The sequence below is a fragment of the Mustela putorius genome, unplaced genomic scaffold (genome assembly GCF_011764305.1).
Source record: "Mustela putorius furo isolate JIRA1106 unplaced genomic scaffold, ASM1176430v1.1 tig00003923_pilon_pilon_pilon, whole genome shotgun sequence".
Lineage (NCBI taxonomy): Eukaryota > Metazoa > Chordata > Mammalia > Carnivora > Mustelidae > Mustela > Mustela putorius.
The window spans coordinates 11,305,474-11,449,652 of record NW_025422068.1 but is presented as its reverse complement, the minus strand read 5'-3'; the positions used below and the strand labels follow the sequence as shown (position 1 = coordinate 11,449,652).

General features: G+C 42.9%; 2 protein-coding genes, 1 long non-coding RNA gene and 1 pseudogene across 3 annotated transcripts; 2 read left to right on the top strand and 2 right to left on the bottom strand.

The window, feature by feature from the left end:
* Window positions 1-24,962: 24,962 nt before the first annotated feature.
* LOC101689923 (immunity-related GTPase family M protein 1) lies at window positions 24,963-36,331 on the bottom strand. Its single transcript, XM_013049805.2, is given in 3 exon segments — window positions 24,963-26,611; window positions 26,614-27,388; window positions 36,013-36,331. Coding segments are annotated over 2 exon segments (1,197 nt in total). The 5' UTR covers window positions 27,377-27,388; window positions 36,013-36,331; the 3' UTR covers window positions 24,963-26,177.
* A 66-nt stretch (window positions 36,332-36,397) lies between these two features.
* Window positions 36,398-56,350, top strand: LOC101690186. Its single transcript, XR_201348.3, has 2 exons — window positions 36,398-37,308; window positions 55,733-56,350. It is a non-coding gene; the product is annotated as an uncharacterized LOC101690186 (long non-coding RNA).
* A 14,790-nt stretch (window positions 56,351-71,140) lies between these two features.
* On the bottom strand, window positions 71,141-72,468 carry LOC101674150 (T-cell-specific guanine nucleotide triphosphate-binding protein 2-like). Its single transcript, XM_013049804.2, has one exon. The coding sequence runs from the start codon at window positions 72,464-72,466 to the stop codon at window positions 71,141-71,143; it is 1,326 nt and encodes a 441-aa protein (XP_012905258.1). The 5' UTR covers window positions 72,467-72,468.
* A 30,937-nt stretch (window positions 72,469-103,405) lies between these two features.
* Window positions 103,406-104,997, top strand: LOC123388891 (annotated as a pseudogene).
* Window positions 104,998-144,179: the final 39,182 nt, after the last annotated feature.

Below are 144,179 nucleotides of genomic sequence, written 5' to 3'. Positions count from 1 at the left end.
AGATCATTTGGTATTTATTTATTATTATAAAATTGAGGTGAAAGTCACATAGCACAAAATTTACCTTTTTAAAATGACCAGTTTGGTGGCATTTAGTACATTCGCAACCTCTATCAGTTCCAAACATTTTCACTGAAAGCCGACGTTTAGAAAATGTTCTAAAATTATTTCAATCTCCTGAAAAGGAAGCCCTGCAGCCATTAAGCAGTTGTTCCTTGGATTGCGAAAGCCTCACCCTGCCTCACCCTGCCTTCATGTGGCTGCCTTCCTCTGTGTCTCTTCTCTTTTTATAAGGACATCAGTTACGGAATTAAGGCCCAACAGAATTCAGTGCATCAGCAAAGACCCAATCTCCAAATAAGGTTATATTCATGGACACTGGGGGTTAATTAAGACTTCAGCATGTCTTTTTGGGGACACTGTTAACCCTTTCTGCCACCAATATGCATTTTGTTTCTGGATTTCCCTATTCTGGGTATGAGATTTTGCATCATAAATACTAATTATAAAGTTACCACTCATTCTAGAATGAAAAGCTACTGTACTTTGAACTCCTAGTTTGCTCCAATGGACTTTTCTTTTATAACAGGTACTCCCGACTTCCCCCTTTTCTCTATAAAACAGCATTCTTCTCCTTTGCTCTCCAGACTTGCCTACAGTTTTGCCATAGCTTGCTTGTCCTGGATTGTAATTCCTTGCTATTCCCCAAAATAGCAAAACCCCATTTTTGCTGATAAAATAACTGACAGTTTTATTTTTAACATTAACAGTTCTTTAGTAAGTCAAGTCTTAATTCTCTTCCATCCTTTCATTCTACTCCTCTCTCGCCTAATGACATTTGTCCTGCTTTGACATGTATCATTAAATTCATTTGCATCTTTGAGAAGTCTGTGTTGTAGTTTGTGTTTTTATCTTTAATTTACGACTAGTACAATTCTCTGGAACAGGTTCTTTTTTATTTTTTCTCACAGAATTGTGATCTATGTCCATTTTGCCGTGGGGACAGTGGAAACAGAGTTAGAAAATAGAGTTATAATTGCTAGGTGTTCCCAAAATGGAGCCAGGAGGCCATTAGGAAAACAGTTTATGCACTTCCACACCCAGATGGAAACAACTCTCACACCTGAGCCTTAACCACATAACCACATCCTGCAACATTTCATGTATTAGATAGTCAAACTTAAACTTTCTCAGCATCAGTCACAACTTTTTCAACAGCAGTTATATAACCTTGCAGTTTTGGTCTTTATAACCCCTAATTTCTCCCCCAAATTGGGACACTCATTCAATTCCTCTTGAGTCTTTTGTCTCCTGAATTGCAACTCCTAAGACCCCAAATAAATGCGTTGTTGGTTTATACAGCCTCAGTCTGAAATTTGTTAACTATATTTCCATGGTGTATGTGTGGTATACATGATGTATGTGTGGTATACATGGCATATACATGGCATATACATGTATACATGGTATACTGTGGCTCTTTTTGCAACATCTCCCCCACCCGTGGCCTCACCTTCCTCGTCTTTGATACTCACAGAGGAGTGCCCCATGTTTGTTTTAATTTCCATTTTTCCTTAGGACATTTGACCTTGAACAATCTTTCTTGTATGTATTGGTCTTTAAGGTTTCTCCTTGTGTGGATTGTCTTTTCATAATATTTTTTTTCCATAATGCTGCCTGTTCATTTCTTCTCAAGCTGTAGAATATATTCTGGCCATTGACAGATGTTTTAAATATCTTTTTCTGGGAAGTGATAAAAGAAGGAGATTTGGAACACAAAGAAGGAAGAAAGAACAGCAGAAAAAGTGAACTATGGGGAGATATAAAAACTATCTTCCTCTTGAGCTTTCTAAAATGTGTTAGATGCTTGAAGCAAAATTATTGTCTAATGTGGTTCTCAGTGCTTGTAGAGAAAATATTTAAGACCATTATAGTCTAAAGTGGGGAAGGATAAAAGGGCCTAAATGGAAATAAAGCCTCTACACTTAAACATTTTTTAATATCTTTTTCTTATCTGGCTTCTACTGTTGTGTGTATGGTGACTGTCATTGAAGAGAAACCTTCAGTTTTGATGTCATCAAAGCCAACAATTTTCTTTTTTAGGTTTTTGCTTTAGGGATTAAAAAATATCATCTACATTATTTTTTTAAATGAAAGTTTGAGATAACTGTAGGTTCACATATAGTTTTTTTTTTAAAAGATTTTATTTATTTATTTGACAGACAGAGATTACAAGTAGGCAGAGAGGCAGACAGAAAGAGAGAGGGGGGAAGCAGGCTCACCACTGAGCAGAGAGCCCGATGCAGGGCTCGATTCCAGAACCCTGGGATCATGACCTGAGCCAAAGGCAGAGGCTTTAACCCACTGAGCCACCCAGGTGCCCCTCACATATAGTTTTTAAAAATGTTTAATTCAAGTATAATTAGCAATACTGTGTTATATTAGTTTCAGGTGTAAGATCTAATGACTCAGCTATTCTATACACTTCTCAGTGCTCATTAAAGTAAGTGTACTCTTAATCCCCTTCATCTATTTCATCCCTCCCCCCCATTCAGCTCCTCTCTCGCAATCACCACTGTGTTCTCTATATTTAAGAGTCTGTTTTCGCCCGGCGCGGTGGCGCGCGCCTGTAGTCCCAGCTACTCGGGAGGCTGAGGCAGGAGGATCGCTTGAGCCCAGGAGTTCTGGGCTGTAGTGCGCTAAGCCGATCGGGTGTCCGCACTAAGTTCGGCATCAATATGGTGACCTCCCGGGAGCGGGGGACCACCAGGTTGCCTAAGGAGGGGTGAACCGGCCCAGGTCGGAAACGGAGCAGGTCAAAACTCCCGTGCTGATCAGTAGTGGGATCGCGCCTGTGAATAGCCACTGCACTCCAGCCTGGGCAACATAGCGAGACCCCGTCTCTTATATAAAAAAAAAAAAAAAAAAAAAAAGTCTGTTTTCTTGTTTGTCTCTTTTATTCTATGTTCTTTTGTTTCTTAAGTTCCACGTGTGAGTGAAATCATATGAAAACAGATGAATATATGGGTAGATGTGTATATGTATGTACATATTGGGTATATGTATATATGTATATACACATAATGACATATTAGTCATCAAAAAGAATAAAATCTTGCCATTTGCAATAATACAGAGGGAGCTAGAGTGTATTATGTGAAGCAAAATAAGCCACAGAAATATAAATACCATATGATTTCACTCATATGTGGAATTTAAGAAAGAAAACAGATGAATATTCGGGAGGGGGGGAATGGAGGGGCAGAGGAGGGAAGCAAACCATAAAAGAATCAGTGATAGAGAAAAAACTGAGGTTGATGGAGGGAGGTGAGTGGGGGTTGTGCTAGTGGGCGTTACGTATAAGTAACGAATCACAAAAATTCTACTCCTGGAACCAGTATTACACTATGTGTTAACTAACTAGAATTTAAATAAAGATTTGAAAAGAAAAAAAAAATAAAGCTAAGTGTATTAGACATCAGAATGTTATTCTTCCTTTCTTTCTCACTTTTGGCTGAGGCTTGGCAACAATTACTGCTCCATTTCAAGGGAAACTGCCACACAGAGATTTCAGATGTGGTCAGGAACTGATTAGATACTGTCACAGCTCTCGCGTGTATAGAAGGTACAAGGTGGTAGGTGTGAAGGAATTCCTAGAAGGAACTCAAAACCCTTGGAATTTCCTGAGCAATAGGAATGTCTTTTGTATGCCAATGAGATGACTGGGGTAGAGAGCCTTCAGGAGGGGGGTGCTAATGGCCAAAAAGACCAAGCCAAGGTTAGAGGGTTAGAACTTTCAGCCTCCTTCTTTCCTTCCTTCCCCCAACCTCCAGGGAGGTGAGGGGAACTAGAGACTGAGTTCAACCACTAATGGCCAGTGATTGCATCAATTGTGTCTATGTAATAAAACTTCTATGAAAACCCCTAACGGGGTCAGTTCCTCACTTGCTCAGTATTGTTTGGGGCATCTCTCTACGTTGATGTGCCTAGGTCTACTTCATTCCTTCTGACAGAGTGGTCAGTCAAACATATATTCTACTATTTATTAACTATAAAATTATAATTTTATTAAGTAAAGTTATAATACAAATATATTAATTATAAAAGATGTGGCATTACCCAGTGTATAGGCAAAACTACTGTCAAAGAAGGACCAGGATAACTTCTCTTTCCCTCTTAGGACAGTGCAGAGGCTGTGTGCTGAGCCTCCAGCCAGGCAGAATTCAGGCCCTGCCTATATTCACACTCCAACATCTCCATGCACTTGTCCCCATCTGAATATTTGTCTCAGTGGAGCAAATACTAGTGGCCAGTACTACTACTAGTGGGCAGTAGAGGATGGCCCTGCTCTGCTTATCACATTGTTTGTCTAACGTTTCACTTAGTTATCTCACATCTCCTCTATATCTCGTAGGGTTGGAAAGCCAACCCTACGAAATCAGGATTTCCATTCCTAGAGCTCCAGTGTTACTACAGTATTTAGCACACAGTAGAAACCCAATAAGAATTTGCTTAGAAGTATAAAGAAAGAACTTGCTTCTAGAATAAAGGAACGAAAGAAGGAATTGTCAACCTGAAAATAAAGAACCACAATGAGATAAAAATGAGCATGTATTTGGTATTAAGGAATCGCAATTGTCGGGGCACAGATTCAGGTAAATACCCAAGCAGTGTTCCCACTCAGAGAGTGAAAGCAAAAGTTTTTATTTTTTATTTAAATTCAATTTAGTTAACATATACTGTATTCTTAGTCTCAGGAGTAGAATTTAGTGATTGGTCACTTGCATATAACATCCAGGGTTTATTACATCAAGTGCTCTCCTTAATGCCCATCACCCAACCCTTTAACCACCTTCCAACAACCCTCAGTTTATTTCCTAGAGTTAAGAGTCTTATGATTTCCTCCTTCTCTGTGTTCATCTTATTTTATTTGTCCTCCCCTGCTTTCATCTGTTCCATTTCTTAAATTCCTCATATGAGTGAAATCATATGGTATTTATCTTTCTCTGACTGACTTATTTTGCTTTGCATAATACATTCTAGCTCCCTCCATGTTGTTGCAAATGGCAAAATTTCGTTCTTTTTGATGACTGAGGATTATGTCATTGTGTGTATATACCTGTATATACATAACTATACACATATACACACTTTCTTTTTCATTCATCAGCCCATGGGTATTTAGGCTCTTTCCATATTTTGGCAATTGTTAATAATGCTGCTATAAACATTGGGGTGCATATACACTTTCAAATCTGTATTTTTTTTAAGATTTTATTTATTTATTTGACAGATAGAGATCACAAGTAGGCAGAGAGGCAGGCAGAGAGAGAGAGAGAGGAGGAAGCAGGCTCCCTGCTGAGCAGAGAGCCCGATGCAGGGTTCGATGCAGGGCTCGATCCCAGGACCCTAGGATCATGACCTGAGCTGAAAGCAGAGGCTTTAACACACTGAGCCACCCAGGCGCCCCTCAAATCTGTATTTTTGTATCCTTTGGGTAAATACCTAGTAGTGCAATTGCTGAGATGTTATTCAATTCATGAATCATTTAGGGTAGTTCTATTTTTAACTTTTTGAGGAACCTTCAAACTATTTTTAACTTTTTGAGGAACCTTCAAACTATTTTGCATTCCCACCCATAGTATTGCATGTAGCTTTAAACCATAAAAGGAAAGATACTTGAACAAGGAGAAGCCATTTCATTTCAAAGGTGGAAGAAAAATCAAATAAATAACCACTTTATTTAATTAAAGCAGGAAGTAGGTAAGACAGAACAAGCCTTGCTTTGTGTATACTCTCTCCCCACAGTGAGTTCCCAAATTTGAGGTGTTCATAGGCTCAGTCCTGCTTCACATATATTTATTAAAAAGAAAAACCACAGGCCCATAATGGAGTCCCCTAAGTTAAGCTCCCATGTCAGTGAACTAAGATTTAATACCTAACCTAACTGCAGTTTCAAACCCCTAACTGGAATTGCCTGGCCAGCAGTCCTCTGAGAGAACTTTCTCCCTTACGAGGGCAATCTTAACTAAGCAATATATTCCTTGCCAATAGATTCCTTTCTTTTTTAAGCCCTCTCTCTGCCTTTAAAAATATTTTCTTTTCTGCAACTCAGCAGAGCTCCTTTGTATGTACTAGATGAGATGTTACTCAATTCATGAATCATTTAATAAAGCAAATTAGATCTTCAAATTTACTTGACTGAATTATTTTTTTTAAAGATTTTATTTATTTATTTGACAGAGAGGAGGAATATAAGCAGGGGGAGTGGGAGAGGGAGAAGCAGTAGGCTTGCCGCTGAGCAGGGAGCCCAATGTGGGGCTGAAACCCAGGACACTGGGATCATGATCTGAGACAAAAGCAGATGCTTAATGACTGAGCTTAATGACCCAGGAGCCCTTTGCTGAATTGTTTTAAAAACATATCCACTTCCTTGGTTATCTTATCTTGTTTTGTGTTGTCCAGTATTGATTATAAATTGCCAACTCTCAAATTTGTCTCCCAGGTCTCTCCCCAGAATCCAGACCCAAATACCCTAATGTTTATGCCACATCCTACCCTTTATGTCTAGGATGATCTGGAGTAACTGAACATGCCCAGACTTAAATGGAACCCCTACCCCTTTCTCCTTTCCAGTTAATTGCAGTGTCACCGCCCCCCCACCCCCGCCCCATTTGCTCTTGAGCCCATCCACACAATCTTTGTTCTTTCATGTTCCTGCAGTACTGCAGCTTGACCTTCCAGGTCTCCTGAGAATGGACTGACTTCTTTTATCCTCACAACTATCACCCTGGTCCAAATACCATGATCTCTACCTGGGATAATTGTAATTGGCCTCCCAGGGGTGGCCCACAAAAGGATCAGGACACACTGCCCCTAAAAAGACTGCTTTGGTATATTGATTATTTTGAATTGAAGGCACTCGACAAAACAGCAAATTCAGGAAGACGCTTTCTCTGAACTCCATTTATTTTTGTAAAGACAGATCTTTCAAAAGGAACTCAACTGCCATAAATACCTTGCCTGGTATTTCATCAGCCATGGAAGAATGACTCATTACAGGAGAGCAGAGTGGAAGTCCATACCCCATGCAGACAAACTTTGTCATAAACTATCAAACCTCCCATGTATTCTCCAAAGGGCCCATTCATCTTTCCTAAAAACCATTTTTTCTCTACTAAGAGGACTACATTTCCCTTACCTTACCATATTAAGATGGTAGATAAGCTCTCAAATCTCTCAGCCATGATATTCAATCTTTTTTTGTGTGTAATGTTCCGATGGTATAATATAATAAAAAATTAATAGATTTGTATACTTTTTGTCCTGTTATTCTTCCAGTTGTGGGCATACTTCATTGACCCAGCTATAGAACCTTGGAGAGCAGATGGAAACATTTCCTCGCCTACCCTACCTCTGTCCTGGCCTTTCCTTGGGCAGTCTTACCAGAAAGAGCAACCTGTGACTTTTTTTTTTTCTTTTTGTATAGGACTCCTTTCTCCACACAACCTGCCACTAGCTTTGGCCTCGCTGGGGGAAAAACATATTCCTTGAAGGTCCTCCCTGTGTCCTGTCTGCACTCCCTCTACACCCTGCCTCCTCCTCTCATCTTGTTTTGTCTCCATCACCTCCTTATTGTTCCTCTAATGGGCCAGACCTGTTCCCACCTCTGTTTCCTTGCATTTATGGATCCAGAGAGCCCCAAGCCTCACTGTCTGTTCCCTTTCAGGTTTTACCTTTTCAGGGGTGCTTTCTTGACCACTCTAATTAACCTGCAACCTGCTTCTACTGGTCCTCCATACCACCAGCACTTGATAGCACCTGAAAGATTGTATATTTTCTATCTTTTTAAAAACATTTTATTTGACAGATAGAGATCACAAGTAGGCAGAAAGGCAGGCAGAGAGAGAGAGGTGGGTGGTGGGGGAAGCAGGCTCCCTGCTGAGCAGAGAGCCTGATGCGGGGCTTGATCCCAGGACCCCGAGATCATGACCTGTGCCGAAGGCAGAGGCTTAACCCTCTGAGCCACCAAGGTGCCCTGTATATTTTCTTTTCTTCCTTTTTTTTTTTTTTTTTTAGATTTTGTTTATTTATTTGACAGACAGAGATCACAAGTAGGCAGAGAGGCAGGCAGAGAGAGAAAGAGGAAGGGAAGCAGGCTCCATGCTGATCAGAGAGCCTGATGCTGGGCTTGATCCCAGGATTCTGGGATCATGACCTGAGCTGAAGGCAGAGGTTTTAACCCACTGAGCCACCCAGGCACCCCTGCCCCGTATATTTTCTACCTTAATCTACTATTTGTCTGTATCTTTTCTGGTCCCATGTACCACCCCCCGCCCCGCCACCCACCCATAAGGGAAGACATTTTTGTTTTGTTTCCTACTTTTTCTCTTGTAACTAGAAAAATATATAATGATATGATCCATAAACACTAGTGAAATGGATACATGAAGAGGAGGTATTTGAATGGAAGTGAACAGGGAATGCATTCAAATTTCCACCTTTAAGACTCTCCATGTATGGAAAGGATGAACCAATGATGAGCCTTAGATGAGCCTTCTGATGAGCCTTAGATGAGCCTTCTCCTTCATGTGTGTGTGTGGGGGGGTGGCTTTTTTATAGTTATCACAGCAGAGAAATTCACTTACTTCTACTTACATACTTACTCTTCAGAGACTGACTCATTGCAGACATGTTTGATGTTCTCTCTGCACATCCCCTGGAATCCCTTTAGTCATGTTTCTGAAGGGTGTGCCCACCCAAGCTGTTCAGGTGCTTCAGTGGACTTCTCTCTCTGTAATTCCCTGGAGGATGAGCAATTCCATGTTGAGCTAGTGAGTCACTCACCAGGAGGAGGGGGGCATCACGGAAGTCCAAGAAACGAGGGAGCAAAGGAAAAACCTCAGGACAGAGCCTGGATGAGTGATGTGTTCATCTAAACTCCATGCCTGAATGAATTCCTACCACATGAATTCCCACCCTACTACCCAGACCTATACTAAACTTGAGTTGTGTGTGTGGTTCTGTTAAACATCATTCTCTTCAGTAAGAATCAGGATAGGGTAACAAGGGCAGGGGTCTTGGTAGGATCCTCAGGACTTGTCATCCAGCCTGGGGAAGTGTGTTCACTGATGGAAACAGAGGAAGAAGTAGGAGGGAATGTGAGAAATTTATATTAATAAAACTTCATATGTGTGTGTAGACATACATTTCTCATTTCATCTTCTTAATAGCTCTCCAAAGGCATTATACAACCCTTTCTGTCTTCAGATAAAGGATCTGAGTCTGGGACCTGAGAGATGTGTACCTGGAAGTCTTTCTAGGGGACCTCCCAGGCATCACTAGGGGCCTGTTCCCTAGAGCTTGAGCAGGTTCTCTGCCCTCTCACACTCTGTGAGCCACCCAGGAGGAGATATAGTTCACTGCACAAACCACAGCTTTTCCACAGCCAGCAATGCCTCTCAGCCCTCCATGCACAAGCCAGAATCCCATCACTGCAGGTGCAGTTTGCTCACCCACTAAATCCAGAGAGAAAAGAGGTTTCTGATGTCAGCGATCACAGATATTTCCACTAAAACAACAGAAAATGTTGAGTCTGATGAAGTGTCCCCTGGAGCCCCTGACCTGGGAATACTCCACGGAACTATTCTCCCTGGGAAATGCAGGCACTGTGTGCTCCTGAGGTCACTGCACTGAGCAAGGGGCTGGAGAGCCACTGTCCTGCCTGGGTAAAGTGTGAAAGACAGTAGGAAGGATGACAGCCTCTGACTTGAGCCCCTCCCTCAGGAAGACTTGGGTGATAGTTGCAAACCCAGACTGACAGGATGTGAAAGTGAAACCATCATTTCTTCAAAGAACAAAGAGTTCCAGGAAAAGAAACAAAAAAGTGTTTTGACTTCAGGAGGCTCAGGGACAGAGGGGAGGGCAAAGAGACACTAGGGCCATGCAAGACACGTCTCTGATAATGCCTGTGAGGGCATCTAGCCAAGACTCCCATGGGAGCCCTACAAATAGGGAGGAAGGCTGTGAGCAAGTTTCCAAGGCTTCCAGTGAATGAGAGAAGCATTTTCCATCAGAAACCCTAACTTTTTGTGTCTTTCTGTTTCTTTCACTTTTAAGAGTCCTGTTGCTGGCTGCCATGTTGTCACACTTGGCCATGATTGACCCTGGCAGATCATGGGGTCACATCCCATGAACAACTTAAACAACTAGGAGGGGTTTTGGGGAAATTTGACAAAACAGTAGGGTAGGATTCTAAAATCATATGGATTCTAAAATTTATACAGACCATTATAAGGTAAGTAGAAAGAGGCTGGATTCTAAAATTTATATTGACCATCAAGAGGAAAACACCAGAATTTCTTTAGAAGAAGAAAATAAGAGGGTCTGCTGTATCAGATAACATTTATTTTAATGGGATAGTATCTAAAACAGTTGATTTGGGCATAAGGATTGACCAACTGACTCACAGAAAGAGGACACAAGGCCCTGTGTAGGATTCAGGCATGTGTGGAGTTCTATGTCATGGGAGAAGTGTATTGGATGTCAGTGGGTATAGAAGGCAGCATCTAGTAAACAGAGCGGACAAACTGGTTCTCCACATGGACAGAGGTTACTGAATCTACTTATATCACTTATGATAATCAACTCCAGATGGATTTAAGACCTAAATTTCAAGTGGAAACTGTAGAAAGAAATATAGCTATGCTTAGAGAAAGTTTCCTTATATGAGATGGTACATGTATAAAGATACCAAGATGATAGCTGTATAGAAGAGACTGGCCAATATGATACTTTTGACTTTTTAAGATTTACTTGTTTATTTGACAGACAGGGAAGAAGGGGCAAAGGGAGAGGGAGAGAGAGTGTCAAACAGATTCTGTACTGAGCATGGAACCTGTCAGAGGGCTCCATCTCATTACCTCAAGATCATGACCCAAGCTGAAACCATGTCTGTCGCTTAATAGACAGCATCACCCAGGTGCTCTGAGAAATTAATCTTTTTACATAGTGTTGAGATTAAATATTAAGAACCAGTAGAATGCTTTTGTCTTTACTGAAGATGGTCTGTAAGATGGTGGTTTGGGTCACTTTCTGGGAGTTGTCTCAGTTTTCCTGCGTGTCTCGTGTGTATATGGGAGGTGTTCCTGGATTTCAGGCCTTCTGACTTTGACATTTACACCACTGGCCTTCCAGTTCTCAGCCTCCAGACTCGAACTAGTAAACTGCTGGCTTTCCTGGTTCTCCAGTGCACAGACTTCTCAGCCTCCATCATCACTGGCGGTGGTGGTGGTGGAGGGAGTTAATACGATGCACGTGTCTGCATACATGATCAGACTCTAACAAGCCTAGAGCCAGCTGTGTCTTTGTAAGTCAACAAAAAGAATATATTTCCTCAGCATAAACTGTTCTACTCACCATAGCAGTGAAACTTGTCTTAATCTCTGGCTCTGGAGTTAGGCTTACAACACATGATAGTGGTAAAGGCTAAATGCACAATGTGTGAACATCCCTAGCCTTGTGCCAGGAATGCACTAGGTGTTCAATAAACAATGGTGTCGGGGGAGGAGTCAAGATGGCGGAGAAGTAGCAGGCTGAGACTACTTCAGCTAGCCGGAGATCAGCTAGATAGCTTATCTAAAGATTGCAAACACCTGAAAATCCATCGGCAGATCGAAGAGAAGAAGAACAGCAATTCTGGAAACAGAAAAACAACCACTTTCTGAAAGGTAGGACCGGCGGAGAAGTGAATCCAAAGTGACGGGAAGATAGACCCCAGGGGGAGGGGTCGGCTCCCGGCAAGTGGCAGAGCAACAGAGCACAAAATCAGGACTTTTAAAATCTGTTCCGCTGAGGGACATCGCTCCAGAGGCTAAACCGGGGCGAAGCCCATGCGGGGTCAGCGTGGCCTCAGGTCCCGCAGGGTCACAGAAGGATCGGGGTGTCTGAGTGTCGCAGAGCTTGCGGGTATTGGAACGGGAAAGCCAGCTACAGAGACAGAGCCGACAGTAAGCTTGCAGCTCGGTGTTACCTTGAACCAGTTGCAGGCTCAGTGAGCTCAGAGCGCGGGCGGAGGTCAGGCAGAGGGGAGTAACTGGGCACTGTTCTCTGAGGGCACACTGAGGAGTGGGGCCCTGGGCTCTGGCTCCTCCGGGCTGGAGACCAGGAGGCCGCCATTTGTATTCCCGTCCTCCGGAACTCTATGGAAAGCGCTCAGGGAACAAAAGCTCCTGAAAGCAAACCCGAGCCGATTACTCACCCCAGCCCCTGGTAAGGGGGGTGCAATTCCACCTGGGGCAAAGACACTTGAGAATCACTACAACAGGCCCCTCCCCCAGAAGATCAACAAGAAATCCAGCCGAGACCAAGTTCACCTACCAAGGAGTGCGGTTTCAATACCAAGGAGAGCAGCAGAATTCCAGAGGATGAGAAAGCAAAGCACGGAACTCATGGCTTTTTCCCTGTGATTTTTTTTTTAGTCTTGAAGTTAATTTAATTTTTTTCTTTTTCATTTTGTGTTTTTTTTCTCGCCTTCTGGTAATTTTTTTTAAACTTTTACCTTTTTCTTTTTTAACGTTTTTTAACTAGTTTATCTAATATATATATTTTTTCTTTTTTATATTTTTCTTATTTGTTTTCTTTTTTTAAATTCTTTTCCTTTTTTTTTTCTTTTCTTTCTTCCTTTTTGAACCTCTTTCTATCCCCTTTCTCTCCCCTCACAATTTCGATCTCTTCTAATTTGGTTAAAGCATATTTTCCTGGGGTTGTTGCCACCCTTTTAGTATTTTCCTTTCTCCTTCATATACTCTTATCTGGACAAAATGACAAGACAGAAAAATTCAACACACACAAAAAAAGAACAAGAGGCAGTACCGAAGGCTAGGGACCTAATCAATACAAACATTGGTAATATGTCAGATCTAGAGTTCAGAATGACAATTCTCAAGGTTCTAGCTGGGCTCGAAAAAGGCATGGAAGATATTAGAGAAACCCTCTCGAGAGATATAAAAGCCCTTTCTGGAGAAATAAAAGACTAAAATCTAACCAAGTTGAAATCAAAAAAGCTATTAATGAGGTGCAATCAAAATGGAGGCTCTCACTGCTAGGATAAATGAGGCAGAAGAAAGAATTAGTGATATAGAACCAAATGACAGAGAATAAAGAAGCTGAGCAAAAGAGGAACAAACAGCTACTGGACCACGAGGGGAGAATTCGAGAGATAAGTGACACCATAAGATGAAACAACATTAGAATAATTGGGATTCCAGAAGAAGAAAGAGAGAGGGGAGCAGAAAGTATACTGGAGAGAAATATTGGGGAGAATTTCCCCAATATGGCAAAGGGAACGAGCATCAAAATTCAGGAGGTTCAGAGAATGCCCCTCAAAATCAATAAGAATAGGCCCACACCCCGTCACCTAATAGTAAAATTTACAAGTCTCAGTGACAAAGAGAAAATCCTGAAAGCAGCCCGGGAAAAGAAGTCTGTAACATACAATGGTAAAAATATTAGATTGGCAGCTGACTTATCCACAGAGACCTGGCAGGCCAGAAAGAGCTGGCATGATATTTTCAGAGCACTAAACAAGAAAAACATGCAGCCAAGAATACTATATCCAGCTAGGCTATCATTGAAAATAGAAGGAGAGATTAAAAGCTTCCAGGACAAACAAAAACTGAAAGAATTTGCAAACACCAAACCAGCTCTACAGGAAATCTTGAAAGGGGTCCTCTAAGCAAAGAGAGAGCCTACAAGTGGTAGATCATAAAGGAACAGAGACCATATACAGTAACAGTCACCTTACAGGCAATACAATGCACTAAATTCATATCTCTCAATAGTTACCCTGAATGTGAATGGGCTAAATGCCCCTGTCAAAAGACACAGGGTATCAGAATGGATAAAAAAACAAAGCCCATCTATATGTTGCCTCCAAGAAACTCATTTTAAGCCCGAAGACACCTCCAGATTTAAAGTGAGGGGGTGGAAAAGAATTTACCATGCTAATGGACATCAGAAGAAAGCAGGAGTGGCAATCCTTATATCAGATCAATTAGATTTTAAGCCAAAGACTATAATAAGAGATGAGGAAGGACACTATATCATACTCAAAGGGTCTGTCCAACAAGATGATTTAACAATTTTAAATATCTATGCCCCCAACGTGGGAGCAGCCAGCCAACCATATAAACCAATTAATAGCAAAATCAAAGAAACACATCAACAATAATACAATAATAGTAGGGGACTTTAACACTCCCCTCACTGAAATGGACAGATCATCCAAGCAAAAGATCAACAAGGAAATAAAGGCCTTAAACGACACACTGGACCAGATGGACATCACAGATATATTCAAACATTTCATCCCAAAGCAACAAAATACACATTCTTCTCTAGTGCACATGGAACATTCTCCAGAATAGATCATATCCTCGGTCCTAAATCAGGACTCAACCGGTATCAAAAGATTGGGATCATTCCCAGCATATTTCAGACCACAATGCTCTAAAGCTAGAACTCAACCACAAAAGGAAGTTTGGAAAGAACCCAAATACATGGAGACTAAACAGCATCCTTCTAAAGAATGAATGGGTCAACCAGGAAATTAAAGAAGAATTGAAAAAAATCATGGAAACAAGTGATAATGAAAATACAATGGTTCAAAATCTGTGGGACACACCAAAGGCAGTCCTGAGAGGAAAATATAGAGTGGTACAAGCCTTTCCCAAGAAACAAGAAAGGTCTCAGGTACACAACTTAACCCTACACCTAACGGAGCTGGAGAAAGAACAAGAAAGAAACCCTAAGCCCAGCAGGAGAAGAGAAATTATAAAGATCAGAGCAGAAATCAATGAAATAGAGACCAAAAAAACAATAGAACAAATCAACGAAAGTAGGAGCTGGTTCTTTGAAAGAATTAATAAAATTGATAAACCCCTGGCCCGACTTATCAAAAAGAAAAGAGAAAGGACCCAAATAAATAAAATCATGAATGAAAGAGGAGAGATCACAACTAACACCAAAGAAATACAAACTATTATAAGAACATACTATGAGCAACTCTACGCCAATAAATTTGACAATCTGGATGAAATGGATGCATTCCTAGAAACATATAAACTGCCACAACTGAACCAGGAAGAAATAGAAAGCCTAAACAGACCCATAACCAGTAAGGAGATTGAAACAGTCATTAAAAATCTCCAAACAAACAAATCCCAGGGCCAGACGGCTTCCCGGGGGAATTCTACCAAACATTTAAAGAAGAACTAATTCCTATTCTCCTGAAACTGTTCCAAAAAATAGAAATGGAAGGAAAACTTCCAAACTCATTTTATGAGGCCAGCATCACCTTGATCCCAAAACCAGACAAGGATCCCATCAAAAAAGAGAGCCTTAGACCAATATCCTTGATGAACACAGATGCGAAAATACTCAACAAAATATTAGCCAATAGGATTCAACAGTACATTAAAAGGATTATTCACCACGACCAAGTGGGACGTATTCCAGGGCTGCAAGTTTGGTTCACCATCCGCAAATCAGTCAATGTGATACAACACATCAATAAAAGAAAGAACAAGAACCATAGGATACTCTCAATAGATGCTGAAAAAGCATTTGACAAAGTACAGCAACCCTTCCTGATCAAAACTCTTCAAAGTGTAGGGATAGAGGGCACATACCTCAATATCATCAAAGCCATCTATGAAAAACCCACCGCAAATATCATTCTCAATGGAGAAAAACCGAAAGCTTTTCCGCTAAGGTCAGGAACACGGCAGGGATGTCCATTATCACCACTGCTATTCAACATAGTACTAGAGGTCCTAGCCTCAGCAATCAGACAACAAAAGGAAATTAAAGGCATCCAAATCGGCAAAGAAGAAGTCAAATTATCACTCTTCACAGATGATATGATACTATATGTGGAAAACCCAAAAGACTCCACTCCAAAACTGCTAGAACTTGTACAGGAATTCAGTAACGTGTCAGGATATAAAATCAATGTACAGAAATCAGTTGCATTTCTCTACACCAACAGTAAGACAGAAGAAAGATAAATTAAGGAGTCAATCCCATTTACAATTGCACCCAAAACCATAAGATACCTAGGAATAAACCTAATCAAAGAGGCACAGAATCTATACTCAGAAAACTATAAAATACTCATGAAATAAATTGAGGAAGACACAAAGAAATGGAAAAATGTTCCATGCTCCTGGATTGGAAGAATAAATATTGTGAAAATGTCTATGCCACCTAAAGCAATCTACACATTTAATGCAATTCCTATCAAAGAACCATCCATCTTTTTCAAAGAAATGGAACAAATAATTCTAAAATTTATATGGAACCAGAAAAGACCTCGAATAGCCAAAGGGATATTGAAAAAGAAAGCCAAAGTTGGTGGCATCACAATTCCGGACTTTAAGCTCTATTACAAAGCTGTCATCATCAAGACAGCATGGTACTGGCACAAAAACAGACACATAGGTCAATGGAACAGAATAGAGAGCCCAGAAACAGACCCTCAACTCTACAGTCGATTAATCTTCGACAAAGCAGGAAAGAATGTCCAATGGAAAAAAGACAGCCTCTTCAATAAATGGTGCTGGGAAAATTGGACAGCCACATGCAGAAAAATGAAATTGGACCATTTCCTTACACCACACACAAAAATAGACTCAACATGGATGAAGGACCTCAATGTGCGAAAGGAATCCATCAAAATCCTTGAGGAGAACACAGGCAGCAACCTCTTCGACCTCAGCTGCCGCAACATCTTCCTAGGAACAACGCAGAAGGCAAGGGAAGCAAGGGCAAAAATGAACTATTGGGATTTCATCAAGATCAAAAGCTTTTGCACAGCAAAGGAAACAGTTAACAAAATCAAAAGACAACTGACAGAATGGGAGAAGATATTTGCAAACGACATATCAGATAAAGGACTAGTGTCCAGAATCTATAAAGAACTTAGCAAACTCAACACCCAAAGAACAAATAATCTAATCAAGAAATGGGCAGAGGACATGAACAGACATTTCTGCAAAGAAGACATCCAGATGGCCAACAGACACATGAAAAAGTGCTCCATATCACTCGGCATCAGGGAAATACAAATCAAAACCACAATGCGATATCACCTCACACCAGTCAGAATGGCTAAAATCAACAAGTCAGGAAATGAGAGATGCTGGCGAGGATGCGGAGAAAGGGGAACCCTCCTCCACTGTTGGTGGGAATTCAAGCTGGTGCAGCCACTCTGGAAAACAGCATGGAGGTTCCTCAAAATGTTGAAAATAGAACTGCCCTATGACCCAGCAATTGCACTACTGGGTATTTACCCTAAGAAACAAACGTAGTGATCCAAAGGGGCACGTGCACCCGAATGTTTATAGCAGCAATGTCCACAATAGCCATACTATGGAAAGAACCTAGATGCCTATCAACAGATGAATGGATCACGAAGATGTCGTATATATACACAATGGAATACTATGCAGCCATCAAAAGAAATGAAATCTTGCCATTTGCGACAACATGGATGGAACTAGAGCGTATCATGCTTAGCGAAACAAGTCAAGCAGAGAAAGACAATTATCATATGATCTCCCTGATATGAGGAAGTGGTGATGCAACATGGGGGCTTAAGTGGGTAGGAGAAGAATAAATGAAACAAGATGGGATTGGGAGGGAGCCAAACCATAAGTGACTCTTAATCTCACAAAACAAACTGAGGGTTGCTGGGGGGAGGGGTTTTGGGAGAAGGGGGTGGGATTATGGACATTGGTGAGGGTATGTGCTTTGGTGAGTGCTGTGAAGTGTGTAAACCTGGTGATTCACAGACCTGTACCCCTGGGGATAAAAATATATGTTTATTAAAAAAAAAAGAACCAGTAGAATACCTATTAAATAAAGCTTCAAGAAAACTAAAAAAAATATTGTATAGACATGTATAAGTAAGTGATAAGGCCACAAAAAGGAGAAAAGAATCATAAGCATATACTTCATGAAGTTGTTACCCAGGCCATTGTTAGAGATGTTCTATTTCTTGGGATGATTGTTCAGTATGTAGATGACCACTGTATTACCTGAGTAAGTAAAAGATACAAAATAGAGAAATATCTTAGTTCATTTCATATTGTTGCTGTATCTATTCTTCTGTGTGTATTCGGTCCTGAATCTCTCCCTCCTGCTGTATTTTGGGGACATCAGAGAAATGTCCTCCATCTGACATATAGAGACAATCACTGCAATGATGGGACAAAGACTGAGAAATCATTCAAGGAGGAAGCATTGGGCAAGAGAGTCTGAAATTCCAGGTAGAAGCAATGGCAAGGCAAAGATGCAGGCTCACACATGAACTTGACATCTGGCTGTGGATGCAGAGGAGCACACACAGCCAGCCAATTATAGCTGCTGTTAGTAAGGTAGGAAAATCCTCTGAGGCCCTGGTACCCTGGCAGTGATGGGGCTCTTTGTAGAGGGTGAGAGAAAGCTCACATCATGGACTCCCCAGGGTTCATCTGCTCCCCAGCAGTGTGTGAGAATCTCTCTGGACATGGTGCTCTCTGTTGGGTTGGCTGAGGTCCGCAGTGTCCTTTGCACCCAAGGGGCTGGGGGCTGATGCCCCAGAATGCACAGCACAAGGTCCAGACTCAAACTCGCTGCTCCTAAGTCAATTCAGAAATCAGGATACGTCCTAATTTATGAGGATATTGTAACATTCTCTCTGCTCAGAGGAAAGGAAATCAATTACTTTTTATGTCCAGAGCAGAGCTCCTGCCTATGGAGACAAAAGAATGTCTGGATCCTGAGATTAACCTGTATTTGGGTACACATGTATACACACTAAAACTGGCACATATTAAACAGTGCCTCATGCCTGAATCCTTTGTTTGTCCATGAGCACAAATATTGTACAACTACTGTAAAGGACCAAGGACGTGGACAGCACATATGTGCTTGGCAGATTGCTCTGCTGGCCATTTGCAGAGGGCTTTGTAGCTGAGACCAAGTGCACAGCTCCTTCTCCTCTGGTCAGTAGTGGCTACAGTGCTCAGTGGGCTGAGGCCTGATATCCAGAATGCACAATTCACAAGTCATAGTCCGACCCTCTGGTCTGAGCCCTCTGTGATCACATGACTCTTCCTCAAGACAAGTGGATGAGAACAGGTGTGGGATGGTCACTCTAGTGCCCATAACAAGTGGAATTGTCCTCTGGACACCAGCACAGCTGGTGCCTCTGAGGGTGAAATCCCTACTGGGCCACATCGGAGGTCTGCAGGCCTCTGCTGACTCCTCCCCCATGGAGCAGGAATCCATGGAAGAACGTGGAGCCCAGGAGAGACATACAAAATAGCAGACAGTACTTGAGGCCAAAATGAGCAGTACTAGGATTTGGGCCCTCATTTGGTGGGGGACAGGTGCATGGACACCAGGTGAGATCACAGCTGAGGTGAGGAAGAGAATTCCGTGGTGGCTGGAGCATCCTTACTGTGGTCTCTGTTGGTGGAAGTGAGTGATTCCCCTGAGCTGTGCAGGTTGGGTAATGTCAGGGAAGAGTTTTATTATTTATTTATTTATTTATTTATTTATTTAAAAGAGTGTGCAAAGTCTAAGACCAAGTCTAAGATCAGGATACCAGTAGGTTTTGCTTCTCCTGAAGCCCCTCTCATTGGCTTGTAGATGGTCATCTTCCTGCTGTGTCCTCACATGGCCTTTCTGTGTGTGTGTGTATCCCTGGTGCTCTTCTAAGGACACAAGTCCTACTGGATAGGCTCCCACCCATCTGAGGGAGTTAATCTTCACTATCTCCTTATACAACCTCCTACAAATACAGGTACAATGGGGTCTAGAGCTTCAACATAGGACTTTGGGAGGGATATACTTCTGTCAGAACAAATCGTAGTCGAAAATAGTTTATAGTAGCAGTACTCCATGTGTAATGTAAGAGATGGACTAGAAAATGGTGTGGGTATGTCTGAGAACCCAGCACCCCTGGGGAAATTCATTCAGAGGAAGACCCAGGAGGATGACCCAGCAGCTCCTGCAGAACTTAAAGGACATGATTCAGGAAGCTGTTTCAGAGGTGGATGTGTCCATCACCATGTAACCTCCTCAAGACAGAAATCGGTGGTCACAGGCATCAAGTTATAAGTGTACTCTGTATTTGAGATATAAGGGTAGGAAATCCTTCTCAACTGTCTTATAGTAATAGAAATATAGAAAATATCTGAGTGATGGGAGATTTGAGGCTCTTCGATTAAGTAATGCATTCTCTTTCTTTGGTGCAATGTGTTAAGAATCCATATGTTGGGGGACCTGGGTGGCTCAATTGTTAAGTGTCTGCCTTTGGGTCAGGTCATGTTCCCAGGGTCCTGAGATAGAGCCCCACATTAGGCTCTCTGCTCAGCGGGAAGCCTGCTTCTCTTTTTCCCACTCCTACTCACCCTGCTTGTGTTGCATCTCTCGCTGACTCTCTCTCTCTGTGTCAAATAAATTTTTAAAAAGTCTTAAAAAATTAAAAAAAGAGGAGTGCCTGGGTGGCTCAGTGGGTTAAGCCTCTGCCTTTGGCTCAGGTCATGATCTCAGGGTCCTGGAATCGAGCCCCGTGTCCGGCTTTCTGCTCAGCGGGGAGCCTGCTTCCCCCCCCACTCTGTCTGCTTCTCTGCCTATTTGTGATCTCTCTCTCTGTCAAATAAATAAATAAAATCTTAAAAAATAAAAAAAAACAACAAAAAAAGAATTCATATGTTATGAATTACACTCCTATTTCTGGAGACGTTTCTACACAGGTGTACCGGAAACATGTATAAGATGTTTACAGGAGAAGTCTTTGAAGAGAAAGAAACAACTGTAAAGAACCCCTATCCAAAATGTCCACTGACAGGAAATAGATAATATGTTCTACCTTTGCAAAATGGAAAACACATGCGATAGAAACAATTGTAAATGAAAAGCAGCTTACAGAAGATTCTATTTTTCTAAATAGGAAACACACAAAATTATACAATGTATTGTCTGAAGAAACACACATAAATGGTAAAAACCAATGAAAGCAAAAAAAAAAGTTAAAATTTGAAGGATTTGTACTTCTGAGATGAGATGTGGAGAGAATATGGGGTAAAGCTTGTGGAAATATTCAGTGATATAAGAAACACCTAGTTCCTCATTCGGGAGTTGAGTACACAAGTATTTATATTTATATCTTGCTTTATTCTGCGTGTATGTATGCATGAAATATCATATATCCTATTGTAGTTAGCTGCTGAACACATATTACTCTTAGGAAATGTAACAAAGGACAATACCAAAGCTGAAGAACATTGTAAGCAGACATTATCTTTTTCAATAGACTACTTTAGAGCAGTTTTGGGTAAATAGCAATATTGAGCAGAAGGTACAGAGGGTTCCCATGTACCCCATGCCCTTATACAAGTACAGCCTCCCCACTGTCAACAACTCACACCATCCTACAGTTCATGAGCTCAAACTGACCCATCTTTCTCCGTCCATGTCCATAGTTTACATTGGCTTCCCTCTTGGGGTTGTGTATTTTATGGGATTTGACAAAAGTATAATTTGTCTGCCATTAGCCCATCATTACCACATCACACAGAGTGGTTTCACTGCTCTAAATGGCCTCTGTGCTCCATCGGCTTGTCTCTCCCTCCCCTGAATCCTTGGAAACCACTAATCTTTTTATTGAATTTTAGTTTTGCCTTTTTCGGAATGTTACACAGTTGGAATCGTGCAGTATATAGCCTTTCCAGATTGGTTTCTCCCACTTGGTAATATGCATCTCCATGCCTTTTCACATCAGCTGTCATTTAAGGATGCTTCTGAATGGAGTGTTGATGGAAGTGCTCTAGGTCATCAGTCCCTGGTGATATTTCTGACATAGTCCCTAGGGATGAAGAGTTCCTACAATTTTCCATGGAGATAACCAGGCGACCATCCAAGGAATGCGAATGGAATTGATATTGGGCTTTTTACTGGCAAAATGGCATGCTGGAAGGAGATAGATCTTCAGAATTCTAAGATGAAATGATGTTGTATCCAGAATCCCACACTCAGGCTATGTATTGAAAGTGAGCACTAAATAAAAGTATTAATTGGAAATGCAAAGACTAGAAACTTTACCTCCCAGGGAACTTTCCCCCTTCTCACTTTATTTGAGAATGGATGCAATGTAAATGAACAGGGAACAGGAAATCCAAGACCAGCACAATGTAATGGACAGAAGTGAGCAAGGCCTGTGCTCCAGGCTGGGAGAGCAAGTAGTCCAAGTGAGAGCAGGAATTAGAGGTGTTGTACAGAACTTCTTCAGGGAGAACCCTAGCCTGCTGTTCCTCAGGGGAGTGCTCACATTCTACTGTCATTTACTCTCCTTCCAACTACTGAGCATCACTCTTTTTTACCCCCTCCTTTTCTTAAATATAGAGCCTCAAACTGGATAACTCCGTATGGCCTGAGGCTGAGTGAAAAGAACTGTGAATGTTGGCATGGGTTGGTCCTTCAACAGAAAGCAGGGAAGGACATGTCCAGGGGGGCAAAGAGGGAAGGGCTGTGATTGAAGAAGGTGCAGCTTCTTCATGCGAGGTCCATGCAGGAGTGACCGTCACAGACAGAGGTCATTCACAGCTACCTTTCTGTCAGGAGCTTCTTGATGTTATGATCTGTTACCTGTTGTTGTGGAACAAATACCCTGAAACATAGTAGCTTAAAAAACAAGTGTTTATTTGCTTATAGACACTCTCTAATATAGAGTATCTTATAAAGCCAGAAGCTGCAGAATTTCCATAACAAAATTTTTGTATTCTTGGTCATTCCATTCTTGCTGGCACATTCCATTAGTCATTCCAGGGAAGGATTAAACAAAGCCACAAAAATCGGAGACAATGTTGGAGGCCATCTTAAAGGTGCCCACCACTGACCTAGGGGCAGGTCAAGATTGTGATTTCCCTTCGTATTGGACCTCACCCCTGCTGGGACTCCCTGTTGTACTGAAGAAGAAACTCTCATCAGAGCTTTTGATCACTAGCCTTCTTGAGGATCTCTCCTCTTTTGTCTTTGATTGGTTTTCTATGTTAGCTTCCTATGTGGTACAATACATGATCTCAAACTCCCCAGTAGAACTCGGGCTTCCTGGTGTGACCTGGTTTTCTTTGTGGCTGTGCTATGGGAGGCTCCAGTGGGTAGGAGCTCTTCTTTACCCTCCCTCATCATGATCACCCAGAAGAGGCAGGTTAGGGTTGGGTTTACACTAAGAAGTCTGAACCTACAGTCATTCTGACCTCTGAAACCCTTTGACTACTCATCTCAATTGTCTCATCCCTCATTCTCGGGAGATCTCAGGATGCAGGATAGTGATCTGTATGGGACTGTCTTCTGCTTCATGAACTTTCCAAAAGGGAAACTTAAGCTGAGTTGGAGAAAGAATGAGAAGTAACTGTGGCTTCAAGGCTTCCATGTGAATGCAGGTCTCTTCCAGCAAACTTTTCTCTTTCCATTGGACGGACAATCTGAGGATGCTCATCTTTTGGTGGAACTGTCTTTCAGTGTTATCTCTTCTTAGCCACGAAGAGAAGGAATATAATACCAAACATTTATAGAATTACATGCCTGACACTATTCTTTGTGCTTTATTTGCCTTAATTCATTAAATCCTCACATTACCTAGATGTGGATGGGTATCTTAGGATGTAATATTTTGAGAAATTAAGAGAGAGGAATGTCAGTTGATTTGCCCAAGATCACATGGCAAGGGCAGGCTGGAACCAGGATTTAACCTTGGGATTCCTAACCACTCCACTATGCCTCTTTTGGTTCACTTCCATTCAATATTAATTTCACTCTATATCCCAATGAATAGTCATGATAACCTCTGATAAACCCTCCTTTTTGAGCAGAAGCCTAAAAATGGGCAAAAATTTTATATATTAAGCCAGTTCAGACATCTACCAAATTCAGATTGGACTCCACACTAGGTGAAATCTTCCCAGGTAAATAGAGTAAGCTGATGGTGGTGACAGAAATGATGCAGGGATGGAGAGTTGCTCTTGTGAGGACTGAATGATTCCCACAGTGGTGATAACCAGGTCGTGACACTTCTAGTGGTGGACAGTGAGGTTTCAAATTTTATTTGAAAAAAAAATTTTTTTTAATTTCTTTTCAGCGTAACAGTATTCATTGTTTTTGTACCACATCCAGTGCTCCATGCGATATGTGCCCTCCCCAATAGCCACTACCTGGTTCCCCCAACCTCCCACCCCCCGCCCCTTCAAAATCCTCAGATTGTTTTTCAGTGTTCATAATCTCTTATGGTTCACCTCCCCTTCCAATTTCCCTCAACTCCCTTCTCCTCTCCATATCCCCATGTCCTCTGTGTTATTCCTTATGCTTCACAAATAAGTGAAACCATATAATTGACTCTCTCTGCTTGACTTATTTCACTCAGCATAATCTCTTCCAGTCCCATCCATGTTGCTACAAAAGTTGGGTATTCATCCTTTCTGATGGAGCCATAATACTCCATAGTGTATATGGACCACATCTTCCTTATCCATTTGTCTGTTGAAGGGCACCTTGGTTCTTTCCACAGTTTGGCGACCGTGGCCATTGCTGCTATAAACATTGGGGTAGAGATGGCCTTTCTTTTCACTACATCTGTTATCTTTGGGGTAAATACTCAGTAATGCAATTGCAGGGTCATAGGGAAGTTCTATTTTTAATTTCTTGAGGAATCTCCACACTGTTCTACAAAGAAGCTGCACCAATTTGCATTCCCACCAACAGTGTAAGAGGGTTCCCCTTTCTCCACATCCTCTCCAATACACGTTGTTTCCTATCTTGCTAATTTTGGCCATTCTAACTGGTGTAAGGTGGTATCTCAATGTGGTTTTAATTTCAATTTCCCTAATGGCTAGTGATGATGAACATTTTGAAAAAAATTTTTTGATAAAAAACTATTTTTATTACATACATGCCCAGCAAGGAGAAAAATCTAGGGCTAGGGTCTGGAGTGGTTTCCAATTAGGAGAACTTCCATACAGTCTATATAGTTTGGGTTAACTGTATAAACAGTGATATCATAGACAGAGGGTTGATTTCCTTAATGCTGATGCTCAAATTTAGTTGCCTTTGACCAACATGGGAAATAACTTTGGAGAAGAACAGAACATAGCAGGTACTTTATTTTTATTTTTAATTATTTTTTAAAAGATTTTATTTATTTATTTGACAGAGATCATGATTAGGGAGAGAGGCATGCAGAGGGAGGGGAAGAAGAAGGCCCTCCGCTGAGCAGAGAGCCCGATGTGGGGCTCAATCCCAGGACCCTGAGATCATGACTTGAGCCAAAGACAGAGGCCCAACCCACTGAGCCATCCAGGCGCCTCAGCAGGTACTTTATGTGAGCAAAAAATTCTGCATAGCAAACATAATCTAACAGGCACTACTTCCCATGACAGGCCCACCATAAGCGTGTGCATATGAAGAGCATGGAACCTCTTGGTGTTTGGTACTTAAAATAGTCAGGTTTGCCTTTTCCATTCAACAATTTCTCAATCCCAGTAAAATGGCCTTTGAGTCCACCCCATGTATCCTTTTTTGGATATAAATGATTTGGGCATTTGCTGAGGATAGATATAAGGACAGAGCTTTACAGGACACAAGACTGGCCTTGGATCCTGGTACCACTACACGATACTTTTCGGAGAACAACTAAACACACATTCTCCAATTATACTTCTCCAAAGGGAACATCCCAAAGGATGTTCTATTCTCTGACTCCAGATGTGTCTCTTTGAGTCCATGTACTGAGAAGTGAGAACTGAAGGAACAGAAGAAAATCAAGAGGCCTTGGAAAAATGATGCCAATGTTAAGTGATAAAGGGATGTCAGAATGAGACTGTATGTCACACTGTGCAATCTTTTCTTCCATCTTTGGATCCCAGCTCATTTAATAAATGAGAAGTAGGACATATTTGGAGATTTGCTGAGATGTGGGTTCAAAATGTTCTAGTCAGCTCATCTACCTCAAGGAACTTAGAACTAACAAAAGTGGAAATACTGAACTGATTGAGAATTCTAAAGGATACAGTGTGAGGAGAGGACCGCAGATATCCTGACTTTCCCCAAGAAGGAGCCTGCTGAGACCTTACCCTTCAGATGGCAGTATCTCTCAAAACTTTCTTCAGGATGGTGTTGGTGTCCTTGGCGACGTTGTCAAGGAGGCGCCACTGATGCCACGCTCTAAGGCAGTAGAAACTGGTGTTACCTACAAATGGGATTCTGTTCAGAACCGAATATAAGCAAGTGTCTGTATTACAATTTGTCCATGAAAATATCCAGTCCCTGCTGAGGACAGTGTGTAGATCCTGAGACTTCATAATGGCCTTATACTCCTCCATAGGTTTTCCCATACTCTGGGCCACCTCCTGGAGAGACTCATCATCCAAACCAAAGAATGAGTGGCAGACATTCAAAAACTTCTCAAGGTAATCTGCATTCTGGATGCCGAAGCTGTCCTGGAAAGACTCTGAGCGTGTTTGCCTCCAAAAAGTGATTGCTTTGTCATTAATGATCTTCCCATAGGTGTCAGGTTCTGTTGGGGCTCATGATACCTGATGTCAGACACTTCTTTGCACAACCTCTTCCTAAGCTCTGGGAAGCCATACAAGGAGGGGTCAAAGTTGGAGACCAGAAATATGATGGGTTCATACATTCCCTCATTCTGGAGAGCTATCCGGATATTCTCCTGGATATCCTGCAGGAGTTGTTCCTTTGAGACTACTTGTGTATTGAGGTCTCTGTCCAGCTTGGTCCAGACAACGTAGAACCTCTTTCCCTGTCCCTGGATGATTTTGGCAAGCTTCACGAGATTCATGCTGAACTGTTCAGATGCAATGATGATGAAGAGGTCATACTTGCTAAACTGGATTTCCTCCAGATAGGTCTCCAGGCTTTGGGTGGCAGCTCCTGTGCCAGGTAGGTCCCATAGCTCCACACTGGGCATGTCAGAGAAACGGTAGAGAGTGGGTTTCTGGGTGGTTCTCACCACACCTGTGGGAGCTGAGTCCTCCTCCTCCTGCCCAATTCCCCGCAGTGCATTGATGAAGGAGGACATGCCATTTCCAGAGTCCCCAGTCACTGCAATTCTCACTGAGGCACTGGATGCTGTCTTCATGGTCTCCTTGACCGCAGAGACTATTTCTGGCAACTTCCATTCTTCGGAAGCTTTTTCTGTGTTCCTGACATCCGACATAGATAAGATGATCCAATCTTCATGGTGTGGCCCAGCAGAGGTAAAGGATGTAGGTGATGGGGTGTGAAGGGACGGGGAGGGCTGCATGATGTTGCTCATCAGTGGAGTAACCTGCAGAAATAGGAAAAGCAGGGGGGTTGGGAAGACCAGGCACACAGGGTGGCAGAGGAATCATCACATTTGATATTCCAGACTGAGGGTGTCAGATCCACATCTAACTCACTGTAGGCCTTTTGGATGAGAAACAACAAGCCCCTGCAAAAATGTTTGATAGTGTCTCAAAAATCTAAACATATTATTCAGTTACAGAAAACAAGGAAATCCTCCCATTTGTGGCCATATGGATGGACTTTGAAAGCTTCATGCTAAATAAAATAAATCAGACAAATACTACATGATCTAACTAACGTGTGGAATCTAAAAATAAAAGAAAGTAAATTCATAGAAAAAGGGAGACGAATAGGGGAGAGGTGGAGGAAGTGGGTGAAAGGTGGGGGAGAGTGGAGGAAGTGTCCAAAAGGTACAAGATTTCAGTTGTAAGATAAGTAAGTACTAGGGATGTAATGTACAACACGGTGACTATACATATCACCATGATACGATTTATAGAAAAGTTAAGGGAATACATCTGAATGCAGAATGTTTTCTCTTTCTTTCCTTTTTATTGTATTTTTATGAGATGATGGATGTTAGCTGAACCTACTGTGGTAATCATTTCACAATATATGTAAATCAGATCATCATGATATATGCCTGAAACTTATATAGTGGTGTTTGTCGGTAACATTTCCATAAAACTGATAAAATAATTTAAAAAGAGTCACCAAATGGCCCAGCAATTCCATTGCCAGGTATATACCCATGGGTGGTGATGACATACATCTATGTAAAACCTGTGTGCAAATGTTCATAGCAGTATTATCTGTAATAGCCCTCAGGTAGAATTAACACAGTTGTCCACGCACCGTTCAACAGATAAACAAAAGTCGTCTATCCACATCAGAGATCAGGACTGAGCATGAAAAATAAATGAAGTACTGATACCACCCACAACATAGATGAACCTCAAAACATTACTCTCAGTGAAAGCAGACAGCCCCTCGGACCATGTATTCTATGATTCTATTCACATGAAATGTCCAGAAAAGGCAAATCCTTAGGCATAGAAAATACATGGGGGTATTTCCTTCTTCTGAAGGGCAAATGGTAGGAGGGAAAAGAGGGGTGGTAGTCAAGAGGTATGGGATATCTTTTGGATAATGAAAATGTTCTAGGGACGCCTGGGTGGCTCAGTTGGTTAAGTAGCTGCCTTCAGCTCAGGTCATGATCCCAGCGTCCTGGGATCGAGTCCCACATCGGGCTCCTTGCTCCGCAGGGAGCCTGTTTCTCCCTCTGACTCTGCCTGCCATTCTGTCTGCCTGTGCTCGCTCTCGCTTGCTCTCTGACAAATAAATAAATAAAATCCTTAAAAAAAATGTTCTAAATTTGATTATGATGGCATTACAACTTTGTGAATATATTAAAAGCTAATGAAAACTTTAAAGGGCCGCGAATTGCAGAATGTATCAATTATATCCCTGAATCAGGAGATGTGCACATGTTAGGGACTCAGAGGAGACTGCTGAGGAATGCTCTGCAGCTCTGGTGCCAGTGGACAGCTCCTAAGCAGGTCACAGATATGAATGGACTTGAGCAGAAGAGTGTCATAAGGGTCTCTGTGTAAGGTGCACTTAAGTTCTCCTCCACCCCAACTGGGTGAGCAGGATGTCCCCCTGGGGAGGTCTGCAGGGCACAAGTAAGCTTATGACAATACCGAATATCCTTCAATCCTGAGGACCCACACATCTTCACTGCATATGTCTTCAGAATCCAGAATAATTTAAATTTTTTTGATAACAGTGAAAAGTACATCTTCTTCTTTCCTCTTAAGACATTTTCCATGTTGTTTACTGCTAATTGCATACCTGGGGAATCTCTGTCCCTCATCCACTTCAACATCTAAGTTATACAGACTTTCCAAATAATAACCTACTGATTTTTAAGTCAATACTTAGGTTTGTACATGACTGTTTATCTTGTCACTGTTGTGATTAGTATTTTAGGTATTTAAGTTCTCTTGTGAACATTCTCTTGTAAATTGTGCCCTGAGGTAAAATCTGCAAGCATTTTATAAGGCAGGATTGGGAAAGAGAATTGGTTGGGATTACCTAGGGGATTCTCCTCCTGGGGGCTACACACAAAGTGCTTTCATAGTCTCACAGGTTATGAGTCTTTGCTGTGGTAATTTCCCCTAAAAAACCTACTAACAGTTTCATACTAACAGCATTTTTCATATAGCTAGAACAAACAATCCTAAAATTTGTATGAAGCCACAAAAGACCGCAAATAGTGAAAGAAAACTTGAGAAAAAGAAAACAAAGCTGGGGGTATTATGATTCCAGACTTCAAGTTAGATTACAAAGCTGTAGTGATCAAAACAGAATGGCACTTATCTCATATATTTATGTGGTTTTATGAGTATGTGTATAAAACCATTTTTTAAAAAGATTTTATTCATTTACTTGACAGGCAGAGATCACAAATAAGCAGAGAGGCAGTCAGAGAGAGAGAGTGGGAGAAGCAGGCTCCCTGCTGAGCAGAGAGCCTGATGAGGGGCTCAATCCCAAAACCCTGAGATCATGACCTGAGCCGAAGGCAGGGGCTTTAACCCACTGAGCCACCCAGGTGCCCTAAAACCACTTTTTAAATAAACATCTTTCATTAAAATGTAAGTGTAATAAAAACAAAGCAAAACAAAACAAAAAACACCTGTATGGTACTGGTGCAAAAATGGACACATAGATCAATGGAACTGAAGAAAGCATCCAGAACTAAACTCAGAATTATATGGTCAATGAAACTTCAAGAAACAGGAAAGAATATCCAATGGAAAAAAGACAGTCTCCAACAAATGGTGTTGGGAAAACCGGACAGCAACATGCAGAAAAAAATTTCTTACAGCATATACAGAAATAAATTCAATTATCCTTAATTATCCAAATGTGAGACCTAAAACCATAAACATCCAAGAAGAAAGCATAGGCAGTAACTTCTTTGACATCACAACTTCTTTCTCGATATTAATCCAGAAAGGAAGGGAAACGAAAGCAAAAATAAACTATGGGGACAACATGAAAATAATACATTTTTGCAGAATGAAGGAAACAACAAAACTAAAGGTAACACACAGAATGGGAGAAAATATTTGTAAAGACATATTGATAAAGGGCTAGTATACAAAATATATAAAAAAACTTATACAACTCAACACTCAAACACCAGATAATCCAATTGAAAAATGGTCAGAAGACACAGATAGGCCTTTTTCCAAAGAAGACATCCAAATGGCCAAGAGACATATGAAATGATGCTCATCATCACTTATCATTAGGGAATTGCAAATTGAAACTATAATGAGATATTACCTTACACCTGTCAGAATGGCTGAAATCAACAACACAAGAAACAACAGACATTGGTGAGCATGTGGAGAAAGCAGAAACCTCTTGCATTGTTGGTGGGAATGCAAACAGGTACAGACACTCTGGAAAACAGTATGGAGATTCCTCAAAAGTTAAAAATACAGCTAATCTATGACCCAGCAACTGTACTATTAGGTATCTACTTAGAATACAAAAAAACTAATTCAAAGGGGTACATGCACCCTGAAGTATATAGCAGCATGATCAATCATAGCCAAACTATAGAAAGAGTCCACGTGTCCATGGACTGATGAATGGATAAAGAAGATGTGGTGTATGAATACAAAAGAATATTACTCAGCCACAAAAATGAAGTATTTTCATTTGCATTGACATGGTTTGAGCTAGAGAGTATTATGCTAAGCAAAATAAGTCAGAGAAAGACAAATACCATATGATTTCACACGTGTGGAATTTAAGAAACAAAACAAGCAAAGTGAAGCAAAAAGAGAGAGGCAAAAGAAGACACAGACTCTTAAGTATGAAGAACAAACTGATGGTTAGCAGTGGGGAGGTAGGTAGGAGGATGGGGAAAACAGAGGATAGGTATTGGGAAGTGCACTTGTGATGAATACTGACTGATACATGGAAGTACTGAATCATTACAATGTACACCTGAAACTAATATTACACTGTATGCCAACTAACTTGAATTAAAAAAACTACTGTTTTTATCTGCACAAATGCAATTTTTAAAACATATTATAATTCAACGCTGCCTCTTTGCTGAAGAGTTTCCCTATGAGCCCCATGAGGCCTTCTATTCCATGAGGGCTTCCCTTCCAGACCCATCTATGGGGTCTCCTGATGCTGCTGGAAGGCTAGTCCTCACACTGAATCAGAAGGCCCAAAGCCCATCTGTAGGAGAAATTTCTCATTGGCCTACAGGTCCTGTGGTGTAGTTTCTTGCTCTTCTCCTCCACCAAAACTACCCCACTTGCATCTTCACTGATGGTTCTGAAGAAAACTTTCCTGTGATTCTTCTTACTCCCTCCAACTCTTACCACAGTGTAGGAATGTCCTGTTTCTGTGAGTCTGTCTGAGCTGGGTCTTTTGCATGGCATTTCTTGATTAATCTTCTCCAAGCTCTATTAGGTAAGTGATATTATCCCTAGCTACAGATGAAGGTATTTCCCAAATGTGATCTGTGAGCATCTCACAGATAAGAAATAAGCTTGACAGTCTGGAAAACAGTATGGAGCTTCCTCAAAAAGTTAAAAATAGAACTACCCTATGACCCAGCAATTGCACTACTAGGTATTTACCCAAAGGATACAAACAGTGATTTGAAGGGACATATGTACCCCAATGTTTATAGCAGCAATGTCTACAATAGTCAAACTGTGGAAATAATCCAGATGTCCATTGGCAGATGAATGGATAAAGAAGATGTGGTGTGTCTATATATACAATGGGGTATTACTCAGCCATCAAAAATTAAATCTTTCTATTTGCCATGATGTGGATGGAATTAGAGGGTATTATGCTAAGCAAAGTAAGTTAATCAGAGGAAGACAATTATAATTTCACTCATATGTGTAATTTAAGAAATAAAACAGAAGAACATAATGGGAGAGAAGGAAAAATAAAACAAGATGAAAACAGAAATGGAGACAAATCATGAGACTCTTAACCCCAGGAAACAAACTGAGGGTTGCTCAAGGGGAGGGGGAGGGATGGGGTAACTGGGTGAAAGACATTAAGTAGGACACCTGATAAAATGAGCACTGGGTGTTATGTAAGACTGATGAATCACTGAACTCTACCTCTGAAACTAATAATACACTAGATGTTAATTAATTGACTTTAAATAAAATAAAATAAAAAAAGAGAGGGAGGCAAATCATAAAAGACTCTTAACTATAGGGAACAAACTGAGGGTTGCTGGAGGGTGGTGAGTGGGGGCATGGGCTAAATGTGTGATGGGCATTAAGGAAGGCACCTGTTTGGATGAGCGCTGGATTTTATATGCAACTGATGAATCACTAATTTCTACCCCTGTAACTAATTATATGTTATATATTAACTAAATTGAATTTAAATAAATAAAAAGAAGAAACAAGCTTGAAGATAACAAAGCAATGATGGAGGATCCCAGATTTACTCCAATAATGTCATTTTATGTTTCTATCTGGATAGGAGGGAAGGGTGATTCTAGTTAGTGTTGAATATCCAGGCCCAGGGGCTGAGGGATGGCTGGATGATGAGATGCTCCTCCTGGGGATGTGGGTCCACTTATTGCTATCAACTGCCACTTACCTCTCCCTAGATGCACCCTTCTTAATTTGGGGAGAGAATGAAAATCACAGTCCTCTCTCAGCTCCCATCCTCCCAACACATTAAGGAAAACTCATTGCTTTGCAAGTATGAGGAAAAAATCCTACAATGTGTCATCAGATCTTAGAAACTGTTACAGGGAAATTGACTGTCCCCCCACCCTTGGGAGATGGATGCATAATGATATGATCAGGAGATGCTGGGAGTTCAGAGGGAGGGAATCTCATGAAATATGATGTAATTACCATCTCATCTGCCTTGTGCCCCCAAATCTTCAGGGTCCTCCACCAGGAGCCCCTGTGACAAATTTGAGGTGCAACAGGTCAGCAAGGATGGTGCCTCCTCCCACAGGAGTGCAGGTGCCCTGAGCTCGGTGAGGGAGTGAGTGACATGGTGGGAGAATGTGCATGGACAAAGCTGGCTAAAAGCCAGAAAGATGGAGCTCTGGTCTGGGTCAGGCTCGAGGAACACTCTGGAGTGAGAATCCCTAAGAGTAGCCTTCCCTTACCCTTAAACTCAAAGCCCTCTTTAAGACCTCTCTTGACCTTTCCTAACAATAGCCCAAGTTCTTGTTTATGGGGGAACACAGAGGTTTCCGAAGGTCTTACCAGCCATCCTGGCTCCAGGGAGATGATATCCTGGGTGAGTTCCAGGCTCACTGACTGAAGGGGTTTCTTCTGCTCCTGAGTATGCTATGTATTCTGGTTGCCTATAAGTTTGCCTCTAGTATGGGATGGGGAAGGCTGGATGGGTCTCATGGGAACCAGGCTAGCTAGGACATAGGAACTGAACTAAAACAAAGGATTCAAGACCTCTTGAATCCTTTTCTTGGTTTGTCTAAATTCCATCGCAACCTTCACATGTTCCCATCTCACCTTAACTTCCTGTGTGTTAGATCAATTGAAAAACAAAAACAAAAACAAAAAAACCTCTGTCTCTTCAAGAGATGAAAGTCCCAGAAAATATTGTGTCATCCCATGTTAGATGCCTGGTATCATAAAAATACACATATACAGGTCTTGGCACTTATAGTAAATAATTCCTTAGACTCTCTGGTGCCCTTAGTGCCTGGCAGGTATGGGACATATTTCTGTTAGATGAATGAAGCACAATGCATCATTGCATATCCTTCACTCCTTAGTTGACAGATAAATTAACTTTTCTTCCTAAATCTGTCATCTGAAATGTTGAAGCCAGCTCTGCCCCAGCCCTTTGGAAAGCAAGTAGGGGCTGGTGAAGAGTATGAGCTCCCCACCCCAGGGTGGCTAAGGGAGGTAAGCACAAACTTGAAATCTTCTGGATCATTTCTGTGACTATGTCTGACTCAACCATGTACTTTGCAAAGGTCTCTTCACCTGAGTACCTGTGCTGGGCCCTACTGGAGGGGGTGACTGAAGCCCTACAGCACAAGCCACAGCTCCCTGTTTCCCATTACCTGCTTATCTAGTCCCTGCCTTACTTGTGGTGCTAGACAACCCTGCATGTGGAACCCTCTCAGGGTCCTTTAAGACAGCAGTATGCCCATGTGACACTGCTAGGCCAGGCTGGAACAAGGGTAAACCCACGAGAGGTACGGTTTTCCAGGAACGGTCAGTGTGCAAGTGCTGGCGTGTGTGTGTGTGTGTGTGTGTGTGTGTGTGTGTGTGTGTGTATGAGCCTCCAGGACACCAAGGCTCAGAGCACTAACCCAGAAGTTGAGGAGATGCCAGCAGAAATAAGCCTGGAAAGCAATTGGCCCCCAGGCTCAATTTTTTGTAGGTCATACCATGTTATACCTCTGATCTTCCCTATCTGGAGAGGGTTTCTTTAGTCCTTGACTAAAGAAACATATACTTTTATGGAGGGAACCCAGGGAGCAGATTTCAACTGGAGAGGGCAATTGTGCTTGCAAGGAGAACCAGACCCTGCGAGCAGACCTTTCAAAGTCTCCTGAAGGATACCATCAGTAAAAGATGCATTTCACAAAGGAACTAAATACCCACGCAGCACACATGCACTCACACACATGAATACACCTGACGAAAGACTTTACCAACAATTCCCTACATTCCATTTTGACCTATTGCATCTGTTCCAATGGGTAACTTTTTTGAACTCTTGTTATACTGCACCAAACAGATTTCATGATCTAAGAAGCAGAATGAAGAACACTCATTAGTGCATTTCCCATGCAGGATCCTATAGAGTTCATGTCATGCCCAATGATCTGGAGCTATGAAGCCGGGATCAGCCTTGGCCCAGACAAAAAATCCGAGGCATCAAGGACTTTTGTGACTTTGAACTCACGGTGGATCAAGCCCCACATTTCCCCCCATTTTATCATCATAGGGAAAGGGTGAGGGGGAAAAATATACATACTGCTTTATTCTAGGAAAGTGTAATAAACATCTGCATCATCAGTGGGCATGAAACACAAAAGGACCTGGTCTGGGAAAAAGTATTTCAAGAGTCCACCTCATTGAGGTAAAGGATGGAGGTGGTGTCCAGCAATAGGGACAGTTTCTCCTATGCAGATACACATGTCCACTGTTACACATTGTCTAAGGTCTGCTAGACCCCTTGTCCCTGAAACCCCACCCCCACTCCCTAATCCACTGGAGGTTCAGCTGGACTTTCCAATTCCAGGTTACCCCAGAAATTTCCACTGTCCCATCAGAAGACCACATCCTCCCGTCCCCCCCAACTGCCATGAATATGGAGATGAAAGGCCCATTGTCTCCACACTAGAAGGTAGAATTGGTTTGGTGCAAAGTACAGGGTTCTGAGTTTTGCCTCTGAAGAATGTCAGAGGGGGGCCCTGTTGTCAATACTCACTGAAAGGGATAAGCCAGTCCCCAAGCTCCCCTGCCCTGGTGTCAGGCTCTGCCTTTCATGTCTTCCCTCCTGCAGGGTCATCAGCCACATTGGGTTTTACCCCCTGTCACCCCTCTCACTCACCTGCTCCAGGAAGCAGAGGGTGACTATGATCAGGCAGATGGTCCTGCTGGCAAGTTAGCCCTCCCAGGGAATGGGTCAAGCTCTCAGGGAGAGATGCCTACCTCTGAGATTCCCCCACAACAGGTTCCAGGCTCAGATTGCTCCCGAAGGAACGAAGGGAGTTGTGCTGGGTTGAGGTTGTCTTAGAAAGAGTCCAGACAGAAGGGGAAGTGGGGAGAGGACCCAGGAAAGAGAAGGCAATCTCACAGTTTTCTGCCCAGTCCTTTCAGCTCAGAGCTGAGCGATTTCTGAGTAAAGCTGGGAGCACGGCTCTGGGGGGAGGGAAATCAGAGTGGCTGCTTTCAGTTTCTATTCCTGGAAAACACTCCAGTTCTCAAAACAGGCCTGAACCGGTTCCATCTTCAGCTTTCTGGAGGGTGGGGGCTTTTTGGCGTTTGCCCTGGTTTGTGCAGGGTAATTTGAACACTTTCAGCCCAGAGGCTGAGAGCAGCTGCCTTATACCTAAGAGTCTTACTCTGATGCCAGTGTCCAGACGGGTGAGAAGTCCATATTCAACCCCCTTGAGGCTGGCGGCTCAGATGGGTGCAAACACTGCCTGCCAAGTTACTCCTTAGGGCTGCCCAACATGCTCAGCTCAGCGGCTAACTCCCTTCTGCCTGCAGAGATCAGACTGCAGAAGTGACATCCATGGTGGATTTCTCTTCCTGCCCCCCTGGTGTCAATATACCTGCCCCAGCCAAGTGAGGGTCTGAGCTCAACACAGCTCATGAATGACTTGATGAGTGTAAAAGCTGTGTGAACTCTCAGGGATTGTTCTATCCTCATCCTCCTGTGGGAGCAGCAGTGAAAGACCCCCAGGGTGTTTGTGTTCAGAAGGGAGGCCCCAGGAAGGGGGCTGTGTGACTTTGACGGGGTGAAAAAGGAGGTCTGTTGTACAAAGTTTCTGCTGAGATTGCAAATGTCCATAACAAGTTATGAAATCCTTCTGTGGCTAAGATCCTGTGACTTCGTCATTGTCATCCTTGATTCCTCCCCTGGGTCATGAAAGAGCAGCTGACAGGTTGTGCAGAGGAAAGGCAAGGATCATTTTAGTGAGCCCGTTACAAGGGACATGGCCAACAGAAGGAGCTGCCTTTGAACTTTGACACCACAGAGGAGGCAGAAGGCTGGAAGGTTTGGACTATACTTGTTCCAAGATCCCAATGGGGCCCTGAGCATGGGCCTTCATAGGACCCTTCTTCCTGAGGGACATTCACCACACTAGGCCATCAGCTGCACTGCAAATGTCCTACCTGGGTGAGTCTTTTCCTATAATTGTAGTTCCCCTACGCCATGCTCCTCCATGTAATGAGGGCATTGGGAGGAAGAATGAAGAGAGAAGCCTACTCTTTTCCTGTCCCTGTTGCAGATGTCTCACCCAGTTAGAGGAAGGGCTGAACCAGGACAGGGGACATTTCTGTTCTACAAAAGTCTGGGGATTGTGTATTACACTGACTGGACATCTACTCATCTGAGTGGAACCAGGAGAGGAGGGATTTCTAAGCCATTCGTTCCTAAGAAGAATTTATTTCCCTTTTCTCTGAACAGAGAGAACATAACAACATCTTTATAAATCATATTTCCTCATTTCCTAATGGTGATTTAGGAGCAGGAAGTCTGAGCTGGACCTTGAGCTGTGTATTCTGGGACATCAGCTCCCAGCCCCTTGGGTGCAGAGGACACTGTGGACCTCAGCCAACCCAACAGAGAGCACCATGTCCAGAGTGATTCTCACATACTGCTGGGGAGCAGATGAGCCCTGGGGAGCCCCTGATGGGAGTTTTTTCTCACCCTCAACAAAGAGCCCCATCACTGCCAGGGTACCTGGGCCTCAGAGGATTTTCCTGCCTTCCTACTGAGAACTGTAATTGGCTGTCTGTGTGTGCTTCTTTGCATCCATGGCCAGTTGTCAAGGTCATGTATGAGCCTGCATCTTTTCCTTGCCATTGCTTTTACCTGGAATTTCCATCTCTCTTGCCCAGTGCTTCCTCCCTGAATGATTTCTCAGTCTTTGTCCCATCATTGCAGTGATTGTACGTCAGATGGAGAACATTTCTCTGATGTCCCCAAAATACTGCAGGAGGGAGAGATTCACGACTGAGTACACACAGAATAGACAGAGCAACAATCTGAAAAGAACTAAGATATTTGTCTATTTTATATCTTTTACTTACTCATGTAATATAATGATCACTTAACACTGAACAATCATCCCAAGAAACAGAACATCTCTAACCACTTATATCTCCTCGTGTGTTCCTATTTACTCTAGCTCTGTCCCCAGCCCCTGGGTGACAATGTCATGCAATGTGTTTATGATTCTTTTATTTGTGGTGTTATCACTTATATACGCATGCCTAAACAATATATTGCTTAGTTTTCTTGAAGCTTTATTTAAGGGGTGTTCTATGGGTCCTTAATATTTAATCTTTTTTTGAAGATTTTATTTATTTATTTGACAGACAGAGATCACAAGTAGGCAGAGAGCAGGCAAAGAGAGAGGGGGAAGCAGGCTCCCTGCTGAGCAGAGAGCCGACGCGGGGCTCAATCCCAGGACCTTGAGATTATGACCTGAGCCAAAGGTTGAGGCTTAACCCACTGAGCCACCCAGGCACCCCAATATTTAGTCTTAACACTACACTAAAAGATTTATTCCTCTCTATATAACTATGGTTCATGCTTTTCGATGCTGTGTAAGTCAACTTATTTATCAGTTTTCTGTCAACGCCTATCCTCTCTGTTTTGCAGTTATGAAGACCTCTGCTGGGAGCATATGTCCACATGTCTTCTGCACATTTTTGCAGAATGACTCTTTGGTATAGTGTTAGGAGTGGAAATGCTGAGTCCTAAGGCACATGGATGTGCCATTTTATGATTTGGCTGTATTGTTTCTTCAAAGTGATTGTATTGATATACATTCCCAGCAGCCACGTTTCAGAGATTCTATCAATCAACATTCTCACCAGTACCCAATTTTTCCTGACTTTTGAAAATTTGCAGTCAAACTAATTAACACTGTCATCTTGTAGTGCACAGAGGTGCATTTGTCTCATTAGTAGTTAATGTGCAGTATTTTCTCTATTTTTTGCCCAAATATATTTCTTTTTTTTTTTGAGAAAGTTCTATTCATGTCATGCTGAATTTTTTTCTCTTTTTCCTAGTGATTTCTGGAATCTTTAAAATCTTTCCTTCCATTGATCTTTTTTTGGTTACATTTTGTGCAAATTATCTTCTTCAGATTTGTGGATATTTTTAGACTTTTTTTTGTATTTGATTTCATAAAAAAAACTTTACACTTTTCTAGAGGCAAAGGTATCACACTGGTCCATCTGTTTTATACAGCTGTCATCTTGGTATCTTATTTTTTTTAATATAAGCTTTTAAAAATTTATTTATTTTCAGCATAACAGTATCATTATTTTTTCACCACACCCAAGTGCCCCATGCAATCCGTGCCCTCTATAATACCCACCACCTGGTACCCCGACCTCCCACCCTCCCACCACTTCAAACCCCTCAGATTGTTTTTCAGAGTCCATAGTCTCTCATGATTCACCTCCCCTTCCAATTTACCCCAACCCCCTTCTCTCTAACTCCCCATGTCCTCCATGCTTTTTGTTATGCTCCACAAATAAGTGCAATTATATAATTGACTCTCTCTGCTTGACTGATTTCACTCAGCATCATCTCTTCCAGTCCCATCCATGTTGCTACAAAAGTTGGGTATTCGTCCTTTCTGATGGAGGCATAATACTCCATAGTGTATACGGACCACATCTTCCTTATCCATTCATCCGTTGAAGGGTATCTTGGTTCTTTCCACAGTTTGGTGACCGTGGCCATTGCTGCTATAAACATTGGGGTACAGATGGCCCTTCTTTTCACTACATCTGTATCTTTGGGGTAAATACCCAGGAGTGCAATGGCAGGGTCATAGGGAAGTTCTATTTTTAATTTCTTGAGGAATCTCCACACTGTTCTCCAAAGAGGCTGCACTAACTTGCATTCCCACCAACAGGGTAAAGAGAGTTCCCCTTTCTCCACATCCTCTCCAACACATGTTGTTTCCTGTCTTGCTAATTTTGGCCATTCTAACTGGTGTAAGGTGATATCTCAATGTAGTTTTAATTTGAATCTCCCTGATGGCTAGTGATGATGAACATTTTTTCATGTATCTGATAGCCATTTGTATGTCTTTATTGGAGAAGTGTCTGTCCATATCTTGGTATTTTTATACAGGTTTCATCTCCTTTAAGAAATCTTTCCCTAAGAACAGCTATGTTCTCTTCTTCAGTTCCCATTGAAATTTAGGTCCTAAGTCCATCAGGAGTTGATTATCATAGGTGAAGTAAGTAGAGATTCAGTATCCTCTATCCATATGGAGAACCGGTTTGTCAGCTCTGTTTACTAGATGGTGCCTTCTATACCCACTGACATCCCATGTATGTCTCCCAAGCAACAGAATTCCACACATGCCTGAGTCCCATCCAAGACTGTTCCTTTCTGTGGGCCAGTTTAGTCTACCCCTGTGCCAGCATCCAATTGTCTTAGATACTATAGCATGGAAATAAATCTTACAGCTCCTCTTGTAGATCCTTATAGATATAGAACCTCCTATGTTCTTCTTCTTATAGAGATATTTTGTTATTTTTCCTCCTGACCCGCCATATAAATCTTAGAATCTAGGTACCTTGTTCCCTTTTTTGTGTCCATTTCCCTGGTATCTTACCAAATTTCCCCAGAGCACCTCCTGGTAGTGGAAGTTGTTTATGAGTAATTCCCATAACCTGCCAGGGAAATCTATGCCCAAGTGGGATGATGGGGCAGCCAGCAATAGGGGCCCTAAAAATGAAAGAAATGGAAAGACAGAGAGAAGTTATAGTCTTTTTTCTTTCTGATGGGAAATACTTCTCAGTCACTGAAAGCTTTGGAAGCTTGTTCACAACCTTCTTCCCTGTCCCCAGGGCTTGCCTGGGAGTCTTGGCTAGATGACCTCACAGGAGTTATCTGAGACCTGTCTTTCATGGTCCCTGGTGTTTCTCTGCCTCCCCCTGCTCCCTGAGCCACTGAATGCATAAGATCATCATGTTTCTTTTCCCGGAACTGCTTGTTCTGCAGAGAAACAGTAGTTTCACTTTCGTGTCCTGTAAATATGGGCCTGCAACTCTCAGCCAAGCTTTCCTGAGGGGGGCCTCAAGTCAGAGGCTGTCATCCTTTCTGTTGTTTTCACACTTTCCCCGGGCAGGACAGAGCCTCATGGCAGTGACTTCAGGAGCACTCAGTGCCTGCATTTCTCAAGGAGGACAGGTCTGTGGAGTGTTCCTATATCAGGGGCTCCTGGTATACTCCACTAGACTCTGAATTTTCTGTTGTGTTAGTGGAAATATTTGTGATACCCGACATCAGAAGCCCCTTTTTTTCTTGGAGCTGATGAGTGAACAAATTATGTATGTGAAATGATGGGAAGAACTTGGAGAACTGAGCTTTGAACTTGCAGAACTGAGCAGTTAAGTTTGGCAAGTAGAGAGCAAAGATTCCATTGAGTTCCTTGTGCCATTCTCTTTGCAGAGGAGAGAACTATTGTCTGAAGAGATCTCTTCTCCTTCCTTTTTAAAAAGCTGAGGGACACCTGGGTGGCTTTGTTGTTAAGCATCTGCTCAGGTCATGATCCCAGGGTCCTGGGACTGAGCCCTGCATTGGGCTCCCTGCTCAGCAGGAAGGCTGCTTTTTCCACTCCCACTCCCCCTGCTTGTGCCGCCTCTTTCACTGTGTTTCTGTCAGATAAATAAATAAAATCTTAAAAAAATAAAAAATAAAAATGTGAACATTGTATGAAAATTTAAAATAAGCAGAATTTTTACTAGGTGACTATGATTGGAAACTAAATTATGTTGTAATGTGAATCAGTCCTTCACTACCATAGTGCTGTTTAAAACTCTGAGTTTTTGTAGCCATAGCAATATAAAATAATCCTTAGTTGGGCATTATTTTTGTCCATTCAGGCCCTAACAAATTCGACAGACTGCATGGCTTATGAACAGAAATTTACTTCTCATACTTCTGGAGGTTAGAAAAACCCAGTTAAAAGTACCTGTAGATTATATAGTTAGAGCTCATTTCCAAGGTGGGCATTTCTTCCTGTCACCTCACATATTAGAAGGGGCAAACTAGCTCTGTAGGGATCTTCTGGTGATGACCAGTTTGGAAAAGGACAACAGCATTTGCCATTCTTAGTCTCTTAGAGTCTAAGTAGGATGTAGGACATTGGCAGTTTCTGGGGTAACTTGGAATTGGGAAAGTATGTCTGGAACACCAGCTGGACCTCTGGTAGATTAGGGACTAGGGGTGGGTTTTCAGGGACAAGAGGTCTAACAGACCTCAGACAATGTATAACAATGCTCATGTCTATCTGCATAGGAGAAACAGTCCCTATTGCTGGACACCAACTCCATCCTTTACAGATGATGTCAGTGAGGTGGACTCTTGTGTTGTGCTTTATGTCCATTGATGATGCAGATGTTTATTACACCTTCCTAGAATAAAGCAGCATATATATATTTTTCCCATCACCCTTTCCCTATGATGATAAGATGGGGGGAAATATGGGGCTCGGTCTGCATTGGGTTCATTCACAAATATTCTTTTTCTTTTTTTTTTGTAAATATATATATACATATACACACACATACATACATATATACAGATGTATATATGTATACACACACACACACACACACTCACACACACTCTATCTTTATCCATTCATCTGTCAATGGACATCTAGTCTCTTTTCATAGTTTGACTATTGTGGACACTGCTGCTATAAACGTTGGAGTGTAAGCGCCCCTTGGGATCACTACATTTGTATCTTCAGGGTAAATACCCAGGAGTGCAAAAGCTGGGTCTATTTTTAATTTTTTGAGGAACCTCCATATTGTTTTCCAGTGTGGCTACACCAGCTTATATTCCCACCAATAGTGGAAGAGGGTTCTTTTCTTGTGTCTGTTGGTCCTTCTGGATGTATTCTTTGGAGAAATGTCTGTTTGTGTCTTCTGCCCATTTCTTGACTGGATTATTTTGGTTTTTTTGGGTGTTGAGTTTGGTAAGTTCTTTATGAATCTTGGATTCTAGCCCTTTTTCTGATAAGACATTTGCAAATACCTTCCCCCATTATTTTGGTTGTCTTTTTGTCTTGTTAACTGTTTACCTTGCTGTGCATAAGCTTTTTATCTTTATGAAGTCCCAATAGTTCATCTTTGCCTTTCTTTCCCTTGCCTTTGGAGATATGTCTAGGAAGAAGTTGCTGCAGTTGAGGTCAAAGAGGTTGCTGTCTGTGTTTTCTAAGATTTTGAAGGATTGCTGTCTCACAGTTTGGTATTTCATCCATTATGAGTTTCTTTTTATGCATGGTGTAGAAAATGGTCCAGTTTGATTTTTCTGCATGTGGCTGTTCAATTTTCCCAACACCATTTTTTGAAAAGACTTGCTTCTTTGGATATTCTTTCCTCCATTGTCAAAGCTTAGTTGACCATAGAGCTGAGAGTCCCTTAATGGGTTCTCTATTCTGTTCCATTGATCTATGTGTCATCTGTTTTTGTACCAGCACCATACTGTCTTGATGATTACAGCCTTGTAATATGGCTTATAGGCTGGAATTTTGATGTCTCCAGCTTTGGTTTTCTTCCTTAACATTCCTCTGGCTATTTGGGATCTTTTCTGTTTCATACAAATTTTAGAATTATTTGTTCCAGCTCTGTGAAAATGTTGATGGTGTTTTGATAGGTGCCGCTTCCTGACGGTGCATGGGAGAAGAATGAGGCACAAACAACTCAGATGCAAGAGAAAGGGAGCAGGGGACAACAGTAGAAAAGACTGTTGTCCCAAACAACTCCTCAGTCCTGCTTTTATTGGATAGAAACGGTAATCAACAGAAGAGCCGAAGAAGGCCAAACATTAGTCATATGCCTTGTAGATAAACAAGAAGGAAGGCAAAATATGTCTGGACAAACAGTATAAAGTTTATAGTTGAGCAAGCACATTCAAAGGACTTATTCAACTAGCCACAGGCACTCTTGGGGAGGGGTGGGGGTGGGAGGGAAGGGGAAATAACGGAAAAATGAAGCAGGCCGCTTTCCTCCTTGAGCGGGCGCAGCGTTCTCAGCTGCTTGGGATCCTTGAGGCAGGTGGTGTTCCTCCCTGAACAGGCTGGGCATCCCCCGCTGCTCAGCTTCAAGGCTGTATATCCGTCCTCTCCCCCAGAGGCCTGTTGCCAGTATGTGTTTTTCTTAAGACTATATCTAAACATGCTTGATAACTAGTAAAATTTCTCATGGGTTATATTTTAAGTAATACATTGTTATGAGGGACAGTTGCAGATAGGGATTGCCCTGAGTGTGTAGATTGCTCTGGGTAGCATAGATATTTTAATATCTGTTCTTCCAATCCATGAGGATGCAACATTCTTCCATTTCATTTTTAAAAATTTGTTATGTTATGTTAGTCACCACATAGTACTTCATTAGTTTTTGATGTAGTGTTCCATGATTCATTATTTGCATACAACACCCAGTGCTCATTGCAACACATGCCCTCCTTAATACCAATCATTGGGCTAACCCATCTCCCTGCCCCAAAACCCTCAGTTTGTTTCCCAGAGTACATAGTCTTCATGGTTCATCTCCCCCTCTGATTCCCAACCCTTCAGTTTTCCCTTCCTTCTCCTGATGTCCCCTATTCCATTCCTTATTTTCTGCATGAGGAACCATATGATAAATGCCGTTCTCTGCTTGACTTATTTCACTTAGCATAATCCATGTCAATGCAAATGGTGGATATTCATCCCTTCTGATGGCTGAGTAATATTTCATTGGGTATATGAACAACATCTTCTTTATTCATTCATTTGTTGAAGGGCATCTTGGCTCCTTCCACAGTTTTTTATTTCTTTGTGTCTTTCTCAATTTCTTTCATGAGTGTTCTATAGTTTTCTGAGTACAGATCCTTTGCCTCTTTGGTTAGGTTTATTTCTGGGTATCTTATGGTTTTTGGTATAATGTAAATGGGATCGACTCCTTATTTTTTACACATTGTTAGTGTATAGAAATGCAACCAATTTCTGTGCATTGATTTAGTATCCTGACATGTTGTTCAATTGCTGTATGAGTTCTAGTAATTTGGGGGCAGAGTCTTTTGGGTTTTCCACATAGAGTATAATGTCATCTGCAAAGAATGAGAGTGTGACTTCTCCTTGTCAACTTGAATGTCTTTCATTTCTTTTTGTTGTCCAATTGGTGCGGCTAGGACTCCTAATACTAAGCTGAAAGATAGTGGTGATAGTGGATATCTCTGGCACGTTCATGACCTTAGGGGAATAGTATTTGCTGTTGGCTTTTCGTATATGGCTTTTATGATATTAAGGTATGTTCCCTCTCTCCCTACACTGTGAAGAGTTTAATCGAGAAAGGATGCTGTGCTTTGTCAAATGGTTTTTTGGCATCAAATGAGAGGATCATATGTTTCTTGTCTTTTCCTTTATTAATATGGTGTGTCATGTTAATTGATTTTCAAATGTTGAACCACCCCTGCATCCCAAGAATAAACCCCACCTGGTTGTGGTGAATAATCCTTTTAATGTACTGTTGGATCCTATTGGCTAGGATACTCTCACTGAATATGTAGGCATCCATGTTTATTAGGGATATTGGTCTGTAATTCTCCTTTTTGGTGGGGTCTTTGGTTTTGGGATCAAGGTAATGCTGAACACATAGAAAGAGTCTGAAAGTTTTCCTTTTTTTTTTCTTTCAAAGAAAATTTCTATTTTTGGAACAGTTTCAGGAGAATAGGTATTACTTCTCCCTTAAATGTTTGGTAGAAATACCCTGGGAAGACATCTGGCCCTGAGCTCTTGGTTTTTTTGGGGAGATTTTTGATTATTGCTTCAATTTCGTTGCTTGTTATGGGTCTGTTCAGGTTTTTTATTTCTCCCTGGTTCACTTTTGGTAGTTTATACTTCTCTAAGAATGTATCCATTTCTTCCAGGTTGCCTAATTTGTTGGCATATATTTGCTCATAATATGTTCCTATAATTGTTTGTATTTCTTTGGTGTTGGTTGTGATCTCTCCTCCTTCATTCATATTTTTATTAATTTGGGTCCTTTCTCTTTTCTTTTGGATAAGTCTGGTCAGGAGTTTATCAAGCTTATTAATTCTCTCAAAGAATCAGCTCCTAGTTTCATTGACCTGTCTTACTGTTCTTCTGGTTTCTATTTCATTGATTTCTGTTCTAATCTTTATGGTTTCTCTTCTTCTGTTGAGTTTAGGTTTTATTTGCTGTTCTTTCTCCAGCTCTTTTAAGTGTAAGATTAAGTTGCATATTTAGGACTTTTCTTATTTCTTGAAAAAGGCTTGTATTGTTATGTATTTCCCTCTTAGGACCATCTTTGCTGTATCCCAAAGATTTTGAACAGTTCTGTTTTCATTTTTATTTGTTTCCATGAATTTTTAAAAATTCTTCAGTTTCCTGTTTGACCCATTCATTCTTTTTTTATTTTTAAGGTTTTATTTACTTATTTGACAGAGATCACAAGTAGGCAGAGAGGCAGGCACAGGGGTGTGGGGGTGGAGCAGGCTCCCTGCTGAGCAGAGACCCTGATGTGGGGCTCAATCTCAGGACCCTGAGATCATGATCTGAGCCAAATGCAGAGGCTTTAACCCACTGAGCCACCCGGGTGCCCCAATCCATTCATTCTTTAGTAGGATGTTCTTTTACCTCCATGTATTTGTGTTCTTTCCAAATTTCCTCTTGTGATTGAGTTCCAGTTTCAAAGTACTGTGGTTTAAAAATATTCAGGGAATGATCCCAACCTTTTGTTACTGGTTGACCTGATTTGTCACCCAAGATGTGATCTATTCTGGAGAATGTTCCATGTGTACTCAAGAAGAATGTGTATTCCGTTGCTTTGGGATGGAATGTTCTTAATATATCTGTGAAGTCCACCTGGCCTAATGTGTCATTCAACACCCTTGTTTCCTTGTTGATCTTTTGCTGAAATGATCTGTCCATTGCAGCAAATGAGGTGTTAATGCCCCCTACTATTGGGGCACCTGGCTTAAAGGTGCCCCAATAGTAGGGGACTGCTGCTCTGCTTTTGGCTTAGGTCATGATCCCAGGGTCCTAGCATTGAGCCCCACATTGGGCTCTTTGCTCAGTGGGAAGCCTGCTTCCTCCTCTCTCTCTGCCTACTTGTGATCTCTGTCTTTCAAATAAATAAGTAAAATCTTTAAAAAGTTCCCTACTATTATTTTCTTATTATTCATGTGTTTCTTTAATTTTATTAATTTGCTTATATAATTGACTGATCCCAAGTTAGGGACAAAAATATTTACAATTGTTAGGTCTTCTTGTTGGATAGACCCTTTAAGTATGATACAGAGCTCTTCCTCATCTTTTATTACAGTCTTTGGTTTAAAATCTAATTTGATATAAGGATTGCCAGCCCAGCTTTCTTCTGATGTTCATTAGTATGATAAATGGTTTTTTACACCTCACGTTCTTTTTTTTTAAACTATTTTAAAATTTATTTTCAGTGTAACAGAATTCATTGTTTTTGCACCACACCCAGTGCTCCATGCAATGCGTGCTCTCCATAATACCCACAACCTGGCTCCCCTAACCTCCCACCCCCTGCCCCTTCAAAACCCTCATGTTGTTTTTCAGAGTCCATAGTCTCTCATAGTTCATGTCTCCCTCCAATTTTCCTCAACTCCCTTCTCCTCTCCATCTCCCCATGTCCTCTGTGTTATTCCTTATGCTCCACAAATAAGTGAAACCATATGATAATTGACTCTCTCTGCTTGACTTATTTCACTCAGCATAATCTCTTCCAGTCCCATCCATGTTGCTACAAAAGTTGGGTATTCGTCCTTTCTGATGGAGGCATAATACTCCATAGTGTATATGGACCACATCTTCCTTATCCATTCATCTGTTGAAGGGCATCTTGGTTCTTTCCACAGTTTGACAATTGTGGCCCTTGCTGCTATAAACATTGGGGTACAGATGGCCCTTCTTTTCACTACATCTGTATCTTTGGGGTAAATACCCAGTAGTGCAATTGCAGGGTCATAGGGAAGCTCTATTTTTAATTTCTTGAGGAATCTCCACACTGTTTTCCAAAGTGGCTGCACCAATTTGCATTCCTACCAACAGTGTAAGAGGGTTTCCCTTTCTTCACATCCTCCCCAACACGTATTGTTTACTGTCTTGTTAATTGTGGTCATTCTAACTGGTGTAAGGTGGTATCTCAATGTGGTTTTAATTTGAATCTCCCTGATTACACCTCACTTTCAATCTGGAGGTGTCTTTGGGTCTAAAATGAATCTCTTGTGGACAGCATTTGATAGGTTTTACTTAAATTTTTTTAAAAAATTTTTATTAACATATAACGTATTATTAGCCCCAGGGATACAGGTCCATGGATCGCCAGGTTTACACACTTCACAGTGGTAACCATAGCACATGCCCTCCCCAATATCCATAACCCAACCACCCTCTCCCTCCCCTTATCCCAGTAACCCTCAGTTTGTTTTTTAAGATTAAGAGTCTCTTATGGTTTAAGAGTCTCCTGTTCCTATCTTGTTTCATTTTTTCCTTCCTTACTCCCCAACCCCCCACATTGCCTCTGAAATTCTTCATATTAGGGAGATCATATGATAATTGCTTTTCTTTGATTGATTTATTTCACTCAGCATAACACCCTCTAGTTCCATACACATCGTTGCAAAAGGCAAGATTTCATTTCTTTTGACAGCTGCATAGTATTTCATTGTATATATAAACCACCTCTACTTTATCCAGTCATCTGTTGATGGACATCTAGGTTCATTCCATAGTTTGATTACTGTGGACATTGCTGCTATAAACATTCAGGTGTATGTGCCCCTTCGGATCACTACATTTCTATGTGTAGGGTAAATACCCAGTAGTGCGAATGCTGGGTCATAGGGTAGCTCTATTTTCAACTTTTTGAGGAAACTCCATGCTGTTTTCCAGAGTGGTTGCACCAGCTTGCATTCCCACCAACAGTGTAGGAGGTTTCCCTTTTCTCCAAATCCTCGCCAGCATCTGTTGTTTCCTGACTTGTTAATTTTAACTATTCTGACGTGTGAGGTGGTAACTTACTGTGGTTTTGATTTGTATTTCCCTGATGCCAAGTGATATGGAGCACTTTTTCATGTGTCTGTTGGCCATCTGGATGTCTTCTTTGCAGAAATGTCTGTTTATTCTTCTGCCCATTTCTTGAGTGGATTATTTGTTCTTTGGGTGTTGAGTTTGATAAGTTCTTTATAGATTTTGGATACTAGCCCTTTATCTGATATGTTGTTTTCAAATATCTTCTCCCATTCTGTCAGTTCTCTTTTGGTTTTGTTGACTATTTCCTTTGCTGTGCAAAAGCTTTTGATCTTGATGAAATCCCAATAGCTCATTTTTGCTCTTGCTTCCCTTGCCTTTGGCGATGTTCCTAGGAGGACGTTGCTGCGGCTGAGGTTGAAGAGGTTGCTGCTTGTGTTCTCCTCCAGGATTTTGATGGATTCCTTTTGCACATTGAGGTCCTTCATCCATTTTGAGTCTATTTTCATGTGTGGTATAAGGAAATGGTCCAATTTCATTTTTCTGCATGTGGCTGTCCAATTTTCCCAACACCATTTATTGAAGAGGCTATCTTTTTTCCATTGGACATTCTTTCCTGCTTTGTCGAAGATTAGTTGACCATAGAGTTGAGGGTCTATTTCTGGGCTCTCTATTATGTTCCATCGATCTATGTGTCTGTTTTTGTGCCAGTACCATACTGTCTTGATGATGACAGCTTTGTAATAGAGCTTGAAGTCCGGAATTGTGATGCCACCAACTTTGGCTTTCTTTTTCAATATTCCTCTGGCTATTCGAGGTCTTTTCTGGTTCCATATAAATTTTAGGATTATTTGTTCCATTTCTTTGAAAAAAAAATAGGATGGTATTTTGATAGGAATTGCATTAAATGTGTATATTACTTTAGGTAGCATAGACATTTTCACAATATTTGTTCTTCCAATCTAGGAGCATGGAACATTTTTCCATTTCTTTGTGTCTTCCTCAATTTCTTTCATGAGTACTTTATAGTTTTCTGAGTATAGGTTCTTAGCTTCCTTGGTTAGGTTTACTCCTAGGTATCTTCTAGTTTTGGGTGCAATTGTAAATGGGATTGACTCCTTAATTTCTTTCTTCTGTCTTGTTGTTGGTGTAGAGAAGTGCGACTGATTTCTGTGCACTGATTTTATCTCCTGATACTTTACTGAATTCCTGTACAAGTTCTAGCAGTTTTGGAGTGGAGTCTTTTGGGTTTTCCACATATAGTATCATATCATCTGTGAAGAGTGATAGTTTGACTTCTTCTTTACCCATTTGGATGCCTTTAATTTTTTTTTTTTGTTTGTTTTGTTTTCTGAGGCTAGGTCTTCTAGTACTATGTTGAATAGCAGTGGTAATAATGGACATCCCTGCCGTGTTCCTGACCTTAGTGGAAAGCTTTCAGTTTTTCTCCATTGAGAATGATATTTGTGGTGGGTTTTTCATAGGTGGCTTTGATAGTATTGAGGTATGTTCCCCCTATCCCTGCACTTTGAAGAGTTTTGATCAGGAAGGGATGCTGTACTTTGTCAAATGCTTTTTCAGCATCTATTGAGAGTATCATATGGTTCTTGTTTTTTATTAATGTGTTGTATCACATTGATTGATTTGCAGATGTTGAACCAACCTTGCAGCCCTGGAATAAATCCCACTTAGTCATAGTGAATAATCCTTTTAATGTACTGTTGAATCCTATTGGCTAATATTTTGGTGAGAATTTTTGCATCTGTGTTCATCAAGGATATTGGTTTGTAGTTCTCTTTTTTGATGGGATCCTTGTCTGGTTTTGGCCTCATAAAATGAGTTTGGAAGTTTTCCTTCCATTTCTATTTTTTGGAACAGTTTCAGGAGAATAGGACTTAGTTCTTCTTTAAATGTTTGGTAGAATTCCCCTGGGAAGCCGTCTGGCCCTGGGCTTTTGTTTGTTTGGAGATTTTTTTAAAAAAGATTTTATTTATTTGACAGGCAGAGATTACAAGTAGGCTGAGAGGCAGGAATAGAGACAGGAGGAAGCAGGCTCCCCACTGAGCAGAGAGCCTGATGTGGGGCTGTATCCCAGGACCTGGGGATCATGATCTGAGCCGAAGGCATAGGTTTTAACCCACTGAGCCACCCAGGCGCCCCTTGTTTGGAGATTTTTGATGACTGTTTCAATCTCCTTACTGGTTATGGGTCTGTTCAGGCTTTCTATTTCTTCCTGGTTCAGTTGTGGTAGTTTATATGTCACTAGGAATGCATCCATTTCTTCCAGATTGTCAAATTTGTTGGCGTAGAGCTGCTCATAGTATGTTCTTATAATTGTCTGTATTTCTTTGGTGTTGGTTGTGATCTCTCCTCTTTCATTCATGATTTTATTTATTTGGGTCCTTTCTCTTTTCTTTTGGATAAGTCTGGTCAATCTTATTAATTCTTTCAAAGAACCAGCTCCTAGTTTCATTGATTTGTTCTATTGTTTATTGGGTTTCTATTTCATTGATTTCTGCTCTGATCTTTATGATTTCTCTTCTTCTGCCTCGTTTAGGGCTTCTTTCTTGTTCTTTCTCCAGCTCCTTTAGGTGTAGGGTTAGGTTGTGTACTTGAGACCTTTCTTGTTTCTTGAGAAAGGCTTATACTGCTATATATTTTCCTCTCAGGACTGCCTTTGCTGTGTCCCACAGATTTTGAACCATTGTGTTTTCATTATCATTTGTTTCCATGAATTTTTTCAATTCTTCTTTAATTTCCTGGTTGACCCATTCATTCTTTAGAAGGATGTTGTTTAGTCTCCATGTATTTGGGTTCTTTCCAAATTTCCTCTTGTGATTGAGTTCTAGCTTCAGAGCATTGTGGTCTGAAAATATGCAGGGAATTATCCCAGTCTTTTGTTACTGATTGAGACCTGATATAGGACCGAGGATGTAAACTATTCTGGAGAATGTTCCATGTGCATTAGAGACGAATGTGTATGCTGTTGCTTTGGGATGAAATGTTCTGAATATATCTGTGCTGTCCATTTGGTCCAGTGTGTCCTTTATGGCCTTTATTTCCTTGTTGATCTTTTGCTTGGATGATCGGTCCATTTCAGTGAGGGGAGTGTTAAAGTCTCCTACTATTATTGTATTATTGTTGATGTGTTTCTTAGATTTTGTTATTAATTGCTTTATATAGTTGGCTGCTCCCACATTAGGGGCATAGATATTTAAAATTGTTAGATCTTCTTGTTGGACAGATCCTTTGAGTATGATATATGTCCTTCCTCATCTCTTATTAGAGTCTTTGGCTTAAAATCTAATTGATCTGATATAAGGATTGCCACCCCTGCTTTCTTCTGATGTCCATTATCATGGTAAATTCTTTTCCACCCCCTCACTTTAAATCTGGAGGTGTCATCAGGTCTAAAATGAGTTTCTTGTAGGCAACATATAGATGGGTTTTGTTTTTTTTTTTTTTTAAAGATTTTATTTATTTATTTGACAGAGAGAAATCACAAGTAGTTGGAGAGGCAGGCAGAGAGAGAGAGGGAAGCAGGCTCCCTGCTGAGCAGAGAGCCCCATGCGGGACTCGATCCCAGGACCCTGAGATCATGACCTGAGCCAAAGGCAGCGGCTTAACCCACTGAGCCACCTAGACACCCAGATGGGTTTTGTTTTTTTTATCCATTCTGTTACCCTGTGTCTTTTGATTGGGGCATTTAGTCCATTAACATTCAAGGTAACTATTGAGAGATATGAATTTTGTGCCATTGTATTGCCTGTAAGGTGACTGTTCCTGTATATTGTCTCTGTTCCTTTCTGATCTACTACTTTTAGGCTTTCTCTTTGCTTAGAGGACCCCTTTCAATATTTCCTGTAGAGCTGGTTTGGTGTTTGCAAATTCTTTCAGTTTTTGTTTGTCCTGGAAGCTTTTTTTTTTTTAATGTATTTATTTGACAGAGAGAAATCACAAGTAGATGGAGAGGCAGGCAGAGAGAGAGAGGGAAGCAGGCTCCCTGCTGAGCAGAGAGCGTGATGCGGGACTCGATCCCAGGACCCCGAGATCATGACCTGAGCTGAAGGCAGCGGCTTAACCTACTGAGCCACCCAGGCACCCCGTCCTGGAAGCTTTTTATCTCTCTTTCTATTTTCAAAATGATAGCCTAGCTGGATATAGTATTCTTGGCTGCATGTTTTTCTCGTTTAGTGCTCTGAGTACATCATACCAGCTCTTTCTAGCCTGCTAGGTCTCTGTGGATAAGTCTTCTGCCAATCTAATATTTTTACCATTGTATGTTACAGACTTCTTGTCCCGGGCTGCTTTCAGGATTTTCTCTTTGTCACTAAGATTTGTAAATTTTACTATTAGGTGATGGGGTGTGGACCTATTCTTGTTGATTTTGAGGGGGGTTCTCTGTACCTCCTGGATTTTGATGCTTGTTCCCTTTGCCATGTTGGAGAAATTCTCTCCAATAATTCTCTCCAATATACCTTGTGCTCCCCTCTGTCTTTCTTCTTCTTGTCTTATCCCAATTATTCTAATGTTTCATCTCTGGTGTCACTTATCTCTTGAATTCTCCCCTGTGGTCCAGTATCTGTTTGTCCCTCTTTTGTTCAGCTTTGTTATTCTCTATCATTTGATCTTTAATATCACTAATTCTTTCTTCTGCCTCATTTATCCTAGCAGTGAGAGCCTCCATTTTTGATTGCACCTCATTAATAGCTTTTTTGATTTCAACTTGGTTAGATTTTAGTTCTTTTATTTCTCCAGAAAGGTCTTTTATGTCTCCCAAGAGGGTTTCTCTAATATCTTCCATGCCTTTTTCGAGCCTGGCTAGAACCTTGAGAATCGTCATTCTGAACTCTAGATCTGACATATTAGCAATGTCTGTATTTATCAAGTCCCTAGCTTTTGGTACTGCCTCTTGTTCTTTTTTTTTTTTTTTTTTTCTGGTGAATTTTCCCCCCTTGTCATTTTGTCCAGATAAGAGTATATGAAGGAACAAGTTAAATACTAAAAGGGTGGCAAAGACCCCAGGAAAATATGCTTTAACCAAATCAGAAGAGACCCCGAATCGTGTGGGGGAGAAAGGGTATAAAAAGAGGTTCAGAGAAAAAAAAAAAGAAACAATTAAAAAAAGAAAACAAATAAAGAAAAAATATAAAAAAGAAATATATATATTAAATAAACTAGTTAAAAACCTTAAAAAAAGTGTATAAGTTAAGAAAAATTTAGCAGCAGAAGAAACAAAATTGAAAAAAAAAACCCACTCCATATTAAATTAACAGCAAGACTAATTAATCATGGGGGGAAAGCCATGAGCTCAGTGCTTTGCTTTCTCCTTCTCTGGAATTCCGCTGCTCTCCTTGGTATTGAACCTGCACTCCTTGGTAGATGAACTTGGTCCTGGCTGGATTTCTCGATCTTCTGGGGGAGGGGCCTGTTGTAGTGATTCTCAAGTGTCTTTGCCCCAGGCAGAATTGCACTGCTCTTACCAGGGGCCAGGTTGAGTAATCCGCTCGGGTTTGCTTTTGGGAGCTTTTGTTCCCAGAGGACGGGAATGAAAATGGCAGCCTCCCAGTCTCTGACCCAGAGGATCCGAGAGCTTGGGTCCCCACTCCTCAGTATCCTCAGAGAATAGTGCCCAATAATACCCGTCTCCCTGGCCTCCAGCCGGGCATCGAGCTCACCCAGACTGCGACCAGTTTAAGGTAACCCCAAGCTGAGAGCTCACTCCTCGGCTCTGTCTCTGTAGCCGGCTTCCCCGTTCTAATACCTGTAAGCTCTGTGACAGTCAGACATCCCCGATCCTTCTGTAACCCTGTGGGACCTGGGGCCACACTGACCCCACGTGGGCTGCACCCCGGTTTAGCCTCTGGAGCAATGTCCCTCAGTGGAACAGACTTTTAAAAGTCCTGATTTAGTGCTCCGTTGCTCTACCGCTTGCTTTGGATTCACTTCTCTGCCAGTCCTACCTTTCAGAAAGTGGTTGATTTTCTGTTTCTAGAATTGCTGTTCTTCTACTCTTCGATCTCCCATTGGATTTGTAGGTGTTTTCAATGTTTAGATAAGCTATCTAGCTGATCTCCTGCTACCTGATGTAGTCTCAGCCTGCTACTTCTCTGCCATCTTGACTTCTCTCCCCTCTTATGTTTTAATTTTAATGATGACTTGCTGGCCCCCAAGATTAAGGAGGTAGGTGAGAAATTCCACTTTGTTAGGATCAAGGTGGACAATGATTTATACAATGAAGGGAAAAACAACCATGTCCTTCAAAAAGGACAGAGTTTTTCAGTAGATATGAGACAATTGCCTAGCTACCCTCAGCAATATCAGAGTGCCTGAGCTATGCTTTTCCTTGGCTTCAAACTTTGACATAAATGGCTGATTTCCTAAACCTGGTGAAGACTCTGCTGAAGGAAACCCTGTTCATAAACACTATACCTTGTGTTGATTTTGCCTAATTTGTCTGATGCTTTCATTGAAATGAAGAAAGCTTTACTCAATTGAGAAGCTCTGGCTGGATGCTCTGACATCACTGACTTTCATTTTCTTCCACATCAGGGCCTGCTTCCATGACTCTGATTTGCCCCAGCAGAAGAAGTGCTTGAATCTTTATTTTAGCTTGGATGTGAAGTCAGTCAAAGGGATTTCCAGGAAGTGGACATATCTGTGAAGAATATCAAGAGTTTCACCAGTCCTTGAGTCTCTGGTTATTCCTGGAGAATAACTACATAACAGCCAAGGCCATGAAGTGTGCTGAAGGTCATTGCTTGGTGAACGAAGGCCTCCAAACCATTCTCTTTCAGTTTTTGAAAATATACTTTCTACATCTGCAATTCATTTGAAATCATGTATACAGTGGCCAGTGATGCTATAAAACTCTCACATGAGACTTTAGAGAGTCAATGGTGTGGTAATCTGAGAAAAGCTAAGAAGTGTTCCTTCTCTACACACTGAAGCTTACCAATTGGCAGTTTGGTGAGCTTGTTATGGTTAAGAGCTTTGGCTCACAATCCAGTTGTCTTCATTTATTCACTTTCTTACCTGTTTATTCAGCATTAATTGAATAGTCACAATTACGTGAAGATCTAGGGCTCCTTCAGCAGACCTCAGCCATTGCCTGAGTACTTTCCAAATGTGTAGTATAGATACTGCAGCAAATAAAACAAACCAAGTCCATGCTCACATGAACCTTCCTATTAGGGGGGAAATACAAGAAATAGTGGAGAAATGAAAAGGTGACATGGAGTCCAGGAGTGGTGGTGCTATGAAGAAGAATAAAGAAGTATAAGCAGAGAGGGAGGCCTCTCTGAGGACTTGACCATTGAGAAGAGACACAAAATATGCATATGTAGGATTAGTGTCCCTGGTGGAGGGAACAGCAAATTCTAAGGTCATTAAAAAGGCAAGGAGCTTGCCACGTCCATGATTACCTGGGGGGCCCCTGGGTTGCAGTATACAGTAGTGTGCACAATGGGAGAGTGTTAGGAAAGGAAGGCTTACAAATAATCATGGACCAGTGATGTAGAATACTGGAGGGCTTGGTAATTTCTTGAGAAGTTATTCTAATTATGATGAAACCACTGAAGGGAGGCTTTGGAAGGAGTTTGGCAGATAGATGATCAAGGAGTCTGACTAGATAAGCCTAAAGAACCTAACGTGCCTATTTAGTTGTTCAGTGAGAGAAGGCACAGGATTGGTTGAGTGAGAGACAGAGGGTGTGAAAAGAGCCTGGACTCCAGATGTATTTTGAATATAGTCCTGCCAAGGTTTGTTGACCTGCTGGGGGAAGATAAGGGAGGGGAATCATATGCTGGATTTGTCCTGAGCATCTGAATGAAGAGAAGTGCCTATCAAGGAGTTAGGGAAGGCTCTAGGAGAGTAGCTCTGATGCTAAGGGTGAAGCAGGGGAGTCAAGAATCAGGAGCTCAGAAATGGAACTATGAGACTTGAGGTGTCTGTTTGAATTTGGAAAGGAGATGCTGTGTGTGATGAGGGAGCAGGAGGCTGGCTGAGGACAAAGCAAAAACTGGCACCTTGCACCCCCTCTCTACCTGCTCCCCTCAGTAATGTGTGTGACACTCCTCAGGCACCCCTGACTGCCATAAGCAAGAAACAAATAGTTAACTTGCAGAAATCACAATCCTGCAGGACAGGAGTTTCCCTTGGTTTACCAATGTCCTGGAGATTTACAACAAAGAAGCTATCTTAACAATAGCACAATTTCCAGAGGCAAATAACTCAGTTCCTCAAGCCCTAAATAAAGTTAAATTTCTTCTAAACCCAAATCTCATTAACAAAGATGCTTGATAGCAGAAATGTGAATGGCTTGCCAAAAGACAACATTGATCAAGCAGCAAGATCTCCAGTATCCCTGCACCTTGTAGGCCCTCTTTAGCATATGAAAGCTTGGTTGAAACCTCCCTTTTCCCTCACCTTCCCCCAGCCGCAGGGTACATAACCTGCAATCCCTCACAACCCCGGGCAGCAGCTCTTTCTGCCCACGGGTCCTGTCCCCGTGCTTTAATAAACCACCATTTTGCACCAAAGATGTCTCAAGAATTCTTTCTTGGTCATTGGCTCCAGACCTCAGCCCATCAAACCTTACCTAGGTTCTAGAAATTCATCATGTGCACAGGTGGATATTTGTCTGAGGGTGAGCAGAGAGCATGGCTGTGCACCTTTCAAGATGTCTAACTTAAGGCATATCACTCAAAAGCATTTCCTTTTACCCTCAAAATAGGGATTGAATCACTCATTAAGGGACCTTGTGGGGATACAAAGTCCTAAGGCAATTTAACATTTACTAAAAGAAGTATGGGACAGTGAAAGTGCTCCATGGAGACACTGGAACTATTAGGAGGCACAACATAGGTAAATTAACTTAGGACAAAGAAATTTGTCATCACAAACCTTCTCTCCAGGGAACATCTGGGTCGATTTGTTAACTGCCCCACCACCCCAAATTGGTATCCACTTTACGAGCAACATTCTGGACAAGACATTTCTTTCTCAATTGAATTGCCTTAGGAGTTGTCAAAAATTGTTTAATTGTATGTAGGTCAATTTCTGTCAACTCTATTCTGTTCCATTGTTGTGTATATCTATCCTTTCTTCCATACCACAATGTCCCAATTATGCTGATTTTCTAGGAAGTCTTAGAATCCTAAAAAAGGATTTTAGGAAGTAGTGAAACAATTTTGTGTGATACTAGATTTCCTTTTGTTCGAACCCATAGAATGGACACCAAGAGTGAACCCTAATGTAAACTACTGGCTTTGAGTGATAATGGTGTGTCAGTGTAGGTTCATGGATTTTAACAAAGGACCCACTCTCTGGGGAATGTTCATAGTGGAGGAGGCTGGGCCTGTCTGTGTGGATGAGGGGATCTATGGGAAGCCTCAGTTCTTTGCACTCAAGTTTGCTTTGGTCCAAAAACTGCTCTAAAAATAAAGTCTTTAAAAAATGCAAAAACAACAATAAAAAAGAATGGGGTAAGAATAAGGTGTGTGGCTTCAAACTTTATTCCTATAAATTTCATAATTGCTTTTTTCTTATGTTTCCCTTGTTTTTCCTATGTATTTTTGGAATTAGCTTGTCTATATCTCTGAATGAAGCTTTTGGGATTTTGGTTGGGATTCTTTTCAATCTATAGATCTAATTGGGGAAAACTGCCCTCATCATTAGTGATGCTTTCAATCTATGAACACACTTTGTATTTTCTTGTATTTGAAACTTCTTATTTTCCTACATCACATTTTGTAGTTTTCAGTGTATAGCTCCCGCTTATATTTTGTTGTTTTTACCTAAGTATTTCATTTATTTGTTTTGATGTAATTTTACTGAAAAAAAAATTTAATTTTAATTTTTCATTACCAGAACACAGGGTTACTTTTGTAAAGTGGACTTCCTTTTTGTGACATTTCACTGATTATTAGTTGAGGAGGGTTTTTTTTGTTTTTTTTTTGTTTGTTTGTTTGTTTTTTTACGTGGTTTGTTTTTTTTTTTTAAGATTTTATTTATTCTTCAGAGAGAGAGGGAGAGAGAGCAAGCACAGGCAGACAGAATGGCAGGCAGAGGCTGAGGGAGAAGCAGGCTCCCTGCTGAGCAAGGAGCCCGATGTGGGACTCGATCCCAGGACGCTGGGATCATGACCTGAGCCTAAGGCAGCTGCTCAACCAACTGAGCCACCCAGGCGTCCCTAGTTGAGGAGTTTTTTATGGATGTGTTAAGATATTGTATTTTAAGATTTTATTTATTTATTTGACAGAGAGAGAGAGACATCAAAAGTAGGCAGAGAGGCAGGCAGAGAGAGAGGGGGAAGCAGAATTCTTGCTGAGCACAGAGCTGGATGTGGGAGAGGGAGAGGCTCCATCCCAGGATCCTGAGATCATGACCTGAGCCAAAGGCAGAGGCTTAACACACTAAGCCACCCAGGCGCCCCGTGTTGAGATTTTTTGGTGAAAAACTTATGTCTCCTTTGGACAGGGGGAGTTTTGTTTTTTTTCTTTCCAGTAAGTATACCTTTCTTTTAGTCTTATTGCACAAAGTGAGATCTCAAGTAGCATGTAGTATAGATTGCTGAGAGAGGATATCCTTGTCTTGTTCTTGCTATTAGGAGAAAGCAATTAGTCTTTTAATAACATGATTAAGAATGATATTAGCTGTAGGGTTTTTGTTAGTTTATTTGTTAAAAAGAATCATTTTCATTAGCTTAAGGAAGTTCTATTATTAGCTTATGAAAGTTTTTTTTTTAAGATTTATTTACTTTTTAAGATTTTATTTATTTATTTGACAGAGAGAGAGATCACAAGTAGGCAGAGAGGCAGGCAGAAAGAGAGGCGGAAGCAGGCTCCCTGTTGAGCTGAATGCTCTATGCGGGGCTCAATCCCAGGACCCTGAGATCATGACCTGGGCCGAAGGCAGAGGCTCAACCCACTGAGACACCCAGGCACCCAAGACTTATTTATTTTTAGAGAGATAGAGTTTGTGAAGCAGACTCCCTGTTGAGAGGGGAGCCTGATGAGGGCTTAATCCCAGGACACTGAGATCATGACCTCGACCAAAATCAAGAGCCAGATGCTCAACCAATTAGCCACCTGCACCATCTCTGAAAGTTTTTTTTTTTTTTTAATAGTAAATGAATGGTAAGTATTACTGAAATGTTTTCCTGCATCTATTGAGATTGTTACTGGTTATTTCTCATTGCATCTTATTGCAATCCTATGTGTTAGAGTGATTAAATTTTTTTTCCCCTACTGTTCACAGAGGAAACTCTCTCAGAGTTTTGATTCCTGGAGAGAATCTCACTTGGTTGTGATGTATCAGCCTTGTCACATATTGCTGTGACTGTTGCCAACATTTATGAATACTGCCATGCTTATATCCACGAAGGTTGCTTCCTTAGTCTTCTAATTGCTTGTAATTGTGTTTTATTTTCTTGGTTTGGTACTGAGGTGTACTGGCTTCATGAAATGAGTCAGAAGGTGTGCCTTCCTCTTCTGGAAGACCTTTATAGAATTAGTACTATTTCTTTTTTAAATGTTTGGTGGAATTTACTAGTAAAAATATAGACCTGGAATTTTTCCTTCCTTCTGCCTTCCCTCCTTCTTTCATTCCTTCCTTCTTTTTATCCTTCCTTCCTTCTCTCTTCTTTTTGGGAAACATTTTAGTTAATAGTAAGGATTGGTTGGACTGTCTCCTTTGGTAGTTTGTGTCTCTCAAAGAATTAGTATATTTTGTGAAAGTTGTTAAATTTGTGAACATAGAGCTCTTAGTATTCCTTATTATCCTTTTAATGTCCATGGGAACAGGATTGATGTCCCACATTTCATTTATTCTGTTGATAATTTAGTCTTGTCTCTTTGTTTTGCTCAGTCTGACTAGCAGCTTATCAGATTTATTGATCACTTGAAACAGCTGACTTCCTCATGTTGATTTGTAAATTTGTAAACCGTAATATTAGCTATTGTGTTATTTTACTTTCCAGTATACAATATAATGATTCAAATATTCCACAGGCTATCGAGGGCTCCTTGTGATAAGTGCACTCCTTAATCCCCATCACATACTTAACCTGTCTCCTGAGTACAGCAGGAAACTAGGGGCTTGGCATTCATTAGCTGCAGTGGCGGGGCCCTGGTGGGGTCCAGTGGTGGCAATGAGCAGGGCAGCCATGGCTGAGCATGCAGAGGCTGGGGTGGAGTGAGGTAGCCTCTTGGGGTGTATAGCAGCTAGACAGGACACATGTGGCATATCTATATTTGCACGGAGCTGTCAATCCTAGGCCAGTTACCCAATGGTTGGTGGGAGCACAGTTGCTTTAGAGGCACTGGCCAGGGGCTCGGTGTTTGGCAGCAGCAGTGGCCAGGGGCACACTACATGTGTGTAGTGTCTAGGTGGGGTGCACGTGGCACTAGCAGTACTTGCACTAGCCCTGGTGGTGCACACTGGCAGCAGGTGAGGGAGCAAGTGTCTGTGCAGGGCCTCCTGTAATACAGGTGGCTCCGCGCCTATGCTGAGGGGCAGGGGAAAAAATGGCACTTGTCAGCTCCTTTGTTCTTGGAGGAGTCTACCCACAGTCTCTCAAATCCTGACAAAGACATCTCCCTCCTGTTTACCCCAGGCATTGTACAAACTATGCATTCTGTGTTCCCTCTCTGCTGGCTGTTGTCTCTTTAAAGGTGGGGACCCATCTTTCACTGTCCCTCCAGGCTTACCCAGTGATGAGCCAGCTGAGTTTTAAAGCTGCAGGCTCCAAGTCCTGCTGGTTGTACAAACTTTTGGAATTCAGTCCATCTGGTTTTTGCGGCCCTGTGTTATGGAGACTTGTTTTCCCTTGTGTGGGCTCCCTGGAGTTTCCCCTCCCCACATGGCTACAACAGACTCTCCATAGTTAATCCTAGAGAGGAGGCCATATGCAAAATAGAAGGAAGGGCAGAGATGCAGTCAAGAACAAAACTCCCAGTGTCCTTAACCACAAAGTGGAAGGACACCACAAACACAGAGAAGGAAGAGGAACAGAGCCCACATCAGGCACACCAGACATGGGGTCCTGGCATGAGGAAGATGAGTACCCATAACATTTGCTTTGAAGCCAAAGGAGCTTAAGTGTAGGAGTTTTTATAATCAGTGGTGCTTAACAACAGGTACTTGAAAAGTCATCAGACTCAGCTCTGGGTGAGCCAAAGGTCATAGGAAACTGGCCCCAGATCTTCAAGAAACAGCATAAACAAACGACACTGTTGAGATACAGTTAGATGCAGAGGTCTCAAAAGTCTCCTGGGGTGCACAGGAAGGAGATTTAGTTACTAATCTCAGAATGTGCACTGGAGGGCCAAGCATCTTTAGGAGACTTCTCCAAGAACAAAGGAGCTGCTGAGTGCCACTTCTCTCTCCACTGCCACCTAGTTACCAGAACACCTGCAGTACCAGCATGAGCCCTTTCTACAGAGCTTGCTAGCATTACATGAACCACCTCCACATTCTGGAGTGTACCTCCCGTATCCAACATGTCTCATTTGTGCAGGAGTCCCTCCAAAGTATCTCCAGAGGGATCTAATCCTTCATGTAACCCTGGTAGGGGTCAGGGACCAAAACCTACCTTAGCACTGCGAACCCCACCTCCATGTATTCCAGTGGACTTGTTTCCGTCAATCCGCCCCACCTAGCAGAAGTCCCTCGAAAGCAGTTCCTGATTTCCCTCATTCTGCAAGCAGCTCCAGCTGTGTCCTGCTCCACTCCAGAGTGACTTTTAGTCCATAGATAAGGGGAGATAAACACACATATGAGTTTAATTACAGTCATAGCAGTGGGCGAGGGACAGATGTCTGTTCTGCCTTCCAGTCCAGCCCACTAAGAAAAACCTCACTGGAGGCTGCACAAGGGGAAGCCTTGTATTGAGGGGTCACTACAACCCTAAGACAAACTGTGGGCAGACATCTGGCCTGACTGCAGACTACCCACAACTAAAGCCTCAGGGACAACTTAAGGAGAGTATTCTGCTGTTTGGTGTGACAATAGTCCTGCCAAGTGGACTGTGAGCAGGCATCTGCTCTGACTCAAATACAAACCCAGAGAGCCTCCAAAAGCCCCCTTAAGAGAACAGGTACTATAGAGAAAGCAAATGGGGCCAGAGCAGTCAGCTGGAATGAAAGCAAATCCATTTTAATCATATTAAGTAGGACACACAGAACACACATGACACACTAGAGATGCACCTGTTTCTGGTGAGCAGGAGACATCGGACTATGGTGCATTACAGGACCTCTTCTTCTTAAAGACACTGCTTATAAGGTCAGGAGACCTAGCTGACTTTTCTACTGCATAGAATCATACACAGAGGGTTAGACAAAATAAGGAGAAGGAGAATATATACCAAATGAAAGCCAGGACAAAATAACAGTAAAGGAGCTAACTGAAATGGAGTTAAGAAATACACTTGATAGATAATTCAAGGTAATGATCATAAATATAATGCTGACATTGAGAAGAGTAGAAGATCTCATACAGTGACAAGATAGAAAGGAAGAGTAGAGGTACTCATGGGTTGCTCAGTCAGTTAAGAGTCTGACTTTGGCTTAGGTCATGATCTCAAGGTCTTAGCCCTGCATCAGGTTCTCCACTTGGAGGAGAGTTTCTTCTCTCTCTCCCTTTGCCTCTCCCCCTCCTGTGCTTCCTCTCTCTCAGTCAAAGAAATAAATAATTAAAAAAAATAAAGAGTAGAAGATCTCACTCAGTGACCAGACAAAAAGAGAAAATATGAAATAAAAACCAGTAAGACATGAAGAACTCAATAACTTTTATTAAAAATTTACTAGAGTGAAGAAAAAATAGAGTAGAAATAATAGAAGAATAGACCAATGGCCCAGAAGACAGAGTAATAAAAAGGAACCAGGAAGAAGAGAAAAAAGAAAAGAGAGTGGCAAAAAATGGGAATTAATTGATTAAGGAAACTTGGTGACATAATAAATGTAATAAGATTCCCATTGAGGGATCCCAGAGGGAGAAGAGAGATTTAAAAAATTATTTTAAATCAACTTTTGGGATTTCATCAAGATCAAAAGATTCTGCACAGCAAAGGAAACAGGCAACAATATCATCCCACAGAATGGGAGAAGATATTTGCAAATGACACAGTAGACAAAGGGCTGATATCCAACATGTATAAAGAACTTCTTAAGCTCCACACCCAAAAACCAGATAATCAAGTCAAAAAATGTCCAGAAGACATGAACAGACACTTCTCCAATGAAGACATACAAATGTCTAGGAGACACATGAAAAAAATGTTCATCCTCATTAGCCATCAGTGAAATTTAAATCAAAACCACACTGAGATACCATCTTACATTAGTTAGAACAGCCAAAATTCACAAGGCAAGAAACAGCAAATGTTGGATAAGATGTGGAGAAAGGGGAACTCTCTTACACTGTAGGTGGGGATGCAAGTTGGTGCAGCCACTTTGGAATACAGTGTGAAGGTTCCTCAAAAAATTCAAAATAGAGCTATCTTATGACCAGGCAATTGCACTGCTGGGTATTTACCCCAAAGATACAGCTATAGTGAAAATAAGGGGTATGTGCACCCCAGTGTTCATAGCAGCAGGTGCCACAATTGCCAAACTGTGGAAAGAGCCAAGATGCCCTTCAACAGACAAATGGATAAAGAAGACGTGGTCCATATATTCTATAGAATATTACTCAGCCATCAGAAAGGATGAATACCCAACTTTTGTATCAACATGGATGGGACTGGAGGAGATTATGCTGAGTGAAATAAGTCAAGCAGAGAGAGTCAGTTATCATATAGTTTCACTTACTTGTGGAGCATAAGGAATAACACAAAGAACATTAGGAGACAGGAGGGAAAAGAAAGGGGGGAAATTAGAGGGCATGATGAACAAAGAGAGACTGTGTACTCTGAGAAACAAACTGAGGGTTTTAGAGGGGAGGTGGGTGGGGGGATGGTTGAGCCTGGTGGAGGGTATTAAGGAGGGCATGTATTGGGTGCCTGGGTGGCTCAGTGAGCTAAACCCTCTGCCTTCAGATCAGGTCATGATCCCAGGGTCCTGAGATTAAGTCCCACATTGGGCTCTCTGCTCAGCAGGGAGCCTGCTTCCCCCTTTCTCTGCCTGCCTCTCTGCCTATTGTGATCTCTCTGTGTCATATAAATAAATAAAAAATCTTTAAAAAAAGGGGGAGGCACGTATTGCATGGAGCACTGGGTGTTATACATAAACAATGAATCTTGGAACAGTGCATCAAAAACTAATGACATACTGTATGGTGACTAACAGAACATAATAAAAATAATGATACAAAATAGAACAGAAGGAGAGATAAGGGTTTCCCAGAGAAAATAAACTTGGAGGAATTCATCACCACAAAATCAGTATTATAAGAAATGTTAAAGGGAAATCTGAGTGGAAAGAAAAGGCCATAATCAGGACTAAGAAAAATAAGGAAGGAAGAAATTTCACAGGCAAATACAAACATAACAAATGTATTAGGCTAATCGCTTACAAGACCAATCTCGAGGTTAAAGCAGAAAGGCAGTAAAATCAATTATATCTATAAAAATCAGTCAAGGGATTCATAGCTAAAAGGGTGTAAAGGCTGACTCCATATATATAAAGCATTGGGGTACAAGGCATAATGAATGGGTTCAAACTTAAGTGACCATCAACTTAATAAAGGCTGCTATGTGCACAACATTTACATGCAAACCTAATGCTAACCACAAATCTAAACCCTGTAATCAATATACAAAAAATAAAGAGAAAGGAATCTAAGTATATCACTAAAAAATGCCATCAAACTATAAGAGAGCGAAAGAAAAAGGAAGAGAGAAGAACTAAAAATACAAGCATACTTATAAAAAATGACAGTAAAAAAGACAAGCATATTTATCAATCAACAATTTGGTTGTAAAACAACCACATGTTCCAAACAAAAGACATATATGAGTGAGAGCATAAAAAAGCAAGACCCATGTATAATCTGTCTACAAGAGACTCAGTTCAGATGAAAATATTCATGCAGATTGAAAGCAAACTTATGCAGAAACATTTTTCATGCAAATGGAAGTAAGAATACCAGAGCAGCAATACTTATATCAGGCAAAATAGTCTTTAAAACGAATATTGTTGGAAAAGACAAAGAAGGATATACATTATCATAAAAAAAAGAGTTCAAGAAGACGATTTGTATACACCCAACATGGGAGCACCCAGATATGTAACCCAAGTATCAACACACATACAGGGAATAATCATAAGGAATACGATACTAGGGGACTTGAACATTCCACTGACATCAATGGCTAGATCATCCAAACAAAAAAAATCAAGAAGAAAACAGTGGCTTTGAATGACACGCTGGACTAGATGGATGTAACAGATACATCAGAAGATGGCATTCTAACCAGCAGAATGCAGATTGTTTTCAAGTTTAAATTAAAAAAAATACATGAAGAGGAATGAAAATGAAAACACAGTGGTCCAAAATCTTAGGGATGAAGAGAAACTATTCTAAGATGGAAAACTGTGGCAATACAGGCCTATGTCAAGAACAACAACAACAGCAAATCTCACGAAAGCAAGCTAATCCTACATCTAAAGGAGCTAGAAACACAAGAAACAAAACACAGCACTAGACAGGGAAGGGCGTAATGAAGATTATGAATGTAATAAACACAACTGAAATCAATCAGTCAATCAATCAATCAATCCCCCAACAATTGAAAAGATCAATGAAAGAAGGAGCTAGTTCTCTGAAAAGATCAACAAGAATGATAAATGTTTAGCCAGACTCATGAGAGAAAGAGGGAGGGAGAGAGAGAGAGACATAGAGACAAGAGGATTTAAATAATCAAAATCAGAAGATAAGGAAAAGTAACTACTGACACCTCAGAAAGTTAAAGGACTGTAAGAGAACACATTGGACAGCCTAGGAAAAAAAAGGCTAAATTGTTAGAAACATACACCCTTCCAAACCTCATGCAAGAAAGAATAGAAAATGTGAAAAGATTGATACCTAGCAATGAAATGGGATTATAATTCAAAACACTCCCAGCAAAGTCCAGGACCACATACCTTCAAAGATGAATTCTATTAAACAGTTAAGAAGAGTTAATAACCTATTCCTCTGAAACAATTTCAAAAAACAGAAGAGGAAGGAAAACTTCCAAATTCATTCTGAGAGGCCAGCATTACCCTCAGACCAAAAGTAGATAAAGACATTATAAAAAAAAGGAAACAACTGGACACTAGCTCTGATGAATACAGATGCAAAATGCTCAAAAAGATTAAATAAACTTAACCAAGGAGGCAAAAGACCTGTACTTGGAAAACTATAACACACTGATGAAGGACATCGGAGATGACACAGACACATGGAAATATATACCACACTCATGGACTGGAAAACTCAATAAATGTTAAACATCTAAAATATGTAACACAATGTGCAGATTCAATGCAAGCCCTATCAAAATACAAATAAACAGACCTAAAAAAAAGAACCCTTAGAAGAGTCCTCAAATTTTAAAATTGGAATCACAAAATACTTTGAATATTCAAAGCAAACTTGAAAAAAAAAAAAGAGAACAAATCTGGAGATACCATAATTCCAGATTTCAAGATATACTAGAAAGTGTCATAATCAAAACAACATGGTATGGGTACAAAAATAGACACAATATCACTGGAACAGAATAGAGGCCCCAGAAGTAAACTCACAATTATATGCTCTATGAATCTATGCAATGGGAAAAAGACATTCTCTTCAACAAATGGAGTCGGGAAAACTGGAAAACTACATGCAAAACCATGAAACCGGACCAGTTTCTGACATCATATGTAAAAGTAAACTCAAATGCATTAAAGACCTAAATGTGAGATCTGACACCATAAAAATCTTTAGGAGAGAACGCAAGAAGTGTCCAACTTTAGTTATAGCAACATTTTTTGAGGCCAGGGAAATAAAATAAAAAATAAACTATTGGGACCACATTAAAAAAAAAAAAAGAAGGTTTGTACAGTGAAGGAAACCATGAACTAATCAAAAAGACAATCTACTGAATAGACAATATTTGGTAATGATCTATCCAATGAGGGGTTAATATCCTAACTGATGAAACTCAACACCAAAACCTCCCAAATAATCCAATTTCAAAAATAAGCAGAAGACATGAACAGCCATTTCTCCAAAGAAGATGTACAGATGGCCAACAGACACATGAAAAGATGCTCAACACCACTGACCATCAGGAAATGCAAACTAAAGCCCAATGAGTTATCACCTCACACTTTTCAGAGGGACTGAAATAAACACACACACACACACACACACACACACACACACACACGAAACAGGTGTTGCGAGGATGTGGAGGAAAGGAACCTCCCACGTTGTTGATGAGAATGCAAACTGGTGCAGCAAATCTGGAAAACAGTATGGAGGTTCCTCAAAACCTTAAACATAGAGCTGTCCTGGGATCCAGCAATTGCACTACTAGGTAATTACAGAAAGGATACAAATAAACAGTTTTGAAGGGATTACCTGCACCCTGATGTTTACAGGAGCACTATCTACAATAGCCAAGTTATGGAAAGAGCCCAAGTGTCCATCCACGGATGAATGGATAAGGAAGTATGTGATCTATACCAGAATATTACTCAGCCAGGAAAAAGAATGAAAGCTTGCCATTTGCCATGGAGCTAGAGAGCGTTGTGCTAAGCAAAATAGGCGAGTCAGAGAAAGAAAAACTCCATAGAATCTCACTCATATGTGGAACTTAAGAAACCAAACAAATGATCCTAGGGGGATTAAAAAAGGGAGACAAGCCAAGACATAGACTGTTAACTACAGAGAAGAAAAGTGATGGTTCCCAGAGGGGAGGTAGGTGGGAGGATATGTGAAATAGATGTTGAGGAATGAGTGCACTCATCATGATGAGCACTGAGTCATGGTTAGATGTGTTGAATCACACTGTTTGTACCCCTGAAACTAATATAACACTGTATGTTAACTATACTGCAATTTTAAAAATTAAAAATAAATAAATAAGTGCAAATGAATAAATAAATAGAATCTTGAAATAATTTTTATTTTGTTAAGCCAATAATTACCTTAATTTGTTTTATGCTCTCTATTTCTATAAATGTTGGGTCTTTTTGTTTAATTACACAGTTATCTAGCTTTGTAACACTGTGGTGTGTTCCAATGTAAAACAAGTTTTACTGAGTAAAATCTAGCCCTTACACTGTCTCTGCACACAGTACCACTAATTCCCCTATAGATAATGGAATTTTATTACTGAAATTGTCTTCTGTTAAATTGAAGAACATAGCAAATATTTATTCATATTTTGCACTGTCTTAGATCATCACTAACATGATATATGGACTTACTTCTTGCACTGAACAGTATATCCTGGAGATGAGAACATAGCATTGTACAGGGTGTTACTTCTTTGTACACTTGTCCTGTCATCTATTTTGCGGCTGTAACATTTCCTGCTGAAGAACATTGGATTTTTGTGTTTTACCATTTCAGTCAGTGCTGTGATTAATAGTTTTAAGCAGACATATTTTGTATTTTTTTCCAGCTGTTTTGTCCCCCCCACCCCAGGTTTATTTAGGTAAAAATGACAAAGTCATATTTATTTTAAATGTACAAGGTGATGATTTGATATATGATTACTGCAATGAAATTAATTAACACATCCATCAACTCACATATGTGCCAAATTAATTAGTACATCCATCACCTCACATATTTATCCTTTGTGTATGTGTGGTGAGCAGGTGGAGGAACCACTCTCTAACAAATTTCAAGTATTGTGTTGTATTATTGCACAGTGTTACTAAGTATAGTCACCATGCCACACATTCACCTTATAACTGAAAGAGGTGCTCTTTCAGCAGCATTACATATTTCCCCCACTTTGCAACCCCCTGCCAGCCATTAATCTACCCTCAATTTCTATGGCCCAGGTTCTTCAATGTGAGATCACTGGGGCAAAGTGTAAATGAGTGTGTAACTTTTATGGAGATGGCCTAATTCACCACATTATAGGCAGATCATTTTGTGCAAACACCAATATTGCATGACAATAATTATTTCTCAACCGTTTCGCCCATGGAATATGACACGGAATGTCAAACTATGCAATCTCCTCCAATGTAATGACATGATAAACGATATGTTAGTGATATGACATTTCTAATTTGCATTCCTCTTATTAGATGAGGGATCAGATATGATTAAGAAAAACTTTTGTAATTTTTAAAAATTTCCACTTAGATTTGCCACAATCCTCTTGTCTCTTATTCCTTAACCTCTCAAGTTCAGACACAAAATACGCTGAGAGCAACCAAGGGGTGTTGGTTGCAATACGCAATCTTTGGACTATGTCCCCGTCTTATGCACTTGTCCCTCTCACAAGTTACCCCAGATAACGGTTTTCGTTAGTTGATGTTTCTCTTTCATTTCCGGTGACACATGTTCAGCTTACCATCTGTTATGTTCTTAAATAAAATGATTAAGTCTAGAGAGGTCAAGGAGGATATCAGTCACCTTAATTGAGAATCTATTAATGATCAGAATGTATGCATTCCCAACAAAATGTCAGGAACACCAAAATTGCACTATGTATGCATTCATTTAAAAAATCGTTTTTGAGGACCTACTGTGTGCACAGCCATTTTTTTACTAGATGTCCATAGAGAAACCAGTGATGGCTATGAAGTAACCATCACACAAGGACTAAGATCTTCTGAAGGAAGGATTCTTTAGAGCTGATTGCTCTTATTATCAAATAATAGTCCCTAAGGGGGTAGTTTGTTCAAGAGTGTATTATGGAAATGTCCATGATACACCTTGAGGGCAGTGGGACAGAACTGCATCAAGGGAGCCCGAAGTCAACGTTCCAGGCACCAGGCACCATGACAACACTGAGAAGAATCAGGAGCTGGGTGTCTCACTTTTCCCATTATCATTCCTGACATGCTGAAGTAGGGAATTTGGTCCAGAGCCCACAACATCCTTAAAATTGTCTTCTCTAAGAAGAACTTTAGCATCCATTGCCACACACTCAAGGAAATAATTTTGTAAACAGAAAATCATCTCAACGTAAAAAGGAGAGGCACTAACAGGGCAGAATTTTTCCACATATCTCAACAGTTTTTCATCTAATGACTCATCATCCTTCTCAACTGATAGCAAATGGGGAGATATGAGGTTTGCCTTGAGTTTCTGTACAGACACGTTAAAGTCCTTGGCTGTGGTTTCCAGGGATGCATCATCCAGACTAAAATGAGACCTGTAGAAGGATAAACTCTCCTCCAGTTTCTCCATATCATTATCACTGAATGAACCCATGAAAAGGCTGGAGGCCGAAGTTCCAGCCTTCAGGGCCTCCAACCAGACCTTCTTTCTCAGGGAATCCCTCATCTCATCAATGGCAACCTCAGCAACAGTTGACAGGTATTGCATGAAGATGTGGTGCTTTTGGTTCTTGTGGATTGGGAGCTCCCTCAGAAGCGTGGTCTTTAGGCATTGGAAATCAAAGTCAGACAATTCAAGGCTGGAGACTAGGAAGATGTTAGTGTCACCCATATTGGCTTTCTCCAACTGAGTCACATAGTAATTGCGGATCCTTTGCAGGACTTCATCCTTATTGAATGTGCTGGGTTTCAACTTTCTTAGATTCTTTAAATCAACGTCCACTTTAGTTCGGACAAAATAGAAATGCTTCTTCATTTTCCTAATTGCCATAGTCAGATGCAAATCATTCTCTTTGAAGCATGTAGCAGAGATGACAATAAAGAAATCATATTCCCCAAATTTCATTTTCTGCAGATACTCATGTAGTGGAAGTTGAGTGGTTCCCAGGCTAGGCAGGTCCCATAACATCACATTGGGAAATTTTTTGTATTCGTATTTGGTTCTCTCCAAGTTTATCTCCAATGACCCAGTGTGGGCAGCGTTTTCATCATCTTGCCCAACTCCCAGCAGGGCACTGATGAAGCTGGACGTCCCTGCTCCAGACTCCCCAATCACAGCAATGTTCAGAGGGGCATTGTCAATGTCTCTCAGTGCATCACTAATTGCAGAAACTGCTCTCTGAAGGTCCCCCTTCTCCAGGTCTGACTGAATCAATGTGATGGCTTCCTGAGAGACCATTTTACTTTCCAGTTTGAAGTCCTTAAAAAGCTTGTCAAGGCTGGAGACCAAATCACCACCCTCTGCAGGAGAGGGTGTGGAAGAGGAAGAGGAGGACTGACTCATGGCTGGAGCAGTAGAAGGCACTATGGGGAGGAGACAAGAGGGAAGGGAAAAAGAGTTAGTGCAGCAAGGGATGGCTTGGGTTATGCTCTTAGGGACAGGTAAAACATCAGTTCTGGACACAACATTGTATCCAGAAGCCCTTTTCTTCTGTCTAGGCATTGTGTGGACTTCTGACCTAGATGTAAAGTTTGCCCTTGCTCAGGCTCTTCCCTTATCTTGGAAAGCTCTTTTTCCTTAAGGTATTGTTCAGTCTTGCTGACTAATTTTTCTATCCAAACTTTCTTGCCTACATTATCTTTTATTTATCTTGCTTCACTTGTCTGTAATGTAATGTTATGAATTTAGTATTTCTTCATGTGACAAGTCTAAGAAGACAGCACCAGCTCTTACTCTCATACCCCTTCTCACCTGTGGTGTGAGTCCCTCCAGAAAGTCCACTTCTGATCACCTCCCACCTCATGTCATAGACTTTGGTTCTCATATGGGCAGTTAAATAAGGATGAGTGGCTCCTTTCTTTCTCAGAAAAGATACTGTATATCTTCCTTAGGAGATAGAAACTTTTAATGGTTGCAAATGTGGTTTCTTTTTATCTAGAAAGTATGTTGGCTCATGGAACTAGGTGTGGAAAGGACTCTCTATTTTTTCTGGAGCAGAAACAGCAGGTGGTATGGATTCTAATGTTCTAAAAAGTCATTCTGGACTCTCCACGTGGGACTTGTTATGGACCATCCCAACTGTCCCTAGATCCCACCCATCCCTTGCTTCCTGCTGTGTATTAAAGGGGACAGAACAGAAGTCAGGGAGATAATTCACCTAGTGGACTGGATAAATATAGAAAGTGGCCTGAATAAAGAGCTGTATAACGTGTCACTGATGTAACAAATGATGTTAACAAAGACTGAAATTGATTGGAATGTAAGGCAGCCATGATAAGGAGCTCCCTCTGTCACCTTCTCTGAGGTCAATGAAACTTAGCTTGTTCTGGAATCTTGGACCTATCTGATCACTGGAGGCGGGACCAGAAAAAAATCATATACCCAGCACTAAAAGTAATGTGAAGGATTTGTATACTGTTCCCTATAGCGATTGAGAATAGAGTATTAATTTATTTTAAATTCTTAAATTTTTTAAAAACTTTATTTTTTCAGTGTTCCAAGAGAGAACGGAGTTTTTAGACTAGGAAGCAAGTCACTTCAAGTCACCACTGATGTCTGGGCAGGATACAGGTTGGAGAGGTGTCTTTGTCCAAAAGTGAGTTATCAGACACATCTTCCAGGGGCTTCCTGGCAGCCAGAACTGCAGCCCAGAAGAGAGGATGGTGAAGCCAAATTGGAGAAGAAGTTTTTCAGACCAAGTGTACATTGTTTGGAGTCTCACACATACGAATGGGGTATGTGAACATTCTCCTTAGAAGAGTAAAGCATGGATATTTAGCTCATTATGGGTGAAAGGGGCACTAAAAATTATACTGATGTATCCTATTCTCTCCCCTTAGGAGGACAACCTTGCCTACAACAATGGATCCTTTGCCAATCATTGTTTTTCTGCTTTCTCTCTTCACTTAAAAAACTTTCTACTTCTACAGCTCACTGGAGCTCCTTTCTATTCCCAAGATGGGACACTACCCAAATCAAAAATTATTTAAGAAAGTCAATTAGGTCTTTAGAATTTACTTGGTTGAATTTATTTACCAGACTTATTGGCAGGGTCTAGATCCAAAGCAAACTTCTGACAGTATCTGGGGACAACAAAAAAACAGGTGTGGTTTCCCACAAATCCTTTTGATTTCATGTTTCTCTCAGCATTTCCATGGGCCATTGAAAGGCCATCTTGTTTTGAGCTCTGCTCTGTTTTGCCTGAGAGATTCTCATTGAATTGCCAGTCCAGGGTTAATGAATCACTCTGTCACAGACACAGCCGGCAGTGACAGAGCACAAGGCCTTAGCCCATGGTTGAGTCCAGAAGTCCACTTTGGAATCCCTTCCCCAGTTCCAGTACACAGTCTGTATTTATTGCTTTTTGCTGGCTTAGGCTGTTCCCTGTTTCTTGTCTGCAGGCTTTATTAATGGAACCTGCTGGTTTAGCTCATAACAGACATTGGTGGTGATGTGTAGGAGGTGCTCTACGGAACAGTCCAGAGTAACTTCTAAACCTAGCTCCTGGCTGTGAACTCAGATTTCAAGTTGGCAACTGTTGGTGGCAGCTACAGTTCTGTGTGTGTGTGTGTGTGTGTGTGTGTGTGTGTAATCAGGCGGTGGTCCCTATTCTCCCTATTCTTGAATGTGTGCTGGTTCAATCCTTGCCCTGGCCCCTAGTTCTTTGGTTACTGCTGTGTCCATAGTTCCACTACCTAAGTACTTTGGTTTCTCTTAATAGTCCACGAGATAAAGGCTTAGCTTAAAGATAAACAATAGATAAACTAGTGAATAAATAACCAAGTGAAACATAAATGGGATACTTAAAAATCCAAAGAGGTAAGTGCTCTATGTGGGCATACTGTTTATTTTACACCTAAGAATGATGGTTCTGACTCTTACCATGTTGGTGGGAGTGCCAACTGGGGAAGCCACTCTGGGAAACAGTGTGGAGTTTCCTCAGAAAGTTAAAAATAGGGCTGCCCTATGACCCAGTACTTGTACTAGCAGGTATTCACTAAATATTACAAAATTGCTGATTGAAAGGTTATATACACCATGAAGATTATAGCAGTCTTATCTACAATAGCCAAATTACAGAAAGAGCTCAAATGTACAATAACTGATGAATGGATAAAGAAGATGGGTACACATATATACTGCATACACATACACTACGCAATATTATTCAGCCATAAGAAATATTGAAATCTTGCCTTTTGCAATGCCATGTACAGAAGTAGAGTGTATTTTACTAAGTAAAAAATTCAGTAATGGAAAAAAAAATCACATTATTTTACTCATATGTGGAATTTAAGAAAAAAAGTGATCATAGTGGGCAAGAAAGGGAGGTGAACCAAGAAACCAAGAAAGAGACTATTAACTATAGAGAAGAAAGTGATGGTTACCAGAGTTAGGGGTTGGGTGAGGTATGTGATAGATATAAAGAGGGCATGTATTGTGATGAGCACCAGATGTTGCAAGTACGTGTGGAATCACTGAAACTGATATTATACTTTATGTTAATTATCCTGAATTTAAGCCAAAACTTAAAAAGCAACAACAAAAAAAAGAACTATGGTACTGGAAGTCATATGGAAGCCTTTATGGAAGCCATAAAGGTCTACAAGCCTGTTTTGTGTCCCAAATAACTTGCCTTGGTACCCTTCAGGTTGGGAGCCATAAAATAAGGCCAGACAAACATGTATCAGTTGCCCCCTATTTGCTATTGGATATAGGTAGACAGAAATGTGTGTTAACCTCCATTTAAGGCTAGCTTCCTAACAATCTGTTGTCAGCACTCAGAGGCAGTACAATGGTCATTATTAGGACTGTAAAGTACAGAGGAAGGAAAATCAAAACAACACAAAGAAATGGAAAGACTTTTCATGTTCATGCGTTGGAAGAACAGATGTTAAAATGTCTCTACAACCCACAACGACTACAGATTCCATGTAAGGTCTACAAATATACCAAGAACATTTTTCACAGAGATGGGATGAATACTCCTAAAATTGGTAAAGAACCACAAAAGACCCCACAAAGCCAAACCACCTTGAGAAGTAACACAAAACTGGAGGGATCACAACTCCAGACTTCAGGTTATATTACAACCCCACAGCAATCAACATAGTATGGTACTGGCCTAAAAATAGACACAGAGCCCAATGGAACAGAGTAAGACACCCAGGATTAATCCCCCAATTACTTATGCAATAAATCTTTGACAACACAGGAAATAATATACAATGGGCAACAGACAGATGGTATTGGGAAATCTGGACAACTAGCTACATGCCAAAGAATGAATCTGAACTCCTGCCTTATCTTACCTACAAACACAAACTCAAAATGGATTAAAGATGTAAAGTGAGACCTGAAACCACAGAAGAGTGAACATGCAGTGTTTTCTCAGACAGAAGCCACTGTAACAGTTTATAGGTAGGTCTTCTGAGGAGAGGGAAACTAAAGCAGAAATAAATGATGAGGACCACATCAAAATAAAAAGCTTGTGCACGGTGAAGTAAATTCTAAGCACAACTAAAAGACAACCTATTGAATGGGAACAGATATTTGTAAATGACATAGGCTATGATGAGTTAGTATCAAAAATATATAAGGAACTAATGTAAGCAAAAAATCATAAAAAAATCCAATTACTAAAATGGGCAGAAGACCTAAATAGCAATTTCTCCAGAGCAGATATCCAGATGGCCGACAGACACAAAAAAGATGCTCAGCAACACTTATCCTGAGGGAAATGCAGATCAAAACCACAGTAAAACATCACCTCATGCCTGTGAAAGGCTAACATTAAAAACACAAGGAACAAAAGTGTTAGCGAGGATATGGAGGAAAATGAATCCTCTTGCACTGTTGGTAGGAAAGTACACTAGTACAGTCAGTGTGGAAAATAGCTTTGAAGTTCCTCAATAACTCAAAAATAGAACTACCATAGAGTCCAGTAATCGTGCTAGGTATTTACCCAACAAACACAAAAACACCAGTGCAAGGGATGCATTATCTCTATGTCTATTGCAGCATTACATCCAAAAGCCAAATTAGAGAAGCTGCCCAAGTGTGTATCGATAGACAAAGAAGATGTAGTATGTATACTCAATGGAATATTACACAGCCATTAAAAAGAATGAAAGCTCGCCTTCTGCAAAGACATGAAAGGGATTACAGCCACTTGTGCCAGTCAGAGAAAGACAAATACAATAGGATTTAACTCATTTGTGGAATTCCAGAAAGAGAACAAATGAGCAATGGGGGGGAAAAAAAGAAGAGGAAGACACAAAGTCAAAGACAGACTCTCCACTAAAGAGAACAAACTGATTGTTACCAGAGGATGGTAGTAGGGGATGGGTGAAACAGATGATGGGGTTTGAGAGTACATTTATCTTGAAGAGTACTGAGCACTGTATAGAACTGTTGTATCACTATATTGTATGCTTCTAACTAATATAACAGTATCTGTTGACTATACTGGAATTAAAATTAAAAAGTTTAAAAATAATAAAAATTAAAACACTGTATTGTGACTAACATAACATAGTAAAAAATTAAAATAAAATAAATAAAAATACCTTGGGAGAATAACTGACTAATTTTTCATGATGTCTGATTACTCATTTTAGTGGTAATCTAAGGGTAATTATTAATAACAAGTATAGTGAGTAAATGTTTAAGTAAAATTTTTAAAAGTTGTAGGTAAACTTTAAAGTAGTTTTCAAAATCTTTTTGATAACCTAATATCTCAAAGTTTTGTTCAAAGTAATGATGTAACTTAAGATCATTGAATACCTAGATCATTTCCAAGTAAGATAAAACATGAAACATTAATTACTACATACTGGTTTCTTTAATTTTGTTTTTGTTTTCTTTACATGGAAACTAAAGATAAATATAGGTCTATTGGTAAATGTTTTGGTCATGATTATTTGAAAGATTGTACTACAAAAGAGCATATGCTCCTAGAAATTATTAAATGCATTTATAAGTTTGCAATCTAATGAATTCTGAAGTAACATACAGTTAATCAGGGCTTACCCTTTATTTCCTAGAAATTGAAGTTTCTAACGGTGAAGAACTCTAATTAATGTGAGTTGCTAAGATACAAAAATAAAAAAGGAAGCATCTCTGAATGAAACAGAAGTAGGACATGTGCTTTTGGTAAAAAAATAAAATAAAATAAATAAAGGGTATGAGGGCTGGAGATGCGCTTTCTTTCTTTCTTCTTTTTTTTTTTAAGGCAAAAAAAGTTGTAGAAAGATTTAAAAATGATACTCTATAATGGGATTTTGTGCACTGTCAGGACTAACATTGGAATCAATCCATTCTAGTACAAAAGTTAGCTGATGCAAAATTAGAATTTGATTTCCTATCTGTTAAAAAGACAAAGTTCTGTGGCTTTTAACATGTGATACACTTTTGGGCATAGCTTCTGAAAGCTTCTTTATCATTTAAGGGATCTTTCTAGCATCAAAGAGCCTATATTTTACATTGTTGTTGTATAGGTATATAAGTATTATAGAAATGACGTGAAATTCCTGGAAATATGCTCTGTCCTAGTATAATTTTATCACTTGTAATTACTGTCTTACCTTCTGAAATTGCTGTCGTTAAACAGGCTCACTCTAAAAGGACTTGAACCAGAGTGCCAGGAAAATGCCCCAGCTGTCTCTCACAAAGGCAGCCGGCCAAAGAATCTATAAAGAATGTGGCACATGTGGGTAGCATCCATTCTGCCTCTGCAAAAATGTCGCCTCATTGTGAAGTTTCTGCTATGCTGATGTCAGGGTATAAAGGCAACCCTCTGCTTCTGAGTCAGACAAAAGGATAAACCATGGCCATAAGTTGAACCGTCAGGGCTTTGAGAAACCCAAGAAATCTGTCTGCTTAATACTTCCTGGATTACTGGTAAAACACCCTGCCCTTTTTTTCATTTTGTTTTGTTTTCATTCCTTCATCCATTATGGTGCATTTAAGATGACTCAAGCTATGACTAGCTATTAGTGAGGACCCTCGTATAAAATGGTGGAAATAGTCTACCAGCCATGTGGGACTTCTCAGGTCCATTATCCTGGAAAAATTATTTGTGCCTCCAGAGTTCTCACACGTATTCCCTCTGGACTTTGAACAGCTGCAGATGGATTTTATTCAGTTGCTACCTAGTATGGGTTATCAATATGTTCCTGTTATTGTATGTATATGTTTGTAATAGGTTGAAGATTTTCTCTGCTGCAAGGTTGATGCCCTCATGGTGGCAAAGCAACTATTAGAAAATGTGTTTGCTACTTGCAATATAGCTTCCACAATCTCTGGTGATCAATCAGCTGCTTCCTTGGATAAATGATATTAGCCTTAACAAAACCTTGCAAACTTCTTGGAATCGTCACTGGTCCTATCACTCACAATCATGATGCAAGTTTCAGAGATCTAACGGAAGTGTCAAACTTAAAAATTATAAACCTGTCCAAACTACTGGGTTTGCCTGCCCTAAGGGATTGCCTTTGGACATACGATCACTCAGTAAGCCACTTGTCTTAAAAGAGATAACTCCTTCAGCAGGGTCTTTCTTTGACATATTTAATTTTGATTCCTTAGTCTTGGATACCATGGCTTCAAACTGAACTCTAACATTTATCCTATAATTAGGAACCTTATGCAGCCTAGAAAACCCACAATAATCTGACAGGTACATTGTCTTCTCTCCACATTTTCAGTGCATATTCAGGGAACTAACCACTAAGCAAATAATCTCCCTGAGGCTGGAACAGGGAGGAATGAAGAGCATGGATGATCCAAAAATTGTGAACCTGAAATCATCACCTGTGAGCATCATAGAGGGTAAGCAAAAACATGATGACATATGACTATCACGCAAGGGATCAACAAAAGCTGCGAGAAGCACTGAACAGTAGCTGGAGGTGGCCCCAGTTGCTCACACTTTGATCACATCTCCAAGTTCAGCTGAGAGTTGATCAAGAGGGGGGAACTGTGACACAGGGCCACAGGGTCACAGGGCCATAGCAGGCCTCTTAAGTTAAGGCTTTGACTCCTCAAACCAAGACCTACTATGGAACCTAACTACAGTTTAATCCTCCATGAATGTATCCTGGAGCCAGTCACCATTGGAATTGCCTGATCAGCATGAAGAAATTAGCTGATAGACCCTTTCCCTTCCCTTTGGCAGAGTGATTTTTATGGAAACAGTGTATTCTTTACTGATGATTTCTTTCTCTCTTCCTCTAAAAACATGTCCATTCCTACAGCTCAGTGGAGCTCTTACTCTTCGCTAGATAAGATGCTGCAGAACTCAGGAGTCATTTAATAAAAACCAACCAGCTCTTTAAAATTTTCAGTTGAATTTTTTAAAAAACAGATAATATGCATTGTCTTTGCAGTGAAAGGTATTTAGGCATGAGATGTGGGTTGTCTGATACAGAAGTTCTTGGGGAAAGCCCTAATCCACTGACATCCCTGACAATCACATAATCCTTCTGTGTTCACAGGAATAAAGTTTGTTCTCCAACTGCCCTCTGAAAATGTCCCAAATAGTTAAATTCTCCAACTGGATCACAGTCATCCTTAGAAATCTGCCCCTCAGGCTATCAAGTCCACATCACCCAAAATAAGCATCTAGTCTCTCCCAGCCTTAGATATACAAATCTGTAATTCTGTTTTTAGATCTGTACTCAATCCACAGTGATGTCTTGCTTACTAGCTCCTGGAGGAAAAGAGACTCCTGGTGTCAGAGTTGAGCTCTGAATTGTATCCCCTGGCAGCTCAGGAAATTCTGGGACTGGCTGAAGAGCTCCTTGCAGCCCACAGCGGGAGCACTGCTCTGCTCAGACTAGCCTTGCACTGGAACAGGTCCTGTGTGCTGGTATGATCACCGCAGAGATAAAGAGCTGATGGTCACCCCAAATGTCTAAACTGTGTTTGAGAAGCAGGCAGGATTTAAGTAATCTCTGGCTTCTGCTCCACCCTCACAGGAATCTGGCCACAGTAAAGAAGCAGCCAGCAGATGCAGGGCTCTATATTGGCAGGAACAGAAAGTGAAACAAAGAGCTGCAGGCTCCTTTTCTGAGAAACGCAGCCATTTTGCTGGAAAGGCATAGTAAAAGGCACCATGGCCATTGATTTTGTATGTTTTTGGCATCATGAGTGAGAGGAGGGAATAGGACCCCAGGCAGGAGGCCTCTCAGTAACCCCCAAAGGACACCCTAATCAGGGCCTGGGCTTCAGGTGAGGTAGAATTTGAATCCACAGTCAGAGAATATAGGCCTGAATCCTGGGAAAATGAACCTTGTGCTTTCTCTGTTAACCTTGGACAGCCCACACCGTATGTGGAGTGAAGCCTAATAAAGATTCTCTCTAGCCTTGTCCTTGGCTCCTGCCACAGAGGTTCAAAGACCCTGGGAATTTCCTGGGTCAGCTTCCTGACAGGAGCTGACTTTGTTATGTTAATGAAGTGATTCCAGGCAGGATCCTAGATAGCTTCAGGTCAATGGCTGGTCACCAGGAAGACTAACCATGGGAATAGAGGGTGGAGAGTTTGGGTCAGCTGAACCTCTGGGGATAAGGGAGGTGAGAAGGGAGTACTCAGTCAAGTAGCCCATGATTTGATCAATCATATCTATGTACTGAAATCCCAATCAAAACTCTGCTAGGGTCAGTGGACTTCTTGGTTGATGTTTGCTTTGATGTTCTGGGAAGGTGATGTGTCGTATTCTATGGGGAGAGACATGGAAGCTGAGTACTTGCTCCCAGACCTCACCCTGTGTATTTCCTTTTAGATAAAACTCTACTCCTATGTGTAAAACTTTCCTGACTCATATGAATCATTGCCATGTATTAGCAAGCCTGAGAGGCTTATGAGAACTCTCAGATTTGTAGACTGTGGGTTCGAGATCCTAATAACCTAGTGAATTTGGCCAAGTTCAGCTGGTGTCTGAAGTGAGAGTAGTCTTCTGAAACCTGGTGGGTTTTTGCTTACTCTGGGTGATTAGTGCAGGAAGAAAAAGGCAGTATAACCAGTTGGGTTGGAAAGTGAATAAGCAGTAAACTTGTGTCCCGGGGAGCCATATTATGGCTTTAGCTTTTACTTTTTTCATTTAGTTTTTGAATAAAAGGTCACTATATAGTTTGACAGTTTATAATTCAAGAGTTCTAAGGTTTATGCAATGCTGTGTCCCCCTCCACACAATGGCCCTTTGTCACATTTCTGTACCAGAGGAGACCATGTCATTCTTATGAGTGTGTTGAGCAAATATGTACTATCTATAGTCTGCTTTTTCCAAAAATGACAGCATTGCATGAACAGTGTCCTGTACCCTCGGCTCTTTATTTGCTATTTGGTAATTGTTCTAGATGAACACACTCAAAGCTCCTCCTGATTCCTGGCAAAATATTTTTATTAATGAGTTTTCAAGCAACTATCTATTTTAGTGACAAGTAATTCAAGAAATAAGGCCTATGTGATCTACAGCTCAATAATACTTTCAATTTATAATATGAAAACCTGGTAAGCTCTGGTGAGTTTATAGGAATCCCTCTCCAACATGGAGTTTATTCCCCTCCTCACACCACTTTTTTTTGAAGCAAATTAACATTAAATATTCCATTAGTGTTAGGGGCACAACATCCTGATTTGCAATGATGTGGACAGAGATAGAGTGTATTATGCTAAGGGAAATACATCAGTCAGAGGAAGTCAAACACCATAAGATTTCACTTAGATGTGGAATTTAAGAAACAAAACAGAGGAGCAGGGGAAGAGAAAAAAGAAAAAAAGAGAGGGAGGCGAACCATAAATGACTCAGTGATACAGAAGAAACTGAGCATTGTTGGAAGGGAGTTGTTTGTGAGATGGGCTCAGTGGGTGTTGGGTATTAAAGAGGGCTCTTGTTATGATGAACACTGATGTAGTATGCACTTAGTTCCCTAAATTCTACTCCTGAAACCAATATTATACTATATGTGAACAGAGTAGAATTTAAATAAAAACTTGAAACAAAAAGCCAAAACCATTTTATACATTACTCAAAGCTCAACACATCATGTGCAGTAACCGTTCGTCACCATACAACATTGTTCCAGTATCGTTGACCACATTCTCTGTGTTGTACTATTCTCTCTGTGACTGAATATTCTTTATAACTGGAAATTTGTACCTCTTAATTTCCTTTATTTATTTCACCTTTGCCCCCACCCACCTCCCCTGTTTCAACTACCAGTTTGTTCTCTGTATTTAACAGTCTGTTTTGTTGTTGTTTGCTTGTTCAGGCGTCACATATAAGTCAATTTATGCAGTATTTGTCTTTTTCTTTCTGACTTATTTCATTTCCTCTAAACCACCCATGTTGTCGCAAAAGCAAGCTGTCATTTTTTTATGCCTGAGAAATAATACATTTTGTGTGTATGTATATATATATATATATATATATATATATATATATCACATCTTGTGTATCATCTATCAATACATGTGTTGCTTCCATATCTTGACTATTGTAAATAATGCTGCAATAAACTTAAGAGTTGCAGATGCCATTTTGAATTAGTGTTTTTGTTTTCTTTCAGTAAATGCACAGTGGTGGAATTACTAGATTATATCGTGTTTCTGTTCTTAATCTTTTGAGGAATTTCCATACAGCTTTCCACAATGGCTGGATGAATTCAGTTCCCTTTGTTCCACATCTTCACTAGTTGTTATTTTTTATCTTTTTAATATTCTCCATTCAGACTGGTGTGAAATATCTCACTGTGGTTTTGATTTTCATTTCCTTAGTGATTAGGGATGTTCATCATCTTTTCATATCTATTGATAGTTTGTATGCTTTTGGGTTTGTTATTGTTTTTGGACAGGAGTAATGTCTAATCAGGCCCCCTGTCCATTTTTAAATCAGATTTTTTTTTTCGGTGCTGAGTTCGGTAAGTTCTTCTTACATTTTCTATATTAACCCCTTATCAGATATTTTATTTACAAATACCTTCTCCCATTTACTGGGTTGCATTATATTTTGTTTCTAGTTTCCTTCCCCGTGTGAAAGCTTTTTATTTCATTATAGTGACAATAGTTTACTTTTGCTTTTCTTTACCCTGACTGGAAAGACATATTCTCCAAGTATGTTGCTAAGGGAGATCTCCAAGAGCTTACTGCATATAATTTTTTAGGAGTTTTATGGTTTCAGAAATCACATTTTGGTTTCTAATCCATTTTTAGTTTATTTTTGTGTATGTTGTATAAAGTGGTCCAGTTTCATTCTTTTGCCTGTAGCTGTCTGGTTTTCCTAATACAATTTATTGAAAAAACTGCTTTTTCTTGGGGCGCCTGGGTGGCTCAGTGGGTTAAGCCGCTGCCTTCGGCTCAGGTCATGATCTCAGGGTCCTGGGATTGAGTCTTGCATCGGGCTCTCTGCTCGGTGGGGAGCCTGCTTCCCTCTCTCTCTCTGCCTGCCTCTCCATCTGCTTGTGATTTCTCTTTGTCAGGTAAATACATAAAATCTTAAAAAAAAAAAAAGATTAAAAAAAACCTGCTTTTTTCTCTTTGCATAGTCTTGCTTCCTTTGTTGTATATTAATTGACCATATACCTATGGGTGTATTTCTGGGCTTTCAATTCTGTTTCATTTATCTCCTTTCTATTTTTTGTGCCAATACTATTTTAATTACTACTGCTGTAAAACTTGGCATCTGGAGTTGTGATGCCTCCAGCTTCATTTTTCTTTTTCAAGATTGCTTTGCCATTGAGGTCTTTGTGGTTCCATACAAATTTTAGTATTGTTTGTTCCAGTTCTGTGAAAAATGCTGTTGGTATTTTGTTAGGGGATTGTATTAAATCTGCTTGTTGCAATGCATTGTATAGATGTTTTAACAGTGTTTGTTCTTCCGATGCATGAGAATGGAATATCTTTCCATTTTTATGTGTCATCTTCATTCTTTCATCAATTTTTCATAGTTTCCAGGGTGCAGATCTTTCACCTCTGTAGTTTATTCCTAGGTATTTTTTATCATTTTTGGTGCAATTGTAAGTGGGATTGTTTTTTATAATTTCCCTTTCTGCTGTCTTATTATTATTTTATATAAATGCAATGGACGTCTGTACATTGACTTTGCATCCTGCCACTTTTGTCTTTTATTCCTTTTTCTTGTCTGATTGCTGTGGCTGGGACTTGCAGTACTATGTTGAATAAATGTGATGAGAGTGGACAATCTTGTCTTCTTCCTGACCTTAGGGGAAATGTTCTCAGTTTTTCATGATTGAGAATGATGTTTGCTGTTTGTTTTTCCATATATGGGCTTTATGATGTTGATGTTTGCTCCCTCTAAGCCTACTTTGTCGATGATTTTTATATCAATCAGTGTTGTACTTTGTCAGTGTTTTTTTTTTTTTCTTTTTGCATGTACTGAAAATGATCCTATGGTTTTTATTCTTTCTCTTATTCATGTGACATATTACAATGATTGATTTATTTTGAATTATTTGAATATATTGAACCCCACTTGCATGGGGAATAGATCCCACTTGATCATGGTGAACAATTTTTGTAATGAACTCTTGTATTTGGCTTCCTAATATTTTGTGAGGGTTTTGCATGTAATGTTCATCAAAGATATTGGCCTGCAGCTCTCTCTCTCTCTTTTATTTTTGTTTTTATTTTATCTGATTTTGGTGTCAGGTTAATGAGGGTTTTACAGTATGAATCTGGCAGTTTACCTTCTTCCATTTTTTTGGAATTGTTTGATGAGAACAGGTATTAGCTCTTCTCTAAATACTTGCAAAACTTCACCTGTGAAGCTGTCTTGTCCTGACTTTGGTTTTGGGGAGTTTTTTGAGAAATGATTCAATTTCATGGCTGGGAATTGGTCTGTTCAAATTTTCTAATTTTTCTTTCCTGATTAAGTTTTAGGAGGTCACATGTTTCTAAGTATTCATCCATTTCTTCTCTGTTATCCAATTTCTTGGTATATAATTTTCATAATATTCTCTTGCAATCCTTTGCATTTCTGTGGTGTCACCTGCTATTTCTCCTCTTTTAGTTCTGATTTTGTTTCTGGGAGGCTCTCTACTCTCTCCCTCTCTCCCACACTCCCTCTTTTTATGATTCTGGCTAGAGGCTTATCAATTTTGCTGATCTTTTCAGAGCGACTTCTCCTGGTTTCATTGATCTTTTCTATTGACTTTGGAGTTGTAGTTCATATATTTCTGTAATCTATATTATTTCCATCTTTCTGCTTTTTGGGGGTTTTGTTTGCTCTTCATTTTCTAACTCCTGTAGGTACAAGGTGAAGTTGTTTATTTGATATTTTTCTTGCTTCTTGAGGTAGACCTGTATTGGTATAAACTTAAGTCTTAGAACTGCTTTCACTGTATCTCAAAGATTTGGGACCACTGTGTATTCATCTTCATGTCTCCATGTATTTTCTGATTTCTTCTTTGATTTCTAGGTTTACCCCTTCATTGTGTAGTAGCATGTTATGTAACCCCCATGTACTTGTGCTCTTTCCAAAGTTTTTTCTTCTGGTTGCCTTCTAATTTCATAGCATTTTGGTCCAAAAAGGTGCATGGTATAAATTTGGTCTTTTAAAATTGGTTGAGGTTTGTTTTGTGGCCTAAAATCTGATCCATTCTGGAAAATGTTCCCTGTGCACCCAAAAGGAATGTGCATTCTAATATTTTAAGATGAAATGTTCTGGATATATCAGTTAAATCCATTTGGTCCAATGTGTCATTCAAAGCCATAATTTCTGTAGTGACATTCTGTTTTGATGATCCATCAATTGAGAAATTAGGGTGTTAAAGTTTCCCATTATTATTGTATTATTATCTATTACTTCCTTTATATTTGTTTTTAGCTGCTTTATGTATTGGGGTGTTCTCCATGTTAAGTGCATAAATATTTACAATTTTTTTATCTCCTTGTTGAATTCTTTTGTTTATGATCAGGGAGTGTTCTTTCTCTCTTGTTATAATCTTTGTTTTAAAGTATCTTTTGACTATAAATGTATTGCTACAGAAGCTTTCTATTTGTATCAGTGTTCATGATAAATGCTTCTCCATCTCTCTCTTTCTTTCTTTTTTAAATATTGTATTTATTTGTTTTAGAGAGAGAGTGTGCAAGCAGGAACAGAGGAGAGAGGTGGAGGGAAAGGGAGAAGCAGACTCCCCATTGAGCAGGGGGGCTGATATGGGGCTTGATCCCAGGATCTGGGATGCAATCAGATATTTAACCAACTGAGCCATTCAGGCATCCTTCAATCCCCCATTTTCAATCTGCATATGCATTTAGGTATATAAAGATTCTCTTGAGAGCAGTGTATAGATGACTCTTTTATTTTTTTTAAAGATTTTATTTATTTATTTATTTGTCAGAGAGAGAGAGAGAGAGAGCACAGGCAGAGTAGCAGGCAGAGTCAGAGGGAGAGGCAGGCTCCTTGCGGGGCAAGGAGCCTGATGTGGGACTCGATCCCAGGACGCTGGGATTATGACCTGAGCCGAAGGCAGTTGCTTAACCAACTGAGCCACCCAGGCGTCCCTGACTCTTTCATTTTTATCCATTCTGTCACCCTATATCTATTGATGGGAAAATTAGTCCATTTTATTCAAAGTAATTAATGAAACCAGGAGGAAGCTTTTGAAAGGAAAATCAGAAATATATACATATCAAACAACTTGCTCCTATACAACCAAGGGACCAAAAGGAAATTAAAAGGGAAATGAAAAATATCTTGCAGAGGAGAGGAGTCAAGATGGCGGAGAAACAGCAGGCTGAGACTACTTCAGCTAGCAGGAGATCAGCTAGATAGCTTATCTAAAGATTGCAAACACCTGCAAATCCATCGGCAGATCTAAGAGAAGAAGAACAGCAATTCTGGAAACCGAAAAAAAAACACTTTCTGAAAGGTAGGACAGGTGGAGAAGTGAATCCAAAGCTACGGGAAGATAGACCCTGGGGGGAGGGGCCATCTCCCGGCAAGTGGCGGAGCAACAGAGCACAAAATCAGGAATTTTAGAAATCTGTTCCGCTGAGGGACATCACTCCAGAGGCTTAACGCAGCGAAGCCCATGCAGGGTCAGCATGGCCTCAGGTCCCGCAGGGTCACAGAAGGATCGGCGGTGTCTGAGTGTTGCAGAGCTTGCGGGTATTGGAATGGGAAAACCAGCTACAGAGACAGAGCTGACAGTAAGCTCACAGCTCGGGGTTACCTTGAGCCAGCCATAGGCTCAGTGAGCTCAGAGCACGGCTGGAGGTCAGGCAGACAGGAGTAACTGGGCGCTGTTCTCTGAGGACACACTGAGGAGTGGGGCCCCGGGCTCTCGGCTCCTCTGGGCGGGAGACCAGGAGGCCGCCATTTGTATTCATGTCCTCCGGACTCTAGGGAAAGCGCTCATGGAACAAAGGCTCCTGAAAGCAAACCCAAGTGGATTACTCAGCCGAGCCCCTGGTAAGAGTGGTGCAATTCCACCTGGGGCAAAGACACTTGAGAATCACTAGACCAGGCCCCTCCCCCAGAAGATCAACAAGAAATCCAGCCAAGACTAAGTTAACCTACCAAGGAGTGTGGTTTCAATACCAAGGAGAGCAGCAGAATTCCAGAGGAGGAGAAAACAAAGCATGGAACTCATGGCTTTCTCACTGTGTGTGTGTTTTTTTAAAGCATTTATGATAACCATGAACTATTAGTACCTAGGATGTTCTTGTTTTTTTTTTTTTTTTAATTTATTTGACAGAGATCACAAGTAGGCAGAGAGGCAGGCAAAGAGAGAGGAAGGAAAGCAGGCTCCCTGCCGAAGAGAGAGTCCGATGCGGGGCTCAATCCCAGGACCCTGGGATCATGATCTGAGCTGAAAGCAGAGGCTTTAACATACTGAGCCACCCGGGCGCCCCATCCCTTGATTTTTTTAGTCTTGCTGTTAATTTAATTTTTTTCTTTTTCATTTTTTTCTCTTCTTCTGCTAAAATTTTTTTAAAATTTTATCCTTTTCTTTTTTAACTAGTTTATCTAATATATATATATTTTCTCTTTTATATTTTTCTTTATTAGTTTTCTTTTTTAAAAAATTATTTTCTATTCTTTTTTTCTTTTTGAACCTCTTTTTATCCCCTTTCTCCCCTCTCATGATTTGGGATCTCTTCTGATTTGGTAAAAGCATATTTTCCTGGGGTTGTTGCAACCCTTTTACTATTTTCCTTTCTCCTTCATATACTCTTATCTGGACAAAATGACAAGGCGGAAAAATTCACCACAAAAAAAAGAACAAGAGGCAGTGCCAAAGGCTAGGGACCTAATCAATACAAACATTGGTAATATGTCAGATCTAGAGTTCAGAATGACAATTCTCAAGGTTCTAGCCGGGCTCGAAAAAGGCATGGAAGATATTAGAGAAACCCTCTCGGGAGATATAAAAGCCCTTTCTGGAGAAATAAAAGACTAAAATCTAACCAAGTTGAAATCAAAAAAGCTATTAATGAGGTGCAATCAAAATGGAGGCTCTCACTGCTAGGATAAATGAGGCAGAAGAAAGAATTAGTGATATAGAAGATCAAATGACAGAGAATAAAGAAGCTGAGCAAAAGAGGGACAAACAGCTACTGGACCACGAGGGGAGAATTCGAGAGATAAGTGACACCATAAGACGAAACAACATTAGAATAATTGGGATTCCAGAAGAAGAAGAAAGAGAGATGGGAGCAGAAGGTATACTGGAGAGATTTATTGGGGAGAATTCCCCAATATGGCAAAGGGAACGAGCATCAAAATTCAGGAGGTTCAGAGAATGCCCCTCAAAATCAATAAGAATAGGCCCACACCCTGTCACCTAATAGGAAAATTTACAAGTCTCAGTGACAAAGAGAAAATCCTGAAAGCAGCCTGGGAAAAGAAGTCTGTAACATACAATGGTAAAAATATTATATTGGCAGCTGACTAATCCACAGAGACCTGGCAGGCCAGAAAGAGCTGGCATGATATTTTCAGAGCACCTAACGAGAAAAACATGCAGCCAAGAATACTATATCCAGCTAGGCTACCATTGAAAATAGAAGGAGAGAATAAAAGCTTCCAAGACAGGGACACCTGGGTGGCTCAGTTGGTTGGACAACTGCCTTCGGCTCAGGTCATGATCCCAGAGTCCCGGTATCGAGTCCCACATCAGGCTCCCATCTCTTCGGGGAGTCTGCTTCTCCCTCTGACCTTCTCCTCGCTCAAGCTCTCTCTCACTGTCTCTCTCTCAAATAAATATATAAAATCTTAAAATAAAATGACAACAGAACCCATTGCTAAAAAAAAAAAAAAAATTCCAGGATAAACAACAACTGAAAGAATTTGCAAACACCAAACCAGCTCTACAGATAATATTGAAAGGGGTCCTCTAAGCAAAGAGAGAGCCTACAAGTGGTAGATCAGTAAGGAACAGAGACCATATACAGTAACAGTCACCTTACAGGCACAATGGCACAAAATTCATATCTCTCAATAGTTACCCTGAATATTAATGGGCTAAATGCCCCAATCAAAAGACACAGGGTATCAGTATGGATAAAAAAACAAAACCCATCTATATGTTGCCTACAAGAAACTAATTTTAAGCCCGAAGACATCTCCAGATTTAAAGTGAGGGGGTGGAAAAGAATTTACCATGCTAATGGTTATCAGAAGAAAGCAGGAGTTGCAATCCTTATATCAGATCAATAGATTTTAAGCCAAAGACTATAATAAGAGATGAGGAAGGACACTATATCATACTCAAAGGATCTCTCCAACAAGAAGATCTAACAATTTTAAATATCTATCCCCCCAACGTAGGAGCAGCCAACTATATAAACCAATAAATAACAAAATCAAAGAAACACATCAACAATAATACAATAATAGTAGGGGACTTTAACACTCGCCTCACTGAAATGGACAGATCATCCAAGCAAAAGATCAACAAGGAAATAAAGGCCTTAAACGACACACTGGACCAGATGGACATCACAGATATATTCAGAACATTTCAACCCAAAGCAACAGAATACACATTCTTCTCTAATGCACATGGAACATTCTCCAGAATAGATCACATCCTCGGTCCTAAATCAGGACTCAACCGGTATCAAAAGATTGGGATCATTCCCTGCATATTTTCAGACCACAATGCTCTGAAGCTGAACTCAACCACAAAAGGAAGTTTGGAAAGAACCCAAATACATGGAGACTAAACAGCATCCTTCTAAAGAATGAATGCGTCAACCAGGAAATTAAAGAAGAATTGATAAAAATCATGGAAACAAATGATAATGAAAATACAACCATTCAAAATCTGTGGGACACAACAAAGGCAGTTCTGAGAGGAAAATATATAGTGGTACAAGCCTTTCTCAAGAAACAAGAAAGGTCTCAGGTACACAACTTAACCCTACACCTAAAGGAGCTGAAGAAAGAACAAGAAAGAAACCCTAAGCCCAGCAGGAGAAGAGAAATCATAAAGATCAGAGCAGAAATCAATGAAATAGAAACCAAAAAAAACAATAGAACAAATCAACGAAACTAGGAGCTGGTTCTTTGAAAGAATTAATAAAATTGATAAACCCCTGGCCAGACTTATCAAAAAGAAAAGAGAAAGGACCCAAGTAAATAAATTCATGAATGAAAAAGGAGAAATCACAACTAACACCAAAGAAATACAAACTATTATAAGAACATACTATGAGCAACTCTACGCCAACAAATTTGACAATCTGGAAGAAATAGATGCATTCCTAGAAACATATAAACTACCACAACTGATCCAGGAAGAAATAGAAAGCATGAACAGACCCATAACCAGTAAGGAGGTTGAAATCTCCAAACAAACCAAAGCCCAGGTCCAGACGGCTTTCTGGGGGAATTCTACCAAACATTTAAAGAAGAACTAATTCTTATTCTCCTGAAACTGTTCCAAAAAATAGAAATGGAAGGATAACTTCCAAACTCATTTTATGAGGCCAGCATCACCTTGATCCCAAAACCAGACAAGGATCCCATCAAAAAAGAGAGTTATAGAGAGTTATGAACACAGATGTGAGAATTCTCACCAAAATACTAGCCAATAGGATTCAACAGTACATTAAAAGGATTATTCACCACGACCAAGTGGGATTTATTCCAGGGCTGCAAGTTTGGTTCAATATTCGCAAATCAGTCAATGTGATACAACACATCAATAAAAGAAAGAACAAGAATCATAGGATACTCTCAATAGATGCTGAAAAAGCATTTGACAAAGTACAGCATCCCTTCCTGATCAAAACTCTTCAAAGTGTAGGGATAGAGGGCACATACCTCAATATCATCAAAGCCATCTATGAAAAACCCACCGCAAATATCATTCTCAACGGAGAAAAACCGAAAGCTTTTCCGCTAAGGTCAGGAACACGGCAGGGATGTCCATTATCACCACTGCTATTCAACATAGTAGTAGAGGTCCTAGCCTCAGCAATCAGACAACAAAAGGAAATTAAAGGCATCCAAATTGGCAAAGAAGAAGTCAAATTATCACTCTTCGCAGATGATATGATACTATATGTGGAAAACCCAAAAGACTCCACTCCAAAACTGCTAGAACTTGTACAGGAATTCAGTAACGTGTCAGGATATGAAATCAATGCACAGAAATCAGTTGCATTTCTGTACACCAACAGTAAGACAGAAGAAAGATAAATTAAGGAGTCAATCCCATTTACAATTGCACCCAAAAGCATAAGATACCTAGGACTAAACCTAACCAAAGAAGATAAGAACCTATACTCAGAAAACTATAAAGTACTCATGAAAGAAATTGAAGAAGACACAAAGAAATGGAAAAATGTTCCATGCTCCTGGATTGGAAGAATAAATATTGTGAAAATGTCTATGCTACCTAAAGCAATCTACACATTTAATGCAATTCCTATCAAAGTACCATCCAGGGTGCCTGGGTGGCTCAGGGGGTTAGGCCGCTGCCTTCGGCTCGGGTCATGAGTCAGGGTCCTGGGATCAAGTCCCGCATCGGCCTCTCTGCTCAGCAGGGAGTCGGCTTCCTCCTCTCTCTCTCTCTCTGCCTGCCTCTCTGCCTACTTGTGATCTCTCTCTGTCAAAGAAATAAATAATCTTAAAAAAAGAGTACCATCCATCTTTTTCAAAGAAATGGAATAAATAATTCTAAAATGTATATGGAACCAGAAAAAACCTCGAATAGCCAAAGGGATATTGAAAAAGAAAGCCAAAGTTGGTGGCATCACAATTCCGGACTTCAAGCTCTATTACAAAGCTGTCGTCATCAAGGCAGCATGGTACTGGCACAAAAACAGACACATAGATCAATGGAACAGAATAGAGAGCCCAGAAATAGACCCTCAACTCTATGGTCAACTAATCTTGACAAAGCAGGAAAGAATGTCCAATGGAAAAAAGACAGCCTCTTCAATAAATGGTGTTGGGAAAATTGGACAGCCACATGCAGAAAAATGAAATTGGACCATTTCCTTACACCACACATGAAAATAGACTCAAAATGGATGAAGAACCTCAATGTGAGAAAGGAATCCATCAAAATCCTTGAGGAGAACACAGGCAGCAACCTCTTCGACCTCAGCCGCTGCAACATCTTCTTAGGAACATCGCCAAAGGCAAGGGAAGCAAGGGCAAAAATGAACTATTGGGATTTCATCAAGATCAAATGCTTCTGTATTTGCAAAGGTAACAGTTAACAAAATCAAAAGACAACTGACAGAATGGGAGAAGATATTTGCAAACGACATATCAGATAAAGGACTAGTGTCCAGAATCTATAAAGAACTTAGCAAACTCAACATCCAAAGAACAAATAATCCAATAAAGAAATGGGCAGAGGACATGAACAGACATTTCTGCAAAGAAGACATCCAGATGGCCCACAGACACATGAAAAAGTGCTCCACATCACTCGGCATCAAGGAAATACAAATCAAAACTACGATGAGATATCACCTCACACCAGTCAGAATGGCTAAAATCAACAAGTCAGGAAATGAGAGATGCTGGCGAGGATGCGGAGAAAGGGGAACCCTCCTACACTGTTGGTGGGAATGCAAGCTGGTGCAACCACTCTGGAAAATAGCATGGAGGTTCCTCAAAGTGTTGAAAATAGAACTGCCCTATGACTCAGCAATTGCACTACTGGGTATTTACCCTAAAGATACAAATGTAGTGATCCGAAGGGGCAGGCGCACCCAAATGTTTATAGCAGCAATGTCCACAATAGCCAAACTATAGAAAGAATCTAGATGTCCATCAACAGATGAAAGAAGATGTGGTATATATACACAATGGAATACTATGCAGCCATCAAAAGAAATGAAATCTTGCCATTTGTGACAACATGGATGGAACTAGAGCATATCATGCTTAGCAAAATAAGTCAAGCAGAGAAAGACAACTATCATATGATCTCCCTGATATGAGGAAGTGAGGGCTTAATTGGGTAGGAGAAGGTCTATTTCTGGGCTCTCTATTCTGTTCCATTGATCTTGTGTCTGTTTTTGTGCCAGTACCATGCTGCCTTGATGATGACAGCTTTGTAATAGAGCTTGAAGTCCGGAATTGTGATGCCACCAACTTTGGCTTTCTTTTTCAATATCCCTTTGGCTATTCGAGGTTTTTTATGGTTCCATATAAATTTTAGAATTATTTGTTCAACTCATGAGGGCTTAATTGGGTAGGAGAAGAATAAATGAAACAAGATGGGATTGGGAGGGAGACAAAACATAAGTGACTCTTAATCTCACCAAACAAACTGAGGGTTTCTGGGACGAGGGGGGTTGGGATAAGGGAGGTGGGGTTATGGACATTGGGGAGGGTATGTGCTTTGGTGAGTGCTGTGAAGTGTGTAAACCTGGCAATTCACAGACCTGTACCCCTGGGGATAAAAATATATGTTTATATAAAATAAAAAAATTTAAAAAAATATCTTGCACAAACATAATGAACAAGCAACATGCCAAAATATATGTGTCACATAAAAAGCAGTTCAAAGAGGTTACAGTGATAATCCCTACATTAAGAAAAAGGAAAAAAAAAATTTAAAAAGAAATCCACACTTTACATCTCAAAGAAATAAAAAGGAAAAAAAACCCCTAAGCCATGTGCAAGCAGAAGGAAGAAAATAAACCTTGAAACAGAAAGAGATAAAGACAAGAAAACAATAGAAAATATTGATGAAACTAAGAGCTACTTTTCAAAAAAGATATTCAAAATTGACAAATTTTAATCTACACTGAGAAAAAAAGATAAGATACAAATAAATAAATTGAGAACTGGTAAAATAAAGGATTTTGTATTCCCCCAAACCTAGAAGAAATGGATGAATTCCTGGAAACATACAACTATCAAGACTGACTCAGGGAGAAAATGAAAAAATATCTGAGCAGATAATGATGAAAGAGTGAATCAGCAATTAAGACTCTGAATAAAGACTAATTCTACCAAATATTTAAAGAACTTATACACATTTTTCTCAAACTTTTCTAAAAAATTAAATAGCAAGAGACACCCATTCTGCACGTTCAGAATTAGTTGTGGACTAAAGCCTGAGTGGACACTAGAAGAGAAAAAACATTATAGGCCAGTATCCTTAATGAGTATAGATACATTCCCCCCACCCCAAATGCTAATAAACCAAATACAACAGCATATCAAAAGGATCTTTCATCAGGATCAGGTGAGGTTTATCCCTAGGAAGCAAGCATAATTTCACATGTGTATAATAGATCACATAAACAGAATTAAGGATCAAAATCATATGGTCATCTCAGTTGAAGCAGAAAAAGCATTTGACAACATTAAATGTGTGTTCATGATAAAAATGTTCAAAACATTGTGTATGGAAGGAAGGGAACTCAACAAGCTCTCCTGCCCTGGTGTCAGGCTCTGTCTTTCATGTCTTTACATTAGCAGAGTTATTAGCCAAGTTGGGTTGTAGGAGCTCTCTCAGTCACCTGCTCCAAAAAACAGAAGGTGACCATGATCAGGCAGATATCAGTAGTCTCCTGGTAAGTTACCTCACCCTGGGGAAGGGGCCAGCAGAGACGGTTACCTCTGGGACCATCCTTAACTGGTTTCAGCCCAGGATGCTCCCAAAGGAAGGAAGCAAGATGTGTTGGGTTGTGGTTGTTTTAGGAAGATACTAAAGAGAAGGTAGGAAGTGGTGCTGTGAAGGACAAGGAGATTTTGAGGGTATTCTTCTCCGGTGCTTTTCCTACTCAGACCTGTGTAATTTTCTCAAAATGGGGGTGAACCATCTTCAATTTCTTCATTCTGATGGGTAGGGCTCCTACAGCATTTGCCTGAGGATTATACAGGATTATTTTGAGGACTTTCAGTACAGAGTCCCAGAAGTGGATGGGGGTGTTCTGAGACACATCCTGCTATATTCTACCTGGAGATGCTTCCTCTGATGTCAGTGCCCAGACCAGTGAGAAGTCCACATTCAGCAACTGAGTCTGGCCCCTAAGATGGGTGCAGACACTGCCTGCAAATTTGCTCCTTGTGGATGCCCAATGTGCCAAGTTCAGTGGCTAACTCACTTCCATCCATGGGGATCAGAGTGCAGATGCCATCTATGGTGGTGTTCTTGACCCAGCTGTGACCTTACCTGTTGTCAATTTACCTGTCTCAGCTAGGTGAGGGTGTGAGTCTCTGTGTGTTCACTACAGTCTGGGTGATTTGGGGTAGCCGCTTAACTCTTCAGTGATTGTCATGCCCTCATTATCATGAAGGAATAGAAGGTGATTGTGGTTGGGAGTGAGGCCCCAGGGAGGGCACTGTGTGACTGCCACAGAGTGATAAAGAAGGTCTGTTTTATAGTGATTCAAAGGGAGCAATGCCCCCCAATGTTTATATCAGCAATGTCCAAAATGCCCAAAATGTGGAATATATTTCAGCCAGCCAAAAATGGCGAACTCTTGCCATTTGCAATGATGTTCAAGGAACTAGAAGGTATTAAACCATGTGAAATAAGTAGTCATAAAATATAATGATTTCAAATATATGATTTCACTCATATGTGGAAATTAAGAAATAAAACAGAGGATCATAAGGGAAGGGAGGGAAAAATAAAATAAGACAAAATCAGAGAGGGAGACAAACCATAAAAGACTGTTAATATAGGAAACAAATTGAAGGTTGCTGGAATGGAGGTGGGTCGGGGGATGTGGTAACTGGGTGATAGGAATTAAGGAAGGCACTTGATGTAATGAGTAGTGGGTGTTAAAGGCAACTGTTACATTACTAAATTCTATCTGAGAAATTAACAATACACTATACCTTAATTAGATTGACTTTAAATAAAAAAGGAAGATCTGTTTTACAGTTTCCACCAATATTGCTATGCCCATAAAAAGTTATGAAATATTTCTCTGGCTAAGAGATTGTGAATTTGGCATTGCCATCCTTGAGTCCTCCCCTGGGGGAGAAAATGACAGCTGAAAGGTTGAGGAGAGGAAAGGCAAGGCTTATTTTAGTGAGCCTGTTTCAAGGGACATGGTCAACCATGAGGGCTGCACATGGTCTCCTTGCGTAGGATGAGGAGAAAAAGTTAGTGTAGGGTGGGAGGTTGGGGGACCCGGGTGGTGGGTATTATGGAGGGCACATATTGCATGGAGCACTGGGTGTGGTGCATAAACAATGAATTCTGTTATGCTGAAAAGAAATTAATAAAAAATAAAGCTATCAGGAAAAAAAAAAAGTTAGGGTTTCCCTCCTGTGACCAACACCACGGAGGAGGTAGAAGTCTATGAAGTCTGGATTATTCCTGCCCCAAGATCCCAATGGGGGCATCAGCATGGGCCTTCCAGGGACCTTCTCCCTGAGAGACATTTACCACACCAGGCTATCAGCTGGATTGCAAATGTCCTACCTCAGTGAGTCCTTTCCTACCTTTGTAGTTCTCCTATCCAAGTTTGTTCCTATAATGGGGGCAGTGGGAGGAAGAAAGAGGAAAGAAGCTGACTCTTTTCCTGTCCCTGCTTCAGGTGTCTCACTCGGCTGGAAGAGGAACTGAGCCAGGGCAGGGAAGATTTCTATTCTACAAAAGTCTGGAAATTGCATATTACACTAACTGGACTCTACTCATCTGAGTGGGACCAGGAGAGAGGGTATTTCTAAGGTCATTTATTTATGAAAAGAATTGATTTTCCTTTTCTGAACAGAGGAAATATCCTCATAAATCATACCTCCTGACCTTTTAACATTGACTTAGGAGCAGCAAGTCTCACTCTGGACCCTGAGGTGGGCATACTAAGGCATCAGGCCCCCATCCACTGGTTGCCAAGGACACTGCAAACCAGAGCCAAATACACCACCAGTCCCAGAGTGATTCTCACACACTGCTGGAGAGCAGCCCACCCCAAGGGTCCCCTGAGTGAGAGCTTTCTGCCACTACAAAGAACCCCATCACTGCCAGGGTACCTGAGCCTCAGAGGATTTTCCTACCTTACTACTGACAGCTGTAATTGGCTGGCTGTGTGTGCTCCTCTGCATCCATAGCCAGTTGTCAAGCTCATGTGTGAGCCTGCATCTTTTCCTTGCCATTGCTTCCACCTGGAATTTCAGTCTCTCTTGCCCAGTGCTTCCTCCCTGAATGATTTCTCAGTCTTTGTCCCATCATAGCAGTGATTGTCTCTGTATGTCAGATGTTGGACATTTCTCTGATGTCCCCAAAATATGGCAAGAGGGAGAGATTCAGGACCTAGTACATGTAGAAGAATATACACAGCAAAAATCTGGGAAGAACTGAGATATTTTTCCATTTTAAATCTTTTACTTTCTTGTGTAGTCTAATGATCACCTATATACTGAAAAATCACCAGGAAAAAAACCCAGGACATTTCTAATAACCCATACTGACCTCTGTGTTTCTATTCACTCCAGTTATGTCCACAGCCTTTATGTATGAATTTCATGAAGCATGTGTTTATAACTGCTTTCTTTGACTTGTTATGTTACCACTTAGGTATGCTTACATATCATGTATGTTTAGTTTTCTTGAAGCTTTATTTAAGGGGTATTCTATGGGTTCTTAATATTTAATCTCAACTTATACTAAAAGATTCATTCTTCATCATATCCCTATGTTCTTTCTTTCAACATTATGTACCTCAGCTTACTTATCCATGTCAATGCCTTTCATTTCCTTTTTCACAATTATGAAGACATGTTGCTTCATGGAGCACATGTCCACCTGTCTTCTGCTCATTTTTGCAGAGTGACTCTTCAGTATAGTGTCAGGAGTGGATTTGCTGAGTCCTAAGGTGTATAGATGTGATTCAGCCATATTGTTTCTTCAAAGTGATTATATTAAATTACAAACCCAGCAGGCACCTGATTTTGTCCAACTTTTAATTTTTCTGACTGAATTAATGTATGTTGTTATTTTGTAGTACACAAATATACATTTGCCTCATTCCTAGTTAATCTCTGGTACTTTTTCTACCTCCCTCCCCCAATATGTTTCTATTTCTGAGAAAGTTCTGTTCACGTCTTTTGCCCACTTACATGCAGCATTGTTTCACTTTTTCTTGATGATTTCTGGAATTTAAAAAATGTTACTTCCACTGATCCTCAGTTGACTAACTTTATGCAAATATCTTTTGCAGATTTGTGGAGATATTTAACTTTCTTTTTGTATCTGTTTTCATGAAGAGAAGCTTTTCACTTTAATGTAGTCAAAGGTATCTCTTTGATCTATCTGTTTTATACAGCTGTCATCCTGGTGTCTTTATATGGTATCATCTTGTTCAAGACATCTTTCTCTAAGAACAGCTGTATTTTCTTGTATTTTCTTCTACAGTGTCCATTTAAGATTTAGGTCTTAAATCCACGTGGAGCTGATTATCATAAGTGATGTAAGCAGAGATTCAGTAACCTCTATCCATATGGAGAACCAGTTTGTCAACTCCATTTACTAGATGGTGGCTTCTATACCCATTGGCATTTCATGCACTTGTCCTATGCCACAGAAATCCTACACAAGGCTCTGTGTCCCTTTCTGCGGGTGAGTTGGTCTATCCCTGTGCCAGCATCCAACTTTCTTCGATACTATATCAGTGAAATAAATCTTATCTGATAACAGCAGATTCTCCCATGTTCTTTTTCTTCTAAGGAACTTTGGTATTTTCCTTTTGATCTTCCATATAAATCTAAAATTTCAGGCTCTTTCCTCCCTCTCTGGGTCTCCCTCCAAGCTGCTTGTCAAATTTCTTCAGAATGCTTCCTGGTAGATTAAGGTGTTCATGAGATGTGACCCCATGACCTGGCAGAGTCATCTATGTCTAAGTGTTACATTGTGGCAGCCAGAAGTAGGGCTCCTAAAAATGAACAAAACAGAAAGAGAAATGATAGAGTCCTCTCCTTTCTGACAGGAAAGGCTTCTCTTGTATTGGAAGCTTTGGATACTTGCTCACAGCCTTCTTCCCTATCCCCAGTCTTCCCAACAGATTCATGGCTAGATGGCCACACAGGAGCCATTGGAGACCTGCCTCCCCTGGCCTCTGGTGTTTCTCTGCCTTCCCCCCAACTCCCTGAGACACTTGTGGTCACAAACCCTTCATGCTTTTTCTTTTCCTGGAACTGCTTGTTTTGTGTAGAAATAATGGTTTCACTTTCATGTAAATGTGGACCTTAGAACCATCAGCCAAATCTTCCTGAGGGAGGGGCTCAAGTCAGAGGCTGTCATCATTCTTGTTATCACTCTTTACCTAGGGAGAACAGATGTTCTGTAGCCACTTTCTTAGGGCAGTGACCTCAGGAGCACTCAATGCCTACATTTCCTAGGCAGTATAAGCCTCTGGATTGTTCCTGTGCCAGGGGCTCCAGGGAATACTTGAAAAACACTCAGCATTTTCTGCTGTGTTACTGGAAACATTCCTGAACTCTATCATCAGAAGCCTCTCTTCTTTCCAGAACTGGTGAGTGAGCAAAATGTGTACTTGCAATGATGGGATACTGGCTTTCTGCTTGCAGGGTTGAGGTGTAGGTCAGATGGGTTGAGAGTTAAGGTTTCATCCACCTGCTCATGTCATCCTCTTTGAAGAGAGAACCATAGTCTGAAAATGCCTCTTTTCTTCTTCTTCTTTTTTTTTATAGTGAAAAAATTTTAAGAAAATTTGGAATAAGCAGAGTGTTTATTGGGTGTCTCCTTTGGAAACTATGCCATCTTAAATGCAATCTAGCTTTTCATACCATAGAGCTATTTTAAAACTCAGTGAGTTTTAATTATTGGTAGCAATGCAAAATAATTCTTTTTTTTAGAATTTCTTTGCATCCATTCATACTATAACAAAATATCACAGACTGGGTGGCTTATGAACAGAAATATACTTCTCAACCTTCTGAAGGAATGTACATCTCCCTGTCATCTCACGTGGCAGAATGTGCAAGTTAGTCTCTGCAGTCTCTTAATCTGGGGGTTTCTGTGGGATTAATGCATTCATGATCCCCCTGCCCTCACGACTAAGGAACCGCCAAAAAATCCACCAACTAATATCAGAACTTTGAGCTCATGCATTATTTATGGATTTTGTGGAGGACACATTCAGTCCATAGCAGTCATATAGCTAATTTCTACCTGCACAGGTTCAGTTGCCTTCCTACCCTCACCTTAGAATACAGCACTCTTACATCATTTTAATATTCATTTCAATATTCTTGAACTATAAATGTCTCTTTGGGAATATCTGTTTAACCAGTAATGTCTTCTGCCTGTTTCCTTCATTAGTAATCAGATAAATAAAATCTTTAACACATGTTTATTTTATATTTCTTTGAAACTCATGATTCTTCCTCTTTTGAAAATTGTCTTTGCAGGACATATAGGAAGTGGATGAGCACTGAGCACATTCCTACTCTTAAAAACCCACTGGGAGTCCCTGAGAAAACTTACGTGTATAAATATTTTTAAAATCAGGGTTTTCTCACTCATAAGAGGCCACATCATATGTAGTGATGATTTCCTTGAATTGCCATGATTTAATCAGATATCTCTATTTCAAGACTGTACAGTATTGAATTGGGAAAATTAGAAGTCTTATTTACTTCTCCTGCCACTTCCTGTCACATATTCTAAATTGCACCCAAACTCTTCCATGAGGTGAGATAAATGGACATTAAGCTGTCATGGAGTAATTATTACCAGAAGGACTATGTGCTTGGCTATCCCTCTTATGGAACACACATCCTGGCAGAATTTTCTCTGCCCCCTGCCTCTACCAAAACACAACCCTTGACCCTATTTGCTGCAGGTTATGTGAACTGAGGTATGTGTGCTATTCTGTGCTCTCTAATGTGCTGGCCTGATTGATTCCTCCACAGAATGGAAAGGGGTATGTCTCAGTGTTATGGTTTTAGGCATATGCAGACTGCATTAGTTTCTCATTGCTGTGTAAAAAAAGTAACCCAAAATTTGTGGCTTAAGACAACAACGGATTTATTGTCTTATACTTCCAGAGGGAAGTTGTCAAAGATGAATCTTAAAGGAGCTAAAATCAAGATGTCAGTGGGTGATGGGTATTAAAGCGAGCACTTGTGATGAGCACTGGTTGTTATAAGCAAGTGATGAATCACCAAATTCTACTCCTGAAACAAAATATTACACTATATATTAACTAACTAGAATTTAAGTGCAAACTTGAAAATAAAATAAAATAATAAAGTAGAGGTGTCAGCAATGTTGGTTCCATCTGAATACTCCAGGAGACAATCCATTTCTTTGTTTCTCCAGCTTTTGGAACCTGCCTGAATTCCTTATCTTGTGACCCTTCTTACATCTTTCTGGATCTTCACTTCTATCTCCATCTGCATCATACCACCTCCTTTTCTTCATTTGGCCTTGCTTCCTTCTTATAAAGTTCCCTGTGGTTATATTGAGCCCATTTGGATAATCCAAGAAAATCTTTTCATCTGAAGATCCTGAACTTCTTCATACCAGCAAAGTCCCTTTTGCTATGCAAGGTCACACATTCACAGGCTCTGAGGCTCAGGATGTGAACAACTTTGGGTACTGTTACTTTCTATTCCACAGGCCTTGACTCTTGTAACATGAATCATCAGAGTAGACAACAAGTAGTTTCTACTGTAGCACGAAAACAAAATTCATCAGGAAAAGTAAATCAGAGTAACGTTAGTAAGTGTGAGAGAATGGGAATGGGCTGTTGGGACCTGTGTGTTTCCTTAGCTCACACTAGGTGTCTATTCTGCTTCTCCATTTGTCTTCCTAATTCACTTTCCTTTTCCCACAGACATTCCACAGTTAACCAGCATGGATTAGTTGCTATTTGACTTCCTGGCAGGAAAGAATTTTCAGCAGTTGGCCACCAACTTTGTCCCTCACTACACCACATTAATCAGTAAGGTAGGGGGAATCCTCTCTCAAGAAAATCTTGGTAGAACTCAAGCAACCCTTAAAGAGGCCAAGCTAAAAGATGTGGCTTACATAACTGAGAAATCACTTGTGGCAGCAAAGAATGCTCCACTGGATGTGGCTGTGACTGGGGAATCTGGCATTGGGAAGTCCAGTTTCATCAATGCCCTGTGAGGACTTAGTTATGAAGAGGAGGGTTCTGCAAGTGTTGGTGCTATGGAGACTACCAAGAAGAGAATGCCCTATCAACATCCCAAATATCCCAACGTGACCTTCTGGGACCTGCCTGGGACAAGAACCCCCAATTTCCAACATGAATATCTAGAAAGGGTGGAATTTGCTACCTATGACTTCTTCATCATGATTTCTTCCTCTTGGTTTAGCCTCAATGAAGCTTTGCTGGTCAAAAGCATCAAAGAGATAGGCAAGAAGTTCTACTTTGTTAGAACCAAGGTGGACAATGATTTACATAATGAAGAGAAACGCAAACCCACATCTTTCAAAAGGGAGAGAGTGCTTCAGCAGATACGAGACAACTGCCTGGCTAACCTCAGCCACATTGGCATGCCTGTGCCATGCGTCTTCTTGGTCTCCAACTTTGATCTGGATGACTTTGATTTCCCAACACTGGAAGAGACCCTGCTGAAGGAGCTCCCTGTTCATAAGCACTACACCTTTGTGCTTCTGTTGCCCAGTTTGATGCTTGTATTGAGATGAAGAGAGATTTGCTCAAGGAGAAGATTGGCTGGATGCCCTGAAATCATTTGCTTTGAGCTTCATCCCCTTCATGGCCTGCTTTAATGGCTTTGGTTTTCCCCAGCAGGAAAAGTGCTTGAAACATTACCAGAGTCATTTTGGTTTGGATGAGAAGTCACTCAAAGGGATTGCGGAGAAGCTGAGCATGTCTTTGGAGGATATCAAGCGTTTCATCAAATCCTTGAATTTCCGGTTCCTTGTGCAGGATGACAATATAGGAGATAAGGCCATGAAATGTGCTGAACGCTATTGCTCAGTAAATGGAGACCTGCCATCCACCATCTTCCAGTTTTTTAAAACCTACTTTCTACATTTGAAATTCATCAATACAGTGGCTGATGATGCTAAATTCTCTTGCATAAGACTTTAGAGAAAGTAAGTCTCAGGAGATGCCAAAGAGATGGGTCAGACTGCCTAACTGAATAACAAATAGGCCTCAGGTCTTTTGTTCTGTAGGTGGGGTGGAGTCCTCCTCCCTGCCCCTCGCCACACCAAGACCAGATCTTCTCTATGATAGAGAAGATTGTCTCCATTGGACAAAAGCATTGCTCCATATTGATACTCCATTGCTATACAAAGGGGATTTGCCCATGGCATTTTTTTTTGTACTCCCTAGGCTATTTTGCTGAAATTATGACAGAAATGCACCCCATAGTTTTCATTAATCTCCATGTATTATAAGGTAGTTTACATTTGCTTCATTTACTCAGACAATAAACATTTGGTACAATCAATATAACTGTGTCTTTTGTTCTTTTCTATGAATGATTTTCCCCAGGCCTCACGTCAATGCCCTCCTCATCAAACCAAGGGAAATTCATGAGTCAGGGAAATGTTTTGTGAATACTGTAGTGTATAGTTTAGGGCACTATAGCAGGGAGGAGGAAGCTCAGAGAAGATCAGGGAAGTGTTCTAAGATGTCATATTGTCATATACTACAGGAGAACACAGTATTTCTAAGACTTTGCAAACACTGGATGGGATGAGAGACCTGTGAATAATTGGACAATAGGGACAGGAGATATAAGAGAGTAAAGGTGAAATAGGAAAGCACTGGAAAGCAAAGATGAACTCAATTAGGCAATTTGGAGGAATTTCCACATCAAGCTCCCCATCACTGGTATAGGGTAGATGCTTTATGGTGTAACAGATGTACATGGAGGTGACTGTCCCTCAGATCCCTTATTACACTGAAGGTCTACCCCACAGAATGAACAGCACAGGGGTAAAGGGGAGGGTGCTACTGGCCCATAATTTCCTGACTACTCCTTGTTCCCCCATTGCTCAGAGTAGAGGTCTGCAGGAGGGCAGAAGAGAGTCTGTAAGGGATAAAAGATTCTTTGTACTGCCTCATAAATAAGATATGTGAAATATTCAAAGAGAAGGAACTCTTGGCCTTCTTGTATAGTCACATTGCATTTAAAAATGTGCCTTAGATTTTGATGTGTGTTCCCAGAGCAAAATTCACACTGGCAGGGCCCATGTTGCTTACCATCTTGCCACCAGATCCCATCTATTATAAAGAGCATGGGCACTGAGGAAATCCTCCTCCTTTTTCATCTCATCAACCTGGTGTCGCTGGCAATGTCTTATACAACCTTGTCCTTTTCTAGAAGTCATGAGCTTCTCAAGATTCTCTGGCCTTTTTACTTCCAATTCATTTGCCTTAAATTAAGACAGAAAAAGTTAATTTCAAAGGATCTTTTTGAGTCCTTTTGGGAAGACACTTGTGATTAGAGCAGAGTTATAAAATATTTACAGCTGTGGGGCTTATTTTAAAGTTCCTTTTTTTTTCAGATGAGACAGAAAAATAAATCTTTTGCTGTGGGAAAGAAGAACTCAGAAAAAGGTGAAAGTAGGGGAATAAGTTTTAGTGCTTTGGTTCTATCAGACTCATCTCAAGGTTACCAAGAGTGTTCATGTGTCTGGCTGGCATTCATGAAAGGACTAAAAGATTCCCCTGACAGTGAAAAACATGAAATAGGGGGCTATTAAGAGGGTAGAGGGATGTTAGGGCTTGGGAAGAAGAGATAAAACTATGAAGGGTCTCCCATCCAAGACCTGTGAACCTAGCCAATCAATAATTGTGAGCAGTTTTGGGTGCTTTAATGTCACTGTGCAAGACTCAGTTGGTTTCTGTCTGGGGACTTCTGAAGTTCCTCTAGGAGGTGTTGTGATGAAGATTGACTGTCACTTTATGCATCTGGAGTGATCCCTATCATTCAGCAGGCCTCAATATCATTTTTCTGTGCCTTAACTTTTTTGTTCTCATTGTGACCTCTCCTTGAAAACAAAATTCCTTTTCCTGGCCTCAATTTGGAGGTAGTGGCTCAGATAACCAGAGATATGATGTTGATGAAAGAGGGAAAGCCCTCCCCATTGATCTTTTTACTCCTGTGGGAATGCATACTGCAGTCTTCTCACCAGCTGTGTCAGTGGTAGTACAATCCTTGTCCTAACTTCTCTTCAGTTCAAGAGATGACATATTGGTTCTCCAAAATAGGCCATTTTTGGACCAGGTAATGTGAAAAGTCCAGCTCTCAGGCCAGCTGGATCTTTCTTTCCTACTGTACCAGCCCTAAGTCAGCATAGCAAGGGAAAAATGAAATCATTTCCTGGGAGTCATCATCAAGAAAGGGGAAGGTAAATGAAGACATACAAATGGCTATCAGACACATGAAAAAATGTTCATCATCACTAGCCATCAGGGAGACTCAAATTAAAACCACATTGAGATACCACCTTACACCAGTTAGAATGACCAAAATTAGCAAGACAGGAAACAACATGTGTTGGAGAGGATGTGGAGAAAGGGGAACCCTCTTCTACTGTTGGTGGGAATGCTAGTTGGTGCAGCCACTTTGGAAAACAGTGTGGAGATTCTTCAAGAAATTAAAAATAGAGCTTCCCTATGACCCTGCAATTGCACTCCTGGGTATTTACCCCAAAGATACAGATGTCATGAAAAGAAGGGCCATCTGTACCCCAATGTTTATAGCAGCAAGGGCCACAATTGTCAAACTGTGGAAAGAACCAAGATGCCCTTCAACGGACGAATGGATAAGGAAGATGTGGTCCATATACACTATGGAGTATTATGCCTCCATCAGAAAGGATGAATACCCAACTTTTGTAGCAACATGGATGGGACTGGAAGAGATTCTGCTGAGTGAAATAAGTCTAGCAGAGAGAGTCAATTATCATATGGTTTCATTTATTTGTGGAGCATAACAAATAGCATGGAGGACAAGGGGAGTTAGAGATGAGAAGGGAGTTGAGGGAAATTGGAAGGGGAGGTGAACCATGAGAGACTATGGACTCTGAAAAACAATCTGAGTGTTTTGATGGGGCAGGGGGTGGGAGGTTGGGGGAACCAGGTGGTGGGTATTATAGAGGGCATGGATTGCATGGAGCACTGTGTGTGCTGCAAAAATAATGAATACTATTACACTGAAAAGTTATAAAAAATTAAAAAAAAAGAAAGGGGGAAGTAGACTTTTTAAAAAAACATATAATGTATTTTTATCCCCAGGGGTACAGGTCTGTGAATCACCAGGTTTACACACTTCACAGCACTCACCATAGCACATACCCTCCCCAATGTCCATAACCCCACCCCCCTTCTCCCAAACCCCCTCCCCCCAGCAACCCTCAGTTTTTTTTGTGAGGATAAGAGTCACTTATGGTTTGTCTCCCTCCTGACTCCATCTTGTTTCATTGATTCTTTTCCTACCCCCCAATCCCCCATGTTGCATCACCACTTCCTCATATCAGGGAGATCATATGATAGTTGTCTTTCTCTGATAGACTTATTTCACTAAGCATGATACCCTCTAGTTCCATCCATGTCGTTGCAAATGGCAAGATTTCATTTCTTTTGATGGCTGCATTATATATATATATATATATATATATATATATATATATATATATCACATCTTCTTTATCCATTCATCTGTTGATTGACATCTAGGTTCTTTACATAGTTAGGCTATTGTAGACTTTGCTGCTATAAACATTGGGGTGCACATGCCCCTTTGGATTACTACATTTGTATCTTTAGGGTAAATACCCAGTAGTGCAATTGCTGGGTCATAGATAAACTTTGTTTTTTTAAAAAAAGATGGGGAGGGTATGTTCTTTGGTGAGTGCTGTGAAGTGTGTAAACCTGGCGATTCACAGACCTGTACCCCTGGGGATAAAAATATATGTTTATAAAAATTAAAATATTTAAAAAAAAGATTTTATTTATTTGAAACAGGGAAGCAGACAAAAACCCTACAGCTAATATCATAGCATTTTTTAAAAAAGATTTTATTTATTTATTTATTTGACAGACAGAGATCACAAGTAGGCAGAGAGGCAGTCAGAGAGAAAGAGAGAGGGAAGCAGTCTTCCTGCTGAGCAGAAAGCCCGACATGGGGCTTGATCCCAGGACCCCTAGATCATGACCTGAGCCAAAATCAGAGGCTTAACCCATTGACCCACCCAGGTGCCCCTAGCTAATATCATTCTTAATAATAAAAGACTAAATGCTTTCACCTAACATCTAGAACAAAGCAAAAAGAGCCTCTTTCACCAATCCATAATACATGATACTTGAAGTCCTAATTTATGCAATAAGGCATGAATTAAATATATATTTTATATGTTTACATTTATATATACACTTACTATGCACACATGGAATCTCCACTGAGTTCAAACAGACTATTTAAGTCTCACTGTTCTGTTTCTGAGCTCTTTTTTTTTTTTTTAAGATTTTTTCCCCTTTATTTTATTTGACAGAGCAAACACAAGCAGGACTCCTTGCTGAGCAGGGACACTGAGATCATGACTTGAGCTAAAAGCAGACACTTAACCAACTAAGCCAGCCTGGCTCTCAATGGGAAGTCAAACTAGTGATTTTTCCTGGGATGGCTTTTCTTCTATATCACTGTAAATCCAGAATATTTATTGAAATCTAATTGTGAGCAGGCTAATGCTATCATATTTGACTCTCATAACAAGCTGAAGTATGGCACTTTTATCACCCATTTTTTTTTCGAATAATTTCTTGACAAATCTCCACACTGTTTTCCAAAGTGGCTGCACCAACTTGCATTCCCACCAACAGTGGAAGAGGGTTCCCCTCTCTCCACATCCTCTCCAACACATGTTGTTTCCTGTCTTGCTAACTGGTCATTCTAACTGGTGTAAGGTGATATCTCAATGTGGTTTTAATTTGAATCTCCCTGATGGCTAGTGATGATGAACATTTTTTCATGTGTCTGAAAGCCATTTGTATGTCTTCATTGGAGAAGTGTCTGTTCATATCTTCTTCCCATGTTTTGATATGATTATCTGTTTTGTGTGTGTTGAGTCTGAGGAGTTCTTTAGAGATCCTGGATATCAACCTTTTGTCTGTACTGTCATTTGCAAATATCTTCTCCCATTCCGTGGGTTGCCTCTTTGTTTTCTAGACTGTTTCCTTTGCTGTGCAGAAGCTTTTGATATTGATGAAGTCCCAAAAGTTTATTTTTGTTTTTGTTTCCTTTGCCTTTGGAGACATAGCTTGAAAGAAGTTTCTGTGGCTGATATCGAAGAGGTTACTGCCTATGTTCTCCTCTAGGATTCTGATGGATTCCTGTCTCATGTTGAGGTCTTTTATCCATTTCAAGTTTATCTTTGTGTACAGTGTAAGAGAATGGTCAAGTTCCATTCTTCTACATATAACTGTCCAGTTTTCCCAGCACCATTTATTGAAGAGACTGTCTTTTTTCCACTGTATATTTTTTTCTGCTTTTTCAAAGATTATTTCACCATGGAGTTGTGGGTCCATATCTGGGCTCTCTACTCTGTTCCACTGGTCTACGTGTCTGTTTTTATGCCAGTGCCATGTGTCTTGGTTATCACAGCTTTGTGGTAAAGCTTGAAATCAGGTAACATGATTCCACCAGTTTTATTTTTGTTTTTCAACATTTCCTTAGCGATTCGGGGTCTCTTCTGATTCCATACAAATTTTTGAATTATTTGCTCCAGCTCTTTGAAAAATACCGGTGGAATTTTGATTGGAATGGCATTAAAAGCATAGATTGCTCTAGGCAGTGTAGACATTTTACCAACGTTTATTCTTCCAATCCAAGAACATGGAATGGTCTTCCATCTTTTTGTGTCTTCTTCAGTTTCTTTCATGAGAGCTCTGTAGTTCCTCGAGTACAGTTCCTTTACCTCTTTGGTTAGGTTTATTCCCAGGTATCTTATGGTCCTTGGTGCTAAAGTAAATGGAACCAATTCTCTAATTTCCCTTTCTGAATTCTCTTGTTAGTGTATAAGAAAGCCACTGTTTCCTGTACATTGACTTGGTATCCTGCCACGTTACTGAATTGCTGTATGAGTTCTAGTAGTTTGGGAGTGGAGTCTTTTGGGTTTTCCATATAAGGAATCATGTCATCTGTGAAGAGAGAGAGTTTGACTTCTTCATTGCCAATTTGGATACCATTCATTTCTCTTTGTTGTCGGATTACAGTTGCTAGGACTTCTAATACTATGTTGAACAAGAGTGGTGAGAGTGGGCATCTTTGTCATGTTCCTGATCTCAACCAGAAGGCTGCGAGCTTTTTCCCATGTAGGATGATATTTGCTGTGGGTCTTTCATAGATAGATTTTATGAAGTTCAGGAATGTTCCCTCTATCCCTATACTTTGACGCGTTTTAATAAAGAATGGATGCTGGATTTTGTCAAATGCTTTTTCTGCGTCAATGGAGAGGACCATGTGGTTCTTCTCTCTTCTCTTATTGATTTGTTCTATCACATTGATTGATTTGTGAATGTTGAACTATCCTTGTAACCCAGGGATGAATCCCACCTGGTCATGGTGGATAATTTTTTTAATGTGCTTTGGATCCTGTTTGCTAGGATCTTGTTAAGAATATTAGCATCCATATTCATCAGTGATATTGTTCTGAAATTCTCCTATTTGGTGTGGTTTTTGCCTGGTTTGAGGATCAGGGTAATGCTGGCTTCATAAAAAGAGTCTAGAAGTTTTCCTTCTGCTTCCATTTTTTGAAACAGCTTCAGAATAGGTGTTCTTTGTTCTTTGAAAGTTTGGTAGAATTCCCAAGGGAATCCATCAGGTCCTGGGCTCTTGTTTTTTGGGAGGTTTTTGATCACTGCTTCAATCTCCTCACTAGATACCAGTCTATTCAGGTTGTCAATTTATTCCTTGTACACTTTTGGGAGTTTACAGGGCGGGGAAAGCTGCCGTTCATCTAGCATCGTTCTGGAAGCCAGAGCCCATGCCCAGTGCCGAAGAGGCCCAGGGCCCAAACTGCCGTGAGTGCCGGTCACCCCAAAACTGCATCCACCCAGGCAGAAGACGGCAGCACTCTCCACAGGGTGTGTGGAGGCTCAAGGAACATGCCGGGCCCTTTCCTGGGAGCGAGAAACAGGTCTGCTGGGAGAGCAGCCCCTCCAACAATGCTGTCAAGGAAAGGTACCTCCGCAAACTCGCTCCTTCCAGAGAACACAGATGCCTTCGGAAGCATGTGTGAGGTGAAAGGGAGCAGTGCAGCCATCTCACCTGGGAGGCTGGTGCATGCGGCCTGCGCCGTCCATGAGAACCCTGTTCTAGGTAGACAGACGTGATTTCCAAACGTACTTGAGGAAGCCTCAGCCACATGGCCCTACGGACGAGCGCGCAGACACCATCTCGAGTTAGGTTTTGGACCGCGGTTATGGCAGGCCCGAATTACAGACTGAGGGGAGCTCCACTGGATATGAAAGAAGGACGAGTGTGTGGCGGTCGCTCAGGATTTTGTTTCTGGATTTTGTGTCAAGGATGGCCGAGGAATGTAGAGGTAGTAGCCTCAAGGGCAATGGACAATTCTCCCTCTCTTGGGATTTGGCCCGGCTCCCAAACTTTGGGGGTCATTGTGTGGAAAGGCAAAAGTCCTATTTTCTGTCTCAGGAGTCCCTCCAAAAGAGGGATTCCAGAGCAGAGTTCCAGGTATAGCGACCAGAAAGCAAGCTTTCTTGCCATGGAGAAGGAAAAGTTCCCCCATATGCAGGGATTTGAGAGAAGGTGTAGGGACAGATGGCTAAAACCCTAGGTTGGGAAGAGATGATGGCTGAGGGCCTGGGGTGTTCGATCTGCTGCATATGCTGCCAGCTATCTGGGCATGTGATGGGAGGTCTGGGCTCAGCCTGTGTCAGACAGAACCTTAGTGCACAGTACAGCCTAGAAAATTGGGGTGCGTTCGTGGGCCGAGCAGGCTGATCCTCTTTTGGGGTTTCTGGGCAGGGCCATAGTGCACTTTTTTTTTTTCTGGTGCGCAGGCAGAGTGCTGAGTTGTGGCTCCAGAATTCCCAATCTGGAGGTCTTTTGAGCCAGGAGTGTAAGGACGGAATTCCAGAAAACACAAGCTAGGGGTATCTTTCGGGTCGAGGGCATGGCAGGCCCACTCTGCAGAGTCTGAATTGAGATCTCAGGCCTCTGAAGTAAGGGGGAGGATCAGACGTTGGCTCAGGCTGGAGTTTGTGTCCAAGATGGCACCTTAATGAAGACGGGGCCTCGTGAGGCCATGGAGGTTTGCCCACTCTGGGGGATATGAGCTGCTCCAAACTGCAACGTTTCCTTCAGTGGGACAGGCGAGTCCTCTTGCATGGCTCAAGGATGCACTATACAGAAAGACTTGAAAACAGGGCTCTAAGGATGGATACCTGTATTTTCATTGGCTCACATTTCCTTTGGCTCCTAAGGACAATGGAGATTCGATCTGCTCACTATGGGCAGAGCTACCCAGGGGGCTGAGTTGAAATGGACTCTCATGAGGTTGGGTCATAATGTGGGTTTGTGTCCATGGAGACCCTGGAATGTGGCGGTGGCTCAGGGGCCCTGCAGGATTCTCCTACCCAGAGGGTTTTACACAGCTCCCCATAGCAAGCTTCCCATGTGGAGACAAGAGATGCTCTGTTTTGTGCCTCAGGAAACTCCATCTGCTAGTATTGGAGACCAGTCCTCTGAGGAGAGATGCCTGCAAATCTAAGCTAGCATTCAGATTAGGGCCTAAGGGCATGTCTGGTTCAATCTTCTGTTTGTGGGACATCTGTCTGCGTGTTTGAGTGGAGTAGTTGCTCCACTCAAAAGGTGTGAGAAAGCACCTTTTTGTCCAGGGTGGACTAAGAAACTGGGGTGGCCTCAGGGGAACTGTAGGTTTCTCCTAATCTGTAGGGTTGTGGCCAATGGAATGGGCCAAGTTTCCTTTGAGAGGGAAGGCACAGACCTGTGTTGTTGCTCCAGAGGCCCCAGCCTCAAGGCTGTGTGGATCAGGGCTGTGGGGACAGAAGTGTAAAAACACATACTCAGCTTAGGTATTGGGCCGAGGGCATGGCAGGCTGGATCTACAGACTGAGGGGAGCGCCTCTGGATAGGAAATAAGAGAAAGTGTGAGGCTGTAGCTCAGGCTTTTGTATCTGGATTTTGTGTCAAGGATGGCCATGGAATGTAGGGGTGGCTTCATGGGCCATGAACGATTCTCCCTTTCTGTAGATTTCGCCCAGCTCCCAATCATTTGGGGTCATTCTGTGGGAAAGGAGGAGTCCTATTTTCTGTCTCAAGGATCTCTCCTAAAGAGGGATTCCAGAGCAGAGCCCCAGAAACAGACAACCAGAAAACCCCACCTTTGCTTAAGATTGGGGCCTAGGGTCATGGCCAGCCCGATATGCGAGCACTTGGACAAGCCTCTGAGAGGCCTTATTGGAAAATGGGTTCTTGCTGAGGGTCACAATGCATGTTTGTGCCCAAGGTGACCCTCAAGCATGGGCGTGGCCTCATGGGCCATTCAGGTTTATTCTACTCTTGAGTATTTCACTTTGACCCCCATCAGCATCCCAACAGCAAGCTTTCTTGAAATGGGAAAGGAGGAGTTCTGTTCTGAGCATCAGGTTCCCCCAGGTGCAGGGATTTGAGATAAGATCTGGGGACAGATGTCTGAAAACCTAGGTTCCATAGAGATGACAGCCGAGGGCCCTGGCAGTTCTGATCTGCTGGATATGCGTTCAGCTAACTGGGTGGCTGACAGGTGGTCTGGACTCGGGCTGTGTCAGAGAGAGCATCAGTGCACAGGGCGGCCTATGAAATTGCAGTTCCATCGAAGTCTGTGCACGTTGATCTTCATTTGTGTGTTTGTGCAGCCCCATAGGCCACTTTTTCCTTCTGGTCGACATGCAGAATGCTGTGTTGTGCCTCCAGAATTTCCAACCTGGAGGTCTTGTGGGGCAGAAGTGTGAGGATGGAAGTCTGAAAACACAAGCTAGTTTTAGGTTTAGGACCTAGGGCATGGCAGGACCAATCTGCAGAGGCTGAATCAAGATCTCCAACATCTGAAGTAATGGTTGTAAGGACCTATTTTACTGTCCCTGCTCCCCTCCCCCAGGGGACTTAAAAACAAGTCCCAGAAACCAGCTCCAGGTGTGAAGGCCAAGAAAAACAAGGCTGTACCCACCCGAGTCTAGCCCTGACATAAGTACATCCATCTTGGCAAAGCAAAAGCCATGCACTGTAAGAGTGGGTTAGCATAATAATGGAAATCCTGAAGGCCGGGAAGCCATTTTACTGAGCATCCCTAACCAGCCCACAGGGCGCACTTGAGATAAGAGAAAGAGATAAGAGAAAATAGCTAAAACCTGAAAAAACAACTTAATCATACACCACCAGGGCGGTTAGGCAATGGTGCCACAGGGACCGGGTGTTAAAGAAAAACAAATAGTTTAACTTGCAGAGATCACAATCCTGCAAGACAGGAATCTCCCTGGTGTCCTGGTGATTTACAACAAAAAGGGCTATCTCTTCAAATGGCCCAATTTCAACAGACAAAGGGCTCAGTTCCTCAAGACCTAAGGTCGCACCATAAAAGGAAAGGAAGCTGAGGCAGAAGGAAATGTAAATAAAGTTAAATTTCCTCTAAACCTAAATCTCGCTTAACCGCCAGGATGACGCCAGGGTGTCAAAAGGTTAAACAAAGTTAAACTGTCAAAGTGGAGTGCATGATATGTATGTAGTTATGAAAAAGTGCCTTGAAAATGCTATATAAACCCTTGGCTTTGAGAGCTCGGGGTCCTTGTTGAAACCCGCTGTGCCAGACGGATACTTGGACCTCAGCTAGCTGGAAATAAACCTCGCCGTGTGACTTGCATTATTGATAGTGTTCTCTGTCTAATTGAGGGGTGGTCGACTCAGTATCCTAACAATGGTGAGTGGCAGAATGTCCCTCAGGCTGGAATTTGTGTCCATGATGGCTGCCTAATGGAGGAGTAGCCTCATGAGGCCGTGGAGCTTTCCCCATTCTGGGGCTTGTGAGCTGCTCCTAAGCGCAAGGTTTTCTTCCACAGGACATGGGGAGTTCTGTTTGTTGGCTCAATGTTTCCCCACACTGAAAGATTCAAGAGCAGGGCTCTATGTTGGATGTTTGAAACTCCTCCTAGCGTTCCCATTGGTGCCTAGGAATAATGCAGGTTCCATCTGCTGCCTCTGGAATGAGCAACCGAGAAGGATGAGTCTCATGCTTTTGGTTCATAATGCAGGTTTGCGTCCACGGAGATCTTGGAATGTGGCAGTGGTCAGGGGCCATGCAGGATTCTCCTGCGCAGAGGCTTTGACACAGCTCCACATAATAGGTTCCCTTCTGGGGACAGAGGGTGTTCTGTTTTGTTCTCGGGGGCCCGCTATGTTGGTATTTGAGACCAGGCCTCTGGGTACAGATGCCTGAAAACTTAAGCTAGAGTTCAGATTAGGGCCTAGGGGCATATCAGTTTCAATCTTCTGTCTCTAGGGCCATTTACCTGGGTGTCTGCTTGGAAATAGGTTCTCGGGGTGTTTCAGACTGCGCATTTTGTTAACGGTGGCGTACAAAATTGGGGAGGCTCCAGAGGCCTTGCAGGGTTCTCCTAATCTGGAGGGAATTGGCAACTGTAAATGGCAGAGTTTCCATTGGGAGTGCAGGCACAGTCCCGTGGTGTAGCTCCAGATACCTCAGCCTGCTGTGTGTGTTTGCCCAGGGCTTTTGGGAACAGATGTCTGGAAACAAAAACTCAGGTTATGGTTAGGGCCAAGGTTGTGGAGGTCCGATCCAGAGACCCTGGTGATAGCTTTCTGGGATCTGATATTAGGGCAAGTGTGAAGTTGTAGCTTAAGCCTTTGTCTCTGAATTGTGTGTCTAGGATTAGAAGCAGTGTAGGGGTGGCCTCATGGGGCATTGAAAGATTCTCTGTCTCTGGGGATTCTACCAGGCTCTCAGCAGTTTGGTGTCATCCTAGGGGAAGGGAAGAGTCCTGTTTCTGTCTCAGGGGTCCCCCAAATAGAGGGATTCCAGAGACGTACTCTGGGTGCAGGCGCCTGGAAAACAACACTGTGTGTTAGGATTCGGGCCTAGGGGCAAGGCAGTCCCAATATGCAGGTTCTTAGTCCAGCTCCTAAGGGGGCCATGCTGAAAATAGGCTCAGGCTGAGGGTCACAATGCATGTATGTGCCCAGGGCAGCCCTCATGAGTTGGTGTGGCCTAATGGGCCATGCTGGTTTCTCTTACCTCAGAAAGCCCACTCTCAACCATTTTCTCTCTCAAAGGCAGTTGCTCTTAGAGTCTTCACATGGCACTTGGGGCCTGCTGGTAGTTGGCTACTGCCCTCTGTACCTTGGATCTAACAGCTGTGGGGCATCAAGACGAGAACGTCTCTTATTCTAAGATTTAATATAGTTTGGGGCACATGGTAAGCAATAATCACTTTTTTTGTTGATCCAAGTGTTCGACCTTTCTTAATTATTCTAGTACCACAATTTACTTGTTCTAAGATTTGTCCTCCCCTCCCCCCATTTTAATATCTCTTAAGGTGGCACTCACCTTGCACTTGATGACATATCCTAGTTTAACTGACAGCATTTCTCTTTCTTAGTCGAACATAAACTATAGTGTATCTTACCCTTGATGAAAGCTAGAATGCAATTAAATACTCCATTATGGTTATGATTCTGATATTTGAAATCCTCCAGTAGCTCCCTGTGCCCCCATATTGTAGTACCTCACCTCCTCGGCATAGTATACAAACCATCTCACCCCCAATGTTAACCCCGGGTCTCAGCCTCCATCCCCAGATGATGCTGTCAGATCAGTTGTCGGTTGTCATGAACTTGCTGTAGTTTCCCAAATGCACTGTGCTGCCTCCTGGCACTTTGAAACTTGACACACTCATCCCCATTCTTCTGCTATGAACAGACACTTCTCCAATGAAGACATACAAATGGCTTTCAGACACATGAAAAAATGTTCATCATCACTAGCCATCAGGGAGATTCAAATTAAAACCACATTGAGATATCACCTTACACCAGTTAGAATGACCAAAATTAGCAAGACAGGAAACAACATGTGTTGGAGAGGATGTGGAGAAAGGGGAACCCTCCTCCACTGTTGGTGGGAATGCAAGTTGGTGCAGCCACTTTGGAAAAGTGTGGAGATTTTTCAAGAAATTAAAAATAGAACTTCCCTATGACCCTGCAATTGCACTACTTGATATTTACCCCAAAGATAGAGATGGATTGAAAAGAAGAGTCATCTGTACCCCAATGTTTATAGCAGCAATAGCCACAGTCGCCAAACTGTGGAAAGAACCAAGATGCCCTTCAATGGATGAATGGATAAGGAAGATGTGGTCCATATACACTATGGAGTATTATGCCTCCATCAGAAAGGATGAATACCCAACTTTTGTAGCAACACGGACGGGACTGGAAGAGATTTTGCTGAGTGAAATAGTCAAGCAGAGAGAGTCAATGATCATATGGTTTCACTTATTTGTGGAGCATAACAAAGAGCATGGAGGACAAGGGGAGATGGAGAGGTGAAGTGAGTTGGGGAATCGGAAGGGGAGGTGAACCATGAGAGACTATGGACTCTGAAAAATAACCTGAGGGTTTTGAAGAGGCGGGGGTGGGGGGAGTGGGGGTTTGGGGGAGCCAGGTCGAGGGCACGTATTGCATGGAGCACTGGGTGTGGTGCAATTATAAAGAATACTGTTACACTGAAACGAAATTTTTAAAAAATCTGTATTTTGGTTTGTGTCTTTTTTCTCCTTTATGTATGAATGTTTGTTTCCTCAATTCTACACAAGAGTGACATCATATGGTATTATCTTCCTCTGACTGACTGTTTTCACTTAGGATAATCTTCTCTAGTTCCATCCATGTGGCTGCAAATGGGAAGATTTCATTTTTTTGCCTGAGTAATATTCCTCTGTGTGTGTGTACGCATCTCATTTCATTTATCACTTTATCAACAGACACTTTGGTTGCTTCTGTATTGTGATCTTTTAAATATTGCTGGAAGAAACAAAGGGGTGCATGTATCCTTTTGTGCTCTTGTTTTCATGTGCTTTAGGTAAATACCCAGTAGTGTTGTTGCTGGATCCAGGGCAACTCTGTTTAACGCCTTGAGGACCCTCCATACTGCTTTCCAGAGTGGCTGCAGCAGGTTGTTGTTCCCCCAACTGTGCACGAAGGTCCCCTTTTGCCACACCCTCCCAGCAACTGCTGTTCCTTGTGTTGTTGATGGGAGCCATTCTGACAGTATGTGGTAATATATCATTTTACTTCTGGTTTGTATTTTCCTGAGCTTGGGTGATGGTGAAGCAGCTTTTCATGGGACCGTTGGCCATCTCTATTTCTTCTTTGGAAAAATGTCCGTGTCTTCAGACTATTTTTTAACCAGATTACTTGTTTTTGTGGTGTTGAGTTTTATCCATTCTATATATTTTGGATACTATCTCTTTATTGCATAGGATATTTGTAAATACCTTCTCCCTTTCAGTAGGTTGTCTTATTATTATTACTTCTTTCTAGTTCTCCTGTGTGGAAACTTTTTATATTTTTTTATATAGTCTCAGTAGGTTATTTTTGCTTTTATTTCCTTTGCCTCAGGAGACAGTCTAGAAAAAATGCTGCTTGGTCCATGTCAAGAAGTTACTGTCTGAGTCCTCTTGTAGGGTTTTTATGGTTCCTGATCTTTCACTGAGATCTTGAAACTGTTTTGCGTTTGTTTGTCTCTATGGTGTAAGGAAGCAGTGTAACTGCATTCTTTTGTTCATGGCTGTCCAGTTTTTCCAAAACCATTTGTGGTAAAGACTTTCTTTTTCCTTTTTTATATTCTTGCCTGCTTTGTGGAAGATAAATTGTGCACACAACTGTGGGTTTATATCTGAGCTTCTGTCCTGTTCCCTTGGTTTCTGTGTTTATTTTTGTGCCAGGACCATCCTGTTAGGATGACTACAGCTTTGTAGTAGAACTTGAAATCTGGAATTGTGACTCCTCCAGCTTTGTTTTCCTTTCTCAGTATTGTGTTGACTGTTCAGTATCTTTGCTGGTTCCATACAGATTTTTAGGAGTGTTTGCTTGAGTTCTTTTTGTTTAACTTAAATTCAATGAGCCAACTTAGACTACATCATTAGTTTCAGATGTAGTGTTCAATAATAGATCAGGTGTGTGCAACACCCAGTACTCATTGCATCCCATGCCCTCCTTAATGTCCATCACCCAGTTAATGCATCCCCTAGCCACCTCCCCTCCAGCAACCCTCAGTTTGTTTCTGTAACAAACCCAACAGTTTGTTTCTGTACTGAAGAATCTCTCATGGTTTTTCTCCCTTTCTGATGACTTCCCATTCAGCTTTCCCTCCCTCCCCCTCTGATCGTCTGTGGTGTTTTTCTATTTCACATAGGAGTGAACTCATGTACAACTGTCTTTCTCTGATAGACTTATTTTGCTCAGCATAACACCTTCCAATTCCATCCAGGTGGATGTGATGCTAAGTCTTCATCCTCTCTGATGGCTGAATAATATTCTGTTGTAGATATGAACCACATCTTTATCCATTCATCTGTTCATGAACATCTGAGCTCTTCCCATACTTTGGCTAGAAAGGATAATGTTGCAATGAACATTGGGGAGCAGGTGCCACTAGTTTTTATTCAATCTGTGTCTTTGGGGTAAATACCTAGTAGTGCAATTGTTGGGTCATACGGTAGCTCTATTTTTAAGTTTTTGAAGAAACTTGATAACATTTGGCAGAGTGGCTGTATGAGCTTGCTTTTCCACCAGCAGTGTAAGAGGATTCCCCTTTCACCACGTCCTCACCATTTGTTTTTCCCTGCCTTGATAATTTTAGCCATGCCAGCTGTTGTAAGGTGGTATCTCATTGTCGTTTTGATTTGTATTTCCCTGATGCTAAGTGATGTGGAGCACTTTTTCATGGGTCTTTTGATCTCTTGTATGTCCTTTTGGTAAAAAGTCGTGTTCATGTTTATACCTACGTCTTAATCTAGGATAGGGGTGGTCCAAGGAGCATGGAAAGTGTGATCTGCTTAGGTGTGGAGACCTTCACAGACGTCTGAATTGAGGGCTAGAGTTAAGGAGAGTATCAGGCTCAGGCTTTGCATTCAGTATGGTTTGGAACTATAAATAAGCAGGTATTGGTTCAAGATTTCATTCAGATTTCATCTCAAAATCCTTTCTGCAGTTCCAAAAGTCATGATTTCTGACTTTGTTGTAAAATGAGCCCTCTGCTTTGCTTAGGTGTCCCCATTCCTAGGGGATCTGGAGCCAGGCCTCTGGGCATTGTCCTTTAAAAAGCCAATCTAGGGTGAGGGTTGGGGCCTAGGATCATGGCAGGTTCAATCTGCCAGCTGTGCACATCAGGGCATGGTCAGGGTGAGTGTCAGGCTCCAGGTTTGAGTCCAGCCAGCACTGAATGTGGGGGTTGCTTTCGGTGGGCATGCAGATTTATCCTGCTCTGAACCATTTCTGGAGTTCCAAATGGCATGGTTTCCTTCTGGGTGGCAGGTGGAATCTTCTGGACTTGCTCAGGTGTCCTTAGTCCCTGGGGCTTTGGCATCAGGTCTCTGGGAACAGACCCCTCTGAGCCCAACCTAGGGTCAGGGTTGGGGTCAAGTTTTACAGTCAGGGTTTAGGGTCACAGGTTAGGGTCAAGGGTTAAGGTTAGGGGTTTGGGGTAGGGTTAGGGTCAGGGGTTGAGGTAGGAGTAGGTTTAGGGTTGTGCTAGGGTTAATTTTTTTGCCATTCCTGTGGGACAGAAAGCACGCTACTGTATTATATCCTCCTTGCACACTGTGGCTAACAAAGGGGAAGCACACGCTCACCCACATAAGTTCACACTTACACCTTTGTTTCTGAGCATCACTATCATGTACAGTGAATTCCTGTTGGGCTGCAGACATGTAGATGTGCCATTTAAGGTTTAAATAGAGGAGGATGGAGATGGAGTTCTGGCTAAAAGGATGGAAGTCCTTGCCTCTGGGGGTGAAGAAATTACATTTTACCCAGAAGGCGCTATGCTCTGTTCAAAGAAGTGACATGATCCTAGGACCTTTGAGACCAGGGATTGACACAGACTTTTCCATAAGGTCTCTGTAAAAATTTTCTGTCAGGTTTGCTGTCCATGTGGTGTCTCTGAGAATGACTCCACTCTTGCACTGTGGCTTGAGAGCAGCCACAGACCATCCATAACTCATGTTCCAGCCACACTTTATTGACAGAATACAGGGAGAGGTCCCATTTGGCCCATGGGTGATAGTTTCCCACACTCCAGATCTGCAACATGATGGATGATGGGGGAGAGGGCTCTTCTTTTCCAGTGGCTCTTCTTTTCCTATGTCCACTGGGACATATCCTGCCTGACCCTGGACCCTCCACTTGAAAGGAAAAAAAGATGATAGTGAGATTGGCCAAAAATGAAGGCCTCAGGAATTCTCCTGCCTTTCTCTGTAGGCCTCAAGTTTGCCACAAGACGTTTGTCTGTGGTTGAATTCCATGTGGGTATTGTTTGGCTGAGACAGTCCCCATTGCCTGGTGGGTATATCTTGCAGGTTATATACCACCTAGATGGTCATCTTGTTCAGGCCAAGACCATGAGCACATTTCAGGTTCTCCTGAGTTAGCAGAGGTTGTAGCATGTGTGGGCTTCAGGACAAGTCTGATTCAGCCCTCAGCAATGTAATGGAGCATCTGGCTTCCTGAGCTCTCTGTAGCACTGGCACAGGCCTGGCTGAGGCCACTTCTGCAGTCATGATGGAAACCCCCCCCTGACCTAGGCAGTTCACCCCATCCTTGGCCCTGCAGGCTAAGACCCAAGGTTCCTCCCACCTCATTGGCTGGGACCAGGTCACATGCCCATGAATGAACCAATCCCTGGAGCCAGAGAGTGGAGCCATGGAGGTTGGCACATGTTGTTAGGACCTCTGTTGTAATGACTTTTCTAATGGCTGTGGTGGCAAGATCATATGGGATGCATCTGTTAATAAAAGGAATATTAATTTCTGATAGTAAGTGGGTCCAAGGTGCTGGCTTAGCACCTAGCACCTCAGTCCCAGCACCTCAGTACTGATGTACTTCTCTGCAGAGACAATGGCTGAGAAGCAAAGTGGATGGAAACTGGCCCAGAGTGCACAAGAGAAGTGTGTGTGTTTAGGGATTGGGGATAATAGCTCTGGGCAAGCTGTAGCTCCAACTTACCTAGGTTCAAGAAGGTTCAGGGAATCCGTGGTGTTTCACCATCCATCATTTTGCAGATGGAGAATAGAGTTTGCATAGAGTCTGGCAAGACTTGTTCCAAGTCTTCTCTAGTTGGTACGGAAGTCGGGAAGACAGTACCCTCCCTCTGCTGGGATAGGCATGAGAGGCTGAGTGCTCTCAAGAAAGTGTCTGGCTTTCTGTGAGCCTGCACACAGGCCTCATGAGGACAGTTCACGGTTTTGTTCTGAGGAGGGAATGGTGCCACGTGTGATCCCGGGAAGAGAACAGACCTGGAGTCCACTGTAGAGCTACTTCATGGGAGTGGGGGTGATCTGCAGCATCCGCCCCATGGGATGTCTGTCCTTTATTGAGTTCTGGGTATGGTTTCTGTGACTGTGTCCTAATGGCTGGGATTTCCAAGAAGCAGGATTTTTTGGCTTTACATTAAGAGTTGGTCCACCCGGACTGGGCAAGTCCCATTCTGCTGCTGAGAATTGTGTCTCCAGTGGTTGGAGTGTGTATTACAGGCCTAGAGGTCAATGGTGGGGTGGTTACAGTGGTCAGTAGACTACTGTTATTGATGATTTTTGTAAGTGAAATCTATAGGATGATATGTTAGATCTTATGGTTAGGGATCCACATTAGGTGCCCATAAATGGTGCTTTTTCTGAATTTCATATTTGGTATCTTTTTACTACTTCTAATAGCCCTCCTTGTACCTGGTATTCCAAGAAGTAATGCATTACAACGTTGCCTGCATTGCATTGATGGGAATTTGAGCATGAAAAGGTTGTCAGTGCTTCCACAAATTGTACACTGGAACAGCCAAAAAATAAAATTTTATTTTTGACACTAAGTAGGAAATATCCTGCTGTGATTCTTAATTTAAACCAGGGGAGGGGTCCTCCTTTGGTACTGGTAATGAGTACCATAGGCCTTCCTAGGGAACATTATCAGATCCTATTGGAAACTTGGTCTTTGTTTATGTGGAAGAATCAGGAGTCAACCAGTTATTTGTGTCCTGTCTCATTTTCCATGATAGTTCCACAATATCTGGTTTCATACCTCTACCATTGTGAAATCCCAACTTTGGCACCAACTTGCCCTTCTCTGTAAAGGGCAGAGAGCCAAGTTTGAGCCAAGACAAGAGCCGCTTCTGGGTGATTGGGACTCTAGGATCAGACTGCTGTTGGTAGGGAGTTACTGGGATCCTAAATTCCAAACCAGCTCCTGACACCCAGATGAAATACATTTCTTTTTTTTTTTTTAAGATTCTATTTATTTGACAGACAGAGATCACAAGTAGGCAGAGAAGCAGGTAGAGAGAAAGATGGGGAAGCAGGCTCCCCGGCAAGCAGAGAGCCTGATGAAGGGCTTGATCCTAGGACCCTGAGATCATGACCTGAGCCCAAGGCAGAGGCTTAACACGCGGAGCCATCCAGGCGCCCCCAGATGAAATACATTTCTGACTTAGAAACTTCAGATAGAATTTTTTTGTCCATGATGACAACTGAAGAAAATGTGTCATCCCTAAACCTAACCTTAACCCCTAACAACGCTGAAACCTAAGCTGACCTTAAAGCCCAAACTAGAACCCTGAATCCCAAACCTGAAATGGAACCCAAAGCCTGTACCTGAGCCCTGGATCCAAGCCCTGAACCACGAACCCAAACCCTAAACCAGACCTCCAAGTCATGAACCCTGAACCCAAATCTCAGCATGAAGCCAAACCCCAAACTTGACCTTGAACTTTATCTCATAAGCCCTGAGTCTTAAAGCCTAAATCATAAACTTAAAGCCCTAAACTATAACTCTGTTCCCTTGTCCTTCACTCTAAATCCTCACCCTAACACTAAACCCAAAGCCTGATCTAGAACTCTGACTAAAACCTGAACCTGAACCCAAATTCAAACCCTTCACCACACTTTGCTTATGCACTTGCCATTGATGGATATTTGCAGTTTCTACCTTTTGATTCTTGTGAACATTGTTTGGGCTGGGGGCTAGGGTTAGGTTCTTGGATGAGGGTAGGGTCCAGGCTTGAGACCAAGTTGAGGACAGAGTGTGGGTCTGCATCAGGGCCATGTTCAGTGCCACTGTTTGGGTCAAGGACTGTTGTAATTCCACATTGTTTCCAATTCATTGTTCCTTAGCTATTTGGGGGGAAGTTGGGGGATATTGGGCTCCATGCAACTTGAATTTCCCGAATGAAATGGCGTCAGCTGGACCCCAGGAGGGAGCAGGACCTTCCACTGAAGGGTGAGCTCCCACAGTCCTGCACTGCCTTCCACCGCCTGCAGAGGGCGCCAGACCCCCCAGCTCCCGCCCTGAGCCCAGGCTGTGCAGCCACAGCTGGGACCAGAGCCCCGACTCTTCAGGACCCACTGTGGAGACTTCTGGAGAATGTGGGGCGGCTCCCACCCTGACAGGACAAGCTGAGGAGGGTGTGGCTCTGCATCCACACTGACCGGACCCATTGTGGAGGATGCGCCCACACTGACAGCAGTCCAACCTCCTAAGGACCAGACGCTGGAGGAGGTGAGGAGAAGCCGCCTGAGTGGACTGTCAAGGGGTTCGTGGTCCCAGGACCCCACAGAGGAAGGGCGCCCTGTGTAGACACTGGGGCTTCCGTCGTTTTGTGTGAGGAGACGTGGCCTCCTGCTGTGCTGTGCGCGGGGCTGTAGGGTCCCCCCTTTCTGGGCTCGGGTGCTCCTCGGTCCTCGTCTGTGTTTGTGTGCTCACGGATTCTGTTCCTGAGGCTCCTCAGATGGTCTGCAGTCAGGGAGCGTCCGCCTGCCTCGGTGCTTGTGCTTACCTCCCCCCCCCCCTCAGCCCTGCAGGGTCCTTCCCGTGTCCACACCCACTCCGGGCTGGCGCCGAGTCCAGAAGTTCGGGAGCCAGAGTGAGGACTCTGTAGATGGTTTTGGGGAGAGTAGGTATTTTCCCAGTGTGGGTTCTTCCCTGAGCACAGTGCCTCCCCATCTCCGTGTGTCCCCCTCCCTGTCTGTCGTCATTGTTGCAGGGCTGTCAGAGGACAGGTCTGTCACCTTCTTGGTTCAGGGGTCTCCTGGGTATCTTGCTCTCTTGGATGCAGATGTAAATGAGATTGTTCTCCATAGTCTCTTTCTGATGGTTCCTTCCGAGCACATAGGAGTGCCACTAATTTGTGCATATTGATTTTGTTCCTTGCAAGTTCTTGAATTTATTAGTTCAATTTGCCTTAAACTCAATCTGCCAGTTATTTGACCAGCAGCATGGGTTTATTTGGGAAGAGCAGAGAATGGCAGTCTGGGCTGAGCAAGCTATGGTCCCATCACAGGCAAGTGCGAGAAACAAAGGAGAGGAACATTATTTCATGGAGGAGGAAGAAGTTGGGAGGGGTGCTTGGAAGGAAAGTCCACTGGAGAAAGACAGGGTGGTGGAGAATTCTCACCAGCTGAGCTGCAAAACTCCTACAAAAAGTCAGGAGATGAACCTCCAGCTTCCCCTGTGGGGCCTGGAATTGGTGAGTCTCTCCTGTGGGGGATTGCAATGTGGGGTCTGTAATGGGCACTGAGCACCAGGCGCCCCCTTCCAGCCTCCCCTTCTGGCATCCCCAGTCCACTTTACTGGGGCTTCCCTTCCTGCTTTTGCACAGTTCTAACCAGCTTGTGGTGGAACGTTGTGGAAAACTGGAATTCCAAATCCACTGCTTTTACTGCACCCGAGATACAGGGGCTCATGATTTAATCTTCCCATGAGTCTCTTGCTAACATGTGTCCTCTCCATGTTGGGTGACCTGGATCTGGGAGGGCGTGGCCTCCATCCCAAAGTCTAATGTCCTCTCTGCTTCTGTGCCGTCGTGCTAACATGGATGTTTGGAAGTGTCATTTTCTCTGCGGTGATTTCAAAGTGCAGTCAGCTTGTTATAACAGCACAAATACGTGCTGTCTCCACACTCAGATTCCCCAGCCATCATTTCTTTACCACGTTTGCCACTTCACACGGGATGCTTCAGTGTGTTTGATCCCACACCAGGACAATGTCCTGCAGAACCACCACATAACCTGAAATGAGGAGATCATTACAGAACCCATCCAAGGGTTAGTGTTAGGGACCAGGGACATGGCAGGACTGACCTGAAGACCCCATGGAGAGCTGTCTGGGTGGTTGAGTTGACAGTGTAGGTGAGGGTGAGTGTCTGGCTCTCGCTTTGTGTCCAGGAGTCAGCTCTGTGTGTCCTCAGTTGGCATGCAGATTTCTGCTCCTCTGAATCCTTTCCGTAGTTCCAAATGGCACAGTTTCCTTCTGGGCGGCAGGCTAAGTCCTCTGGGATTGCCCAGGTGTCCCCAAATTGTAGGGTATCTACTGCAAGGCCTTTGGGGTCAGAACCCTGAGAACCAAACCAAAGGTTATGGTTAGGGCCCACAACATGGCAGGCCCGATCTGCCAGCACTCTGTCCATCTTTCTGGGGTGGGGGCAGTCGAGGGATTGGTTCAGGGTGAGTGTCAAGCTCCAGGTTTGCATCCAGGGGCCTGCTGAATATGGGGGTGTCCAGAGGTAGGAATGCAGATTTCAGTTCCTCTGAATCCTTTCTGGAGTTCCAAATGGCATGGTTCCTTTCAGGGTGGCAGGGTGAGTCCTATGGTGTTCCTCACTGTCCCCAATCTCTGAGGCTTTGGAGCCAGGCCATGGGGGACAGACCTCTCAGGACAGAATCTAGGCTTAAGAGTTTGTGCCTATGGGCATGGCTGCACTGATCTGAAAGCACTGTGGCGAGGATCACAGGGGTCTGAGTTGAGAGCATGGTTCAGGATCAGTATCAAGGTCTGGGTTTGTGTCCAGGGGACCACTGAATGTGGGGGTGGTCTCAGATGTCCAAGCCAATTTCCCCTACTCTGAATCCTTTCCAGAATTCCAAATAGGCTGGTTTCCTTCTGGGTGGCAAGCTGAAATCTCTGGGATTTCTCAGGTCTTGCCCTTGCCCTTTTACAGTAAAAGAATTCACCAGATGAGCTGAATAGCAGAAAAGACACAGCTCAGGAGTAAATCAGTGAACAGGAATACCATGCCAAAAACTTCTTTGAGAACACACTACAGAGCAAGGGAAGATAGGAGAGAAAGCTGAGATATAAAGGACAAACCCTCCAACTTACCAACATCATTCCCTACTTGTTTATTTCCATTGCTGTCAGCTCCTTCCCAGTCAAAAATAAGTCACCTGAGCCAGGCTTTTTTCTTCCTGAGTTTGGGGCCCTGCAAAGCCCACCAGAGGGGCCAAGGCACCCCTATACCTGCTGAGCTGAGCCCATTTGCACCCCAACAGTGAGCAGGTACCAGCCTGGCCCTCTGGTGCTCCGTGGTCTGTGGCAGTCCTTCCTTCTGGACCCTGCTTTGCTGCTCTTCCTTCCCTAACCCTGGTCTCAAACTAGGGATTGCTCCTGGAGGAGGAACCCAGGGAGATGAGGCTCAGGAGGGCCTTCCTGCCTGGAATCTCCGTGTGGGGAGTGCACAGCTAACAGATTTTGCCCAGGGACTTGCAAAATACAGAGAGGCAGATTTCTGTTCTCTCTTTCTCTCTCTCTCTAGCCTCATACCAACCAGGAGTTCTTAGAACTTTCTTCAGTGACTTCTAGGTGTAGCTTGGCCACTGTTTCCACAGAAAGGCCACTTGAGCATGATCAAACACACGTATAAGCAATTACATTTTTTTAAAAATCAACAAGCCAATGCACACAGACCTTTGACAGCAGCACAGGACGCTCAAGGGACCAGAGTCCTACCTTGGGCAATACTGGTAGAGGCCGGGTTCTGCCACGCAGGTCCCTAGACCTTTGGCAGTTTCCACAATTGCAAATCCAGACATGCAGAATCCTGAGGGACAACCTACTAACTGCAAAAGAGCAAAAATTCATCAGGATTCAGAGAGTGGAAATCCATTTGTACTGGAAAAGAAGGAAGCAGGCTTGCTGTGAATCCAGCAGGGAGGACAGGCATAGATAAAGGCTGCTGTATGAGTCACGGAAACTATTGTTTCTCAAGGGTCATGCTGTCTCTGTAAAATGCTATGAGGACTCTCTCTTGGGTAACTGCTGCTTTTCTACGCGTGGCGCCCCCAGATTCTGCTTTGCTAGTCTCATGGATTCCTGGGGATATGCTGTTCTCATGACAACACTTGCTAATGGACTGAATGTTTGTTTGTGTCTTGTCCCAATTCAGATGTTGAAGCCCTAACCCTCAAGGAGTGGCATCAGGAGGTATGGGCTTTGAGAGATGATGAGGTCATGAGATTGGAACCCTTGTGAATGAGATAAAAGCACTTCTGAGAAAAGACCTAAGAGATTGTTCTGCCAGCTGTCAGCCATGCAAGGCTACAACAGGAATATGGGCATCTATAGATAAAGAAGCCGTCTCTTTTGCTAGATATCAGATCTCCCAGGATCTTGCTTTTGGACTTCTCAGCCTCTAGAACTGCAAGGAATAGTACATGTTTTGCTGTTTCAGCCACCCAGTCTGTCATTATTTGTTGCAGCAGCCTTAACTGAATAAGGCAGGGCACAAGTCCTGGTTAATCCCTGCTTCTACTCATTTCCCCCTCAGAAAGAGATTCTAATCCAGAACTGACCTCTGCTTTCCATACACGTGCTTCAGACTCCTTCTGTGAGAGTCCAGACTTTGTAAAAGACTCCTCCCTCATGGCAACCAGCATTCTGTGACTCCTGAGGAATGTCCTCCCTGACTGTATTGAGTCAATCAATCTGATTTTGATTCTGGAATCCCAGGATCAAGGACTGCATCAGGCTCCCAGCTTCATGGGGAGTCCGCTTCTCCCTCTGACCTTCTCCCCTCTCATGCTCTCTCTCTCACTCTCTCTCTCTCTCTCTCAAATAAATAAATAAAAATCTGATTTTAACAGACCATAAGCTTGTTCTTGCTGGTCTTTGGAAGATTAGGCATTAGCCCTTCTGAGAAAGTTCTGAATGGCTGCTTCATGAAGGGGTGAACTGTGTCCCCAAAGTCTCTTTTTTGCTGCCTTCTAATCACAGATGCTGAGACAAATCCTCCCAGGTGCGGGTTTTTCAAAGCACTTAATGCTTTGGCTTTGAAGTTCCTCACTTGACAGTTCTGCTTTAATCAGTTTGTGATAAAACAGCCAATTGGTGGTGGACGCAAAGTACACTGATAAAGTTAATATCAGGGAACAATTTTTTGAGTGTCAAGCATGTGCATGTGTGTGCACACACATATCCATGTATTAAGCATTATGGTAAATGTCTGACAAGAACTAAAACATCAAAAAGTCAGGATACCCCATTAGCTGATATTTTTATTATTCCTACATCCTAAACTATGAAAAACAGGGTCAGAGAATAAGAAGTGGCAAAAAGAATCAAGATTTGAGGCAGTTTGATTTCACAGCCAGCCTTGATCATAAGCATGTACTCCTGTGTCTAGTTTCAGCTCTGTGTAACCTTGCCATAACCTTGGATAAGCCATTCATCTCTCAAGTTCAGGTTCTTGGTCCAAAGAGGGAAGGCGCACAGGTTGAGTACCTCCAGTGGGACTTCCTGGCAGGCTTGTTCATCCAAGCATTCCTGTTTCAGTTTGAGTAATTGAATCTAGTCTTTGTTTTACTGAAGGCCAAGCTTGTCCAGTGTGTCCATGCCACCAGCCAGCAGCATTTGTCCATGCCATGTAACAACTGAGCAAAATTCATAGGAGTGGGGGAGGAAAAGATGTCCATAGGTGTTGACAGATGTTCTGCATGGAGGGACAGGAGCTGGGGCCATCACCTGCTGTTTCTAGTGGCCTTCTCTGTCGAGTTAAAATAAATGGCAATTATTTTCAATGACAGGGATGAAAGTAGAGGGTATTATGCCAAGCAAAATAAGTCAGAGAAAGACAATTATCATATGATCTCACTCATATGTGGAGTTTAAGAAACAAAACAGAATCATAGGGGAAGAAAGGAAAAACATAAAACAAGATGAAGTCAAAGAGGGAGACAAACCAGAAGAGACTTAAAAAAAAAAAGATTTTATTTACTTATTTGACAAACAGAGATCACAAGTAGGCAGAGAGGCAGGAAAAGAGAGATAGGAGGACGCAGACTCCCCAGGGAGCAGAGAGCCTGATGCGGGGCTCAATCCCAGGACCCTGAGATCATAACCTGAGTTGAAGGCAGAGGCTTTAACCCACTGATACAGCAAGGTACCCCTCAGAAGAGACTCTTAATCACAGGAAACCAACTGAGGGTTCTTGGAGGGGAGGCTGATCTGGATGGGGTAACCGGGTGATGGACATTAAGGAAGGCATGTGATACAGTGTTATAAAAGACTAATGAATCACTAACCTGTATGTCTGAGACTAGTATTATATATTAATTAATTGTATTTAAATTAAAATTTTCTTTAAAAATAATTTTAAAATAAAATAAGTAACAATCAAATAATGATCAGAGTTATCCAGCAGGGAGTATCTGTATTTCCCTGATGCCGAGTGATGTAGAGCACTTTTTCATGTGTCTGTTGGCCATCTGGATGTCTTCTTTGCAGAAATGTCTGTTAATGTCTTCTGCCCATTTCTTGATTGCATTATTTGTTCTTTGGGTGTTGAGTTTGCTATGTTCTTTATAAATTTTGGACAATAGCCCTTATTCTGATATGACATTTGCAAATATCTTCTCCCATTCTGACAGTTGTCTTTTGGTTTTGTTAACTGTTTCCTTTGCTGGGGAGTGCAGTAACAGACGTGTCCCTTTCCTTAAGGCAGTTTCCACAAGCGCAACCACGTGTCTCTCTGAGGCAGAGGGGATGCCCGGGCAAAGATGATTTCACTCTATGCGGGTTTCTCCTGCGGTACTGTTAATACTAGGCTAAGGCAAGCAGGAAGAGCAGCCCACAGAACAACTCAGATTTCCCAGCGTATGCTATGCTTTTGCAGAGGTTTTCAGCTTGGCGTGAAACGCACTTCGCTGCTGCTTCCTAGGCAAGGCTTTGGGCGTTGGCTCTGTCACGTCAGAGAAGAGAGCTGCGGGAGAGCTAGTGCCTCTTGGGCCTTGCTTTCCTGGGCTCCATGTTCGTGCCCGGGGTTCACCCTGTCAGACTGAACTAAGCAGACACAGTCACAACCCTGCAGCAGCGTACATGGCCTAGGATGGCACTCCATGCACACTACCATCTCACGGTGTAGGCAATGCTTGGCCTTTTGCTCTGGCACTCAGGCGGACTCGCAGACTAGGCCAGTGCCCATGTCTCCACCAGGGAGAGGTGGCCAAGTAGTTGCTGTCTCCTTGGGCCCAGAGACTCAGGACAGGCATGCTTTCTGCCCATACTCCTTCCTCAGAGTGGAGCACGCGTGCCTTCCCTAGTCATCCCCTCGTGTCTCCTTCTCAGAGAGGCTTCCGTCTCTCCACACAGGGAGTGGGTGACACTTGTCTTGCCACCGGCCCGCTGTTCCTGCCACGGCCGGCTCTCCTGTTTCGCGACCGTTTCCCGACCACAAGCCAACAGCTTCTCTCTTCCTCTGGGGAAGCGTGCTGCACCTTCCCCAGATATGCTCCTGGGGAGCGCCGTGACAGACGTGTCCCTTTCCTTAAGGCTCTTTCCACAGGCGCAACCAAGCTTCTCTCTCAGGCAGAGGGGATGCCCAAAGAGGATTTCGCTCCATGTGGGGTTATTCCACCGTGCTGTGGAGACTAGTTCAGGTAAACAGCAGCACCATACCACCGACCTGGCTGTGATTTCCCAAAGAATGCTGTGCTTTCCCAGAGGGCATGCCCGGGCAAAGAGGATTTTGCTGTATGCGGGTTTCTCCCAACATGCTGTGAAAAGCACAGCATTCTCCACAACACGTCTGTATACACTCTACCCAGGACCAGGTCAGGGGTAGGCGCAGCAGGCCACCCCGGGAAAAGAGAAGGAGCCATTGGCCTTGTTATCGGGAAACAGTCTCAAAGCAGGAGAGCGTGCCTTGGCAGGAACAGCGGGCCGGTGGCAAGACAGGTGTCACCCGCTCCATGTGCGGAGAGATGGAAGCCTGGCTGGAAAGGAGACACGAGAGGACAACTAGGGAAGGGGCGCGTGCTTCACTCTGAGGAAGGAGTCTAGGCAGAAGAAAGGCCTGTCCTGAGACCATGGGCCCAAGGGGACAGAATCTCCTTGACCACGTGTCCCTAGGGAAGACTTGGGCTTGCCACCAGGCGCCTACCCAGAACACGCAGAAACAGCTCCCTGAAAGAAAGGACAGCCAGATGCCGTCTTCCTGCAGGATGTGGAAGCGTTCGCGGAGGCACGGGGTTTCCGGGAAGGAGTGGGGACAGTCCCCGATAGCTCCCCATGCCAGTGCACAGGCGGTAGGCTGGGATCCTGTCGCCTCTCCTCCCCTGTGGGTAAGGCACGGCCTAGTGGGCAAGTACACCTGAGTGCGAGAGCAAAAGGCCTAGCGTTGCCTACTGGGAGATGGTAGTGTGCATAGAATGCCATCGCCACATACGCTGCTTCAGGGTCGTGACTGTGTCTGCTTAGTTCGGCCTGGCAGGGTGACCCAGGGCGTGAACATGGAGCCCAGGAAAGCAAGGCCCAAGAGGCACCAGCTCTCCCGAAGCTCTTCTTCCCTGACGCGACAGAACGAACGGCCAAAGCCTTGCTGAAGAAGCAGCAGCGAAGTGCGTTTCACGCCAAGCTGAAAACCTCTGCGAAAGCATAGCAGATGCTGGGAAATCAGAGTCGGTTATGTGGGCTGCTCTTGCTGCTTGCCTTGGCTTAGTATTCGCAGCACGGTGGGAGAAACCCGCAGAGCAAAAGCCTCTTTGCCCGGGCGTCCCCTCTGGGAAGCACAGCATTCTTTGGGAAATCAGAGTCGGGGCTGTGGGATGCTGCTGCTGCTTGCCTGAGCTAGTTTGCAGAGCACGTTGTAAGAAACCCGCATGGAGCGAAATCCTCTTTGCCAGAGCATCCCTTCTGCCTGAGAGAGAAGCGTGGTTCCGCCTGTTGAAAGAGCCTTAAGGAAAGGGACCTGTCTGTCACTGAGCTCCCTAAGAGCCTGTCTGGGAAAGGTGCAGCACGCTGCTCCGGGAGAAAAGAAGGAGCCATTGGCCTTGTTGTCGGGAAACAGTCACGAAGCAGAAGAGCATGCCCTGGCAGGAACAGCGGGCAGGTGGCAAGACAAGTGTCACCCCCTCCGTGTGCGGAGAGACGGAAGCCTGGCTGCTAATGAGACACGAGGGGAGGACTAGGGCAGGGACGCGTGCTCCACTCTGAAGGGAGTATGGGCAGAAAGCAGGCTTGTCCTTAGACTCTGGGCACAAAGAGAAAGCAGATCTTTGGCCAGCGGTACCGGTGGAGACATGGGCTTGCCACCTGGCGCCTGCCCTGAACTCGCAGAAACAGATACCGGAAAGAACGGGCAGTCAGATGCCGTCTTCCTCCAGGATGTGGAAGCGTTCGCGGAAGCACGGGGTTTCCGGGAAGGAGTGGGAACAGTCCCCCACAGCTCCCCATCCACGTGACGGGCGGAGTGCAGGGATCCTGTGGCCTCTCCTCTCCTGTGGGGAATGCACTGACTAATGCGCGATACTGTCTGAGCGCCAAAAGACCAAGCCTTGCCTACAAAGGGAGATGGTAGTGTGCATAGAGTGCCATCTTAGGCCACGCACGCCTTGGCAGGGTTGTGGCTATGTCTGCTTATTCGGCCTGGCAGGGTGAACCCAGCGCGTGAACATGGAGGCTGGGAAAGCAAGGCCCAAGGGGCACCTGTTCTCCCGCAGCTCTTCTTCCTGACGCGAGAGAGCAAACACCCAAAGACTTACTGAGGAAGCAGCAGGAAGTGCGCTTCCAGCCAAACTGAAAACCTTTGGGAAAGCATCCAGCCACGGGGAAAACACAGACAGTTCTGTGGCTGATCTTGCTGCTTGCCTTAGCCTAGTATTCCCAGCACGGAGGGAGAAACGCGCATAGAGCGAAAGCCTCTTTGCCTGGGCATCCCTCTGGAAAAGCACAGCATTTGTTGGGAAATCAGAGTCTGGTCTGTGGGGTGCTGAACTGTGTGCCTGAGCTAGTCTCCACAGCACGGTGGAATAAACCTGCATGGACCGAAACCCTCTTTGCCAGGGCATCCCTTCTGCCTTAGAGAGAAGCGTGATTGCGCCTATGGAAACCGACTCAAGGAAATGGACACTTCTGTCACTGCCTTCCCCAGGAACTTGTCTGGAGAAGGCGTAGCACGCGCTCCGAGAGAAGAGAAGGAGCCCTTGTCCTTGTTGTCGGGAAACGGTCACGAAGCAGGAGAGCCTTCCCTGGCAGGAACATCAGGTAGGTGGCAAGACAAGTGTCACCCACTCCCTGTGTGGAGAGAATGAAGCCTGGCTGCTAAGGAGAGACGAGCGGACGACTAGGGCAGGCGCGTTTGCTCTACTCTGAGGAAGGAATCTTGGAAGTAGGCAGGCCTGTCCTGTGCCTCTGGGCCCAAGGGAACAACATTCCTTGGCCACCTGTCCATAGGCCAGACTTGGGCTTGCCACCAGGCACGTTGCCTTGAACTCGCAGAAACAGCGCCTGGAGGAATGGGCACTCAGAGGCCGTCTTCCTCCAAGCTGTGGCAGCGTTACTGGAGGCAGGGTGTGTTCCGGGAAAGAAGGGGCAGTTACCCATTACTCGCCATCCCAGGGCGCGGACCGTGTGCAGGGATCCCTTTGACTATCTTCTCCTGTGGGGAAGGCACTGGCCTAAGTCTGCGAGTCTGCCTTCCGCCAGAGCCAAAGGCCAAGCGTTGCCTACACCGGGAGATGGTAGTGTGCATAGAGTGCCATCCTAGGCCACGCACGCTGCGGCAGGGTTGTGGCTGTGTCTGCTTAGTTCGGCCTGGCAGGGTGAACCCAGGCCGCGAACATGGATCCGGGGAAAAAAAGGCCCAAGAGGCACCAGCTCTCCCGCAGCCTTTCTTCCCTGACGCGACAGAGCAAACGCCGAAAGCCTTGCTGAGGAAGCAACAGCAAAGTGAAGTGCGCGCCATGCTGAAAGCCTCTGGGAAGCATAGCAGTCGCTGGGAAATTAGAGTCGATCCTTTGGGCTGCTCTTGCTCCTTGCCTTAGCCTAATATTCGCAACACGGTGGAGAAACCTCATAGAGCGAAAGCCTCTTTGCCAGGGCACCCTCTCTAGGAAAGCAGAGAATTCATTGCGAAATCAGAGTCGGGTCTGTGGGATGCTGCTGCTGCTTGCCTGAGCTAGTCTCTACAGCACGGTGGAATAAACGCGCATGGACTGAAATCCTGTTTGCCCGGGCATCCCCTCTGGGAACACACAGCATTCTTTGGGAAATCAGAGTCGTGTCTGTGGGATGCTGCTGCTGATTGCCTGATCTAGTTTCCACCGCACGGTGGAATAAACCCGCATGGAGTGAAGTCCTCTTTGCCCGGGCGTTCCCTCTGCCCGAGAGAAGTGTCATTGCGCCTTTTGAATGAGCCTTAAGGAAAGGGACACATCAATCACTGCGTTCCCAAGAGCATATATGTGGAAGGTGCAGCACGATGCTGCCTGCGAAGAGATGGAGCCGATGGCCTTGTGGTCAGAAACGGTCGCATAGCAGGAAAGCCGGCCCTGGCATAAACAGCAGGCAGGGGGCAAGACAAGTGTTCCCTGCTCCCTGTAGGGAGAGATGGAAGCCTAGCTGCTAAGGAGACCCGAGGGGACGACTAGATCAGGGGCGCGTGTTCCACTCTGACAAAGGAGTCTGGGCAGAAAGCAGGCATGTCCTGAGCCTCTGGGCCCAAGGGGACAACAGCTCCATGGCCAACTGTCCCAGGTGGAGACATGAGCTTGCCACCAGGCGCCTACCAGAACACGCAGAAACAGCTCTTTGAAAGAACGGGCAGTCAGAAGCCTTCTTCATCCAGGATTTGGAAGCGTTCGCGGAGGCATGGGGTTTCCCGGAAAGAATGGGTATAGTCACCGACAACTCCCAATCCCAATGCACGGGCGGTGTGCTGGGATCCTGTGGCCTCTCATCTCCTTTGGGGAAATACTGACTAGACTGCGAGTCTGCCTGAGTGCCAGAGCAAAAGGCCAAGTGTTGCCTAAACCGTGATGATAGTGTGCATAGAGTGCCATCACCATGAACGCTGCTGCAGGGTTGTGACTGTGTCTGCTTAGTTCGGCCTGGCAGGGTGAACCAAGGTGCAAACATGGAGCCCGGGAAAGCAAGGCCCAAGAGGCACCAGCTCTCCCAGCAGCTCTTCTTCCTTGACGCGACAGAACAAACGACCAAGGACTTGCTGAGGAAGTAGCAGCGAAGTTTGCTTCGCGCCAAGCTTAAAATCTTTGGGATAGCATAGCAGTTGCTGGGAAATCACAGGGTTCTGTGGGCTGCTCTTGCTGCTTGCCTTAGCCTAGTATTCGCAGCATGGAGGGAGAAACGAACATAGAGGGAAAGACTCTTGGCCCGTTTACCCATCTTGGAAAACACAGCATTCTTTGGGAAATCAGAGTCCGGTCTGTGGGATGCTGCTGATACTTGCCTGAGCTAGTCTCCACAGCGTAGTGGAATAAACCTGCAAGGACCGAAATCCAGTTTGCCTGGACATCTCCTCTGGGAACGCACTGCATTCTTTGTCAAATCAGGGTCGGGTCTGTTGGATGCTGCTGCTGCTTGCCGGAGCTAGTCTCCACAGCACGGTGGAATAAACCTGCATGGACTGAAATCTTCTTTGACCGGACATCCCCTCTGGGAAAGTACAGCATTCTTTGGGAAATCAGAGTCGGGTCTCTGGGGTGCTGAGCTGCCTGTCTGAGCTTGTCTCCACTGCACGGTGTAATAAAACCGCATGGAGGAAATCCTCTTTGCCAGAGCATCCCTTCTGCCTGAGAGGGAAGCGTGGTTGCGCCTTTTGAAAGAGCCTTAAGGAAAGGTACACCTCTATCACTGCACTCCCCAGGAGCATGTCTGCGGAAAGTGAAGCACGCTGCCCTGGGTAACGAGAAGGAGCCGTTGGCCTTGTGGTCGGAAATGGTCGCATAGCAGGAGAGACGGCCCTGGCATAAACAGCGGGCAGGTGGCAAGACAAGTGTTCCCCGCTCCCTGTGTGGAGAGACGGAAGCCTTGCTGCTAAGGAGACACGAGCGGACGACTAGGGAAGGCATGCTTACTCTACTCTGAGGAAGGAATCTTGGGAGTAGGCAGGCCTGTCCTGTGCCTCTGGGCCCAAGGGGACAACAGCTCCTTGGCCACCTGTCCATAGGGAAGACTTGGGCTCACCACCAGGCACCTGGCCTTGAACTAGCAGAAACAGCTCCTGGAGGAACGGGCAGAGGCCATCTTCCTCCAGGCTGTGGCAGCGTTTCTGGAGGCAGGGAGTGTTCCGGGGAAGGAAGGGCAGTTACCCATTACTCGCCATCCCAGGGCACGGGCCGTGTGCAGGGATCCCTTTGCCTCTCCTCTCCTGTGGGGAAGGCACTGGCCTAAGTCCGCGGGTGTGCCTGAGCGCCGGATCAAAAGCCAAGTGTCTGCGTGAGCACTGGAGCAAAAGGCCACGCGTTGACTACACCGGGAGATGGTAGAGTGCATAGAGTGCCATCCTAGGCCACGCACGCTGCGGCAGGTTTGTGGCTGTGTCTGCTTAGTTCGGCCTGGCAGGGTGAACCCAGGGCGCGAACAAATATCCGGGGAAAAAAGTCCCAAGAGGCACTGATTAAGTCCAAGAACCTAAGTCAGGTTCGGTGGGGTGAGGAGGTTCAGAGCCGACGACGAAAGAAAGAATTCTCAAGACGTCGTTGTTGCAAAAGGTGATTTATTAAAGCACGGGGACAGGGCCCGTGGACAGGCAGAGATGCGGCTGCCCCGAGTTGTGAGGAGTGGTTGGTTATATACACAGGAGATGGGTAGATGAGGGCAAAGGGGTGTTCAGAAGGGCTATTGGGGCAAAGAATACTATCGAGATATTGAAGGCTTAGTTGTTATCAAGTAAAGACAATTGGAAGTCTGGTGGATTGTTACATTCCTGCTATCAAGCATCCTTGTTAATGAGATATAGGTTTAGAAGAAATTTAACTTTATTTACTTTTCCTTCTACCTCCGCCTCCTTCCGTTTTTCATGGAGGGGAGGGTGACATTAGGGCTTGAGGAACTGAGTTCTGTGTCCCTGGAAATTGGGCTATTGATAAGGTAACTTCTTTGTTGTAATTTCAAGGACATTTGCAAACCAAGGGAGACTCCTGTCTTGCAGGACTGTGATCTCAGAAAGTTAACTATTTATCATTTTATAACAGACAAGGGTGCCTGAGGAATGCTACACCTATGGAGGGGAGCGGATGAAGCGGGGGATGCAAGGCGCCAGCTCTTGCTTTGTCCTCAGCCAGCCTCCTGCTCCATCATCAGCACTGGCACTCCCGAAGCTCTAATTCCTTGACGAGACAGAGCAAACTGCCGAAGCCTTGCTGAGGAACCAGTAGCAAAGTGAAGTTCGCGCCATGCTGAAAACCTCTGGGAAATCATAGCAGTCGCTGGGAAATCAGAGTCGGTTTTGTGAACTGCTCTTGCTCCTTGCCTTAGCCTAATATTCGCAGCACCTTGGGAGAAACCTGCATAGAGCGAAAGCCTCTTTGCCCGCGCATCCTCTCTAGGAAAGCAGAGCATTCTTTACAAAATCAGAGTCGGGTGTGTGGGATACTGCTGCTGCCTGCCTGAGCTAGTCTCCAGTGCACGTTGGAATAAACCCGCATGGAGCGAAATCCTCATTGCCCGGGCGTCCCCTCTGCCTGAGAGAGAAGCATTGTTGCACCTGTTGAAAGAGCCTTAAGGAAAGGGACACGTCTATCACTGCGCTCCCCAAGAGCATGTCTTCGGAAGGTGCATCACGCTGCCCAGGGTGAAGAGAAGGAGCCGTTGGCCTTGTGCTCAGAAATGGAGAGCCATCCCTGGCATAAACAGCGGGCAGGTGGCAAGACAAGTGTTCTCCGCTCCTTGTGTGGAGAGATGGAAGCCTAGCTGCTAAGTGACCTGAGGGGACGACTAGAGCAGGGGCGCGTGTTCCACTCTGACAAAGGAGTCTGGGCAGGAAGGAGTCAGTCCTGAGACAATGGGCCCAAGGGGACAACAGCTCCATGGCCACCTGTCCCAGGTGGAGACATGGGCTTGCCACCAGGCGCCTACCCTGAACACGAAGAAACAGCTCCCTGAAAGAACGGGCAGTCAGATGCCATCTTCCTCCAGGATGTGGAAGCGTTCGCGGAGGAACAGGTTTTCCTGGAAGTAGTGGGGACAGTCCCCGACAGTTCCCCATCCCAGTGCACGGGTGGTCTGCTGGTATCCTGTAGCCTCTCCTCTCCTGTGGGGAAGGTACTGACTAGTCCGCGAGACCGCCTGAGTGCCAGACAAAAAAGGCTTAGGGTGGCCTACACCGTGAAATGGTAGTGTGCATAGAGTGCCATCTCCATGAACGCTGCTGCAGGGTTGTGACTGTGTCTGCTTAGTTCGGCCAGGCAGGGTGAAATCAGGGCGCGAACATGGAGCCCAGGAAAGCAAGACCCAAGAGGCAAAAGCTATCCCACAGCTCTTCTTCCCTGACGCGACAGAGCAAACGACGAAAGACTTGCTGAGGAAGCATCAGCGAAGTTCGCTTCGCGCCAAGCTGAAAAGCTTTGAGAAAGCATAGTAGTCGTGGCAAATCACAGATGGTTCTGTGGGCTGCTCTTGCTGCTTGCCTTAGCCTAGTATTCGCAGCACAGAGGGAGAAACGCGCATAAACGAAAGCCTCTTTGGACAGGCAACCCCTCTTGGAAAGCACAGCATTCTTTGGGAAATCAGAGTCGGGTCTGTGGGATGCTGCTGCTGCTGCTTACCTGAGCTAGTCTCCACAGCACAGTGGAATACACCTGCAAGGACCGAAATCCTGTGTGCCCGGGCATCTCCTATGGGAACGCACAGCATTCTTTGTCAAATCAGAGTCGGGTCTGTGGGATGCTGCTGCTGCTAGCCTGAGCTAGTCTCCACACCACGGTGGAATAAACCTGCATGGACTGAAATCTTCTTTGACCGGGCATCCCCTCTGGAAAAGCACAAGATTCTTTGGGAAATCAGAGTCGGGTCAGTGGGGTGCTGAGATGCCTGCCTGAGCTTGTCTCCACAGAACGGAGGAAGAAAGCGGCACGGACGGAAATCCTCTTTGCCCGGGCATCCCTTGTAGGAACGCAGAGCATTCTTTGGGAAATCAGAGTCGGATCTGCGTGTTGCTGCTGCTTCTTGCAGGTGCCTCTTGGGCCTTGCTTTCCCGGGCACGGGAAATCAGAGTCGGGTCTGTGGGATGCTGCTGCTGCTTGCCTGAGCTAGTCTCCACTGCACGGTGGAAGAAACCCGCATGGAGCGAAATCCTCTTTGCCCGGGCGTCCCCTCTGCCTGAGAGAGAAGCGTGGGTGCGCCTGTTGGAAGAGACTTAAGGAAAGGGACACGTCAATCACTGCGCTCCCCACGAGAATGTCTTGGGAAGGTGCAGCACGCTGCCCGGGGTGAAGAGAAGGAGCCATTGGCCTTGTGGTCGGAAACGGTCCCTTAGCAGGAGAGCCGACCTTGGCATAAACAGCGGGCAGGTGGCAAGACAAGTGTTCCCCGCTCCCTGCGTGGAGAGAAAGAAGCCTCGCTGCTAAGGAGGGGACAACTAGAGCAGGGGCGCGTGCTCCACTCTGAGAAAGGAGTCTGGGCAGAAAGCAGGCATGTCCTGAGCCTCTGGGCCCAAGGTGACAACAGCTCCTTGGCCTGTCCCAGGTGGAGACATGGGTTTGCCACCAGGCGCCTACCCTGAACACGCAGAAACAGCTCCCTGAAAGAACGGGCAGTCAGATGCCTTCTTCCTCCAGGATGTGGAAGCGTTCGCAGAGGCACGGGGTTTCTGGGAAGGAGTGGGGACTGTCCCCGACAGCTCCTCATCCCAGTGCACAGGCCGTGTGCTGGGATCCTGTGGCCTCTCCTCTCCTGTGGGGAAGGCACTGGCCTAGTCCGAGAGTCTGCCGGAGTGCCGGAGCAAAAGGCCAAGCGTTGCCTACACCTGGAGATGGTAGTGTGCATAGAGTGCCATCCTAGGCCACGCACGCTGCTGCAGGGTTGCAGCTGTGTCAGCTTAGTTCAGCCTGGCAGGGTGAACCCAGGGCGCGAACATGGAGCCCGGGAATGCAAGGCCCAAGAGACACCAGCTCTCTCGCAGCTCTTCTTCCCTGACGTGCCCGAATCCTTGCTGAGGAAGCAGCGGGAGAGTGCGGTTCGCTCCAAGCCCAAAGCCTCTGCAAAAGCACAGTATTTGCTGAGAAATCAGAGTCGGTTCTGCGGGCTGCTGCTGCTGCTGCTGCTTGCCTGAGCCTAGTCTCACAGTGGGAGAAACCCGCATACAGCGAAAGCCTCTTTGCCCGGGCATCTCCTCTGGGAAAGCACAGCATTCGTTGGGATATTGGAGTCGGTTTGTGGGATGCCGCTGCTGCTTGCCTGAGCTCGTCTCCGCAGCACGGTGGAAGAAACCCGCATGGAGCGAAATTCCCTTTGCCCTAGCATCCCCTCTGCCCGAGAGATAAGCGTGGTTGCACATCTGCAAAGCGCCTGAAGGAAAGTCACGTGTCTGTCACCGTGCTCCCCAGGAGCAAGTCTGGGAAAGGCTCAGCTCGCCGCCCCGGGAGAACAGAAGGAGCCGTTGGCCTTGCTGTCCGGAAATAGTCCCGAAGCAGGAGAGCCTGCCCTGGCAGGAACAGCGGGCCGGTGGCAAGACAGGTGTCACCCGCTGCCTGTGCGGACAGATGGAAGACTGGCTGCTAAGGAGACACGAGTGGACGACTAGAGCAGGCGCACGTGCTCCACTCTGTGGAAGGAGTCTGGGCAGAAGGCAGGCCTGTCCTGTGCCTCTGGTCCCAAGGGGACAGCATCTCCTTGGCCACCTGTCCTTAGGGCAGACTTGGGTTTACCACCAGGCGCCATACGCGGAACTCGCAGAAACAGCTCCCTTGAGGAACGAGCAGTCAGATTCCGTCTTCCCCCAAGATGTGGCAGCGTTGTCGGTGGCAGGGGGGGTGCCAGGGAAGGGGTGGGGACAGTCCCCCACAGCTCCCCATCCCAGTGCAAGGGCGGTGTAAAGGGATCCTGTCACCTCTCGTCTCCTGTGTGGAAGGCACTGACCTAGTCCCCAAGTCCGCCTGAGCGCCACAGCATAAGGTCAAGCCTTGCCTACGCCAGGAGAGGGTAGTGGGCATAGAGTGCGATCCTAGGGCACGCACGGTGCTGCAGGGTTGTGGCTGTGTCTGCTTAGTTCGGCTGGCAGGGTGAACCCAGGGCGCGAAAATGAAGCCCGGGAAAGCAAGGCCCAAGAGGCACCAGCTCTCCCGCAGCTCTTCTTCCCTGACGCGACAGAGCGAACGCACAAAGCCTTGCTGAGGAAGCAGCAGCGAAGTGCAGTTCGCTCCAAGCTGAAAAGCTCTGGGAAAGCATAGCAGTCGCTGGGAAATCAGGGACGGTTCTGTGGGCTGCTCTTGCTGCTTGCCTTAGCCTAGCATTCACAGCACGGTGGGAGAAACGTGCATAGAGGGAAAGCCTCTTGGCCCCGGGCATACCCTCTGGGAACGCACAGCATTCTATGGGAAATCAGAGTCGGGTCTGTGGGATGCTGCTGCTGCCCGGCCTGAGCTAGTCTCCACAGCCCGGTGGAATAAACCCGCACGGACGGAAATCCTCTTTGCCCGGGCATCCCCTGTAGGAACGCAGAGCATTCTTTGGGAAATCAGCGTCGGGTCTGCGGGTTGCTGCTGCTTCTTGCAGGTGCCTCTTGGGCCTTGCTTTCCCGGGCACGGGAAATCAGAGTCGGGTCTGTGGGATGCTGCTGCTGCTGCTTGCCTGAGCTAGTCTCCACTGCACGGTGGAAGAAACCCGCATGGAGCGAAATCCTCTTTGCCCGGGCGTCCCCTCTGCCTGAGAGAGAAGCGCGGGGTGCGCCTGTTGGAAGAGACTTAAGGAAAGGGACACGTCAATCACTGCGCTCCCCACGAGAATGTCTGGGGAAGGTGCAGCACGCTGCCCGGGGTGAAGAGAAGGAGCCATTGGCCTTGTGGTCGGAAACGGTCCCTTAGCAGGAGAGCCGACCTTGGCATAAACAGCGGGCAGGTGGCAAGACAAGTGTTCCCCGCTCCCTGTGTGGAGAGACAGAAGCCTCGCTGCTAAGGAGACCCGGGGGACAACTAGAGCAGGGGCGCGTGCTCCACTCTGAGAAAGGAGTCTGGGCAGAAAGCAGGCATGTCCTGAGCCTCTGGGCCCAAGGTGACAACAGCTCCTTGGCCTGTCCCAGGTGGAGACATGGGTTTGCCACCAGGCGCCTACCCTGAACACGCAGAAACAGCTCCCTGAAAGAACGGGCAGTCAGATGC

Excerpts from the sequence above, each read along its gene's own strand:
- LOC101674150 (XM_013049804.2), bottom strand. The coding sequence starts at position 72,466 with ATGAGTCAGTCCTCCTCTTCCTCTTCCACACCCTCTCCTGCAGAGGGT.